This window comes from Schistocerca gregaria, chromosome 1 (assembly GCF_023897955.1).
Source record: "Schistocerca gregaria isolate iqSchGreg1 chromosome 1, iqSchGreg1.2, whole genome shotgun sequence".
NCBI lineage: Eukaryota > Metazoa > Arthropoda > Insecta > Orthoptera > Acrididae > Schistocerca > Schistocerca gregaria.
The window spans coordinates 882756319-882900497 of record NC_064920.1 but is presented as its reverse complement, the minus strand read 5'-3'; the positions used below and the strand labels follow the sequence as shown (position 1 = coordinate 882900497).

The window sequence follows — 144179 nt, the reverse complement described above, 5'->3', positions numbered from 1 at the left end:
CATTCCACCCTTGTCCCACAGAAAATACCTGGGACTGTTTGGAAGAGCGAGAGAAAGTAGCAGTCAGCATCCCTATAATTTTATACCTCTACGGGATCTAAAAAAATACCGTGTGGCTAGGGCCTCCCGTCGGGTAGACCGTTCTGGTGCAAGTCTTTCGAACTGACGCCACGTCGGCGACTTGCGTGTTGATGGGGATGAAATGATAAGGAAAACACAACATCCATTTCCTGAGCGGAAAAAATCTCCGACCCAGCCGGGAATCGAACCCGGGCCGTTTGCTGACCACTCAGCTACCAGGTGCAAACTCTACGTGATCTAACCAACATGGAGTGGCCAGATTTGAACCCACTGGCGAAGTTACATGGTATTAGCGTGATGTCTCGCAGGGTCTGACTAATTTTTTACTTGGTGTGCTGATTTGGCCAGTAAGTATAGGAGTTAGTACATTCAGTTCCTGGTCACCACACTAGGCATCAATGTCTAGTTTTGAAGGCCCATTCTCCTCAGTCAACCAGTAAAATAAGCGATTGTTACAATTTTCTTTTCTTTTTTCTTTAATCCCGCCATCCGAGGAGTTAAACTTGCATTGTACAAAATGAGGTGTGTCCATGACGGAAGTCGTGCAGTTTGCAATACAATGCAGCTTAAGCTGACAGAATGGAGTGCGGGCACACTTCCAGCAATTTGGCTGAAACACTCCTCGACTATATTCGCAAAGATAAACAGGCTATTTTTTATTTTAATTTAGTTATTAGTTACTGTAAAAAGCGTTAACAATAACACATAAAAACATTTTTCTTTCAAATGTCCACCACACCATTATTTCGTCAAATTTCAAGAAAACTATGCTGTTATTCATTGAGAAATATCTTACAGATTAGGGAAATTCTTCTTCTTCTTCTTCTTCTTCTTCTTCTTCTCCTCCTCCTCCTCCTCCTCCTCCTCCTTCTTCTTCTTCTTATTATTATTTATATTTATATTTCAGATAAGATTTGCAGCCTGCAGCACTTCCGTCATGAACACACCTCATTTTTGGCACAGCAACTTTAACAACGCGGAAGGGGGGCTTAATGATGGCTGAGTTTCTTTTTTTTTTAAAAAAAATCAGAATTTACAACATTCAATAGATAATGTGCAAAAAGATTTACGTTGATTGTTACATTAGTTTCTCCAAAAAACGTGAAAATCGCTCATTTTATAGGCTGAATGAGGAGAATGGACCCTTAACCCACACCTCTCTGTGGGTGAGTACATGAGTAAGTAGGTTGTTTAGGTTTTCTTATTGGTAACGCCACGTATAAAAATCACTGGCTGTGCTGTGTGCAGTCTATGTCTAGTTTGCATTGTTGTCTGCCATTGTAGTGTTGGGCAGCTGGATGCTAACAGCGCGTAGCGTTGCGCAGTTGGTGAGCCGTCAGCAGTGGTGCATGTGGGGAGAGAGATGGCGGAGTTTTGAAGTTTGTAAGACTGGATGTCATGAACTGCTATATATATTATGACTTAAGGTAAATACATTTTGTTCTCTATTAAAATCTTTCATTCGCTACCTATGCCTATCAGTAGTTAGTACCTTCCGTAGTTTGAATCTTTTATCTAGCTGGCAGTAGTGGCGCTCACTGTATTGCAGTAGTTCGAGTAACGAAGATTTTTGGTGAGGTAAGTGATTTTTGAAAAGTATAGGTTAATGTTACTCAGGGCCATTCTTTCGTAGGGATTTTTGAAAGTCAGACTGCGTTGCGCTAAAAATAATATGTGTCAGTTTAAGCACAGTCTTGTACAATTTTTCTAAGGGGACGTTTCACATGTACCACTACTGAAGAAAAATTATCTGTCGGAAGATCTGTCATTTCCTTTGGCGCCATTTGAAAGACTGTGGTTATGTGCCGGCAGTTGCTTTCTTATTATTATTTGGCTTTGATTCACTGAGCCACACTGCCAACGACTTGGTACAAACCTTTTTGCTTGTGCCTTTGTCCCATTTAGTTCCAGGTTCAGCATGGTAATTTACGTATTTGGCATGGTTAGTTTGAGGGTTGACCGGATGCCCTTGCTGTGGCCTCCCTGTTACTCCGCAGAACGGAATATGTAAGCCCAAACTGTCTGGATGTGGTGTTATTCACGTGAAAGTGAGCGAAAGGCTTCTAAAATGTTTGTGGAACGTGTATCTGAGGCGGGATTTCGGTATCAGCCCGATATTCAGGTAGCTCGATGTAAGAAACCGCCTAAAAACCACCTCCCTGCTGCCTGGCACACTGACCCTCGTCGTCAATCCGCCAGGCGGATTCGATCCACGACTTGCACATTTCTCCGTCCTGTAAGCGGAGCTTTGTCACAAACGGCTATCCGCACACGTCAAAAGCCTCATCCAAATATGAAACGCATATACAGAGAAATCACAATAAAAAAGTTTGAATATTGACTTACAATTATTTTACAAAGTTCCCATAGGTACAATACATACAGCTAAGAAAATTTAACGTATTAATTGTAGATAAAATAGAAGAAAAAGAAACTCAATGGAGGTTGGAAAGCATACAGATGGAGATCAGAATAAAACATTTCGTATATACAAGCTACAGTCTCGCAAAAAACAGAACAAGGCTTTGTATATTTGAGGATGGTCTAATCTACCCCTTGCCGGCCGCTGGTGGACGAGCGGTTCTGGCGCTACAGTCTGGAACCGCGCGACTGCTACGGTCGCAGGTTCGAATCCTGCCTCGGGCATGGATGTGTGTGTTGTTCTTAGGTTAGTTAGGTTTAAGTAGTTCCAAGGTCTAGGGGACTTATAACCTCAGCAGTTGAGTCCCATAGTGCTCAGAGCCATTTTTTTTAATCTACCCCTTATTTACAGAAGAGAGCGCAGTTTACTGTATCTCTAGTTTTGCTATTTCACATACGTGAAGTGAATGTATCAGCGCTGCAGTACGTACGGAGTAAGGAGCGAGCGGTAGGTTCCCACTCTGGCGAACAGAGGCGGTTGGGCATTTGGCGCTTTCAGACCCAGTGGGATGAGATGCCGATGCAGAAATCGCTTGTGACGTCAGCAAAGAGATACGTGGAGAAAGTGCATTTACTCTGGCATGAATCAAGTAATTGTTGTCAATAAATATTTGCTGACACAAGTTGCCTTTGCGGTTCAGACATTAGGAGGAGCCTACAGCCCATAAATATCTTCCAGTACTTTTACAATGTCGGCATTGTAAAATGCCATTTGACATTAATAAAGAAATGAATAACATTGGCCTTACCCAAGATGTTCGATCTTACACGGACTATACCCGTTGTACGCTCAAGTTATGGACTGTGCGCCATAGTCATGCAACAGATCATGCTCTCGTACCGTTAATTGTTAGCCTATAATCAGTTTGATGAAGTTCATTTTACGGTATTTCTTAAATACACGCACCATAATGGTATTCTGTGTAAAACTTATTTGCACAAAAAAGTTCTTCCCGCTGCATTGTATAAAACACATAAGTGTTATTGCACTTCGAGAATACGTCGACACTGATGCGGCTCTGCAAAGGGACATAAACTACGAGTTCATCTCCACGTACGAGCTAGGAAGAATTTCTGCACGGCGGCTCACTAAGTTAGTCAATGACGGACTGGCTTAATTATCGCAAAACTCGGGTGGGAAAGCGTGGCCAGTTACACCGTAATCCCCAGATACCATCATCAACGGAGTCATCGGCTAAACTGAGACATTTCTGGATGTGTATCGCAGTTTGAAGGCTATTGATATTGACCTTGTTGGTCAATTTAATAAACAGCAGTTGATTGGAGGACCGAATGTATTTCGAGGACTCCATCTGAACTTTACCTGTGATGTACAGGCAGTGTTTGGAGGTAGTACTTGGCTCACACTTGCTGTTGTGTTGGCCAATCAAGCAGATTATGGTGGCCTTGAAGCTTTTCCTGATGCTAACATTCTGACTTGGAAGACATGGAGTATTTCGGAGACTACAGGACTGTTGGCTAAGCAGCCTTATGGTACTCTAGTTCCAAGCCACTATTAGTGGGGAGGGGGGGGAGGGGTTCTTGTAATGGTCATGACAAAATAAAACAGCACCACTCGTTATAAGGGGCACCTTCTATTTCACAAGGTTTGGCGCTGTTTCGCAGTGATTCGAAAAAACTGTAGGGAAAACAGCTAGTGGCTGACATGTCCTTTCTTGTCACAGTCACAGAAATAATAACCCTTGATGACTTTGCGATTTATGTGGGAAGGAGTGAACCATGGTTGGTACTCACTTCTAACAAACCAGTTATCAGCTTGGTGCTCGCCCGAAATATTCGAAAGCAGGAGATGCTTCGTATTATCGGTTGGACTGTTAAACAAAGAAAATATTAATCTTAGGCAGTTTGGTAAGTACGAAAGAGAGACGAATTCATTTATTTGCTTCGCCATACTTCACCATTCACCAACTACAAAAGAAACCATTAGTGTGTGTGAGGCACAATGTGTGATTCGTGGCTGTACATGGCAGGACGAGCCTCCTGCACATTCCTCTGTGACCGCAACGTAGTTAGCTGCAGTCCCCTAGACAAAGTGAGCTGCGTCGCCGTTAAGTCCAGTGCGAACTACGCTACTGCTGTTTGTGACGATGCCATTAACGTAAATGCTCGCCCATTACGAATAGCAAGCACGTACTAAACTTGGTCGGCGTGCTCTCGGAGGATGTGTGCGGTAATCCGAGAACCGGCATTCTTCGAGCGAGATTTCTTATCGTGTATCCGATGCCTCCTAGTGCAGTTCCAGCACAAAATATAACTCACAGAGCAATATATGTATGACTACTGCGAGGAGCTGTTCTGCGGCGGCGTGGTCAGTTCTGACGTCGGTAGGCAAGTGCTGTTTCATTACTTCGAAAGATTTATATCTATGTGAGCCGCTACGCTGCAGGGAAATGTTAAACTACTGACACGTCAGGCTAGAGATTGTGTCCGTAGGGGCTATCTATGACGAATTAACTACGCTCGCCCACCTTCCCTTCCCATCCTCCTGAGACGGTGTAGTCTTGCTCCACATCCTGAACTCTGCTTCAAAGTGCAAATCGCGTCCATGTTTCGTGCCACTTGTAAAAGTTTTGTCGTATGTGCTATAATTCGATATAAGCAGCACTCCCAGAGTGACAGCTAAGGAGGATGTTGTCTTCCGAGTGTCAGCACAGAATCTTAAGAAAATTTAAACCTACCTCAAAAAAAAATTTACGTGGTGGAGTGAGTTTCTAATCATGCTGACGGTTTATACATGCAGAGCAACTACTTTTTCATAACGAACTGCAATGAGAGAGCTGCAACAGTTAATTAACCATAAATGAACCGCTTTTGGCGTCAGTTATAACATACAATATGGGCGATTGCACTAATGTAATGGTAAGTACGAGGATGTGCTAAAAAGTAACGCCTTCGAATTTTTGTTCTGTTCTCAATGTCGGTTAAGGTATTGCATGTCATGCATGTTACTCGGTCGATTCGTTTTGCTTCACTGTCGCAAGTAGCATCCCTCTGCCGCTAGAGGGCTCTGAATTGTAGCATGTAACATGATGGCGTGTAGCGTAACACGTCGTTGCGTGAGAAATAGTGTGCTTTAATCAAGTTGCTAACTGCGGAAAACGTACCTCCAGTTTAAATCTATGGAAATATGAAAGCTGCATACGGTTGATCGTGACGGTAGCAGTAATGTGCAACAATGGGTCGTTAGTGCTCGTGATGAAGGAAACAGCGGTGCTAACCTCAACGTATATGACAGAACTCGGAGTTGAGTCCTCTCCTTCCGTCGGCTACTCGCCCCCCTCCTCCCCCACTTCGTTTTACCTCTCCCTCCCCCCTTTTTCCCCCTCATCTGTCCAGATCCCCCCCATCTGCGCTTGGCTTGGGTGTGTCATCTTCATGTCTACTTTTTAGTGCAGTGTTTGAAGTGAGTGTTAAATGTTGTGTGTCTTTTCCGAAGTGTTGCGAACAGAGATCATACTGCCGCCGGGTGTGGGTTTTATATCTCTTGCGAGCAGAAACCAGACTGTCGCCGCGTTGTTTGTCTACTATTGTCCCTGTCTGCTTTCTGTGTATTTTATTAGCATCGCCATCCCTTCGTTTTATGTTTTTTTTAATTTCCACAATTTTCCGCCATTTTGCAATTTAAGTCACCATTTTTATCGCCTGCTTTTATTGTTTATTATCTTCTTCTGTTTTAAAAATCTATAGGCTGAAAAGCGGCGTGCCGAGCTGCTGCCAGCCCGCCCCCTTCGGATAGGGAATCGAAACTCAATAACGAAAAAAAAGAACTCGGAGTGGACGACCGTGTGCTGCAACCGACGAGACTCACCGGAATCGGGTTGATGAACTCATCAGAGAAAATCGTCGGATAACACAAACAGTTCTGAGGTAAGTGTGGCACGTCACGGGAACGTGTATAGGCCATGACTGCAGAACGGTGCTACAGAATACTGTGTTCAAGATGGGTGCCTCGAGTTTTTCTGGTGAGTTCATCAACCCCATACCGATCAGACTACTCAGTTGCCGAACACATTCATCCATTCCGAGCTCTGTCACAGACGTTGAGGTTAGCACCACCGTTTCCTTCATCATGAGCATGAACATCCCAACGACGCATATTACCGATGGCGATAAAATCATTACCGTGCACAGCTTTGATGCTTCTATGGATTCAATTGGAGGCACGTTTTCTACAGTTAGAAGATTATAGCTCGCAGTTTCTCATGCACCGACGTAACCATGTTACACACCGGCATGTTACACGTTACAATTCGGAGCCCTCTACCGGCAGAGGGTTCCATCTTGCGTCAGCGAAAAGGGAAAGTCGACCGAGTAATATACACGACATGTAATACCTCAACCGATACTGAGAACAGAGCAAAAAATTCGGAGGTGTTACTTTGCCCTCATACGTAAGCGAAAGCCACATCCACGACACTATAGAGAAGTGACGTGGACGTTTCCACTGCGGACAAACGAGCCTAGAAAATAAGCCAAGAAGTGGTTGCGCAGCTCTCTGTGAGCGGTAGGAAACTGCAAGCTCCGGCATTTGACGGCTGTTGTATTGCTTCGTAATCAGTTGTGGAAAAGATGCACGTTAATCCTGGGTCTATAATTTCATTTACAAACTTTTGTGAGTAATAAATTCCTCTGCCCTCCAGGTTAAAAGAACCTAATGACTTATTGAACTCTTCATGTGGATGAGCCTTTGGTGGATCTTTATCGCCGCAAAGTAGAGACCAAGCAACACAGGTAGCAGTGAAAACAGAACTGCCCCATCAACGAGGAGGGTTAAACTAAGGTTTTCAGTCTCATGTTGTGATGGTGACAGATGGAGATAGAAGGACCAGAAAATGGCTGAAGAGTATTACCAACATCTCTTGATGATCATGCGTAAGGCTGGTAATCTTGATGATCATGCGTAAGGCTGGTAACGTAATAATTCTGCGGAAAAGAACATAAGGGGCGCAACAACGTGCCGGTACGTTCTTGGAAAAAACTGGAAATTTTGTGGTAGGGTCTTATGGGACCAAACTGCTGAGGTCATCAGTCCCTAAGCTTACACACTAGTTAATCTAACTTAAACTAAATTATACTAAGTACGACACACACATACACACACACAAACATATATATGCTCGAGGGAGGACTCGAACCTCCGATGGGGGGGGGGGGGGGGGGTGAAGACACACGTGGCTTCCTTCCTCTTTTTCTCGTTCGAAGAGCCAACTGCGCTGCAGTCATTCGTAGAAGTATAACGTGCTAACAGGAAAAAAGAGAAAAGGATGCAATATTATTTGCGTCGGAGTCCGCAGCCGCTAAGAATTTGAATATACCGGTACTAAATTTTTAAATCTCCAAACGTTTGTAGCTCCGAAAGAGTTAAGCTATTAACAAATTAGAGTTTAACGTACCGTTAACGACAGGGTCATCAGAGAGAGAACACAAGGTTAGAAAAGGAACCATCACGGCACACTCTTGAACCGATTTGGGGAAACGTAAATCAGGTTGACCGACTTTTATTTGAACAGTCCTCCCGAATTCGACCTAGTGTCTTACCATATCGCCACCCTGCCCGGTGTAGCAGGAGATACGAGCTATTCATTGGTAGCTGTAGTGAGTTCTCCACTCAAGGTGTTCACTTCTCATCCGCATGTCAGAGAACTGTGTCACTCTGTCTGGTGGATACGTGAAGGCCAGCCTCTGGGACAAAAGCTTCCTGCCGGGAAGTATCGTCTTTCAATGTGATAATATGCCGCATTTGATCGGCCGTCACATTTTTGGCAAAACATTGTTTGATGTCTCACTCAACTACAGAACTGCAGTTTCGGCCTCAATTTATAGGGCTGCGATGACAGCACTGTGCTGGGAAACCAAAATTCGGAATTAGTCCGTTTCAAATGTCCGTTCTTGTATCCAGATTTAGATATTGTGTAGTTTCTCCAAACAATTGCAATCACACCTTCAACATTCTGAAAACTGTTGCAGAGGAATATATACGATGTTTTTATTCATCACGCCACATTTAACACTGTATAGTTTTACGACAAATGTATTGGTAACAGCACAGTATAGGTCCTGGTTTAGTGAACGGGCTGCAACGCCACTTAGCAGTATGCCGACAAACAGTGACGCTGGTCTGATTTGCTGATTGTAGCAACGTAGTATTCAGAATCAAATGCAGTGTAAAATTTATTTAACGACCATTAGCAACGTTTAATTAGCGGCGAAGGCACCACTTCGTCAATACTTCGGGCGCCCCGAATTTGTAACGAAGTGGTAACTGAATTACTCTTTATTGTACCTTGAAAAGAGATGCTTCACATCCGAAATCATTCGTCAAATTAAATAAAATTTATATGAATGTGAGATTCAGTACCATATTACTGGTATTTGACCACTTGCAGCTGCTTCATGCATCATGGTAAATATTAAGAATAAACAGCCGTTCGTGATTTTAAGCCTTTCTAATTCTATAAACATAATTATTTTACTCACCTACTTCAGTTTCGGTTCCGCAGGCGTCGTTAGCTTGCTGCTGGGCCCGTACCCTTTTCTCAAAACTTGAAATTTGTTCTACTTTAAAACAAAGAAGACTCTGGCACCCTGCACATTAATTTAGTAGAGAGTATAATAGTAATCTAGCAATATAGTTAAAACGAAACAAAACAGTAAACAACAAATACAGTCAATAAACACAGTACATACCCATACCCGAATGACAGCAAAAAATAAATAAAACAAAAAAAGCACCACCCACAAAGAAGCACACAGAAAGTTAGGACAACAATGCAAAGACTACACGAAAACACCAAAAAAAGTTCAAGATGATACACAATGACATCCAAGTACAATCTCATACATAAAACAAATATTTTCAAAAGATAAGCCATAAACATAGCATTCAAAACTGACAATTGAATCCAAAAGTACATTTAAAAAACAACGAAAGAGACAGACATTTACCAGAAACCAGAAATTTACCAGCTACAAGGCAACACATGTGGCAGAAGGTATGTGGGACAAACCAGCAGAAGAACCCGGTACAAAAAAACCTGTCAGAGCGCGGAAATGTGGAACAAGCCGCTCAACTTATGCAGGTCATGTAAGAGAACTGAATCAAAAACCTACTACAAGCGAGAAAGACATTAAAATAGTTTTAAGAAAAATTAAAGGCGCATCCTAACCACACAAGAAAATTACCACATATACAAAAGAAAGGCTGAAAAGAAACTGCTACTAAATGACCGAGTGATTATGACTAACAACTCACTGTTTACACTGACTGAACGTAAAATGGTCTGAAATCCCAGTGGATGATTACAAATCCCATTCCTTTCCTAAGCACATAAATAAAAAATCGATAAACAGTCAAATAAAGTAATAAAATGAAATAAAAATAGATTTTTAAATATCTTTGGGACAAGAAGTCAACAGTAGCCTGGATTCAAGAAGTTAGGAAAGATTTGGAAAAAAACACACGAGTGAAAAAGGTACAACAGAGAGTTTTAAGAAGAAAGCGTACAAAATGGAAGGGTTCCAAGGCAGGAGGCAGGAGACAGGGTCGGAATGGTCTGAGGAGAGAAAAAGGATACGTATTGAGAGGATAAAAAATACTGGAAGACAAAGAAAGAAGAACAAAGGAGGAAGCACTGAAATTGGCGAGTGCTCCTTAGATCACACACACACACACACACACACACACACACACAATTTACATGAACCCTCATCAGTCGAACAAAGAAAAAAAACAATGGAAAGCAAAAACTGAGGAGGTTGGCAATATTTACAAAAACGGTTAACACTCTAGATTGATAACATGGCCTGTTTAGCGGTATGTTTCAGAAACAGACCAACCACAAGAAAAGCAACAAGCTTTCAAACAGTTTTCCAGATTAGAGAAAGCTGTTTGGCTTACAAGTAATAAATCCGCAGATCTGTAACTATTTTTTCATTTTAATATAAAAACTTCCATGAACTGTTTGATATCGATAACTGTACGCGCAAACGATAAAATCATGTAATATTTCAGAAGACCCATTTAAGTTGTGTCGTAAATGAGGTGAAACACGTCTAGGTGTGCAAATAAAATAAAAAATAACGTACGGCATGCAGAAGATGTTTTCCCTTTAAACTACTGCAATTTATCTACTGTTACTGGGAGAATGGCCACCAAATTTATTCATATGTCACGACTGCCCGGTTTCACCCCTAGATACCAAGCGATACTCCTGAATCCCTCTGTTTATTTATGTGGCGGGTTTCATTAATTCAAATGGCCTCTAAGACGGAATCGGCTAATCGTACAGTGCTAATAAACTTTTTTACAAAGGATTACATGCCTGGGAGCAACGTGGTTCTACTCTCTTACAGATGTAGTTATTACGTTGCGTTATTACACGTCAGACGATGTAGAAGTTATCTAAGACTAAGTCTGCAAACGCCTGGGGTGAATGATGGGACAGGTTCTCAGTGCCTGGCTATTAGTGACATCTCTCTGTGGCAGATGTCTATGACGTGGAAATATTGCAGAACATGACAGACAAATGGCACAAATGAAGGAATTAGTAGAGATAAATATGTGAAAAGCAGTGAGAGCCCCAGTAGCTTCGAGGAAGGCTACAGCGAGCGAAAAAGAGGATGCGATGGCCAGGCGCATAACGAGGACAGGTTGCTGGGTTCTGCCTAGGCAGTGCGAACACGGCAGTCGGCAAACAAGAAACCCGCAGCGGTCGGACGGCATTCGAGACGGGCTCCGACATTTCCTGACGCGTCGACGTATCTCATCTCCACAACAGGTTCTCAACCTTCCCTACAGTTTGTGTTGTAAATACAACTTGCACAACCGACAGGTATCCGTCTCCATGCGTTGTTCATAACTCATCTTATGTTAATCATTTATTTTGTCGCAGCTTGAGTAGTCAAAAGTGTTGCTGACAGCTGCAGTAAGTTTCTACATGATGACTACAGGCTACGTTGCCGGACCATTCCTCCCGTCGGCGGCGCTCTGCGAACCCAGTGAGTGTAGACCGTTCGAAATATGAGCTGTTTGAGTCCCTCTCTGTGTGCCTATAATTCGGTGTAAACAAAAGATTTAATTTTAAAGATATCTCAGCAACAACAAGAAACTATTTTCTTTCGCCGAACAGCTCTCGAGCTTGAGTGGATCAATAATATCATCGGAATATGAAGAATATTTGGAAGTAAAATGATGGTTCTGCGTCTCACAAGAGTGTCGGAATAAAATATTTAGCAACGACTAGGAACGAATTTTTTCTATCACACATTCCGCTGGCAAAACTGTAATAAAGCGCTACACAGATCTGGTAATCGAAAAACGGTTTAGTCCTCTAGGTAGGGCTGGTACGAAACAAGGAATATATGACATCGTTTCACAAAGAATATGCCGCTGCATACGGAGTACCCCAAAGAAAAGTTGAAAGTGAGCAGCTAGCTCGAAACGCTTCGAAACACTCTTCGGTAAATCTCGAAAACCTTTGACAGAACGTGCGTACAAACTTAGTCATTGCTTACAGTTTTGGGAAATGGTATCTTAGAGACATTACGTCTGTCTAAAAGTTTTCTGTATTCTGTATCTTAATTTTTATCCCAATAAATTTATCGTTACTCCCCAGTGCCGCATAAAAATCACATTCTCGTGTTATATATCGAGTAACCGTCTTTCTAAAATGTATGAGGAGAAACTCATAGATGTTGTGGAGGCAGTAGTGTACTGCTCAGTTTCTCCCCTCTTTTTTACGGCATTGAAGGTTTTGGACACGGAAGAACTCAACCAATTAATGTACCGAATATTGTTTTATTCCTTAACCAAAAAATCTAAATTTGTTTCTGAAACCCTCTTGTTAGTAATGTCTACACCAACAAAAATTTTAATAATGTCTGCAGTTTCTGAAAAATTTTATTTTATTGCAGTCGGACTGTCTCTTCCAACAAACGAAATGTGTATATATTCACTCCACCCACAAAAATATGTCAGTATGCAGACGAAGTCTGTGTTTACTCCACTGACACTTCGTATCTCCAGGTCAAAACGGCATTGACACGTAAAGTGCACTCCGCCACACACCGTTGGGTGTCTTGCGGAGTATAAATGTGGATGTAGATGTAGATACTCCTCAATACAGAGCTATTCGTAGCTGTCCTGGAGCTATGCGATCGACGCCAACCAACGCACTGTTAATGGAAGCAGGGAAGAAGCCCTTGAGTATTCGACGACAAAAGTTATCGGATAAATTCTACACTCAAGGCGTGACCTTTATGTACAGTTCTGTCTACCAAAATAGAGTCTACATTTACCAACTAAGGCCTGCCTCCTACAGAGGGCCTAAAGCACCGGCCATTTGTACCAGCTTTGACATTTAGTCACCTCTCAAACGTTCTACACGATGTTCATCACTTTTGCCTCTTTTTGACTGTCATCATCATATACTCAGCTGTCATATTCCATTCTATTAGTTTATATAAACTGTTTGGAAAGAGCTAATGTGAATAGAGGTTTCCATGAGCTCGTTGCAGCTCAGAGGCGTGATTTTCTCTGCGTACTTAGCGATCGATCCAAAATTACGCAGGAAGAGTATACTTGATGTGCGTTTCTCCGCCAGCCGCGGTGGCCGAGCGGTCCTAGGCGCTTCAGTCTGGAACCGAGCGACTGCTACGGTCTCATGTTCGAAACCTGCATCTGGCATGGATGTGTGTGATGTCCTTAGGTTAGTTAGGTTTAAGTAGTTCTAAGTTCTAGGGGACTGATGACCTCAGATGCTAAGTCCCATAGTGCTTAGAGCCATTTGAACCAGTTTTTGCATTTCTCCGCCCTGAGATTCAGTTCCGGGAAACCTTCAAACTGTCCCCAAGCGCTTCTGTATTTACGACGGAGACAGTGGCACTTCTGGAAGCTCTTAAGGTTTGTCTCTTCCCCAAGATATTAATTATGTCTGACTTTCAAATCGTCCTTATAAATATTCAACACCGAGATGAAACAAAACAACCAACTGTTATATTTTGGATGTGGTTTCGAAATATATTCGCAGCACACGGATAGGGCGAATAATCCATTTGCTGTGGTTGCCCTCCCACCGAGGTCTCCTATACAATGAGCAAGTTGTGCATTAGCGAAACAAGCGACTTCTCCAAGCATTGCCCTGGATCTGAAATTACCTTACACAGTCTACTTTCGTGATGTCCAGGATCACGCAACGCAACAATGGCAAGAGATGTGGAACATTTCCCAGCAAACGAAAGGAGGTTATTGCGCAGTGCTCCAACCTCGGATTCCTTTACAGCCGTGGTTCTTGAGGATACATTTGTACCGATCCGCCATTTCTACAACCAAACGACTTCGCTTCAGTCACGCCTCTTTTCTTTAATATCTGCATCGCATCAACCTTTTACGCTTCGCCAGCATCTGAGTGCGCGAGCGAGGTGGCGCAGTGGTTAGGACACTGGACTCGCATTTGGGAGGACGACGGTTCAAACCCGGGTAGGGCCATCCTGATTTACGCTTTCTGTGATTTCCTAAATCGCTTCTGGCAAACGCCAGGAGGGTTCCTTTCAAAGGGCACGCCCGACTTCCTTCCCTGTCCTACCGATAACCTCGCTGTTTGGTTCTCTCTCTCTCTCTCTCTCTCTCTCTCTCTTCTCTCTCTCTCTCTCTCTCTCTCTCTCTCTCCCCCTCCCCCCAAAACCAGCCAACCCTATGAGTGTGGTCCTGAGTCGGAAGCCAACATCAGTAACCACATCTTCTTTATGTGTTACAAATCTGTCTGCAAACGGTTGGACTGGTGACTATGGGATACCACCTTCCTCTATCAGCTACTTTCCTTTTATTTACCAAAGTCATTGAGCTTCATAAAGTGATTGTTAAGTTTCTTAAGAGTACTGGGCACAATCTGTAGGTTTTAATGGTGTACATATTCTATTTTTCTGTCTTGCTTCTCAAGATATTTCCGGAGCGGTTGAACTGTAACTCAACATAATTTTAACTACATTTTCATCTAATTGTTGCTAAAATATAGTGGAGGCAGCTGTGACGGTTTGAACTTTCCCTACTTGTAAATATTCATTTCTGTATTCTTTAATTTAATTCTGTGTACATTGTAACTATGTATTAGTGATGACTTAATTGAGATGATACTCGGAAGGCCAAATAAGTAAAAGAAATATGTCGGCGAGTCACCGTGACACCTGGTTTCACGTTTGCACTTCGCAAGACGGGTCCCCACTGAGTGAGCATCTCGCAACACTTACGTGCCCGATCTCACCAAAGAAGCCGCTATTGAGCCTACGTTCACGCCACCTCTTTGTCATTAAAATCATTAATTATGGTTCCGCTGTTACACACGTCCTCTGATCGTCATGTTCCCCAGTCCACTGCTTCTGAATGTTTTAGTTTCACCAACCAGTCGCGCATAAAGTTGGATACATACACGGCAGCCGGCCGCGGTGGCCGGGCGGTTCTGGCGCTGCAGTCCGGAACCGCGAGGCTGCTACGGTCGCAGGTTCGAATCCTGCCTCGGGCATGGGTGTGTGTGATGTCCTTAGGTTAGTTAGGTTTAAGTAGTTCTAAGTTCTAGGGGACTTATGACCTAAGATGTTGAGTCCGATAGTGCTCAGAGCCATTTTGAACCATACACGGCAAATAGTTGTTCGTCTACACTGGCTCAAGTAGCGAAAGTTTAATTATAACGAAAGTGTAAAATGGCGCCTCACTGCTGAAGAGTGCTGAAGCACGAAGAGCAGAACCGGAGGGTTGTATACGACGAGCAGCGGAACGCCCACAGTTCCTTAAGCGGCTTTATAGACACTTGGATAGATATCTCCCTTTACCATGGTGCGTTAATCCTCTGCAATGCAGCAAACAAACTGTCCTCCCGGCTTTGTTACTCTGATGCGACAACACATTGAAATTGTTCAAAATGTTCAAATGGCTCTATGCACAATGGGACTTAACATCTGAGGTCATCAGTCCCCTTGACTTAGAACTACTTAAAATCTAACCAACCTAAGGACATCAGACACATCCAAGCTCGAGGTAGGATTCGAACCTGCGACCGTAGCAGCAGCGCGATTCCGGACTGAAACGCCTAGAACCGCTCGGGTTGAAATTGTCTCAAGCCGTCCACTACCATATATTGTTTAATAAAGGTGCTTCGTGCAACAATAATTTACTGCCTTTTACCAAATTTATTGACGCATGCTATGTGTCGTCAGCCGCCGTGTAGCAGTTACCGGTATATTTGCTGGTTGAAGAGTGCGGTTCAAGAGTTCTGTTCCCCCACCTGCAACCGTTTATCAGCGCTCCTGATTTCTGAAATGTTCTAAGACTTACTTGTGTACAGAATTTTGTAATACGCTAGGAAATTAAGTAATTGAAAATCATGCTGCCGCTCAGATGGCAGATATGGTCCTGATACGACTGTATTTAAATTAATTTAACCGATTGTTGACATAAATTGTAGTTTACATACTGCTCGCAACTTCCTCGCCATCATGAGAAACAAACAGTATCCAACGAGTAACAGTAGTACACAAAGCATTGCACGGGGAATGATAAAATCACTTCTCATATTCGATCCTTCAGGTCATTGACATTGATCTTCCTGTTCTACACACTATCCTTGACCATTCCTTACAACCAAAGCTCACAGAGCGTGGAGGCCAGCGCAATTGTTCTCCACGACCGATCTACCGGAAATGTATAGTCAAGGTAGGAACGAATAGTGCGAGCGTAGTGCTCTGGTGCGCCATCTTGTTGGCAGAAATCGACGGATTTGTACGGGAATTTCATCAGTGGTATACTCCTGGAGCATCATTAAGTAGACGTTTGCCATTCACAGTAAGGGTATTGCAGAAATAGGACTCTATTTGTCCAGTGGAGGTCACAGTGCACCAGATTCGCCTTAGTGGAGTCACATTCATGTTCCCGACTTTCTTGAGAATTTTCACTGCTCCAAAGAATGGTTTGATGTTGGTTAACAAATCCTCTTTTGTGAAAGACAGCCTTATGACTAAATGCCCATATCTCCATATCTTCCATATGTCGTACAGAATATTCGTTAGAACAGTCAAAACCTGACAGAATTCACCCCCAACATGTTTTTGCTCCATTGTTAAGAAAGTGGACTGTCTAAATGTGATGCGGTCGCATACCATGAATGTATTTATACACCAGGTAAAATCCTGTTTTCTAAACTGCATCGCCTCGTTGATTTCCTAGGTCTCTGCACAACACTTTGTTGAATGATACCAACGTTCATTTTAGTTCTTCCTTATCCTGGACGTCCTGCATTTCCTTGGTAGTTACTGCTTATGATGCACGTTCCATAAACTTTGGATAAACGCGACGAATTGACGAACGGTTTGATGGGTTCCGAAAATATGGATGGACTGCTTAAGTTTGAAAAAGCTGAATTCGAATATGATTTGTGTTTGTTGCTTGATTATTAGACACATGCCCATTCCAGCTGAGTGGTAACATAATTTTGAATCATCGTACGTATAAATACTGACACACTGCTGAGGCAGGCACTTAAGCACTGTGTGCACTTCATAAATAAGGTTTCTGAGGAGGTGATGGTTCTCTTCGACAGCCGTTCCTGGTAGCTGATTCCGTATTTTACGAGAGAATATGAAGCAATGTGGGAACGATGGCGAACTACGTTACATATATTTATGTTAGCTGTTAATTATTTTAGGTATTGAGCTGCTAGTAGAAAGGAAATTGCTTCATTTTGCGTTTGGTCGTTTGTTATGGACTGAGCTGACGTCAATCACAGGAATTTTTGTGGCTACCTCATTACTGTAATTGGTTAGATACAATTTGTCTTGTGCTGTGTAGGCGTACGACATGCTGCTGACGAAAATAATATTTTTCACCAACAAATTGTATCTGACCAGTTACAGTAAGGAGGTGAATACAAAACTGCTGTGACTGAAGTCAGTTTTTTCGATAACAAACGACCAAACAGGAAACGAAGGAGTTTCCTTTCTACTAGCAGCTCAAGACATGAAAATAATTAGTAGCTAAAATACTTACACCTATCGTGCACCACGACAGTTCCCATACATAAATATGATTGCTCCTTATACACTGAAGAGCCAAGTACACCTGCCTAATACTCGTACCTGTGGGGCAAGCGCGAGCACGCAGAAGTGGCGCAACACGACTTGCCATGGACTCGACTAATGCATGATGTAGTGCTGGAGAGAGCTGACTCCATGAATCCTACGAGGCTGTCCATAAATCCGTAAGAGTAAGAGGGGGTGGATATCTCTTTTGAACAGCTTGTTGCAAGGCATCACAGACATGCTCAATAACGTTCATGTCTGGGGAGTCGACTGGCCAGCGGGTGTTTAAACTCAGAAGAGTGTTCCTGAAGCCACTCTGTAACAATTTTGGACGTGTGGAGTGTCGCATTGTCCTGTTGGAATTGCCACGGAATGGACATTGGACATGACTGGATGTAGTTGACCAGACAGGATGCTTACGTACGCGTCACCTGCCAGAGTCTTATCTAGACATATCAGGGCTCTCATATCATCCAAACTGCACACGCCCCACACCATTACACAGACTCCATCAGCTTGAACAGTCCCCTGCTGACATGCAGGGTCCATGAATTCGTGAGGTTGTCTCCATACCGTTCACGTTAATCCGCTCGATACAATTTGAAACGAAACTTTTCCGACCAGGCAATATCCTTCCAGTAATCAACAGTCCAATGTCGGCGTTGACGGTACCAGGCGAGGGGAAAAGCTTTGTGTCGCGCAGTCATCAAGGATACACCAGTAGGTCTTCATCTCCGAAAGCCCATATCGATGATGTTTCGTTGAATGGTTCGCACGCTCACACTTGTTGATGGCTCAGCATTGAAAGCTTCAGCAATTTGTGGAAGGGTTTCACTTCTCTCACGTTGAACGGTTCTCATCAGTCCCGTTCTCGCAGGATCTTTTCCCAGTCGCAGCAACGTCGGAGATTTTATGTTTTACCGGATTCCTGATATTCATGGTATACTCGTGAAATGGTCGTACCGTCGACAACCCACTTCATCGCTACCTCCGAGATGCAGGGCCCATCGCTCGTGCGCTGACTATAACACCACTTTCATACTCGTTTAAATCTTAATAGCCAGCCATTTAGCAGCAGTAACCGATCTAACAACTTCGCCAGACTTTTGTTTTATATAGGTGTTGCCGGCCGGAGCGCCGTGTTCTGCCTGTTTACATATCTTTGTATTTGAACACGCTTGCCTATACCAGTTTCTTTGGCGCTTCACTAAATATACATCTCAACTGAAGAACTTGTCACGTTTCGGTCCAGTGTTACGGCGGAGTCTTAGTCCCAGAATACTGATTGTTTGAAAACCTATTCTACCGTTTGACTTTCGAAACAGTGGTCAACTTTTTGTGATTTTGCAGTAGTATATCACAAGATAAGTTAACCGCCCGTATAGCTTTGTATGTTAAGACACCTCTTCTTGGACGGGGAGGCGAGCCGATCCCGGATGGAATGCGCCCGGCGACGAGGCTCGCCGAGCCGGCCATCCTGGATGTGGTTCTTTGGTTGCTTCCGACATCCCACTGGGTACATACCATCCTGGTACTCAAGTTGCGCCTGTTAGACGATTCGCAAACAGTTGGAATATTTTTTCTCACTTTCACATGGATAACACTTCACACAACCTGTAGATGATTATGATTTCGGATGTGGGGCGTTCTACAGTTTGGTCATCAACGCCCTAACGAAAAATCAGCTTGTCAAGCTTGTGGTGGGGAGGGAGAAAGTAGCCAAAATACGCTGAGCTGGAAGTGGCGCACCACAAATTTTACAGAGTGGTGGATCCTTCTATCGGAGGAGGAAACTACGTGTTAAAGGGCTATGTCAGGGCCGGCCACGGCGTGCCAAACTTCACACGTGCTGCATGGGTGGACGTCGGGTGGGTCAAGTCTTCAGCCTGTATCGGCTTTGATCGCAAGTACCCGGAACAGCGCGAAATTTTATTGAGTGCCATCTTCCAGTCGGCAGAACTCTCTTCAGTTCATGAAATGTATTCAGAACAACCATCAGATGCATAAGGGAATGATGACAGTTCCACACGTTATGTAAATTCCCGAATACAGAAGGATATTTAATTGAAAGTGGCTGTTTGGTACCAGCGGATAAATACATTACAGCCCCTGTGTTGTTGTGAAGAACGGTGCAATGTTCCTTCGGACATGCGTGTACGGGAATTAGATAAAGTGTGCACAGGTACAGGTTACGACGCAAGAACGACGACACACGGTACTTTGGGTTGGCCGTGAATCGTGCTCGGATAACCAAAACGGTTAAGGCAACCGCTCACGTAAAGCGGGAAATCAGGATTCGAGTCTCGATCCGCCACGAATTTCCATTGTCGTCATTCCCTTATACAGCTGATGGCTGTTCGTATTCGCAACTGCGAATACGTTACATGTCCTTCATAACGGCAGCAGTCGCCGGAGGTCATAACAGCTATACTCACCGGTGTCTCTGTTCCTGCATCGATCTTCTACACTACACAGGCGCTGCAACATCGTATCTCTGCAGTTCGGCAGAATCGTAGTGTCAGTGCCATTAACCCTTCGCTGTTGCTTCGTGGTATGGAGGAACTTAATAGAGCCAGTGGCTGTTGGCACAAAAAAAGTCAGTCTAGAGATCTATCGTCACAAGCCTTCTAACATTCTGGGTGGTGTCTGTTTCTTCTATATCGTGTCTCCCTACCACTTTCGCGCAACGACGCTCTGAGCGTGTTTTTTTTTTAGGGAATTGACTAGTTTGAACCTGGGACCTGTTGCTGGTAAGGAGACGCCATACCACACATGACATGTAGAATTCAGAAGAGTTCAGTGAGTCTAGCGATGATGTAACCAAATACTTAATGATTTCAGCGTCAGCTCCACTGCACTCCCTGTAAATGAATCTTAATACTAACAAAATTTAGTGGAAGGGGTTCAAGGCTTTCCTATTTTTAGTTAGCTGGTAAAATAACGTCGAAAAAGCAGTTAAGTTTACGACTGGAAATTTTATTCTACTCACAAAACATTGTTTATAAATTGCACTATCGATAAAAGGAAGTGTTCTAATACAGGATGGTAAAAACCAACTGCGTTCAACAAAAATGTGAACGAATATTCCCTGAATGGGTTTCCAAGTTCTACAATCGATCGAAGGATGACCTGTGCCATATCACATCTATAATCTAGGTTTAAATTAAGTTTCACAAAAAAGAAAACTATCAAAATGGTCTACAGTGACCCTCCATTATCTTTAATTACTTGTCTAACTTGTAAATTACAGTGGCTGATGTAGCTTCCCAATAACTATACAACAGAAAAATTATAGCGTTTCAGATTTTTACTTCAAGTGGCAAATGTGAACACCATGAGCTTTAATTGACGATCAACACTAGTATTACGCAAAAAGGGGGTGTAACAGATGAGACTTCCGCAGTTCTCAATGAAGCTTTATGCGCTGTTATGCGGCATCGCGTGCGTTCATTACCTTGTTGTTGGTTAGGCAGCTTCAGGGGGGCAGCGGCCGGCGCAGCATCCATCCAGCTCGCCGTCTCGGAACTAACTCACCTCTCCTCGCTTCTCCTTACTACCATTTACCGAAGTTGGTTTAAAAAAAAAAAACTATCTGGCTGTGTTTTCATCTGACCAATCAGGGTCTCAATGATAACCTTAAGCTCCGCCTACAAAAATTCTGCCTATCCAATGAGAAACGTTATAGTTTTCGTGGTGAGGCAATGTTTTTAAAGTTTGCAACATAACAGAGACGCGAAAAAGTCTCACGCTAAAGCTTGCAGCTGGCGTTGTCCTAGTGGTTAACTGGCGAAGTGGGTGTCCAGTCCGTCCCTTATCGTAGGGCCTTCTACCTTAACACGGTTCTGCTCTCGGCTTCTGTTCACGTTTCTCCCCTCGGAACTGCGTCTGCCTCACGGTGGAAAGGTATGACATGCATTTAGGCATTCTTGTGTTAATCTGTGGTATTCCATTTGCTCACTCGTTACTCGTATTACTTTGGTTAATTTAATGTCACGATTTATTCGGAGCTATTTGACATACCACTGGATTTGCTTATCATGTCAGGGTTTTCATGGAAGGTGTTGGATTTGCCTGACACCTTACAAGTGCCATTAACCCTTCGCTGTTGGTTCGTAGTATGGAGGAACTTAATAGATCCAGTGACTGTTGGCACAAAAGAGTCAGTCTAGAGATCTATCGTCACAAGCCTTTAAAGATGAATGACCGTGACAGAAGAGAGGGATCAGAATTATCACTACATATTAAGCACTCGCACAAGCGACGGGTACTGCAGTTCTGCTATGAAACGACATTACTATATCATGTGGAAGGAATTTAAAGATTTAGTTGACAATGAAAGGGCAAACAATTATAACGATTGACAGACGGGATTCATTGTTCTGTATAGAAACGCTTTGAAGTAAGTTTGCATGCGTAGAGTTCGTGAAGAAATTGGTGGTGCGAATAGTAAAATACCTGAAGTCGCACCTGTTATCCCGCTGTCAGTTGTGACACTTTTCGATGGAAATGAATGAAGAGTGTAAACACTTTATATGAAGGAAAAAGCAGTGCAGGAACGAAAATTAGCACATCCGAAATGGATAGCAGACGACGCATTATAAGTGGACTTTACTGCACACTGCCCCACAGCACGACACTGCAAGGAGAGAAACAACTTATTTCTGATTTGATGGAGTTGCGTTTAAAACGAAAATTGCGTTGTAGAAGGGACACAGTCAGAGAAAATACATGCTAGTCTACGAAGCTCACCGATATTAAAGAAAACGTGAGGTTTGAAGACTTCGTTGTGGTCTTGAAAGCGTTGCAACGATAGTTTCCTAAGCGTTGCCGGCCGCGTTGGACGTGCGGTTCTAGGCGCTGCAGTCCGGAACCGCGGGACTGCTGCGGTCGCAGGTTCGAATCCTGCCTCGGGCATGGATGTGTGTGATGTCTTTAGGTTGGTTAGATTTAAGTAGTTCTAAGTTCTAGGGGACTGTTGACCTAAGATGTTAAGTCCCATAGTGCTCAAGGCTCGGGCTCTGAGCACTATGGGACTTAACTGCTCTGGTCATCAGTCCCCTAGAACTTAGAACTACTTAAACCTAACTAACCTAAGGACATCACACACATCCATGCCCGAGGCAGGATTCGAACCTGCGACCGTAGCAGTCGCGCGGTTCCGGACTGAACGCCTAGAACCGCTAGACCACCGCGCATAGTGCTCAGAGCCATTTGAACCATCCTAAGCGTTTTAAGGGAACTGCCAATGTTAATCTGTTATCGAGCTGCTTTAGAGACAGTTTTCTGCGTCAGTTTAAAACGCCACTGTGCATTTGCAGATATGAGTGATCTGCAAAGCAAATCCCTTTTTAAAGACAAATAGCTTTATCGTTAAGTATCCAGTATATCTACATTGCATTCCTCAGATAGAGTTGCCACGTCTCCGTATAAGATTGCAAAAGTGATACAATATTTCGATCAAAATATGTGCTTGAAAGGCGTTTTTTTCGCCTTACGAAACTAAATAAGTCACGCTCTTGTGGCAATCTAAGTGCGAAAGTCTGTGAATTTGGCTTTGTCTGTCTGTACGGTAACAGTTTCAGCAAGATAAAAATTATATGTCCTCAGCGCGCCAAAAATAATTAAATAACACTGAAAACTTGTTTTGTTTTTGATCTGTGTAGTTGCGAAATGTGAAACACGAATCCAGAGTTGTACGCACAGTGACTGTATTACCATCAAAATGCGGCGCGTTCGCAGCTTCCCCCTCCTCACGCTCAGGGAGCGTGGCGTGGCGGTGGGGGAAATGTGCCAGTCGGTTTGGGTACTGTAGTATCTGCCGAATTCTTGTTCACCCATGGGATATGTCCTGTGTGCAGTCTGGTGGTCAGCACTTCATTTTATCAATGTAGCTAGCACGGAGTCCTCCATGACTGTGTGGTCGATTTAAGTGAATGCAGTTTGTTCTCCGCCATCTCCTACCATTCAGTTTCCAGTTGAAGCAAGAGTCATCCTTCAGATAATGAGATGTCAGCTTATAAGGGGACGACAGAATGATGTACAACAGGATCCCGACGTGTTTCTCTGGCTACTTTGTCAGCTATGGAGTTGCCCTGTGTCCCAATGTGTCTGGGTAGCAAACAAAAGATCGACTCATTGCCACTATGTTGGAGTTGCTGCAAGGAGCCATAGATCAGCCGAATCTATTGGTCCACGGAGTACATTTCCTGGACTGTTTGTAGCGCAACCAGAGAGTCAGATCAGATGAGAAACCTTGTGTTGCGATGCGTGTGAATCCACTCCAGTGCCGTCACAATGCCATACAATTCCACATGATAATTTGTAAATTATCCCAGATGGCGCACTTTGGAAACCATATCAGGGGAAACACCTGAACAAGCGAGGGCGTTCACTTGACGGGGTCCATCTGTCTAAACAATGAAAAACCTGTGGTACATACTTAAAACTGGAGATAATGAAATTGTAAAATTGTAATTTGGAGTAAAATTTTTCTTGTACTGCATCAAGCTTAAAATACTTTGGACTTCTGAAGACAGTGAGGCAGCAGTTTGTTCCATTCCTGGCTGTGAATTCGGAGTTCTGTTCTATCCAGATCCTTGAGACAGTCAGTAGCATGTATCACAAGTGGCTTTGGTGCATGGGGCCGATTCCTGAACAACTGCTGAAAGCTGGGGTGGACAACTGCACTAAATACCAACGACTGAGGCAACGCCGATATTCTAACGGGCTGTTGAGCCAAAAGAAGGCACCGCTCACTTCAGAGTGGCTGTTCACCAGTCACACAGACTCTGAACTGGGCTGATATGATAGGTTCCAGTTGATATCCAAATGCCCTCATGGTAGACAGTGCCTAACATCTTGGGGTAGGAAATTCAGGCTGATCCATAGACCACCCTGCCGTAATATAACCTTATTCTGACAAATGCCTTGTAAAACTACACCTGTCAGCCCTCCACGCCTTTACGCCGAGACATTTAAAATACTCAATTGTGTGAAGCCCTTTTTCTGCAGGTCTTTCAGGTGTGGTAGCCAGGTTAATTTGGAGTGAAACAGTAGGCCAAAAAATCGCACAGTGTCCTTAAAATGAAAAATATCGTCCACTATTGTGGTCTCTGGTTGGTTAAAACTTCGACCAAAATCTAAAAGCAGTTTTATTCGCCCAAGCTTCCAGCCTGCTGATGGTCAACTGTAGTTGCTTTATTGTCATCTGAGGAAGAGTAAAAGACTGCAAAGTCATCCACAAACAAAGACATTTAACAGGGCTCTGGACTACAGAGAAGATGCCACTGATACCGATTGCGAACCGTGTGACATTTGGTACACTGTTTTGGGGGAACCCAGTCTCCTGGACATAGCAGTCAGACGTAGCATCGACAATGCAATATCGAAAGCACCAGTTCTCGAGAAAGAGTTGGATAAGTGAAGGGTGCTGCACCTACAAGTTGTATCGTACAGTTTTCAGGTCAGAAAACACGCCAACCAACTGGTTTCAGCGTCAGAAAGAATCCTGCACCCCCGTCTCCAGTATAATTGCCAGGAACAGCAAGAGAGGGCCTGAAACTGTACTGGGAGCGGCAAAAAGTGGCCTTTGAATTTGAGGAGTTAGACGAGGTGGCGGTTCGCCTCGTGTTTGAGAGTTTTACACATAGAATTGGTAAGGGCTATACTCCTATAAGCGTTAGGGTCAGTACGATCAGTGTTTGCTTTCCTTCCTTCCAGGTTCTGAGGTACTGTTCCCCATTCGGGAGGGTGGGAGGGGGAGGGTAAGGGGATGGTGACAGAAGGGGTATCTGGCCACCCCTTATATTAACTATGCCAGATACGTTAATAATCATGACGATACTGCGCCGATGCGGGACAGAGGCACAATAAAATGATTTATTCAATCGTATAGCTAGAGCCCTTGTCAGGCAGGCCGTTCGCCGGGTGCCGGTCTTTAAATTTGACGCCACTTTGGCGACCTGTAGTCGATGAGGATGGTAGGATGATGATGACAGTACAACACCCATTCCCTGGGCTGAGAAAATTCCCCGACCCAGTCTGGAATCGAAAGGATTGACCATCCGTCTCGCTGACCATTCAGTTACCGGTGACGGTAAGTCATAACATGAATTTTGAAAATAAAAACTTTGTAGTCCTATGCGTAACTTAAGATGCACCCAGAGTTCTCATCTTCAGTTACGCAGAAGAAACAGTCTTGTGAAATCGGATCCAGTAGTGTACAGGAGTGTTTCGTGCCCTCTCGAGTGAGCACGGCTTTGCTGAAGCTATAGTCTGGCAGCAGTGTCGCTGGTAAGCCCTGGGGCAGCAGCCAGAGGTATGCGCTCCCCGGCACGTTGACGGCCTCTGTCAATCCCGGGGCGGTTGCCCGGGACCGCACATGCGTCACGGCGAACAGCGCCGTTCATCCGGCAGGCGCCCCAGGCGCGGACTGCGGGCGTAGCTGAGGCGCGTGCGTGCCGAGTGCCGACGTGCGTAGGGGCCTCCCCGACCCGGACCCGGTCCCACCGCCGGACGTTGCGTATTGATTCTCCGCTCCGCTCTGCTCTGCTCTGCTCTGCGTCCGCCAGGCCCGTGGCCCCAGGCTCCGTAAACATGGCGGCGCACACTGCTGCTGGGAGCTACTCTCCTGGGAGTTTGGCAAGCAGGAGTTGCCGCTATAGTGTGCAACACGCGAGCGCTCGCAACAGCAGACAGTGAAATATGCATTCCTGGAAAATGTGAAGGCCACAAGTGCTAGTTCAGTGCAAGCGAAATGCTGGTAACTGTATTGCCATCGGACACAATTTTTTTTTTTTTTTTCACAGTAGCTAAACTATGGCTTCCTCCACTTTATTGTAAGAGCACAGTGTCTTTGACACACGTACTCTTCGACTTCGCATGCGCTAGTTGGTAAGCCTTGTAGTATTTTTTGCTACAACGCATCTTTTGTGGAGCTGAAACTTCGTTGCGCCGACAGTGCTTGCATCAGCGAGCAGCTCCATTCAGTAAGAAGTTGACGTCGGCTGTGTTAACATACGGCAATAGTGTCGCGGGGAAATGGACACATGGAAGCTAAGTCGGAAAGTAATCAGTATAATTTATATTTAATATACAGTATGATCCCAAACTACACTGAAGTGCCAAAGAAACTGGTACTCCTGCCTAATATCGCGTAGGGACCCGCGAGCACACAGAAGTGGCGCAACATGACGTGGCATGGACTCGACTAACGTCTGAAGTATTTCTGGAGGGAATTTGACACCGTGAATCCCGCAGGGCTGTCCATAAATCCGTAAGAGTACGAGGGAGTGGAGATCTCTTCTGAACAGCACGTTGCAAGGCATCCCACATATGCCCAATAATGTTCATGTCTGGGGAGTCTAGTGGCCAGAAGAAGTGTTTAAATTCAGAAGAGTGTTCCTGGAGCCATTCTGTAGCAATTCTGGAAGTGTGTGGTGTCGCATTGTCCCGCTGGAATTACCCAAGTTCATCGGAATGCACAATGGACATAACCGGATGCAGGTGTTCAGACAGGGGTCCCATGTCACTCCAACTACACACGCCCCATGCCACTACAAAGCCTCCACCAGCTTGACAGTCCCCTGTTGACATGTAGAATCAATAGATTCATGAGGTTATCTCCACACCCCTACACGTCCATCCGCTCGATACAAACTGAAACGACACCCTTCCGCCGGCCGCGGTGGTCTCGCGGTTCTAGGCGCGCAGTCCGGAACCGTGCGACTGCTACGGTCGCAGGTTCGAATCCTGCCTCGGGCATGGATGTGTGTGATGTCCTTAGGTTAGTTAGGTTTATGTAGTTCTAAGTTCTAGGGGACTAATGACCACAGCAGTTGAGTCCCATAGTGCTCAGAGCCATTTGAACCATTTTTGACACTCTTCCGACCAGGCAATACGTTTCAATGCCTTTCCAATCACCAACAGTCCAATGTCGATGATGACGGGCCCAGGCGAGGCGTAAAGCTTTGTGTCGTGCAGTCATCAAGGGTACACGTTTGGGTCTTCGGCTCCGAAAGCCCATATCGATGATGTTTCGTTGAACGGTTCCCTCGCTGACACTTGTTGACGGCCCAGCATTGAAATCTGCAGCAATTTGCGGAAGGGTTGAACTTCTGTCACACTGAACGGTTCTCTTCAATCGTCATTGGTCTTTTTCCGACCGCAGCGATGTCGGAGATTTGATGTTTTACCGGATTACTGATATTTATGGTGCACTCGTGATATTCACTCGTGAAATGGTCGTACGGGAGAATCCCACTTCATCGCTGCCTCAGAGATGCTGGATCCCATCGCTCGTGCGCCAACTATAACACCACGTTCACACTCACGTAAATCCTGTTATCTGCCATTGTAGCAGGAGTAACTGCGCTACACACCTGTTGTCTTTTTGCGTTGCCGACTGCAGCGCCGTATTCTACTTGTTTACATATATCTGTATTTGAATATGCATGCCTATACCAATTTCTTTGGCGCCTCAGTGTATTTGTTCAGATTAATGAAGGAGATACAGAACATCAAATGAAATATATTTTCATAAGGAACATATGGTCTCTTATGTCAACTTAGGGAACGTTTTTTTTGTGGTGATGACGTAAGTTGTTGTGTCAGTGTTGCTGAATGGGAATGTGTACTGTCATTCAAAATTGCTTTCTTTACGGACTGTACTTATTAGATCTAACTCTGAATGTTAGACACAAAAAATGTAGTTTAAGAACGACGGTGTGCCACCCTATTTCTGCATTGCTGTGGGGAATAATCAGAGTGCCACCTTCTGGAAACGATGAAACTGACGAGGTGGCCTGGCCACCCAGCTCACATGTATGGATATCTTCCTCTGGGGGCGTACGAAGCAGCTGGTGTATGAAACCATTGTGGACTCTTAAGAAGACGTTGTCGCTGAATTTCCGTCGCTTCTGCTGCCACTGTAGACATGCCAGGGATCTTCGAACGGACACTACAGTCAATGGTCCGAGGATGTACCGTGAGCTTACAGGCCAATGGTCGCACATTCGAGCAGTTCCGTTAACGCCACTGCTGTAATTAGCATGCTAAACTAGTTTCTACGTAAATAGTCCCAAGCATCAGAAACTGCAGTCAGGAACTGTACACACCATAACTAAATTCTAACCTGAACGAACTGTTTAGGAATACCATGTATAAAGAGTAAACAGAAGACGTGCATTGGGGAATCTTACGCGTTGCACAAAAGTAATAATTATGAGTCGAAATGTCAGCTTGAAGCGATTCATGTGAACGCTCATTGTTAGCGTGGAAACTGGGAGGCGGATTAATTTAGCAGCGCCATTACTATATTTATAATCACATTCGTACTGAACCAAAATGAACAAAATGTGATTTCTCTGGATAAACTGATTTTGATTTGTGAATTATAGACGTGTTCTGTTGTACAAAAGCTAATAACTTCAGTTACGGACATTGTCTTTTTTATTGCAGAGGATCCGTGTCACAAGTTATTTAGTTCTACATGGCAGTAAATTACAAACACGCTGCGGGCAGTAGGATCATGGCATCTTTTGCCAAAAGTGATCTGTTTTTAAGTTGTCTCCTTTTGAACGATCCCATTGCCTTCAAATGAAATGATCTGTATCACGAAAGAGGAGAGTGAACTTACATTATGCAAATCACAAACTGATGATATTGCCCAAAAACGTTTAGGCGTATGTGTGCTGTCATCAGACTGGCGTAATCCAGAGTTCTGAACAATATGTTTCACGGAATAATTAGCTTTCGTTCGTTTTCCGCTGTATCTGTCCGATTTACTTGGTCAGTTTTAACTTCGTCTATGACTTTAGATTCCCCTCGCTGCGTTATGGGGGCTGCAAAATCTAAGTTTGATTGCAGGGCTTCTACCCCAGTCCCTCTAAACCAGCAGTCATTTCCTTCAGGTTTTGATTTCTCAAAGGCTCCCTCTGAGAATTTCTTCCTTTACCGTTTCCATTTTAAAGTCTTGACATTATAAAGAAAAATGAAATACTTAACAGAATGTGAAGTATAATAAGTAAACGCTAAGAAATAAGAGCAGAAAAAATTCTGACGTTCTTCAACACTATGGCTGTACACGCTGGTTTGTACGAGGCTCAAGCATTGGTCCTCACTAGCAAAGACAAACGTAAAGTCAAAGTCTAAAATGATGTTTCTTCCATTACTTGTGGGGGTGTCAAGGAATTTCAGGAAGAGACATGAAGATATACGGAAGGCACTGAACATTTCACCGTAAATAACAAAATTTTTAATATGCTCAAAACTGGAAATCTCATATAAACTGAATGAGCGATGAATGTATGCCGAAGTCTAGAGGTTTCCGTGGCTTGGGCAAACGAAAGGTAAAGTTTGAAATTCGAAAGAGATCTAAGGGATTAATGTATGAAGATTATGACGGAATAATTCGTGACTGAAATATTAGGCATAAAAACAGGTTTTAATGTGTGTAATACACTCTTATCGTTTTCCACCTACGAATTAACCTCACAACTCAATAAAATGTTATCGACGAATAATAACATAAATTTTCCGAAAAAATTTGGACATTGAGGTTTACATGAAAAGGCGGAACATCAGTGGATAGACATTAACTGCAGCAGACTACACCTCACAGGTTATTGTTAATGACATTTGGCGAGAGAATCGACGAAAAACATGCGAGGAAATTGCATATGTGGCCAGAATGTCTCTAACTTCAGTTTACAGAATTAGAACGGAAAAATTAAGGATGAGAAAGGTTACTGCCACATGGGTTCTGCATGACCTGCTTGAAGAGCAGAAAACAGGTCGCAAAAGAATCGCAGAATTGCTTAATCGTTATCGAACAGACAGCGAACAGTTTATGAAAAGATCTGTTGCACTTTATGGAACCTGGATACAAGATTTTGAGTCAGGACTGGAATCTCAGTAGTCTCAGTTGGCAAGTTCCGACTCTCCAGGCCCAAAAAAGTTCTGCCTATAACAGACAGAGCGCTCCAGGGGACGTTTGTAATAGGCACGTACTACAAGATGTTTCTGCCAGATGTTTTGCGCCCTAAAATTCCTCAAAAAAGGGCTGACATGCTTGCAGCAGCTGTCATCATTTTGCACGATAATGCAAGACCGCATATTGCCCTACCAGTGAGAGAAATGCTTGACAAATAAGGATGGGAAATGTTTTCCCACCCAACACACAGTATTGGTATGAGCCCAACAGACTTAAAATTGTTTCTCAAATTGATGAACACCTCCGCGGAAAACGTTTCGATACAACTGATGAAGCATCCAGTGAGGTGACCGAGTAATCATGGGTAGTTCAACAATCTGGAATACAGAAGAAGCCAAAACGTTGAGAAGCTGTCGTAAGCTATCCTAAGCGACAATGGAGTTTATGTTGAAAGCCTGTAAAGGTATTTTGTAAAATAAATTATTTTATTCAATTCTTTCTTACAGTGGTCAGAACATTTCAAATGGCTCCCGTATATTCCAAAGTTTGTCTTACGCCTGTCGGGTGTATAAAAGTACTTTCTGAAGCCTGTACTATCACGAAAAGGCATAGATGTCAACGCCTCTCACTCGTATGGGCAGGAAAGGAATACATTGTGTGTTATTTCCTCTGCGGCATTTACTTTTCCCTTGTCGCCACAAGCCGAGTCTCACGAAGTCACGCGCAGAAAAAAAAATTAAAAAAAATTAAAGAAAAGTAAATAAAATCTTCTGCAGTATGCTAAATGCTTTGCATTTATTTTGAAAATAAGCTTACAGTACAATACTGAAAAATCGAGAGGGGCTAGCTAATGATCTAACTGCCTAGAAGTTGAAAAAAATTAACTTCGGTTTTGCTATTTGTGAAATGGAAAGGCACTAAATGTGTATTTCATTTTACAATGTAACGCAAAATGACTGCATCTAATGTGAATGTCAGAACAAAATGAGTTATGACACAGAAGATGAAACCTGCCTGTGTTTTGCGTTATAATAAAAACACTGTGACCAGTTAACTGGCTACTACCCTTTTGGGATTAAACAGCTAAACTTGTGGAAGAAAGTTTTTTTTTTTACATGATATGATTGTAAATTCGTGTGTCCATTAGCAAACATCTTGAATTCGTTACTAAATTGGAGGCCACCTTGAACCACTCTACTCAAAATAGTTCACTTGTAAACAGAATAATTGGAAGACATTTTCCTAGATTTATTCTGACTACAGAAACGCCAAAATGGCCTCAGAAGAGATTTAACGTTAGTGCAGGACAAAGTGACAAGGAGTAGTCCCAGGTACTACTGAGAAGTATATGAGGTAGGACATCGCTTCCCAAAACTCTTCAAAATTTTTCATGCTAAGGCCAATGCAGGTAAGTAATTTTCGATAAAAAAACTATACTTTCAAACATATTTGTTTTTTAGTACCAACAACTTCTTATTCTGTCTCCTCTGACGACGACAGACGAAAAAAAAAATGTTTTGTTTTGTTAAAAAACACATTTTAATTTCAGTATAAAAATAGTCATTGTTGTAGGTCCAGGTTTATTCGCAATATCTCGTACAAAAAAGACCCTTCTTTTAAATGCAGTAGACTGACTTAAGTTTTTTGCAGCAGAATCCACTAAGCAAAATTCTAAAAAAAACTACGAAAAACCACAATATCAGCTGAATGGAAGACACCCTTTCTGGCCAATCCTCACGGCGTTAAAAAATAAATGATACACCTTGCATATATTGATACCGAAGGGTACTTTCGTCTATCGACGTAACTGAGTTTCTTTCATCGCCTATTACATAATATAATCAAGTACTAATATTCTATCGTTCAACGAACGACGCTAACGTTTCGATTAAGACTATACAAGAAATGTAGCGCACATAGACTTTTGGATATGCGAAACTGATTTACTGTGACAGGTTGTTTAGAATGACTTGTTGAATTACCATTTCTGATAGAAGGTGGCAGTATATTAAGCATTCGTCCCACGTAGACCGGTAGAGTCACGCGATACCGCAATTAGTGTTTTACACCGTAGAGCCCGTGCTGCTTTCTTGGCAGGGACATAAGCAGCGTGTTCGCTTCGCGTGGAACACGCGTCTGCCAAAGCCTACGGACGAGCACTCATAATGAAAAGCGACTACAGCGCTCCAATTTGCGTTACAAATCGTAGCTAGGCTCTTAAAGCTGCTTAATACTTTACGCTACTGATGCCCTGATACATGGCAAACATGAACACCTACGTAAAAGAATCTGTATTGCTACCGACAAGTGTTCATCCCGTCTAACTTTGTGCTACGTTGTTCGCGTATCTTTCGTCAAACAATGATGGTTGGCAGTGAGCATTCCCACATACAAAATAGTTGTATCATCACAAAATGATCGCATTCGCTTTCCTTATACAGCACGATCACCTAAAATGTTAAAATTTCCGAAAACTTCGATGATATCGAAACAAGGTTTCTGATAAGCAGCATAGCGCAGAAGATAAAGTACTGCGTCTTGCTGAACGGTCAATGCTCATAGCTTTACCTATCGAGTAGTGCTGCGACAAGGTTACATCAGTGAACCTGCGTCATCTGTTAAAGCTATTCGGAAGCAGGAAAGTAATGTTTGTCAGTGGACTTTTAAAGGCAAAAGAGGCTAAGCTTGCAGGATTTGCGCGGTTACACCAGCTTTTGCTACGAAAACGTCGAGTAACGGGGTACGAAGCAAAGTGTGGTTATAGTCGCCGCCTTCACATGTAATATCTCCGCTGTCCCCCTCCACTATTTATGTTAAACGACGAAGTGAATTAAAGATCTTCCCAGGGTGGCAGCACCGTTGTGTTTACGCCCAGGAAACTGGATTCAAAAATGGCTCTAATCACTATGGGACTTAACATCTGAGGCCATCAGTCCCCTAGACATAGAACTACTTAAACCTAACTAACCTAAGGACATCACACACATCCATGCCCGAGGCAGGATTCGAACCTGCGACCGTAGCAGCAACGCGGTTCCAGACTGATGCGCCAAGAACCGCTCGGCCACTGTGGTCGGCCAGGAAATAGGGGTGAGGGGGAGCGGAGGGAGGGCGAGTAAAAACGTACGCTTCAGTATTTCTAAACGTGGAGGGGTGGAACACGCTACACAGCTATATGCTAATGCCCTGCATGGGGGCTGGGATAAGTAGTTCCTGCATTACAGGCCAAATACTGCTGAGTCTACAGTATACAATAAGAATACACACATGAATAGAATGGTCGAAAGTTTCTATCACTCGGCAATTGCGAATTATGAAAGTAACATATAAATTTATAAATGAAAGATTGCAATTGAATAAAATCTGCAGGTACTGTCTTAACGACTTTAAATGAAGAATACGATAGTAGAAGTACTTTTGAGAAAGCGGTATATTTCTGCAAAACAGTTATTGGTGTCTGTGGTCAAGCAATTAAATAAAATATAAGTTGAATAACAGGGAAACAATAGATTCCTTGGGCACGTAATTAGTTATGAACAACAACATAGCTCGTGAAACATTCAGTTTTATAAACGCACACTACGCCTTCATTGCAAAAGCCACGGAAATCACACAAGAGCTCAGGTCGGCACTCCGAAATATTTCTATCCTCCGCGACAGCGCGAAAACTGCTCCACTGTCCAAGACTGTGCGTACCTTGCGCCGTACCCTCCCACCACTACCCGTGTCCTGTGCCGTACTGTCTGGACTACCCCTGTGTCCTCTCCGGAAACTCGCTTCCATCCAGTCTCCCCATTCACGAGCGCTGTGACTGGCTAGAGCACTCGCGCTATGTCTTCATGCCAACGCACATTCACACAAACATAATGAAACATACTGGAAATATGGGATTTACATTTAAATACTTGAAATTTAATAAATATTCCTAGGGTGGACTATAAACACGCTCTAAAGCACATTATTAAATACATAAACAATTAAATAAACATATATCGAAAGAAAAGAAGCAAAAGGTAGGCCAGGATCCTATTTTCTATGTGCTTTCTATAACACAGTAATTATTTAACCAATTTCTTCATGAATAGTATATATCGGATATAAACAAATACATAGACGAATAAATATATTTATAAGCATGCTACTACCGTTTTATCGTATAACTGTGGAGTACTTATGGCCTTATGCGATAGATAGTAATCGGCCACTTGGACCTCCAATAACCCATGTACTATTCAAGTTACATGCCTGTAATTCATACCAATTTAGGTTTATACTAATAGTCTTCTAAAAAGACACGGCGATCAACAACATCGGATAAAGCATTTATATTTTTGAAATTCGCTGCTGGGTGTTGCTTGAATAATTTACCATTAGATACTAAACTTTAAACTAACAAAGATATTGAAAATCTGATTACGCCGTCAGAATCGTCGTGCAAATAACGGTAACGTACATGTTTCTTTTTGAGGTATCATGATTCATCTGGCTACTATTAATTTCTATACGAACTGTGAAATGTCTGCCATGAAGCTTTCACAAAGTCCGCCATCTTGGCACTCCCGCGCAGAGACGTCTCCTTCATTGACTCAAAGCACCGTCCTCGTCACAGCGGAATTCCCAGCCACGTGGCTGGACAATGCGCTGGGGCTTCCCCTCTCGTCCGGCTAACGTTCGGAACCATGTGGTTGCTGCCCGGCGCTGGCTTTGACGAGCGGCCTGTGCGTCCGCCCCAATTCCGAACATATAATATTTCCAGGGCGCCACAACTCGCCCTTTACCTCATAACAATGATAATATTTATTTATTCATGTAATACGTATAATGTACCTTTCAGCTGAGTAGACCGCCAGCCGGTGTCATTTTGGTGGTTCAGTTTCATGTTAAAAATTAATTCTGTGTGCCTTTTTTGCTCTCGCACACATGACGGCGCTTTTATTCCGGTATCTTATAAGGCAAAATCACATTAAATTTTACAATGTGAGGGCAGTACCAGTTCTAATGTGTGCATCCGGAGACTTCGACTTCACTGCCAATCAACGGAGGATTGAAGTAACAGAGTGAGGCTCCCAAGTTCACTAGCTGGTCATATACTCGTAGATCGGATACGGAATAGTGTAATTAGAAATAAATTGTGATTCAAACGTATACTTCAGAAAATAGATGCTTGCAGATAGAAATGGTATTAATACATTCTAGAAGGTCAGATAATAGAGTACCTAAGTTACTATACAAATATATGCCTCAAAGAAAAAGAAACGATGGGTGTCCTAAGAAGAGATGAGAAGATCAGCTGCAGTCTGGTGAAAATTGGAACGGGCAAAGTTGCCTAATTATACGAGTGCGTGGTGTCTGTTCTTTTGCTCATGTCTGAAAGAACAGACACCATGCATTCATATGACTGATTCACCTCAAAAAGCAATGAAAACACCACGTCAGTGTAGGTGCACAACTACGTTCGACCTGCTGCAGGAATCTCAAAGCATTCAGCATGGAGGACATGGGCGGAGACTACAGATAGCTGGCGCTAGGAGGGAACGTGCGATGGCCAAGAGGTGTGTAGACGTAGTCCGCGCAGATGCGATAAACTCTGTGTCCGGGTGGAGCAGTGGCCAATGCAACTGCATGGAAAGCAGGCTATCCCAAGCTCGAATCCCAGTCCGGCACGCAGTTTGTCTCGTCGCCGCTATTACGCTATGTGTCCCGATGCAGCCGACAATAACTCCTTCCTTTCCTTTCTGCCTCCTCCACTCTGTTTCCATAATAAGGAAGCCTAAACCAAATTTGAGTGTGCTAATTCTTAATTTGATATGTCTAGAGCTGAGGATGTGCCAAAAACAAAGTTTACAATTGACTTTTTTCAGTGAGACATCGACAATCAAAGTAAAACGCATCAGCAACTGGGGGTTTGCACAGTGAGCATCAAGAGAATTATTAGGAGGGAGATGGCTCCGTATCTATGATGTTTCCTAACTGGGACAAAATCTTGATAGTGGCACCCCCTCCCCCTTCCATTCGAGTGTTTGACATAGGACATCATAAATTAAATGATGTTTAAAAAGTATGTTAGTTTTGTAGTGCACATCTTTCTGAAGAGTTTGATATGTTGTTGTTGTCTTCAGTTCTGAGACTGGTTTGATGCAGCTCTCCATGCTACTCTATCCTGTGCAAGCTTCTTCATCTCGCAGTACCTTCTGCAGCCTACATCCTTCTGAAGATGCTTGGTGTATTCATCTCTTGGTCTCCCTCTACGATTTTTACCATCCACGCTGCCCTCCAATACTAAATTGGTGATCCCTTGATGCCTCAGAACATGTCCTACCAACGGATCCCTTCTTCTAACCAGGTTGTGCCACAAATTCCTCTTCTCCCCAATTCTATTCCATTCTTCCTCATTAGTTATGTGATCTACCCATCTGATGTTCAGCATTCTTCTGTAGCACCACATTTCGAAAGCTTCTATTCTCTTCTTGTCTAAACTATTTATCGTCCATGTTTCACTTACATACATGGCTACACTCCATACAAATACTTTCAGAAACGACTTCCTGACACTTAAATCTATACTCGATGTTAACAAATTTCTCTTCTTCAGAAACGCTTTCCTTGCCATTGCCAGTCTACATTTTATATCATCTCTACTTCGGCCATCATCAGTTATTTTGCTCCCCAAATAGTAAAACTCCTTTACTACTTTAGGTGTCTCATTTCCTAAGCTAATACCCTCAACATCACCCGACTTAATTCGACTACATTCCATTATCCTCGTTTTGCTTTAGTTGATGTTCATCTTATATCCTCCTTTCAAGACACTATCCATTCCGTTCAACTGATCTTCCAAGTCCTTTGCAGTCTCTGACAGAATTACGATGTCATCGGCGAACCTCAAAGTTTTTATTTCTTCTCCATGGATTTTAATACCTACTCCAAATTTTTCTTTTGTTTCCTTTACTGCTTGCTCAATACACAGATTGAATAACATCGGGGAGAGGCTACAACTCTCTCACTACCTTCCCAACCACTGTTTCCCTTTCATGCCCCTCAATTCTTATAACTGCCATTTGGTTTCTATACAAATTGTAAATCGCCTTTCGCTCCCTATGTTTTACCCCTGCCACCTTCAGAATTTGAAAGAGAGTATTCCAGTCAATAATGTCAAAAGCTTTCTCTAAGTCTACAAATGCTAGAAACATAGGTTTGCCTCTCCTTAATCTAGCTTCTAAAATAAGCCGTAGGGTCAGTATCGCCTCACGTGTTCCAATATTTCTAGGGAATCCAAACTGATCTTCCCCAAGGTCGGCTTCTACTAGTTTTTCCATTCGTCTGTAAAGAATTCGCGTTAGTATTTTGCAGCCGTGACTTATTAAACTGATAGTTCGGTAATTTTCACATCTGTCAACACCTGCTTTCTTTGGGATTGGAATTATTACATTCTTCTTGAAATCTGAGGGCATTTCGCCTGTTTCATACATCTTGCTCACCATATGGTAGAATTTTGTCAGGAATGGCTCTCCCAAGGCCGTCAGTAGTTCTAATGGAATGTTGTCTACTCCCGGAACCTTGTTTCGACTCAACATATCTGTTAGGGAAATGTGAGATTTGTTATTTGGTCTTAAGTGTGCCAAAGTTCAGTGCGACACCTCTTCACATGTCATTCTTCTATCGCACGTCACTGTATTTCGTTCTGTGGAATTGAAACATATATATTTTGTAGTGGAAGCCATCAAACCTATATTCAGGACACTGGAAATTATATTGACCAGTGTTGTCTTTCCTACTCTGTCGACCGGTTTCACATCCCACCCCTCTTAAAAAACCTCACAGTTAATACTGGGTGTGGTTAATAGCGAGTGCGAGAATGAGAACTCTTTAGGAAATTTGCGCTCTTTATTACCTATTAGCTAATAATTGTCTCTTTTGTGTAACATAAAATTAAATATAGTAAACATAAAACCAGTGAAGATAAGAGACTACTAAGATAGTACACATTTATTCAATCCTTAGTTCCCAGAATTCTTTTCTCTTTAACCTTTCTACAGCTTTACACGACGTGCTTTCCTTTCTGCGAAAGAATCTATTACCTCATCTGAGTTCGTTAAACGTTTTGCTACATGAAGAATCGACATGTCGTTGACCAGTACTGAAAAACTAGCTAATACGGATAATATCCAAGGGTGGTGTTGTGTCTCGGATTGGTTACATTTATTTTGTCACTGTCTGCTAGATAAAACGAAATAGGCCTTTATTGCAGCTATCGTAACACTCGCCAAATAAGAGAGACTGTTTTGGCACATACGGTCACTTTTTTTATTACCTCGTTTACATAAATAGCACGGCACAATGTAATTCACGAAGTATCAATATCAAATGTCTGTTAGGCCTATTATAAGCAAAAAGTTTTATTTAGAAAATAGTTTCACATTGCATTCATATGCTCCAGTTTTTTTAGGCTAGAGATCGAAAACTAGTAGTAGTACGAAATTCTTTTATAACTTTGAAATCGTCATATTCTTCCATATAATTTGAATGATGGCCCCGTTTCATCTCCTTCCTCGTTCTAACAAGCAATCACGTCATCACTAACTCTGTAACTGTTCCTGCCACTATCAAAACTTATTCTCTGGTTAACTTCAGTAGCTCTGTCAGAATCATCAGTTCAGTTGTCCCGCATTTATTCTCCGGTTAGGCGTTATTACAACTCGTTTTCCGCACTGTTCCGAGAACAGAAGTTGAGCGGCTGCTAACCGGGAACTGTACAACTGGCCCTTAGTAGTTTAGCGATGTGGCAAAAATGTTCTGTCAGAATTTCATTTTCTTGGATACAACGAGAAGGTAATATGTAATCTTTCTTAGTTGTTATTCCTGTTAGTCATTTATTTCCACTCTGGCAACTGAATCTGTGAGTTTCGCTAGTAATTATAACAACGCTTATCATTCGGACACCCAATCAACCATATAAACATACAGCAATTGGTTTTCACCCGTTTGTGTTTATTCAGCTCAGCTCGTACAGCCCTATCCCCTTCTGCCTGTGGGAAAGTTATTTTTATTTCTAGATGCCACGGGGATTCCCCTGGCAAAGGCTTTGCGTAGGCTTACACTAGGTACGCATTGAAAAATCAATTTGCGATTCGTGCAGAAATCAACTTAGGGCTCTTTTAGACGGGAGACTGCGTGCGAGCCGGCTGCAATGAGCTGAATCAATTTACGTAACACAGAGGCAAATGAGAGCTTTTAGAAGTAGGCGAGTGAGGTGGGTACTTCGGCCCTCTGCAGCTAACACGCCGGCTGTAAAGCGAATCGCGTGATACTCGCATTACGTAAGAGTATAATACGCGCATGCAGACGAGAGCATATGAGCCGAACAGACGACTCTCGGCTTCCATTGTTAGTCTGTGTTTTTCAGCTGGCAGTAAAATGGAGTAGTTGGTTTCTGTGTTTGATGTTGAACAATTGATACATGAAAATCAGGCAACAGCGGCAATCTGGGATTCCTCCAAAGGAGATTATTCTAATAAAAACAAAGAATAGAAAGAAATACGCAGGTTTTATAACACCAAGTATGACAGGCTGCCCCAGGAAGAGCAGAAAATTTCATTTGTATAGCTTACAGCATTTTTCAACAGAACTAATTGTGTTATTTCTTACATGGTACAATTTCATTCCTTCTGTGCAGATTAATTAGTGCTTTTATAAAGAAAAACACATAAAGACATTGAGCGTTTTTAATCAAACTTTGTATGTTTTTACTTACAACGAGTGAAGTAGTCTGCTGAAAAACCACGGAACACGCAGTTAGTTAAATTAATTTTATGCTTTGTTCCGTCGGTTCCTGGTAGAACAGTTGTATACGAATATTATTTCACAACAGCTAAAGAGCTAGCATGAGCGCCACTTTAAATTTCTAGTTTTATAATGAATACGAGTATTCTTTCAATGATTTGAGGCTTAACTTTGCTTTAATGGATTAAAAAATAAAAACGCTGTCGAAAATTTAAATGGTTTTCTTTATTTCTATAAAGTAAGTGACAATATTTCGATACTAATATCTAGCCCGCTGTGCTAGATGATAATTCAGTAGTACATAAGGTATTCCTTAAGTTTTACACACGTCAGTACTGCCACGTACGTTTCCCAACGTCACTATTGAAATATTCGACAAACTTGTTCCTCGTAACTGTCGATGTGCTTGATATGCAGTTCACTGTTGAAATCTTTGAAACCTTCCGACTGTAGCACGTCTTTCAATCGATAACCACCACGTACTTTAAAAAAGTTGTGAAGTACGACGCAGACTTTCACAATGTCTTCTGCAACATCAAGCGAAACGTTCAAAGTTTGCTGGGAAATCCGCCGTTTGTTAGACAGTTTTCCGAAAGTACACTCTATAAATCGTCTGGCTCTAGTCAACCAACAGTTGAACGCTCACTATTCCAATAGAAGTGCCCTAACGGCAAACGGACGCATTACATTACGTGACAGGGCAAAACCGGCAACAAATACGAAAGGCATCTTTGGTTCACCTGTTCCAGGCAATGTGCATGGATTTGACAAATTCAGTGTCTCTTTCGCAAGTTTTTTTTTTTACCAAAAACTGAATTTCTGAGTAGAGAGGAATCAGGACTTTTTCCATATCCGTCTATGTCTACGGCCGAAAAACAATAATTAGAATCACAGACGACAAGGAGAACAATAGAAAAGTAGCCTTTATAACTGCAAAACATTGAGCCACTGTCTTCAGGTTGAATCACCTCAACGTGTTTCCCATCTATTGCTCCAATACAATTTGAAAAATCAGCTGCTGCAAAAAATCCCTTTGAAATTTCTCCCAGTTTTTCCTTACTTGGTGTCAGCATCGTGATGTCTCTCATGTGGTCTCAAATCTTGATGCACACGTCGTTTAGTATTTTAGATAGTGTTGTAATTCCAGGTCTGAAGCTGTAGTAAAAATCTGTCATGGTACATGTTGGTATATCTATAAAGATATAAATATTAATTTCATAATTGAAGTGCATTTTGGGATTTTGTTCTGTAAATATTCTTTGTACATTGAGTTCCAGAAAATAATCTACAAAAGAAATGAAAAAATATAAGATTGTCTTTTGTGAGAGATTTTCGTAAGACAAGAAATGCGAAATCAGATTCTGTTGGAGGTGGAAAGTCGAATTATATTATACCGATATCCTTTCGTTTTTGACCCTAGTTTTGGGAAACAAACAGTAAGTAATGTTGCATATCTTTTTGTTTGCAAGTGTGCAAGTCTTTTCTTGTGTAAAATTCGTCTTAATGACGATCAACAGCATTGTGGAAATAACAAACAAGTAATTTCTAACAAATATTTAGCAGTGCAATTAGAACGAACGGTTTCCGTTCCAGAACAATGTCAGAAATTTCTGATGATGACGATTTGTCGCAAGATGCAGGGGAATGTGAAGGGGGTCAGCGACATAATAGTGAGGCTGCCAATGAACGAGACCACGGAAGAAATGGAACCCTAGCAACACAGATCGAAAGCAGTCCGATATCGGTAAGCTTTGCGACGTCCTACGCCAAAGTATCGAGCAACGGGAACGTTCAGACGAGCAGTCTTCAGACAAGGAGAGTCAGTGACTTAAAAGATATCCCTAAAGATATGAATTTACAAGCCAATACAAAACCACTGTCGCCATATTCCTCAGTCAACACTGCCCCAGGAACAAACTTCATGTAACAGTTCTCCTGTCTCTCTTTCTGTCTCATAGACCTGCTCTGTCTCATCATTGGAATGAATAGATTTTTCAGCACATTGCAGAGTACATATAATAGATAAGATTGTACTTTGACACCATTTGGAGAAAAGAACCAACAATGAACATCTTTTCGCTTCAGTGCATTATTTAGTTCTCTGCTTACCTTAGAGTCAAGGCAATCCTCTCCTCAAGAGAAATGCATTTTGTCATGTTGGTATCTTGCACATTGAAATGTGGTTTCAAAATAGCACAGAGTTGCTCAAACAATGACACTGGCATGAGCTAGAAATTAAAAAAAAATAAAACTGTTATGGATCCTTCCTAGGATCATCATGTAGACAAACAAATGCACCTAATCTGGAGTCAGTAATAGTGTGGCATCATAACTTACTCCTCGTCCTCCTCTTGCTTTTTCTTTAATACAGCCAGAGCTGCGACAGCAGCAAATTCTCCCACTTCCAGCGTGCTACGAGACTCACTGAATGCCAAACAACTGTGGTGTGAGGCCAGGCTCGCGTTAACTGCTGGCTTAGCTACAACCACCCGCCCCACAGCTGTCGTGAGCGGCTCGCTGTCTCCCATCTACAAGGGCACTGAGATTGCGTTCAAAAATGTTCAAAAATCAGCAGGGATGCGTTTCAAAATCGTATGAATAATGGGTAGGCCATCGTGCTGTGGATGCTGGGAACTTTGTGAAACAAGATGTTTTTTTCTTCAAGAATATGAATTTGGCGGCCCCTGAAATTGCCGGTGGGGTAAATGCCGCGGTTTCCCCCCTCCCTAAATCCGGGCTGGAGAGAGAAAGAGGGAAAACGAAACCAATAAGTCAGGGGAATTAGCTATAGTGGAACACGGTAATTCGTATTCAAATGGCTCTGAACACTATGGGACTTAACTTCTGAGGTCGTCAGTACCCTAGAACTTGAAACTACTTAAACCTAACTAACCTAAGGACATCACACACATCCATTCCCGAGGCAGGATTCGAACCTGCGGCCGTAGCGGTCGAGCGGTTCCAGACTGTAGCGCCTAGAATCACTCAGCCACCTCGGCCGGCCGGAACACGTAATTATTACCATAATGAAAATGAGAGGGAGACTGGATATGTAGCCAACAGAATCGCTGGCAGATGGACGAAGCAAGGACTTTGCTGCATTGCAAGGATAAGGAAAAATCGACCTGACGACCTGACTGGAGTTTAGTTTGACAAATGACGTTAGTAAACGTACAGGAACAAAGAGTAAATGTCTAATTGAAAATCGTAATGCATGGAGAAGCGTTTAGGAGGCCGTTAAGCAAAAATAGATTGTTAATGGTTTATCATGACAACTGTAATGTAATATTACGTCGCCTGCGTGTATCATTGTGCCTCTCAGGTAGAGTGAGCAGACTATCATGTTAATCAGCTGTTCCCTAGCTCCGCCTCTTGTGTTCAATACACAACCTTAATATGTGGGACAACTGGTGAGATTTCCTGAAATTCCCCGTTTTCTTCATCTATACGTCGTGAAAAGATAACACTTAACCAGAAAGACACGTGTGAGGAGACAGCATGCCTAAATGTTGGGATAGTCACGTGATTTTAATATAGCGCTTATTTGGCACACTTTTCAGTCCACACGAACATCGAAACTTAAGTCATTACCTCATTTGCCGAGTTTTTTTTACATTTGCTTATTTGGAACTGCGATGCTTAATTCCTGGTACACGACTCATACAGGGAGAAATTCGTGCAAGGAAGGATAGTTACGATTCATAGATAAATTTCACGACGATTTGATTATAATTATCGTACTAAAGAGTTACTTTCTCTGTGAGGAGACATCAGCACGCCGTATAATGAATGTGATGTATTGTCATAGGACTAATATTTCTGGTACAATAACACGGCCGTATACAGTATTTGCGAGACACAAATATGAACTTGTAGGTTTGTTAGAGTACTTCACTGATTTCTTGGTGATGTTCCTGTTGGAGGTGGAGTGCCCTTGCCTTCCTGCGACTTTGGTGCTGACTTAACACAACCAATTGCAGCGGTGAGACACAACTCTTATTGAGTTGCAAAATATTAATAACTGTTCATTCCAATATTATTTCTGTGACATAGTGTCTGTATAAGAGAATAAAATGCGTTTTTGCTATTGTTTGGCACTGGGACTTTCACGTGATATTTATTTTATAATGTAGCAGGTATCTGTGCATAAAAGCGCCAAATAAATACGTTAACGCGGTAAATATTATATGCCTGTCTATAACAAAGAGAAAAAGTAATACAGGAAAAGACTGCAACATTATGGACAGTTAATGATAAGCTATACATCGTTAATTTACTGCATGTCATAACTCAAAATATGTTTTTCGGGTCACTTTCAATGGCTCTAGCTTGTTATTTATAAACCCGTCTCATAATATCGCAACGTAGCTTGCTAGAACAGAGACTCAACAATACTATCAAGTCCAGTAAAAACCTAGAAAGTTGTATTCCATATCGAAAAAATAGCGACTTTCCTCTTTAAAGCTATAAGCAGATTCATTCCAGATACCGGATGTAAATGATTAAATGCCTGAGAAAGGTGTAAATGAAATGTATGGAACTTTTGAACGCTATCTACATAGCTGTGCTAGCGTTGTAATGATATTCAAAATCTGTACAGAGCTTACGCAAAAACATTTCGACGTTCCTAATTCACGTAACCTGGGAGGGAATATATACTGATGACAAAAATCCTCCACATCTAAGTGCTCACTCAACAGATAACTCTTTCCCATGGGCGCAGAACTCATGCTCTCGTTATAACCGTAGAAATGATCTGGGCGCTCATTCGACGTTACACACCGGGAGACAGGGCGAACGTGCTAATACTATTGTTAACAGACGGAAATAATGAGTTCACTGAATCACACACACTACATTTACATGCAACACATCTTCCGAAAGAGATTCACTGTTCACAGTAGTTTCACGTCGCTTTGGTGATTTCTGTTTTCGAGAAAGGATTACAGTTTCCACGACAGTCTAATGGAGACTAGACTTCGTGATACAATGATACAGTATATTCAAAAGCGTACGAACATGTTCCAACAGTACTGTATGAAACTTTTCAGTGATGTATCATGGCATTGATGCACGCTGATGTGAAGCAAGGACAGGATAACACTCAAAACATAAACAGCAAATAAACATTAGACACTGCAGAATCATCGTACCGCTACGTCACTTCTAGTGGTGGCCTTCTCTACTAGTGGCCGAAAAAATGCAGTTCAATATTGATTTGTGACGCAAAGAATGGAGTTCCTGAAATAAACGCAAAGGAAAATAACAAATTTTGTACTATAACCAACAAATCTTCACGTAGGAATTAAAACGTTTGTGCTCCGTCGTATGAACGGTGGTATAGCACAGAACACCCGTCCGGCGCCGTGGCTTAGTTGGTTAAAGCGCCTGTCTAGTAAACAGGAGATCGAGGGTTCGAATCCCTCCGGTGCCTTCGGAATAATCCGAAAATTTTTTATTTCATTGATACACTCTATACTTCAAGTTTGTGTGTAGGAGATATATATTTTTGGTTCCGGATAAAATTTTAGAGGTGCATGTCAAAAGTTCATTTCATTTCAGACAAAAGCTCTTTTGCTGCAACCAAACATATATTTTGACATGAAAATTGAGTGTACTTGTTTCTTATAGCTGTTGAATCTCTTGTTCTACGCAAATTGTCAAGGATTATGACAGGCGTAGCTGCAAACATTGTTTACGATCTGGGCGTGGCTTAGGCATTCTCCAGCAGATGGCAGCACCGCAGTACAATTTCAAGCAGCGTCTGCGCTAGGCGTGGCGACTGTGGGTAAATCGGTATAACTGCACAAATATTCTACCGTAGAAGTAGAATCGTGTAATTGATCAATGGGAGGAGCTTAATATGCATATGCATCTGTCTCGATGTTATGTGCTGTAAATGGGAATAGGCGCTATTCTATCGGTATTGATAGTTTCTGGGACGATATTTGGCGTCCAACATTTTTTTTTTCTTCCACTCTCCTTCTGAAATTCCCATGACTTATTATTTTAGGCATTGCATTTACGTCATCAGTCGCCTAGAACTTAGAACTACTTAAACCTAACTAAACTAAGGACATCACACACATCCATGCCCCTTGGCAGGATTCGAACCTGCGATCGAAGCGGACGCGCGTTTACAGACTGTAGCGCCTTTTTGTTTATCTCGTTTTGTTCACTTTCGTTCGTTGCACCTGCTCAGGGCGGACGTCGTAAGACATCCGTTTAAGTTCGTTGTTGATCGATTAACTCAGTTCTTTTATTACAGAGGGCAGCTAACTCTCTAACCGAACACGCTGAGCTACCATGCCGGCTGTTTGTTTTTTTTTCTCTCGTTTTGTTCTATAGTGTTCGTTGAATTTGTCTGTAGCGGACGGTGACGTCCGATGACACCCGTTCAGGTTGTTCGTTCACTCAGTTATTTTATCACAGAGGGTAACTAAACTCTCTGACCGAACACGCTGAGCTACCGCGCCGGCAGGCCTAGAATTGCTCGGCCACTTCGGCCGGCTTACGCGTCTCTCTGTAGTGTTACTTTCTATTGTTTCTTTTCTTATTTCTCTGCTGGACACAATTTTAAATCACCATTCAAGTACTGGCAAAATTGACAGATTTCCTCGCGGACGGCGTGTGCGCTGGGATTTTTTAAAAAGAAAAGACAGTCACGTTCAAGACAAACGCGGGTATGTAATGGTACTGCAGACGAATGTAAAAAGAGGGACTCATTCCAAAATAGGAGACGGAGCTCTATTGATTGAATTAAAATCCAGAATATATGACGGAAGAAGACTTTGAATGGATACCCCACGGTGTATTCCTTCGACGACCTCCTTTTCCTCTTTTTGGTTGTTTCGGGGTTCCGTTTTCTCTCGAACAGTTCTAATGGTCTAATTGGTGGTGATCAGAAGGTAAGGTGCAGCTGTGCTGCTGTGGACGTTGATCTCACGAAGGGCTGTGACCGCTTGCCTACCTTTTATCTCAAATAAATCGACAACTAAGGATTTCTATTTTCTCCAATAGTGTCATATAATAGATTATAAGCTCGAACATAATCACATTACTTGAGAAAAATAAGTTTCTTACGAAGAATCAGCAGCGAATCATGCAACAATTCTCATGTGAAACACCTCGCTATTCTTCCACACCCGCGGCCTTTAAAACTGTGGATGGCAGGAGAGCACTTCGATTCCATCTTTCTATATCCCCACAAAGAAGTCCGACACTATACTGCGTACGATACTGCAGTGCCTGTGTTGTTCTGAATTGCGATGTAGAGTTCCATGCGTGTCCGAAGGAACATTGGATCGTAATTCACAACAACACTGGCATTGCAGTATCATAGTGATTCGCCAATACCGAGCAAGTGACTTCTACTAAAATGTCTCACCCATGCTGGAATATACGTCATGGATGTAGGAGTACAGCATGTAGACACATGGTTGCCGACATATGCCGGCCGAAGTTGGTTCAAATGGCTCTGAGCACTATGGGACTTAACATCTATGGTCATCAGTCCCCTAGAACTTAGAACTACTTAAACCTAACTAACCAAAGGAACCGCGCAACTGCTACGGTCGCAGGTTCGAATCCTACCTCGGGCATTGATGTGTGTGATGTCCTTAGGTTAGTTAGGTTTAAGTAGTTCTAAGTTCTAGGGGACTTATGACCTGTGCAGTTGAGTCCCATAGTGCTCAGAGCCATTTGAACCATTTTTGATGTAGTGAGCGACAAAATCATTCGAGGTGCTAAACACTGGCTCAAATTCCTTCACACCGGCGGACATGTCGGAGAGATAACTACTGATCATGCTGGACTGGGATTGTGAAGCGTACGCACCTTGGAACTTCCCTTCGAGCTTCTGTCTGCTTGGTGATTGATGCCGTACACCCATATGGAAGAGAACTTAGCCACGTGGACGAAAATTGGTCGAAACTTCACGACCTACCCAGTTCTCAGTGGAGTGCGACAGATCAGAGTAGGACTGACGCAACATGTAGCCTCATATTTGTTCATCGATGGATGTAGACACTAAAGTACACTATGTGATCAAAAATATCCGGACACCCCCAAAAACATACGTTTCTCATATTAGGTGCATCGTGATGCCACCTACTGCTAGGTTCTCCATATCAGCGACCTCAGTAGTCACTAGGCATCGTGGGAGAGCAGAATGGGGCGCTCCGCGGAACTCACGGACTTCAAACGTGGTCAGGTGAGTGGGTGACACTTGTCATACGTCTGTACACGAGCTCCTAAATATCCATAGGTCCACTATTTCCGATGTGATAGTGAAGTGGAAACGTGAAGAAACACGTACAGCACAAAAGAGTACAGGCCGACCTCGTCTGCTGACTGACAGAGACCGCCGACACTTGGAGAGGGTCGTAGTGTATAATAGGCAGACATCTACCCAGAATATCACACAGGAATTCCGAATTGCATCAGGATCCACTGCAAGTACTATGATAGTTGGGCGGGAGGTGATAAAAATTTAAATTCTTGGTTGAGCGGCTGCTCATAAGCTACACATCACGCCGGTAAATGCCAAACCTTGCCTCGCTTGGTGTGAGGAGCGTAAACATTGGACGATTGAACAGTGGAAAAACGTTGTATAGAGAGACGAATCACGGTATACAATGTGGCAATCAGATGGCAGGGTGTGGGTATGGCGAATGCCCGGTGAACGTCATCTGCCAGCGTGTGTAGTGCCAACAGTAAAATTCGGAGGCGGCGGTGTTATGGAATTGTAGTGATTTTCAAGGAGGGGGCTTGCACCCCTTGTGGGTTTGCGTGCGCTATCATAGCACAGGCCTAGATTGATGTTTTAAACAGCTTCTTGCTTCCCATTGTTGAAGAGCAATTCGGGGATGGCGATTGCATCCTTCAACACGATCGAGCACATGTTCATAATGCACGGCCTGTAGCGGAGTGGCTACACGACAATAACAACCTTTTAATGGACTGGCCTGCACAGAGTCCTAGCCTGAATCTTATAGAACGCCTTTGGGATGTTTTGGAACGCCGACTTCGTGCCAGGCCACACCGACCGACATTGATACCTCTCTTCAGTGCAGCACTCCATGAATAATGGGCGGCCATTCCCGAAGCCTGAGTGAAAGTTGTCATCAAGGCTAAGGGAGTGCCAACACCATACTGAATCCCAGTATTGCCGATGGAGGGCGCCACGAACTTTTAAGTCATTTTCAGCCAGGTGTCCGGATGCTTTTGATCACATAGAGTATGTCGTCACGCTTCGAACAGATCCCATACCCAAGAATGACCAACTCCACTATCTTGACAGTTTACGGCAACCGCCTTCAACAGACTCCGCCACCTCTGAACGAACACTCCGGCCACCGCGCTGACGGCGCCGGCGACGCCGTTGACTGACAGGAAAGGATCGATAGGAGGGATGGAAATTGATGCCATTGTAGTGCCGACAGCTGCTTTCGTTCGTGGGCTCTGGGCGTCACTTCCATACTCGGACACGAAGTCGTACACGCGCAAACAACGATCGCCGAAGCGCCACGTTAAACGACGGCTAGCGCCGTTCGATACCTGCTCAATATACTCAACCGCAGACGCAATTGCGTACAACGACGACACAGTGAATCCGGATGCGCAGTGGGAGGTTCTTCCTCCCTCGCAGCAGTACGACGCGAATCACACGAAATAGAACTCTTAGCAATCAGACAGATCCACCGGTAGGAGTCCATCCGTCCACCGCAGCAACAACTTGCCTTCGGTGAGCCCGGCGGGGGAGACACGACAAGAGATGGACATTCAGCAAGGGAACTGGGACGATGAATTCGATACTGATCCACAGATCGACAATGCAGCCATCAACTGCAGGTTCAGCGTCCACTGTATGTTAGCCATGCAGAAGACGCAGACGTCTGCACAGACACTAGGTCGCCGGGCAGCAGCGCACAAGTTAACATAAGCATTCATGTGAGCTTTACGCACTGAGCAACAGCGGGAGGCATCTCGAGCAGCCTCCATTAACATTAATACAACTAGAACGCCGGTCAGATTGCAACTGTTACAAGACATTCTGCATGTGTCCGATGTCGATATCATTCTACTGCATGAAGTATTTGTCGAAAGCTTTCCTGATCTCTATGAGTGCGATTCATACATTACACTCATTATAGACTGCGGCAGCGAAACAGCGATACTTCAACGGGAGGGTATAGCCTGCGGCAGCGGAACAGCGATACTTCAACGGGAGGGTATAGTAGCCGAGGATATGGTGAACCTGCCGTCAGCGCGGGGCCGGCACTCAGCGCTTCGAGTACGGGTCGTTAACATCCACGCACCGTCGGAGTCCGACAGAAGGCGCGACCGATCCAGATTTTAAGCAGAGCAGATTGCGCCATTATTCGTAGACCGCTACGCACATATCATATTTGGAGGTGACTTCAGGTGCGTGCTCGAACCAAAGGATTAGCATCCACGCTATCATTCATGCCAGGAGCTCCGGCAACTGCTACAGGATATGAATCTAATCGATACGTGGGAGACGATGCATGGTGACAGACGCGGCTATACATATGTTACAAGCCACTCTGCAAGTCGCCTTGATCGAATTTACATAACACGTCCTCTCGAGTCCGCGATCCTCGATGCGGAGTAATGGCCCGTCGCTTTTTCAGATCACATAGCACACATATGCACAGCCTCCCTACGTCGTCAGCGGGAGTGGAGAAGTCACGGTGCTTGGAAATTGAATACAACACACATTACGGAGTCTGAATGCACCCGCTTAATCTAGAATACTTAGCACATACATGAACGACGCCTCGCGACATATCCGACGACGTTACAGCGGTGGTCGGAATGCGTTACGCCGGCGTTGCGCCGAGCCTTGACTGCATACGGAAAGGGGTAGAGGATGTGGAAGGGCCACACGATGGAATTTTATTTCACAATGTTACGTTAACTTCCTGTACAAGCGCCTTCACAAGATCGGAGTGCTGTCGCGACGCGTGGAGGGGTTCGCAGTCCACAGAAGGGTCTTAGAACGAGTCCATGGAGAATTTCTGTTGATATTGCCAACGTCTTTATGGGGCAGTACGATCACCTCTATGACGAAGCGGAACACAAAGAGGCAGCCTTCCATGATGTCTCACGAATTCTATCTGCGTGCTTCGAAGCGACGGCCTAGCGAGAGATAACGGGGCAAATAGAGGATGACGCAATGACAGCGCTCGATAAGGGAGTATTGAGCAAGTCGCAGGGGCGAGACGGGTTCAATTAGACTTTTATCAGACATTTAAAGATCTCATGAGTCCGCGATGGACTGTCATGTACCGCGATGGACTGCCATGTCCCGCGATGGACTGCCATGTACCGCGATGGACTGCCATGTACCGCGAATTGACGTCGCCACAGTGTGCCTCTTCCACCCGCCTTTATGGAAGGAATGATCATCCCTGTCCACAAACCATCCCGCGGCACAGGGATTCAGGTCCACAGGCCACGCACCCTTCTTTTAATTGCTACCACAAAATCTACACCGGGATACCTACAGCACGTTTCAAACGCATACGGCGTCAAATGATATCACTCGAACAATCTCAGATGGGAGTGGATAGCAATGTACAAACGGCACTCAGCGACTACCGCACTAGCAACAACATGTCGTCTCCAGGGTGCACTGGTGTCGATAGGTTTCGATCGCTCCTTTGACAGGGTGATGTTGCAAATGAAGTTTTCACAGAGTTTTGTAACCGTCGTGATGCGACTGCTACAGAGTGATCATAAATGGACGCATGGTGGGGTCTATCACCATCTCGCGATCGGTCTGACAAGGAGTGCCAGCTGTCGACGATAATTCATGCCATCGCTCCCGAGCCGCTGCTCTGCGGACTCCGGAACCGACTCCAAGGAATGACGACACGGCACCACAAGTTTATATGCAGAACATACGCGGATGACCAGGTGTTCTTAGCGCGGTGGGGTGGTGGGGCGACGGGGCAAGAGCGGCTTTATATTAGATTAATTTGTTTGGTATGGCTACGGGAAGTCACCTGAACAAGGCAAAGTGGGGAGCGATGAACATCGGGAGAGGACTCCCAACGGCAAGTGTGGCAGCATTAAGACCGATAGACATGATGAAAAGCTTGGGAATTATCTTCACTGCAGACGTTTGACGCACTCAGCTACAGACATCATCTGCAAACGCTTCGTGCAAGTGTTCGAAGTCTAGGTTATTGGCACTAGACGTGCTATAAAGGGTCACCTTTGTCAACACTTATCTAACTTCTTGCACCCGTCATCTGGCCCAAGTTGTTCCAGTACTGTTGATGCTGGCGCGCCGAATCGTGGCGGCAGTAGGATATTTTGTGAGAAGAGGGCTGCTTTTTAAAGTCGGATATGAAACCCTCACCCTCCCTAGTAGTCGTGGAGGCATTGCGCTAGTCCACGTCCAAGTACGAGCTGAAAGCGCGTTGACGAAGATGTGGACGCGACACCAGACAAGTCTGAAGCGCACCTTGACAGAAGAATTTCCATCATCACCGAGAGCAGTGGCTCACATCTCGCCATCGCTTGCCCAGATATGAATCTTTTTTTGATACCGACTACCAGGACGGCAACGGCTTTACTCGCCGAGCCGACCCCTCACACGGTCCTCTTCACTCCGTTAGCACTACCCAACTCGCCACGCCACAACACGCCCCGTTCCCTCAAAATCCTCAAGCAAAGATCTTAGTGGCCTCAAACCAGAGAGACATCACACAACAGATAGGCTTAGTGGCACCAGGAATTAGAATGGCGACGCCAGCAACCCCGCGACGGCTCACATATCTCTCATGAATATCTGCTGGGGAAGTTATATTCTCGAGATACAGTGGAAACTGAAAATTGTTAGCTTCGTGCCACTAATAATTATTAGAACAGTGAAAATCGAGGTGGGAGTAGGTAACTTACAGCGCATTATTATCTCGCATCGTCTGCGAAAGAGCTGGGCAAGAAGCGGGCTGGCAGAACGGGGTGCACCGCACAGTGGCTCGCAGAGAACAAAATGTAAACCAATCCTGATCCAGTGCGAGACAAGCTGCGCCGGGCAGTAAAACCGGTTGCAGCTCCACAGCCCACCCACGAGCCGCACTTCTCCAATAGCCGGCCTGAGTGCACAGACTACCTGGCGATCTCTGATCGTTAGCAAACGGATGTCCCGGCGACGTCACGAAACGGTACGTTCAGTTTAATCTCTGTTTACCATACAACTAGAGAGCACCGTATCCTCTTTAAGTTGTGTGAACACACAACGAAACTTGCAAACACAATGTCGTCAAGTTGTTACTACATCAGAGGCTTCCCGCCAAAGATACTGTTGTATAACGCAAGAAAATTGTAGCGAAATGCACGGAGACGCACAGAGGATCGACGCTTGCTGCAAGGATTCGCCGTCAAAAATCAGCAAACACAAAGCTACAGTATTGCTCTTCACCAGGCAGAAAAGAAAATCAAGGATCTGTTAGACGACGACCACTTTGGTTTAGGACAGATTAAGGCACCAGATGGACAATTCTTACGTTGCGGCTGATAATGGAAGCAAGACTGAAGAATAATTAATACACGTTCATAGAATTAGTCGTCCTGGAAAAAGGATTCGACAATGTAAAAGGATGCAAGATGTTCGAAATCCTGAGAAAAATAGTGGTAAGCTATAGGAAAAGATGAGTAATATAAAGTGCGCACAAGAACCAAGATTGATGAATAAGGGCGGAAGACCAAGAACGCACTGGACGGATTAAAAAGTATGGAAGACCGGGATGTAGTCTTTCATCATTGCTGTTCAATCTATACGTCGAAGAAGGAAACTAAAGAAAGGTTCAAGACTGGAATTAAAATTCAAGGTGAAAAGATATGAAACTTCCTGGCCGGACCAAGTCTCTATACGTTTGCCTTTCACAGGAAAGAGCTTTATCACTGAGCTACCCAAATACGACGCATGACTCACCTTCACGGATTTACTTCGGTCAATACTTCACCTCCTACCTTCCAAACTTCACAGAAGTTCGAGTCTCTCTCCGGCACACAGTTTTAATCTGCCAGCAAGTTATATATTCGAACTATTTGAATTTCTGTAATAAGCAGTATTTATAATGTCACAGCGAATTTTGAGTGTGAGGCTGATGATGAAAATTTATAACAGACTAAATTAAACTGTGCCAAGATTAACATTCACGTGTGTGGTCATTGGATTATGTAAGTGATATCGTAATGTAGATTTATTCGGGTAACAGTACCACACATTGCAGAATGCAGCAAGGGTAACCAGGCTGCAACAAACAAGATGCATTGTAGGACCATACAGGGTGTTCAATACTGGATGCCAGGTCGGCATCACGGACATAACTGCCGTGAGAGCCTCACAACAGCAGCACACACATAACAGCATAACGGTCTGAGAGTGACGTTTTTCATAGCGTTATTTAATGCACGTAGTGGCTGGTAGTAGGGACTAAGTGAACTTAGAGTTGTCATAGTTTATGCTGAAGCAGGTACCGTATTTCGAAAGCTCTGTGTAAATTTTGTAGTTTTTCTTTTAAATTATCAAAATGTGGCATGCGAAGGGGAAAACGGTATTTTCTGAGAAGTATGGAAACAGTGCAAGTTAACGGTGGTAGCAACAACCGCTCATATCAGCTAAAAGTTGAAGACAATGTGAATGAACATGTAGATTTTGTTATAAATGACTGTACTGAGGATTGGGAATCTGTCGTGTCTAACCACACTGACAGTGCATATTTGAATGAAGTTGCTAGAAACACTGAATATGATGTCGACATTTCAAATGAGGTACAGGAGACATAAATAGGTTAAGCCACGACATTGCAAAACCTGACACTTTAGAAATAAGAATATTAATGAAGAAAAGTGTTCAGCAAAGTCAGGATTAATCAGTGAACTCAAAACTGTGATTGCTAATGATCAGATGCAGATTTAAGTGAAATTAATCAGAAGTTAGAAACGAGGCGAAAAGAAGCTACAAATGAAATTAAAGGTAAAGTGAAAGCATTAGGTCGAAAGGTTTGCAAAATGAAAACATAAAATTAGTGAAGTGATACGTGCACAAAGGAAAGACTGGACTAAAAATTCAAACGAGCATTGGGAGAAAATAAAGGATAATGGACAAAGAAATTAAGGACTGTAAAGAGCTTCTTGGAGCTCACATATCTTTGTGTCTTTTATTAGTCAAAGAAACGAGAAGGGTAGTAAAATACATAACACATAAACTGAGGCTGCTAAGACGTGTAAAGGAAGACACCAACAGCAGCGCACAAAATTATAATACAGAGACACAATGCTGATTCATGTTAAACTGAGAGAAATCGAAGAAAGGGTAGAAAAACTTCCTGAAATGGAGGCTGTGACTATGGAATACATCTCGTGGCATTAATTCGACAATTTGAGAGTATTGTACCTGAACATTGGCCAGAAGGAAACGAAAAATAAATTCGATTGTTAGTACATTCAACAGGGTCGGTATATCGTGAGGAACACAAGTAATTAACACTGATAAAACACTGACGAATCTGTACACGACTTTCCGAATCAATACTGGTCTATCATCATACAGAATAGTGTCAGAAACGAAGTACTTGAAATTATAAGTTTCGGCAGTAGTGGTTGTGGTAATTATTAAGAAATTTGTGTTGTTGGGGGAAAAACGTGTATTTAACTGACCGATTAAAAGAATTCAATCGCACTGCAATTATAATACTGATATTCCCGGTGTCTATGTGGGAAAACTTATTAATGTCAACAAAGGTCACATCAACAATTTAAAGCATGTTCTCGAGAAATTACATTGAGGTGACAAAAGTCATGAGGTACCTCCTAATATCGTGACATATCTCCTTTTGCCCTGCCTAGTGGAGCAGCTCGACTTGGCACGCATCGACAAGTCGTTGGAAGTCCCCTGCAGAAGCATTGAGCCATGCTGCCTCTATAGCCGTCCATAAACTGTTGGCGGAGAAGGGTTTCGTGCAGGAACTGGCCTCTCGATTATGCCCAATAAACGTTCGATGGATTTCATGTCGGACGATCTGGGCGGCCAAACCATTCGCTCGAACTGTCCAGAACGTTCTTCAATCCATTTCCGAACAACTGTGGCCAGATGACACAGCGCATTGTCATCTATAAAATATTCCATCATTTTTGGGGAACATGACATCCATAAATGTCTGACAATGGTCTCCAAGAAGGCGAACATCCAAAGGACCTAGTCCATTCCATGTAAACACAGCCCACACCATTATGGAGACACCATCAGCGTGCACAGCGCCTCGTTGATCTTGGGTCCATGGCTTCGTGGGGTCTGAGCCACACTCGAAACCTACCATCAGCTCTTAGCAACTGAAATGGGGACTCATCTGGCCGCGCAGTGGTTTCCTACTCGTCTACGGTCCAACAGACATGATCACGTGCCAAGAGGAGGCGCCGCTGGCGATTTCGCGCTGTTAACCATGACCCTAGCGTCGGTCGTCTGTTACCATAGCCCTTGAACGCCAAATATGGCAGCACTGTCCTAACGGATACGTTCGTCGTGCGTCCCACATGGATTTCTGCAGATACTTCACGTAGTGTTGTTTGTCTGTTAGCTCTGGCAACTCTACGAACTCTATGCAAACGCCGCTGCTCTCTGTCGTTAAGTGAAGGCCGTCAGCCGCGCGGGATTAGCCGAGCGGTCTTAGGCGCTGCAGTCCCACCGGAGGTTCGAGTCCTCCCTCGGGCATGGGTGTGTGTGTTTGTCCTTAGGATAATTTAGGTGAAGTAGTGTGTAAGCTTAGGGACTGATGACCTTATCAGTTAAGTCCCATAAGATTTCAAACACATTTGAACATTTGAAGGTCGTCGGCCACTGCAAGGTCCGTTGTGAGAGGTGTCTGAAATGTGGTATTCTCGGCACACTCTAGTCACTTTGTATCGCGAAATATCGAATTCCCGAAAGATTTCGAAATGGAATGTCCCATGCGTCTAGTTCCCAGTATCGTTTCTTGTTCAAAGTCTGTTAATTCCTGTCGCGCGTTCATAATCACGTCGGAAACCTTTTCATATGAATCACCTGAGTGTAAAAGTCAGTTCCGCCAATGCTTTGCCCTTTTGTACCCTGTGAACGCGATGTTACCGCCATCTGTATATGTGACTATCGCTATCCAATATCTTTTATCACCTCAGTGTAGTTTCGCTATCTGCAACAGTCAAGGGCAGAAAGGATGCAGGAGAGACAGGTGGCGGACAGACAGGCTTAAGGACAATGCGCAAAGCAGAGACAGCGGCGCGGGCAGGAATGAAGTGCACTGCAGCTGTGAGGGGAATAGACAACCCTGACACAGCAGTTGCTCATCTAGTAGTGGGTAGTGGGGTGGGCACATTCTAGCGACGCATGAGTAGAGGAATTTCTCACGGGAGTACCAGAATTATCCACATCGAGAGCAGCAGAGGTAGTAATCTTGAAGAGGAGGAAAATTAGAGCAATAACTTTAGAGGCATGAACTCTTTTCTATGCCAGGTAACAGTTACCCGCAATAATTGACAGTATTATTTCATTATCATTTCATGTCAGTTCTTCCTCTTCTTACATTTCGATCAATAACTATCGCCTTCATTGTTCTTCATTGCAGGATGTGAGTAAGGCAGTAATAATCACTGCAACACGTTTTAAGAGTAGTTAGCCAAGTAAGACGAAGAGAACAAAATGTATGGTATGTTGATGAGATGTGTCATTACACAAATTGCATTAAACACTGTTTGAACATGACATGATATTAACTATGTGAGACAATATTCCACTGATACGCTACGTTCTGCGATGAACAAAGGGAATGGACACAAATTTTAGAAGCAGGCTGTATATCTAGACCAGATACTACCGAAAAGCAGCTAGAGAAAGCATTTTTTGACTATGAGAACACATGTTGATTTTTGCCTTACCAGTAAGTTTACTCGTTAGTTGACTGAATTGCAGTTGAAACATCTATGACTCAAGCCATATTGGGGAACAACCTTTTTGTAACAAGTAGTTTGCGAATCAATAAATGCAGGGTGAGTGAAAACAACTTTGGAATGGTGTAGAAGTTTATTGTGATAACTTACAGAATCGGTACATGTGTCACTGTGCAGCAAACATCCTCAAGTTTGATATTCCGCCACCAGGAGCGCCAGCACAGTTAAAATGACTACTTTCACAGGTGCGGAGCGTGTCCGCTGTGTATTTTGGTTTCATGAAACCAAATCTACAACACGTGTTCGACGCAAATTTCGCACCGAATACTCTAAAGAACGTCCAAGCATGTTTACAATTTACTCCTGGCGCAAGAACTTTGTTGAGACGGGGCGTTCACTGCGACGTGGTGAATCATCAGTTAGCAAGCGTATTGATGATTATGTTGCAAAGATCAGGGAGAGCTTCGCCCGCAGTCCACAAAAATCAACGCAACATGCGTATCACGAGACTGGCATTCCACAAAACACTGTGGCACAGTACAATACTGACGCAGACAAGGTTGTTCGTGGGGAATTCTGTGCGGAAATGTTGCATCGGGTGGAGGACGACTAGAAATTCCTGCATGAAATGATTTTCGGCGATGAGTCCATATTTCATACCGGTGACACGGTGAACACTCAGAACTGCAGAAAATGGGGCAGCGAAAATTCAGATGCAACCTTGGACCACGTTCGTGACAGCGACATAGTTAATGCGTTAATCGTACGCCTGAGAAAACTGCCAAAGGTATTGTGTATCAGGACACGCTTGAAAACTTTTTAATTCCAAAGATCGATGAAGATGAACGAGGTGGGATGGTTGACTACTAGCAAGACGGTGCGTCACCTTATTCCTGACGGAAGTTCGAGGTTTCCTCGATAATCGCTTCCCAGGTCGGTGGACTAGTCACGAAGGGCCAGTCGCATGGCCACCTCACTCCCCAGACTTGACACCACTGGGTTTCTTTCTGTGGTGTTTCATTAAAGGTAGTGTGTATGTTCTCCCCCTACCAAACAAATAAGCCAGCCTGAAAAATCGAATCTGCCGTTACACAAGTTACGCTCGATTTATTGCAACGAGTCTGGGAAGAAATTGGTTACTGGTGGTATGTTGCCGCATCATTAACGGTAGTCACATCGAACCATCATGACACATTTATATATGGGAAGAAACTTATTACCAGTGAGATGTTTGGCGTGTCGCAATGGTATTCACATCGAATCAACCTGACGCTTAACACTTTTATGTGAAACATGAGTTTTTTTTATACAAAATGAAACATCTACCGAATCTGTTAGTTATCTTAACAAATTTCTATATCATTCCAAAGTTGAAAAGTGAATTTTGGCTGATCCTGTGTAAGACTGACTAGGCATCCCACCTGAATACACGCCGGCCGGTGTGGCCGAGCGGTTCTAAGCGCTTCAGTCGGGAACCGCGCGACGGCTACGGTCGCAGGTTCGAATCCTGCCTCGGGCATGGATGTGTGTGATGTCCTTAGGTTAGTTTGGTTTAAGTAGTTCTAAGTTCTAGGGGACTGATGATCTCAGATGTTGAGTCCCATAGTGCTCAGAGCCATTTGAACCAATCTGAATAAACTAGATGTTTCCGTAAGAGCATGCAATACTTTAACAGGACAAAAAGGATGCTCCGCTGAACAATTTGAGGTAGGGAACTTGCGGTCAAACAAGCCAGCCTAAAGAGACAATAAGAATAAAATCCCAATATTGTGTACTTTTTTATTTGCATTAGTTACAGTTAACTGCAAATACCATCAGTGACAATGAACGCACCATTTGTACTGTATCTCGCAAAATGCGCCGAAACTGACGACCATCAGCTTCGGTGCAAACTTGTCATCGGCGAACAAGATTCTGACGCACCCTGATAAATATTCCTGATGTATTTTGAATCACGTCACAGGCGCCTACAGTTCTGGCGACTAATTCCATCTCCTTATCCACTGGGGTCTCATACACAAGTGACTTTAGATATCCCCATAGGAAATAATGGAGGGGGTACAGGTCAGGTGTCCTCGCAGGCCATGGAATAGGACCTAACCTTCCAATCCAGCGACCAGGAAGTACAGCACTGAGATGGTTGCGGCCATCCACACTGAAGTGAAGTGGTGCACCGTCATGTTGTATCCACTTCCTCGCGCGAGCAGCCAAGGGTACGTTCTCCAACATCTCAGGTGGAACTCCTTGCACGAGCCACAAGTACAGGTGGCCATTCATACGGCCAGCTAGAAGATGTGGTCCAATGAGATTGCCGCCAACAATGCCGGCCCACATATTCACAGCAAAACGTGCTTGATAGTGTGCCTCTACTACAGCTTGAGGTTTTTTTTTTCATTCCACACACGGCTTTCCCTGCTGTTCGAAACACCGTCACGATGAAAAGAGGAAATATGATCGATCAGTCCATTGTTTGAGCAATCACTGATACAGTGAGATCCGTGGGGCAAAGTCAGTCACAAGCATTGCCTGGATCCGCCGTGAGTGATATGGATGTAATTGTTGTTCGTGGAGTACTCGCCACACGCTAGTATGTGCAGCGCCCATTTCACATGCAATGCGAAGAGTCCTTGTAGTGGGGTCCGCTGCAACACGTTCCAGCACCTCAGGTGTGCGAGTGGTCCTCATGTTGCCCGGTCCCTCGTTTCTTCTTTGCAATGAACCAGTCTCCCGCATTTTCGGTCAAGAAAAATATATATTTCTGGTGACAGATGACGCCTGTTAGGAAACCATTCCCTGTACAGCCTTTCAGCAGCGAGAGCATTGCAACGCAATTCCCCATACACAAGGTGCATGTCAGTGAGTTCAGCGAAACTATATAGGTACTGTTCCATTGTACTGTAGTGTACGTCTCTGAATACCGGTGGACAATAAATGAATCTGTCGTTGATTTATAGCACGTTCTGTCTTGGGACAATGTAAATACGATACAACAGCGCCACTTTATGGACAAGTAAAGTAAACAAAAACTGCAAAAAAATGGTTCAAATGGCTCTGAGCACTATGGGACTTAACTACTGAAGTCATCAGTCCCCTAGAACTTAGAACTACTTAAACCTAACTAACCTAAGGACATCACACACATCCGTGTCCGAGGTAGGATTCGAACCTGCGACCGTAGGTTCCAGACTGAAGCGCCAAAAACTGCGCCATGACTCCCTAGTAGTCAGGCTCGTCCTCCTCGTTTCCTTGCAGGAAATAAAAATGTACATGTAAATAAACCGCACAGTACGTGTAAACTTGTACGCAAATTAGTTGTAAACAAGCTGGAAAACAGGTAGACAAAGCGGTAGACAAGCTTACTTCTATATTTAATTAAGCTGGTTTCACCGACCCCAGGTTCCCTGCCTCAGTTTGTTCTATGTCCTGTTACATTTTTCACGCTCTTATGGACACACCCCGTATGTTCATTGGTTGGTTAAAATAAGGCACCTGCAACGTGATTATAAAGATGGTTCAAGGAGAATACGCTGTAGCAAATGTTCAAATGTGTGTGAAATCTTATGGGACTTAATTAAGCTTGCACACTACTTAACCTAAATTATCCTAAGGACAAATACACACACCCATGCCCTAGGGAGGACTCGAAACTCCGCCGTGACCAGCCCCACAGTCCGTGACTACAGCGCCTATGACCGGTCGGCTATCCCCGCGCGGCTACGCTGTAGCATGATGATTAGCGTCCACCTCCATAGCTAAGTGGGCTGCGTGTCAGACTACTATGCTAAGGACCCTGCAACAATTCTCTTTACTGCAGGGGTTTTTTGATTGAGAAGTTGCACCTCCAAGGTCTGAGACACCGACAACGTGGATCTGCTGATCTGCTGATTCCATGGTCTCCCCCCCCCCCCCCCCCCCCCCTCCGTATCACACCGGAATCTCGCCATTGGCAGAGGATGCAGGCGGCCGGTCAGTTGTGAATGACTGGTACGTATAGTTGTATAGTTGGTCTACTGATTATCTTGGAACGCGGCTTTGGCTTTTACACACGCTGCCACAACGTGTAGACGAGTTTCACAAAAAGACTTCAAAATGGCCGTCTCTTAGGCAAAGTTGGCTGTGCGTTGCTGTCATCTCGCTGACAGGCACCTCCCCCAGCTTATGAAGTTAATCTCGCGGAGAGGCGAGCACGCCCCATCACTGGTCCCCTCCCCCTCCCCACCTACCTTTCCACCTTCCCCTTTCCACGTACTCTGCTGGAGTGCTTCCATCAGGCGCGCCAACTCCTAACTCCACTTAATACCGGCAGCACCGTCACCTCTCCAATGTAGACCCTCTTATAAGTTGGCTCACAGGAGTGTGCAATATCTTTGACACCTACTCTTGTCTTTAGCGTGACTTTCACTTTATTTCAACGTTAATGATGAATTCCTCAACAAGTTAAACAGTCGAGAAACATTTCTTAGAAAAGCATTTCTGCGAGGGATGTGCGAAAATGTTCTGATTATTCGGTTTTTACAATGCTTAACATTTCGCTACATCTTTTTTTCTTTTTTTGTGCTGTCGAATCTGGCCCAGTACGAACCACTTGAGACAGTTACGCCCGCATCTCGTGGTAGTGCGGTAGCGTTCTCGCTTCCCACGCCCGGGTTCCCGGGTTCGATTCCAGGCGGGGTCAGGGATTTTCTCTGCCTCGTGATAGCTGGGTGTTGTGTGATGTCCTTAGATTAGTTAGGTTTAAGTAGTTCTAAGTTCTAGGGGACTCATGACCATAGATGTTAAGTCCCACAGTGCTCAGAGCCATTTGAACCATTTGTAACAGTTACATACGATGCATCGTATTTTTTAACAACACAGGCACTGCGGTATCGTATTGGATACAAAATCTGTTCATCTGGTTTTGAGTGTAGGAGCAGTAAGTTACCAAATACTCAAAGTTTCAGTAACTACGAGATTCATTTACTGAAACAGTTGTCTGTAGGCGTACTCGCATTAGAGGGACCGTAAATGCTGAAGTTCAAAATACGTGTTGTGATCTGACACACCTGTCTGCAGCCGAGGTCGTTAATGCACGGCTGCGCGATGTAATCGTGTTCATATTTTTGTGGCAGGAGAAATATTCATCACTAATGTTTAGCCAGGAAGAGGAAGTTCAAAAATGGCTCTGAGCACTATGGGACTTAACACCTGAGGTCATCAGTCCGCTAGAACTTAGAACTACTTAAACCTGACCAACCTAAGCACATCACACACATCCATGCCCGAGATAGGATTCGAGCCTGCAACCGTAATGGTCGGGCGGATCCAGACTGTAGCGCCAGAACCGCTCGGTCACCAAGGCCGGCAGGAAGAAGAAGGAAGGTGGTGGCTTGAAGCGTCTGTCTACCAGTCTCCTGGGGTGAATTCCAACCCCCACTCCCTGCAGTGTGTATGAAGTGTGGTCACGTGACACTGTTGGTGGATGGAAACATTAGGCCTGCTTTATCTGCTTGGACTGTCAGGCTATGAGCCGTGCTGAGTTTCACTGACTAATCATAGTAACCAACTGTAGCAAACACGGCACTGATCACAGTTACCTTCACAGTTACCTTCACTAAACAATTACACTTACGACACTTGGCACACAAATCGCAGCAACGACGCCAACTAGAAATGCTTTAAAAAGCCGTGAACCACACAGCTAAATAAACTAAATGTCTGTGTAAGGTTTTTTACAATCCTATAATACAGAAGAGCTTATCCTCAATGCCTCATCAAGTTGGTTAACTATCATTTCAGGCGCGAAGAGTTCTAAAGAAACTCTTCACGGTAACTGCCGATTTGATTGAGAATAGCCCCCCCCCCCCTCCCCCATCCCAACAGTATTTTTTATATCACTGTTATTAATCACGTGTCATCGATAAACAGTCACATCCATATTGACATAATGAGGGAACTCAAACCGCAGCGTCCGATGCAAGTCTGCAGCCTTTGTGGATGTTGTTCATGCACTAACAGCTGTGTTTATATCATGCACGCGTTTGCATGTTATTACCGAGTCGTTAAATGCTGAGCGCCTCTGGAAAACGAGTACCAGACACCGAATATATTGTAAATGCTAACTACAGTCATAAATTGGCAGCACAAAGTAAAATGTGGTTTGTAACACAGACAATTGCGGTACGCAAATAAATAAGTTGTTCGAACAAGGGATAACGTGTGTGCTTTAAGTAAAGTCTTATTGTCTGGATTTTACCGACATGAGTACCGAATGTGTGTAAGACTAACATCAAAAGGAGCATTACATACTGTGACATCTGAAGAATTTTGCATTGTTCATCATCATCGTCATCATCATCATAATAATCTATGTAACATTCACTGCTAGAAAAGGCCTCTTATACGTTCTCACAGGCGACACGCAATTCAGATATATGGATCTATGTTGTTTGTTGTGTCAGCTACCCATCTCCTATCAGCTCGGCTACTTAAACTTCTCTAATCCCCTGGAGTTAATTAGAATCCTTAATCTATCACCGAGCGAGGTGGTGCAGAGGTTAGCACACTGGACTCGCATTCGGGAGGACGACGGTTCAATCCCGTCTCCAGCCATCCTGATTTAGGTTTTCCGTGATTTCCCTAAATCGCAAATACCGGGATGGTTCCTTTGAAAGGGCACGGCCGATTTCCTTCCCCATCCTTCCCTTACCCGAGCTTGCGCTCCGTCTCTAATAACCTAGTTGTCGACGGGACGTTAAACACTAATCTCGTCCTCGTCCGTAATCTATCAATCATCCATTAGCGTGGTTACACGTCACCCTCAAATTCATTTCATCTTCATTAGATCATATTTACGTCTTCCATTCCACAATCAAAATGCAAAGATTCAGTTGTTAATTTTTCTGTCTCCTGTGGTAATTCACAACATTCATCTTTGTATCAGTTTGTGAATGGTTTTTTTATTTTAATTTCTTATTTCACTGTCGTAAGTCAAAGTCATGTTCAATCTTCTGTCTGTACGCCTTTCCACCCAATCGTTGTCTTCAACTGTCCTAAATACAAAACTCAAACTGGTTCTTTGACTTCATTCTTTATTTGTATCGGCATGTATGCGATTTGTTGACAAAACATTTTTCACTTAATCTGCAATTTATTTTCAGGTTCTGAAAACTTTCTCTGTTACGCTCTTGTAAAATGTTAACATCGAACTAAAGTAGTTCTGATAGGTTAAGGTCACTGGGAATCCTTCATGTATCTACATTTTTGGACCCTGAAAACTGCGAAAGACAACATCTTGTTGGTATAGTTTCTTCTTGCCTGACTCGCCTTTCAGTTCAGTACTTTAAGCTATTTTGATGAAGATCTGTGGAATCTGCACAACTAGTAAAGCCCCAACTCCAATTCCTTAGGAAATCGAGCTCCAGTGTGTAAAAGAGCTTCAAATATCTGATTGCCTTACAAATTGTTTAATGTGTTAAATATTTCATATTAATCATTGAAACCTGTTAGTCAAGGGAAGGCTGGACTCGGTTACGATTGTGGACTGGGCCGCAATCACTTGCAATTGGTTGCCCTTTCTGGTTACACAAATTTATCTTTTTAAAAATAATAATTCCATACTCAACAAAAAATAAAAAATACCACACGTTATTAATGAAGGAATAAACAACTGCGTAAATAATGGTGTTCTCAGTGCATCACAATGTAGCAAATCACCATAAAATACAGATGCTGATAATTTTTTTTTAAGCCACTGTTATAACGGTTGAAGGCCTCACACGCCAAGAATGGCAATAAATTAAGAATGTTTAAGAACTCGCTGCAGTTAGAACTTACAGGTATTGAAATACTGAAGTAAGTGGCCACAAACACAGCAGAAGGTATCAGACGTCAGGAATGGCAGTAAATAAGATTTTAAGGCTTAGTCCTAAAATACAAATATCGAATTATTTTTTTAAAATAAATGACCACAATCATGGCTGAAGGCCTTACACGCCAGAAACGGTGATTATATAAAAATTTAGAAACCTGCTGTAAAACAGCAAATACAAACAAAGGTTAATTAAGAGAAACAAGCAACTGACCACCAAACGGGCGAAATAATATGATGGTAGCCTTGTAACACAACCCTTACACTGCTAGATTTATTCCAGAAGGCGACCGGAACTACTAGCTAGACATACATAACCTTTAATGTAGGCACTACAAGGTATGGTAATAAATAATACAATAATAAAATACAAGGACCAGTCACAGACGGCAACAAACACTTTCGCGAGCGACGAGACAGGCAGCCAAAATTGGAATTCACGTCACAAGATGGTAACTCAGACTAGTGGCAGTCTAATGAATGACTAATGATAATCTTTCTGAAGCTACCTGAAGCCCGATAAACCAAATGATACGATGGAACAATACGCCAAAGCCGGAACCGGCGGTCTGCACTACGTTCCGGGAAGACTGTGTTTAGAGCCCCCACGGAACGAACATGGAACCACTACCAGATTTCCGTCCGATTCAACAAACCCGAAAATCTGAACAAACAAGCCACAGTACAAAACGCCACACAAACTGATAGTTACTAAAACCCCACTCGATTTGCGTGCGAGGCAAAAACGAAATGTAACCAACCAGAATCAGCAACCACACGTCATTGCGAAAACAATCGCAAAGCGAACCAAAACCAAGTACCAGATGAGTGACATCAAATTCATTAGGCTACTGTCGCAGGTTCGAACCCTGCCTCGGGCGTGGATGTGTGATGTTCTTAGGTTAGTTAGGTTTAAGTAGTTCAGAGGACTGATGATATCAGAAGTTAAGTCCCATAATGGTCAGAGCCATTTTTGAACCAGGCACCCTCTGCAGAGGCCCACAAGCAGCAACGTTCGCTGAATGGTCGTTGAGGACCTCTCGATTACAATCCATAGATTTTCGATGGGATTAACGTCGGCTGATTTGGGTGGCCAAATTATTCGCTCGAATTGTTCAGAATGTTCTTCAAACCAGTCGCGAACAATTGTGGCCTGTGACATGGAACATTGTCATTCATAAAAATTTTATCTTTGGTTAGGACCATGAAGACCATGATTGACTGCAAATGATTTCGAAGCGACTGAAAAAATAACCTTTACAGTCTGTGAAAGGTTGAGTTGGACCAGAGGACCCAGTCCATTCCACGTAATCACAGCTGACACCGTTATGGAGACACTAACAGCTTGCACACTGCCTTGTTGGCGACTTGGGTCCATGGATTCATGGGGTCTGCGCCACGCTCGAACCCTACCACCAGCCCTTAACAACTGAAATCTGGCCTCATCTGACCAGGCGACGGTTTTCCAGTAGTCTAGGCTCCAACCGATATGGTCACGAGCCCAGGAGAGGCGCTGCAGGCGACGTTGTGCTGTTAGCAGAGGCAGTCGCGTCGGTCGTCCGCTGCCATAGCCCGTTAACAACACATTTTGCCTCACTGCTCTAACGGACACGTTTGTCGCATGTCCCACATAGATTTCTGCGGCAATTTCACGCAGTGTTGATTATCTGTTAGCTCCGACAACACTACGCCAACGTCGCTGCTCCCGGGGGACAAGTGAAGGCCGTCGGCCACTGCGGTGCCCGTTGTGACAGGTAACGCCTGAAGTGTGGTATTCTCGGCACACACTTGAGACGGTATATCTCGGAATATTGAATTCCCTAACGATTTCCGAAATGGAATATTCTATGCGTCTAGCTCCAACTATCATTCCGCGTTCAAAGTCTGTCAATTCCTGTTGTGCGTACGAAGCCTTTTCCCACGGAACACTTGTTTGCAAATTACTGGTCCGTCAACGTACTTCCCTTTTATACTTCGTGAACGCGATACTATAGCCATCCGTATATGGGCTTCTTGCTATCCCATGGCTTTTGTCACCTCAGTGTATCTGCATAAGTGACAACGCCGCTACTCAACACTGTCGGCGCAAGTACGTCGCGGATCGACGGTGGCTCGGTGACGGCCGAGGATCAGAAGCACGCGAGAGGAACAAGCAAAGTGATCTACGGGAAGGAGAGAGCTCGAACCCACGAAGTTACGCGGACTGCAGTACACTCAGTACTCGGCTGGAGCGGACGACTAACGACTAAGCACAGAACAGCACGCGGCATATGAAAAGTGCAAGGGGAGGTCGCTGCTGTTTAACTCCACATCAGCTTTGACCAGTTCCGCTTCCTGCCGCTCGTAAATAAAAACGTCTGACAGCGGGTGTCCTCATACGCCGCGGCACGTGCGGCCTCCATGGCAGGTTTCTGAATTACTCCGCCGCTCTACCCATGCCAGCCCATTTGGATCCACCAGATTTTCGCTGGCTGGTACTAAGATGACCAAATAGCAAAAGTCATCCACTACTTTCAGTGCATCTTTTCGCAATATAATACTGTCAACATCCACTTATTTAAGCTGGATAACTTCTATTACCTTCATTTTCGTTTTGTTGATGTTCGTCTAATAACCTATTTTCAAGATGCTATCCATTTCACTGAACTGATCTTGCAAGTCCTTTGTGACTCTGACAGAATTATATTACAACATCATCGTCAAAGCTCATAGCTGTTTATTTCTTCTCCCCGTATTTTAATTTCCTTTCCAATTTCCCCTTTCTTTCCTTTACCGCCTACTTAACGTACACATTAAATATAACCTGAGAGAGGCAACAACCAGTCCCCTTCCCTTCTCAATGACTGCTTCCCGTTCGTGAACTTCAGCTCTTACAGCTTCACTGTGGTTTTTGCACAAGCTGAGATAATTTCACGCTCTTTCGACACCGGAGAAAAATCGCAGCACCAAGAAACAAGAAACGTAAAGTAATGAAATTTCAGGAAACCATTTGTCTAGTAACATATTTAAGATTAATATTGCAAGATCCTTGTATCAATATCAAGAGCTCAGATGGAAACCCAGTTCTAAGCAAAGAAGAGAAAGCAGAATGGTGGAAGGAGTATATAAAGGGTCTATACAAGGGCGATGTGATTGAGGACAATATTATAGAAATGGAAGAGGATGTAGATGAGGATGAAATGGTACATGTGATACTGCGTGAAGAGTTTGACAGAGCACTGAAGGACCTGAGTCGAAACGAGGTTCCGGGAGTACACAACATTCCATTAGAACTACTGACAGCCTTGGGAGAGCCAGGCCTAACAAAACTCTACCATCTAGTGAGCAAGATGTATGAGACAGGCGAAATACCCTCAGACTTCAACAATTATATAATAATTCCCATACCAAAGAAAGCAGGTGTTGACAGATGTGAAAATTATCGAACTATCAGTTTAATAAGTCACGGTTGCAAAATACTAACACGAATTCTTTACAGACGAATGGAAAAACTGGTAGAACCCGACCTCGGCGAAGATCAGTTTCGATTCCGTAGAAATATTGGAACACGTGAGGCAATACTGACCCTACGACTTATCTTAGACGATAGATTACGCAAAGGGAAACCTACGTTTCTAGCATTTATGACTTAGAGAAAGCTTTTGGCAATGTTGACTGGAATACTCTCAAATTCTGAAGGTTGCAGGGGTAAAATACAGGGAGCGAAAGGCTATTTTCAATTTATACAGATACCAGATGGCGGTTACAAGAGTCGAGGGACATGAAAGGGAAGCACTAGTTGGGAAGGGAGTAAGACAGGGTTGTAGCCTCTCACCGATGTTAATCAATCTGTATATGAGCAAGCAGTAAAGGAAACAAAAGAAAAATTTGGAGTAGGTATTAAAATCCATGGAGAAGAAATAAACACTTTGAAGTTCACCGATGTCATGGAAATTCTGTTAGAGATAGCAAAGGACTTGGAAGAGCAGTTGAACGGAAAGGACAGTGTCTTGAAAGGAGGATATAAGATAAACATCAACAAAAGCAAGACAAGGATAATGTAATGTAGTCGAATTAAGTCGAGTGATGCTGAGGGAATTGGATCAGGAAATGAGACACTTAAAGTAGTAAAGTATTTTGCTATTTGGGGAGCTATCTAACTGATGGTGGTCGAAGTAGAGAGGATATAAAAAGTAGACTGGCAATGGCAAGGAAAGCATTTCTGAAGAAGAGAAATTTGTTAACATCGAGTATAGATTTAAGTGTCAGGAAGTCGTTTCTGAAAGTATTTGTATGGAATGTAGCCATGTACTGAAGTGAAAAATGGACGTTAAATAGTTTGGACAAGAAGAGAATAACAGCTTTCGGAATATTGGCGGGCAGCGTGGAGGGTAAAAATCGTAGAGGGAGACCAAGAGATGAATACACTAGCCAGATTCAGAAGGATGTAGGTTGCAGTAGGTACTGGGAGATGAAGAAGCTTGCACAGGATAGAGTAGCATGGAGAGCTGCATCAAACCAGTGTCAGGACTGAAGACCACAACAACAACGTTGCAAGATCACCCGTAAACATGACCGCGAGAAAAGCTGTTGCAAATGTGAAATGCTAGTACATTAATAACTGGTGTAGCTGTCAAAATGTTGAATTTAAGCATGCAAACGTGCACACATTATGTCATACAGGTCCCGAATGTCAGCTTGTGTGATGGAGGTCTATGCCTGTTGCACTTGGTAGGTCAATACAGGAATGGTTAATGGTGGTTGTGGGTGACGCTGCAGTTGTCGTCCGATGATGTCGCATAAGTATTGCACTGGATATACAGGGTGTTACAAAAAGGTACGGCCAAATTTTCAGGAAACATTCCTCACACACAAAGACAGAAAATATGTTATATGGACATGTGTCCGGAAACGCTTACTTTCCATTTTATTACTTCTCTTCAAATCACATTAATCATGGAATGGAAACACACAGCAACAGAACGTACCAGCGTGACTTCAAACACTTTGCTACAGGAAATGTTCTAAATGTCCTCCGTTAGCGAGGATACATGCATCCACCCTCCGTCGCTTGGAATCCCTGATGCGCTGATGCAGCCCTGGAGAATGGCAATTGTACCAGAACCGTCCACAATACGAGCACGAAGAGTCTCTACATTTGGTACCGGGGTTGCGTAGACAAGAGCTTTCAAATGTCCCCATAAATGAAAGTCAAGAGGGTTGAGGTCAGAAGAGCGTGGAGGCCATGGAATTGGTCCGCCTCTACCAATCCACCGGTCACCGAATCTGTTGTTGAGAAGCGTACGATCACTTCGACTGAAATGTGCAGGAGCTCCATCGTGCATGAACCACATGTTGTGTCGTACTTGTAAAGGCACATGTTCTAGCAGCACAGGTAGAGTATCCCGTACGAAATCATGATAACGTGCTCCATTGAGCGTAGGTGGAAGAACATGGGGCCCAATCAAGACATCACCGAGAATGCCTGCCCAAACGTTCACAGAAAATCTGTGTTGATGACGTGATTGCACAATTGCGTGCGGATTCTCGTCAGCCCACACATGTTGATTGTGAAAATTTACAATTTGATCACGTTGAAACGAGGAAGTACAGTACATATGACGAAACTAAAATGAGCTCTAACATGGAAATTAAGCGTTTCCGGACACATGTCCACATAACATCTTTTCTTTATTTGTGTGTGAAGAATGTTTCCTGAAAGTTTGGCCGTACCTTTTCGTAACACCCTGTATATCTGGTGATCAAGCAGGCTAAGGCAATACGAAAACACTCTGTAGAGCAAGTATGGTTACACCAGTGGTATGCGGGCTAGCGTTGATCCATTAGAAAACATCACCTCGAATGCTGTTCATGAATGACAGCAAAACAGGTCGAACTTCCACACTCACGTACAAATGTGCATTCAGGGCGCGTGGGATAACCACGAGAGAGCTCCTGCTGTCATACGAAATCTCACCTCAGGCAATAACGCTACGTCTAAGTCTATTTTGTACAGGCCGCACACAGTGTGACTTCAGGTACTCTCCTGGCCTCCTTCTAACCAACACAGGGCCATCAATTGCAACGAAGCAGAACCGGTTTTCATCAGAAATCACAACAGACCTCCACCCTACCCTCCAATGAACTCTCGCTTGACACCACTGATATTGCAAACGACGGTAGTTTGGGTTCAGTAAAATGCACCCTACAGGTCGTATGGCTCGGAGCTGTCGAAGTAACCGATTTGTAATAGTTCGTTGTGTCACTATGGTGTCAACTGCTGCTCGAATTGCTGCTGCAGATGCAGTACGATGTGCCATAGCCTTATGCCGAACACGATTTCTTTCGTCTCGGTAGTGCCACGTGGCCGTCTGGAGCTCGGTCTTCATGCCTCCGCACCTTCCCGTGACCACAGCTGCCAGCAGTTATGCACAGTGCTACATTCCTGCCGAGTCTTTCACAATACCGCGGAAGGAACATCTAGCCTCTCTTAGGCCTATTGCAAGACCTGGTTCAAACTAATGAGCTGTTGATAATACGTCGTCCTTATCTTAAAGACGTTCTTCAGCAATATCAATTCACTACGTTCCGTCTCAAAGGTAACTAATTCTCACTACCATTAAACCGCGTATTTAATGCCAACCTGATTTGCATCCTCATAATGACGCCACAAGCACCACTCTTACCCGAACTGACTCCAAATTGCAATAGACGTTATCTTTCGGATGTAGAAACAAGCCTACCAACATTTCTCCTTGATGCTTACAGAATATCAGTGAATGTCTTCCATCAACATTGCCAATGCTGTCTAAAAATCTTGAAATACCGTAAATGTTCGTCTGCTTTTCTACTGTCTATATTCTAAGACAAGTCGTCTGCCATGGATGTGCCTCTGTTTCTCCGGAACCCAGGAAAGACCTTCCCAGAGATACATTTCTATCAGTTTTTCCATTCCTCTGTAAATCATTTGTGTCAGTATTTTGCAACCTTGACTTATGAGGCTGATGGTTCTGTAATATCCACACCTGTCAGCACCTGTCTTCTTTTCAGTAACAATTGTTACATTCTTCAAGTCTGAGAGTGTTTTCCTGCCTCGTATGTCTTACCTGCCAGGAGCGATAGTTCTGCCGTGGCTGGCTCTCCCGAGGATTTCAATAATTCTGAGGGTATTGGGTACTACCACATGTTTTATGGTTTTTATTATTCCCATTTCCATGCCTTGTTTATGTATAATCATCCATTAAAACACAAGGATAATACTTTCTAAGTCCTACTAAATGGGGAAGAACCCAAATTAGACCATTAACTTGGAAAATACCAAGCGGGTTTCAGGGATGGGAGACCCTGCCCAGAGAAAATCCTAAACCTCAAAAATCTTATGGCCTATCAAAAGCAAGAGCAAAATCATGTTATTACTTTAATTGACTTTCAGAAATCATACGACTCGACAGACCAGGAATCTCTCACCTCCGTACTAAAAGAACTAAATCTAGACCGCAAAATCACAAGCCTAACCAGAGAAAACATTACAGACACATACTCCAAAGTCAGATTCATGGGCGAACTATCTGACACTTTTGAGATGAAAACTGGTGTACGGCAAGGAGATGGTCTCTCTCCACTGCTATTTAACTGCCCCCACCCATCCCCCCAAAAAATATAATCAGAGAGCGAAATACGAAGGTCCATAGTGAAATCCGACTGCTAACAAGAAACAAAGGAATCAGAGTCAACCATCTAAGTTGCGCGGAATTAGCCGAGCGGTCTAGGGCACTGCAGTCATGGACTGTGCGGCTGGTCGCGGCGGAGATTCGAGTCCTCCCTTGGACATGGGTGTGTGTGTTTGTCCTTAGGATAATTTAGGTTAAGTAATGTTTAAGCTGAGGGACTGATGACCTTAGCAGTTAAGTCCTATAAGATTTCACACTCATTTGAACATTTTTTTTCAATCGTCTAGCTTTTACAGATGGTATGGCCCTACTAGCTGAAACCTGAGAAGAAGCCAAAGGACAGGCCGTCGAACTACAAAAGCAAGGTGAACAAATAGGTCTCATAACTCCTTTTAGAAGACCAAGATAATGCGAAACATAAAAAACACACCACAACATACTGAAGTGGGACCCAAAAAATAGAGATTGTCAAAAAAGTCAAAAAGATGCAAATATCTGGGAGAATAGACCAGGTGGAATGCCCTCGAGAAATGTGATCTAGAAAAAGTAAAGTTTAACTGGTGCTCCAGCTCACCAAAAACACGTATAACAAAAAATCCCTCTCGTAGAATGCAAAAATAAAAGAGTACAGTACAGTAATCGCACCGGAAGCATTGTACACGGCTGAAACATAGTCCATCACCAACAACGGCCAGTTGAAGGCTGGAGGACAAAGAAAGGAAGATATTGAGAAAAATCCTTGGCCCCAAATTCCACACATACTAATTCACATCAAAAATGAAACGCTTTAGCAAACTACTGAAATACTCTTAAACACACTGATAAAAAACGATTGATTTTTATGGACACATCCTCAGAATGAGCCAAAATAAATTAACAAAAAAATGACAACTTCCGCCACAAAGAAACAAGATCTTAATAGAACTCCAGATCACAGAAAATATACTCATATATAAAACCGGAAAAAAACAAAGAGAAGAAAGAGAAGTTCCAACCCAAAATGAAAACCAAACGAACAATCCAAATTTCTGAAGAAGAAATGAAAGCCAAATCAGTAAGAATAAAACAATACAGGACTAATAGAAAGCCAAAGAACATTAAAAATTCATTGATTTAACGTACCACAATGTCGGATGACACGAAAGAAGGAAAATGCAAGCACAGTGATCCACATTACCTGAAACAATGCAGAACAGGAAGGAGGAGGAGCTGCCTCACCACTGCAGTATATCTCGCAAACGCCCATTAAAGTGTGACACATAGGTAGGTTTATAAATAATGAGTGGGTATTAATAACAACGAGATGGTAACAAGTAAATATAGAACTCTCCACAACTATTCTTAGGATTTCTAACGTACCTTCCGTTCTAATCTCGTTGCTTGCCATCTGGTAGCTTTCTTCCTTTTGTCTTCTCCCAATTTGGGACGCGATGTTAATCGGAATAGTTATTTAATTATACCACACTATTAATGTTGAATGATGTGTGAGTTCCAGCACTTTTCTGGAAATCAGTAGTGGTTTTGAGCGACTGCCAATGAAACATACACATTACCACATATATCTGTTGTTTCGTCTACCGCTATCCATATGTAGTGGTTACTTGTGTAACATCGTACACTTTTCACAGTCTCCTATTAACAAAAATCAAAACAGTTTTTCCTAAATGTCAATTCATCAGGAATCTACTATCCCCTGTGCTTTCGTTAAAACACGTGACATTTATACACTTGAAACGTCCCCTTAGAAAAATTATTGAATTACTGTGCTGATAAAAATCTCTTACATTATTTGATTTTCAAACAGCTGAGCAAAACTTAACGTACTCAGACATTTCGCACTTTACCTATTCTGATCAACACTAAACTGACACACAATATTTTTGGCGCAACGCAATCTGACTTTCAATAATCTCTACAAAAGAATGGCCCTGACTAACAATAATCTATACCTTTCATGAATCACTTACCTCACAAAAATCTTCGTTACTCGAACTACTGCAATACAACAGTAAATTGACACACAATATTTTTAGCGCAACGCAATCTGACTTTCAATAATCCCTACAAAAGAATGGCCCTGACTAACATTAACCTATACCTTTCACAAATCACTTACCTCACAAAAATCTTCGTTACTCGAACTACTGCAATACAGCGAGCGCCAATACTGCCAGCTAAATAGAAGATTCTAACTACTGAACTCACTAACTACTGATAGGCATAGTTAGCAAATGAAAGATTTGATAGAGAACAAACAATGTATTTACCTTAATAGTGTTCAAAAGTCATAATATATATAGCAGTTCATGATATCCATTCTTACAAATGTATTGTTTCTGATGGACACACGTCCAGATCATCCGCTCTCAAAAATCACTTCCCCACATCCACCACTGCTGGCGGTTCACCTCCATCTGCGCAACGCTACGCGCTGTTAACAGCCAGCTGCCCAACACTACAATGGCAGACAACAATGCAAACTAACCACAGACTGCACACAGCACAGCCAGTGATCTTCATACTGAGCACTACGTGGCGTTACCAATAAGAAAACCTAAACAGCCTACTTACACACTGAAGTTTGTACCATCGAATGTTCGCAGCAACCATAAGCGGAGCACTTCTTAAAAAGAATTAAGTCGAGGACTTCGAAGTATTTTTCATCAGCCTCAATAATATCTGCGGGTTAGCCTATTGTCCTGCTTTGTTCCTTGTGTGTTGCCCGAGGCAGCCTCGCCAGCGGCTGTCCCGTTCAAGGTCACCAGCCTAGCGAGCAACCAAGAGCGCGATAAAAAAAAAAAAAAAAAAAAAAAAATCATGAGCGGTCTGGTGCGATCAATAACCGCACTGCCATCAAAACAAAAATTGAATATTTTTTTAGAAAGGAAATAAGGAGAGGAGATAAGGATTTTTATTGTCTATAATAAATCATACAATCTCCGTTGATCTTTATTTTACAATTACCATTACCAACTTTGGCCCATATAAACAGGTACTCATCAGCATTTAATTTCTTCTTCATTCTCGTACTCAAAACAAATGGCATGCTTGGAACTAGAGTACCATAAGGCTGTTTAGCCAACAGTCATGTAGTCTCAGAAATACTCCATGCCTTCAAGTCAGAATGTTAGCATCAGGAAAAGTTTCAACGCCACCGTAATCTGCTTGATTGCCCCATACAACAGCAAGTGTGAGCCAAGTACTACCTCCAAACACTGCTTGTACATTACAGGTAAAGTTGAGATGGAGTCCACGAAAAACATTTGGACCTCCAATCAATTGCTGTTTATTAAATTGACCAGCAAGGTCAATATCAATGGCTTTCAAACTGCGATAGACAGGTACACTGCGCCGCCAGCGACGACGCCATGCACGTCGCAGAGGCATTGCTGTGGCACGAGCGGTCTGGTGCCAACCAAGTCGGATTTCATAAGCACTCGAGCTACTTCCTGTACGCTCGACATAGAACAATTTCTCCGTCGGCAGTGAAAGGAGCATCGTCAGTAGTAACCAAGAATCTCAATTAACTGAAAATTTTGATGCAGCCGGGGACATCATGAACATAAACAGATGTTAACTGTTGAGAAGTACTATGTGATCAACTTTTCTTTGCGCACACACTACGTACTTCTGAATCAGTAGAAGTAGCTAGTAGTCGAAAAGCTTCAGACTGCTAGTCTTACGTTTGTCCCACTGTCAACCTATATCATGGTTTCCCAAACTCCGTGAACAGGTGCACCGCAAAAACTGTTAATACCACGGCGTCTGTTTTTGTCGACATTTTGACGATACTAATTACTTTTTAAAATTTTACTATGATTTGTTGTTAGTTATGGTTCAGAATGGACATAATCACTGAATAAAGCATGTTTCTCTCAATTTAAAAAAATATATTAACTTTCAAAATAACCAAGGTGTTCTACAAAAGTACCAGGACTCTCCAACTGTTCCTTCAGAAGAAAAGTTTGGGAACCCCTGATCTACACAGCACACGAAGCTCCTTACTACACACAATAATGATAGCTGCAACGTTATTGTTATATTACCTGCTTTCCTCTTGACACTGAAATTCCGACTTTTAGAAAATAAAGAAAAAGCATTTGCTTCATAATATAGCTCAAAGTGTAGCTAACCTCATTTTATTGCACTAGAACGTGATTTTTACCGATAACGCACTTCGTGCGTTTAACTTTTGTGTTACGTCGGATTCAGATATTTATCTAAGGGATCGGCCTACTGAGGGTTTGGGGAAATATAAAGGACAGTAAAAAGTAGCAATAGGTAATATTACGTATCATGAAGTTAAACTATGTAAAAACATATAACTTATTTGAAATGTGAAAAAATTTGCGTGGAAATGAAACACATTGATGTTGCAATGTAATTCGTGAAAATCCACGCTTTTTACGTACGTAGGAGCGACGGGGAAAAAGAATGATTACATAATAACCCGGGTTCTACTCATTAACAACAGGAGGCATACGGAAATACGTGACTGCTATCTAGGTGTGTTTCCTGTCAGCATTGCGTGGCTGTAGAAGTGGTTTCCGGCAAGCGGGTCATCACGCTAAGTGCTCTGGCGAGGACGATATAGGGCTGTAGCGACTGGCGGCATAGCTGTTCGACAGGTGGCGGCCGATGAGATGGGATCACAGTATGGCAGCTGGACGGTTCTTGGTGCAGTCGCGCTGTGCGCGGCCCTTGGAGTAGTGAGTGTGAGTACCTTACTAGCCGCATATGTGGGTAGATTGGAAAGGCGTACGAATTTCTGCGACGAAACTAGACTTTTGGTTAAACCGCACCATTAGTCTTGTCACAATTCTCGTACAGCTTTCGTTGAAAGACTGAAATTGACTGCGTGTTATTCTTAATTACTAGATCCAAGATAGAAGAAAACGAGTGTTTTGATATTATTTAAAATTTATGTGAGTGGCTCTAAAACTGCGCACAGGAGAATAGAGTTCATGTGGATTGTTGTTGTTGTGGTCTTCAGTCCTGATACTGGTTTGATGCAGCTCTCCATGCGACTCTATCCTGTGCAAGCTGCTTCATCTCCCAGTACGTACTGCAACCTACATCCTTCTGAATCTGTTTAGTGTATTCATCACTTGGTCTCCCTCTACGATTTTTACCCTCCACGCTCGCCTCCAATACTAAATTGGTGATTCCTTGATGCCTCAGAACATGCCCTACCAACCGATCCCTTCTTCTAGTCAAGGTGTGCCACAAACTCCTCTTCTCCCGAATTCTATTCAATACCTCCTCATTAGTTATGTGATCTACCCATCTAATCTTCAGCATTCTTCTGTAGCACCACATTTCGAAAGCTTCTATTCTCTTCTTGTCCAGACTATTTATCGTCCATGTTTCACATCCCTACACGGCTACACTCCATACAAATACTTTCAGAAACAACTTACTGACACTTAAATCTATACTCGATGTTAACAAATTTTTCTTCTTCAGAAACGCTTTCCTTGTCATTGCCAGTCTACATTCTATATCCTCTCTACTTCGACCATCATCAGTTATTTTGCTCCCTAAATAGCAAAACTCCTTTTACTACTTTAAGTGCCTCATTTCCTAATCTAATTCCCTCAACATCACCCGAGTTAACTCGACTACATTGCATTATCCTCGTTTTGCTTTTGTTGATGTTCATCTAATATCCTCTTTTCAAGACACTGTCCATTCCGTTCAACTGCTCTTCCAAGTCCTTTGCTGTCTCTGACAGAATGACAATGTCATCGGCGAACCTTAAATTTTGTTTTTCTTCTCCATGGATTTTAATACCTACTCCGAATTTTTCTTTTGTTTCCTTTGCTGCTTGCTCAATATACAGATTGAATAACCCCGTCTCACTCCCTTCCGAACCACTGTTTCCCTTTCGTGCCCTTTGACTCTTATAACTGCCATCTGGTTTCTGTACAAACTGCAAATAGCCTTTCGCTCCCTGTATTTTACCCCTGCCACCTTCAGAATTTGTTCAGATGGGTTATACAAAATACTGTTTATTTTTGGATTACTGAGTTTAAATGTGATCGTCTTTGTATAGTACTGGCAAATCGCCGGCGCTAGCGCTTGGGACCAACACAAGAAACTTTTGAAAAATTCGTTTGATGCTTATCTAAAATGTGTTCAAAATGCTAGGCTTCTCAAGTAAATGAGTGCGCGTACATTCGTGGTTAAAAGTTAAACAAGAAAAAGCCCTTTTGAAGTGTGGTTTCGTGACAGATAATTTTGACCAACAAATAATGTGGAAGGGTATCCCGACGAAGAATGTGCCAGTGTTCGGCACGAAACGAAGGATTTTTGCATCGACTTGTGACTGTGAATGCACCTTGGATTCATAATCGTATTCTTGAGTTAAAGCAACAATCAAAGCTGTAAACACATATTTAAAAGACTTTACCGCGGCAAAGTAGGTTTTTATCAAACTGGAAGTGAAAGTTCCGCCAGGATGTTGTAATATTATGTGAGTGTCACTGAACTTGTTTCAAAAAAAATAATTTATGCCTCATTTTATTATTAGAAGCTCTGCAATGTGTGTAAATACAGTAAATGTAAATTTGATTCAAAAAGTTCTTGAAGTGAAGTGAAGCACAGCTGGACAGCAAGAAACACTTTAGCGCGCCATCCCCGCAACGACAGTAGTTGTGAATCTTTGATTATGGACTCTTAAAAAAAAGGCAATTTATTTATTAAAAAAAAGGACTGTTAATCTGTATCTTGTGGAAATAGGACGTGTTGCTAAGCCGTCGCTCAGAACGTGTTGTTACATTTAATGAAAATTGCTATTTCAGTGATAAAACCGAGTGAAGTATGTGTAATACTCAATCAAAAATCAATCTCTCTGTCTCCAAACACATATATAAATATTCACATTATTAAGACAGAAGTGATTTTATATTAGCCCCCGAATTTCTAATGTTTACAGTATGGAAAGATTACTTTCTCATTTGGCTTATAATCCACTGAGTTTCCAATATTTTCATAACGTCCGCAAAATAAAGTTTTTTCAATATGCAAGTAAAATTTTTGTCAAACTCTGCAAACATCATTTGCTCGGTTGACTCTAATTTCTTCTCACCGAGCGAAATTTTAAATTTGAAAAACAGGAGGAATTCATTTGGAGATAAATCTGGACAATGTGATGAACTACGAACGAATTCATTCCCGTTGTGTGGGACATTGTCACAATCGTATAGCATCTTTTTGAAAGCTTTTTTGATGATTTTCATTCAAATCGAGTTTCAGGTGACGTAGAATGAAACGTAATAGGCCTCTTTTGCGATGCTGCATTTTTACAAACACTCAACGAGTATTATTCCCCTGGAATCCCAAAATTCTATGGGCATCTCATCATCTACTGACAAAACGTATTTATTCCCTTCGACACAGCCTTAGGGTACTTCATCCGTTGTTTTGACTGTTCTTGATTTAGTGTGCAACGATACATTAACATTACATCCAAAGTTAGAAGTAGACGCAGAAACATTGATTGCAATGAAACATCGCTAAATACTGTGTTAAAATTTCTTCTGGTTTTTGAGTGTCAGCATTGCTGCATATACTGAGTACATATCTTTCATTTCCAGTTGTTCGTGAACGGCACTGTGTACTCGTAGCCAAACACCTCGCGCGCGACTGGTTATTTCGCACCGCGATATCATAAACTTATTCAGTGATTTTTCATCATGCTGTCGTCAACTGACGTGTCCCAGCACTTTTCAGCTTTCCGTGCCTCAGTCAGTAAAAACCAGACCTTTACGGGATCACTTTGTTATACGTCTGTCTGTCTGTCCGACAATGTTAAGACCACTGTTTGTGAGGAACGCGCAGATGTATCAAGTCCAAATGTATGTCACATACTAGGGTCTGCAGTCCCTTGGCGGCTAAAACATTTCAGCTTCTAAGTCAGTGTAGTCAACAGACACGGCTAGTCGTGTCACATATTTGGATACTCTTAAATGCACTCATCAAAAGCTATTGGGCACTTCCCGTTGATCCAGAATCATGAAATTTTCCAAGAAGCAAGGTTTTAGAGTACACATAAAGGTAAAAATTCGAAAACTGATAATTTATAATTATACCACCCGAAAAAAACGTTGTTGAAAGTCTTGTAATTCCTGGGATCGATATCTTGCCAGTATCGATATCCGTAACAGAGAAAAACCGTCGAGATTCTCGATTCCCGAGATGGATAAACTGCATACACACAGAATTAAGTTTGTACCCTTAGAGTGCGAGCCTACTCGCACTTTGACAATTTTTATATTCAGTGTTCCTCTGACCAGGCTGAGCGTCAGCAGCCGAAAAGTGCGGGTAAGTGGTCTCCAGTGCTAGTGCAGAGTCTCCATGAACTTCAGTTTTTTTAATCTGTCCAGCAGACCACCCCTCAAATTAAAAATTTTAATAACGCGATCAAAGTTATCTGGCAGGGTCACCTATGTGAAAGGTATCTTGGCAGTGTCAGCGATATTAAAGTTATCACCTGCATTGTTGGCAGCGGGGGTTTATTTTATTATGCTTGTTTTACCTTGTGTGACTGCCTTCCTAACCAGATATAAGAAATCAACACTTAAATTAGACAATGGATACAAAATCTTAAAATCCATGAATATAAATAAAGATTTGGCAGAGGTTTTAACATAGAAGATATTGGTTTCTCAAATTTTTCACTAAACTGATTTATCAGCAAGGAAAAGAGAATCTTGGTGAACCCAAAACATATACACCCATACAAACTAAAAATGGTCCTTACTCATGATAAAATAAAGCAACTGCACATCATTACAGTGAAGCTACAGCCTTCTAGGTATGCATGAATGTTCATTGTATTAGAAAGGTTTGGAAAATGCATGTGGTAACACATGTGGACATACAGAAAGGAAAAACAGTCGCACATTCGTTCGTTCATTAAACAAAAGTAGCAAATGATATTCTGAACTATAAAAGACATCTATAAAAACTACGCAGCATACTCCAATTGTGGGCATGTACCAAACAACGACAAATTCATTAAACTGATTACTACACGCCAACTGGTGAGAATATGACCTCATGTACAACCAAGAAGCATGTGGATTTATATAGCATTACCATGGACAAAGAAAAACCCGTCTACTTCTTTCATCAGAAAAAAGCTTTAATTCGCAAATCCACGCCTACAGCGAACATACACTGAAGCTTCAAACATTTATTGCAGATTGGAAAGGCACAAGGCTTAATCCCTACCGCAGTGTCATGAGAGAATAAGGCTTAGCCAAGGCACTATCTATGAAGTTCCCACATATCGTTAAAATTTCAGCTCAATTGCTTCCCTTCATTTACTTGATACATTGGCGGTGAAGTTACCTCGTTAGTTGTTCAAAGAAGACATTGTTTCTTTGTAATACCACAGCATGTAATACCACAGCATATCAGTTAAATTGGTGCACAGAGTATTTCCCACAGAAATCACAGTCATTTGTGCACATGCAAAATTACACTCGAAACAACTACCAAATTTCTTACTAACATCGAAAAACTGAAGCAAAATTATGGAACACGACCGTAGCTCACTTACGACACGTTCGAATACCTGAAGCCAAACAATAACAGGGCGTGGGCAAGACACGACGGCCTTTACTCAGTACCGCCGTCAGAGTGTCGGACCCAGTGCTGAGGGTAACCGCAGAGGGACGAAGCTCCACTCATCGATCTAACGGTAGCCCCATCACAAACCAATCTGTCCTGCTCGTACAGCTAACCTCTCTGCCTACATCACTGCAAAACTGTGACCAGCGAGAAATACACATTCAAATAAAACACAACCCTAATTGTGGGCTTAATGACAGGATCAGGACACAGAAAAGACGCAGCTACACAAAACACAGGTGTAAACAATGACTCGTTCCCTTCTGCGTGATTGCTACCGTCGCATACTGGCAGCTAGTGGCAATGGAACACGGAGCCGACACGACACGACGCTTCGACCAGACTCGACAGACTCCACTGACACTTCACTCTCTAGATCTAGCGGCGCTTGACAATCAATTTTGCCTGCCATCGACCTCTATGGGGCAAAGAAGTGTTTATCGTTCGGTAAGGGATCGCGGACCCCCCTACAGGTTGACCAGTGAGTTGCTGTCTGGCAATGTACTAGGTCATCTTACCGCAATATTTACTTGATGGCATATGAATTCTGCTTACCAATGTGAGGATACTCCCGTGCGTAGTTATGTTGTAACGTTTGTGAGCTGCATGTCTTGAGCTAAATTGTTAGTATGTTATTATATTACATCCAAGTTGTTCATATAATTAAATAAACTAGGCTCCGTTATGTATGTGTATGACATTGTAATAATTCTGTATCACATTCTATCTACAATAGTATTATTACGTTCTGGTAGGGGCACGAAAAAGTGTACAGATGCTTCTACATCTAGGACTCAGTTTCAGCCCCCAGCTGGGTAACATGGACCCAGTATCTGATCATTGGAGTCAGTCCATGCTGATGTACAGCAGCACTGAACTGCGAGAAGATCACATGAGGGATGCGAGGAATCTCCGCTTACACCTTCCCTTTTCGCAGCACTCCACTTCTCTGCCCAAGTTACAACCCTATGTGGCCGTGGTTCTATCCCCTTACGCTTCAGGGACAGAATCCTTGAAATTATCCTTCAGCAAAAATCGCACTTACAATGTCGAGTACTGAAAATCTTTGCCCTCATTTCATTGAAATTTGCTTGCCTTGCTTAATAACCGTGGTATGTGGCTGGCGATTCCACAGGATTTCATTCAGATAATCGAAACCGTTATTTACAGCGAATCAAGCAGTTCTTATTTGGTGACTCATATTGCCTTTCAAATATGCGTAAATTTCTGGGTGGGTCTCAATAATTTTAGGTATCTTTTGAAACATCTCTGCGTCTTGCCTTGGTTTGTTTCACTGATACATTAAAATGGCGGTATTTTGTCTTGTCAAAGAGCCACGCATGTAGTTATGTAGGTATCGATGGTGTGGCTCTCTCGTCTAGACGGACGTGGTGGTGGTGGTGGTTAGTGTTTAACGTCCCGTCGACAACGAGGTCATTAGAGGCGGAGCGGAAGCTCGGGTTAGGGAAGGATTGGGAAGGAAATCGGCCGTGCCCTTCCAAGAGAACCATCCCGGCATTGGCCTGAAACGATTTAGGGAAATCACGGAAAACCTAAATCAGGATGGCCGGAGACGGGATTGAACCGTCGTCCTCCCGAATGCGAGTCCAGTGTGCTAACCACTGCGCCACCTCGCTCGGTGTAGACGGACGTGTGGCATGTCCTACGGAAGGCTATTTGACTTGCGGCGGCCAATCGATGCTTGCCACGAGTATTTGCTTTGAACTCGGCGTGGTGTGAGGCGCAGTAAGTTGCTCTTGGTTCCGCTCAGCCACCTGGTAGAACTATTTCATATATCGCGCGAAGCGATCTACTTTTTTTTTTCCTAAGTTGGAATTTCGATGTCGATCAATGAACATCTATTCGATGTCGATCAATGAACATCTATGTGCATCCGGTTATTCTATAGAAGGAGTGGTTTCTACTGCTATCCATTTCATAATAATTGTCCCTGACTTTGAGCTCATATTCTGGTGACATCGTTTGACGAACATCAATGTGTTACACCTTTTACTTCGTGTATGGATAATACATTTTAGTTGAAAATGGGACGGCATACGCGGTAATATTAAAGAGAAAGCTTGCTTTTTGGACCATTTTTTTTTTTTTTTGCGAGTGTCGAATTTGAGGAGTCATAGAAGTCAGACCGCAATTAGCAGAAAAATTTCCTTTGCACAGTTTAATGATGCAACCATACTCAACATTCAGACGAAATATCATTCGTTTCCAATTTTTCGTTTTGTCCTTATAATGGTGGGCATAGATTGCCGCAGTTCACTTAATGGAGATTCATATTAACAATAACAAAAGTGTAAATGCAAGCTGTGTTGTGGCAGTGTTTATCCTATCTGCCAGATAGGAAACAATTATGCTCCCACTCGTAGTTGTGTATTCATGTGAGGCAGTGCTCGTAACATATAAAGTTGCCTTGTACGTGTGTGAAACCATGTAACACTTATGAAGGTGTGAAGGGTCTATGGTGATCAGTGCGCGTGCTTTCTTTGAGGCCGAAAAAGAACAGGGCGGGAGCAGTTCCGTATAACAGCTAGTAAAGAGAACTTCTGAATGTCTCGGTATTAGTGGAAGTGCAGAATATAAAGAAATTTTACGTCTTTTATCACAAAAAAAGAGTTCTGGCAGGCGAAAGAAGTTTGTGCTGAACGAGTTTACATAGGGAGTCATAAGAAGAAAATCCACTACTATGTGGAAAAGCAGTTTCCAACAGTGGCAGCCTTGTTGGAAAAGTTGAAGACTGAAGTGGAAGATTTTCCTGATATGAGTGAAACAACCCTTTCACGTGCTATTCGAAAACTGGGCTTCAGATACAAAAAGTTCAACAGAAAACCTGTGCTGACGGTAAATAACAAAATAGCAGGAAAAAGAGACGAGTTCTTGCGGGGGATAATACACTTGAGTAACACTGGCTGGACTATTTATTACGCTGATAGTTGTTGTGGTGCAAATCATTCCAGAAAGTTTGGTTAGCAGGAACAAAAGATGCCATATCCATCAGAAAATGTATACGATTATGGCAGCGAAAGTGGCCAAGAGTAGAATGGCTGGAAAGGAGGAATTCCAGCACTGTCCGGTTCTCAAAAAAGGACTGTACTATGCCACATTGGAAACGAAGATGGGTTCGTGCAAAATGCTGGCTTATGTTTTATTGGGCAGAAAGGAGGTGCAGCTTATCATTCTGAAGTGAGTGCCAGACACTATGAAGACTGGTTTAGGAGCGTTCTCGAAAAATTACTAAACAGATATCAGACGATGATACATCTAATATCATGCAATCTATCTACGAAATAGAGAAAGGATTCTATTATTAAATGGATGGAAAGCAATAATGTAGAACTTCCATCTAATGACGCATCATATGAGCTCACTGGAACACGCGCGACAGCACTTCAGGGCGCGGGAACTACATTGCGATCAGTGGACAAGGAAATTAAAGTTCAGTGGCTGTCTGTAGCGCACTGCTAATTGAAAGCCTTTGAACTTAATTGGGCATGTGCCAAGAACAAGGTAGCAAAGGAGGACAAGAATTTTAAAATAAGTGATAGTTTACAGTTGTGCTGCTCCGCCTTGGAAAGTGCCCCCCAAAGTGTCTGGAGGAATTCTTAGTCATGTACACAAACTTGAAAACAGTTAAGCACAAAGAGCCCACTGTTTTGACACAGCAACAGAACTGTCCAAGTACACGAGTGCATTAGCGGCAGCGAGACCTCTGCTAGCAGCGAAAGCGATTAAGGTAGATTTTATTTTAATCACCCTTTACTGTAAAATTTATTCGAGCTAATCGGCTTTCCCACTTACTGTCGAAATGTGTTACATAAATGTTCATTTACTGTCAGCTGTTTGCATATCGGGCATTTATTTGCAATTTCCCATATTATGTCCCTCTACTTCCAACAAAAACTGAACGCGGCAATGCTGTACTAGAAGCTGCCGTTCTTCCCTGATGAAGAGGCGCTTATGGCGCATTACAACAAAGGCGGCGCGCTGGTGTGACAACAATGCCCATCACAGCCTTGCATGAATTGCAGCTGCTAACATAGTTGCTTTACGAACTCTTATCTAATAAACCGAGGAGTATTCATTAGTAAAGACGTATGATGTAGTCAACAGAAGTTCAAGCTTAACACCAGAGCCTTTCCCGTCGCAGTAGCTACAACGGTAAGCTCAATCGCAGCGTCTTGCATTTGACATTATAGCGGTGATGCCAGTAATCAGAAAATAACGGAACTCCTTCTGTACGTAGAACAAGATTGTACACTTAAACTGTTCAAAGGGTATTTATCTCATAATTACGGTCTCATATTTATGCGTCCTTAAAGTTAACACGCGCCGAAAATAGCAAGAAAAAGCACGGTTTCTCTTAAATATTAGCGAGTCTGTCGCCCCCATGTCAACTAAGATGTAATATTCATAAACTAAATAAAAGTAGACGTTTCCACAAATCTGGCAAGGCATAACATATCGATATTCGTAATGCAATTTGATCAGAATATGAGCTCAAAATCAAGAGCCAATCATTATGAAATGGGTAAGAGAACAAGTTATTAACAAATCTGATGCTCATGTGCCTGTGTTTCCGAATTTTACTTTGTTCCCGCACCCACGTCATTATTTAAGATCACGGTATGTTAACAGCTCACACTATGATTCCACGCCCTGCTTAATTGCACCATCACTCAAAAATACCTTGCACATTTCCCGGCGCCACAAGTAGTATTACACGATTTTCCTGTATTTTTAGATAAGTGGTGAATGTGGTAACACAAGCCAGAGCCTCCCAGAATGCGCAGACAAAAGCTGTTTCTGTATACAGAGATTAGTGTTTTGTATCTAAAACGTTAAACCAACAGTTCATAATCTTCGTATCCTCTTACTTCCACTTATCCCTCTTGTTGTACTAACTAATTATTTCCTTCTGAGACGCATGAGTCTGTTTTCCGTCGCGCATGTGAAGGTTAACTGCCGTTGCCACATAAATTGTAGTCAGATGTGTCTTCACTCCGGCTTGCCGCATAACACTGTGTTACAAGAAATTGTTTATATTAATTTATCGACACTTGCTGATTAAAACTGACGCGCAGAACACGAAAATCACAATATCTTCGCTAAAATAACAATTACTTTAATTAAATATTTAGGAGAGCCTGGTTTTTAAATTGGTTCGAATGGAAAATCGTCTAGTCATTTACTTAAATAATTAGTCAGTACATATTACCTGCTGTCACGTCGGTTATTAATTTTATCTCCATTTTCTTTGAGAACATCACAGGTTACCAGTAGGTAAGACTCAAGTGGAAAATTACACCACTGAGTTGTAGATTATTATGTGAAAACTTTAGGATGCCTGGACTCCTTTTAGGACTTTAAGAGGTATTCGTGTTTTCCCTGTCTTCGGGACTGCAGAGCAACAGAACAACACCACATTAGGAAAACATGGCCTGCGGGAGAGGAGCTAATTCTAGGCACAAATATCTTACTTAAAAATCCTCTTGTGCCCAGGGAAGATATTTCGTTCCCATCTCTGTTAGTTACTTACATGTTCCGTAGATCATCTGAACAGTTCTACTATCGAAATTATTTGTTAACATCGGGTATAGATATAAGTGACAGGAAGTCGTTTCTGAAAGTATTTGTATGTAGTGTAGCTATGTGTGGAAGTGAAACATGGACAATAAATAGTTTGGACAAGAAGAGAATAGAAGCTTTCGAAATGTGGTGCTACAGAAGAATGTTGAAGATTAGGTGGATAGATCACGTAACTAATGAGGAAGTATTGAATAGGATTGGGGATAAGAGAAGTTTGTGGCACAACTTGACTAGAAGAAGGGATCGGTTGGTAGGACATGTCCTGAGGCATCAAGGGATCACAAATTTAGCACTGGAGGGCAGTGTGGAGGGTAAAAATCGTAGAGGGAGACCAAGAGATGAATACACTAAGCAGATTCAGAAGGATGTAGGTTGCAGGAGGTACTGGGAGATGAAGGAGCTTGCACAGGATAGAGTAGCATGGAGAGCTGCATCAAACCAGTCCCAGGACTGGAGACCACAACAACAACAACAAGATGTGTACAAGATTACTGTTAACATTAGTGAACACTTTAATTTGTCAGTAGATTATAAGGAGTTACCCAGAAGAACTAATTTTAAACTGGATTTAAAACATGCTTCGCTACCTGTCAGATATTTTATGTTATTGAGCAAAAGACCAAAGTTTTGTTGCTGTATATTGATTTATTTCTGAGTTGCTCTTCTTCTCCGTTTGTGATAGATTATAAATGACGAATTTCATTAGCGAATATATGCATTGTGACTGTGCAGTAAAAATGCCTAGCTCCTTGACGAGGACATGGCGTCCATCTGTAAAAACTACATATTATTGTTACCGCCCTCTTTTGTGCAATCAGTACTTTCTTTCTAAATGATGAATTACCCCATAAAATTATTCCGTAAGGTATTATTATGTGAAAATGTGGAAAATATGTCAGGAAATTGGTACTTTTGTTTACAAGATTACAACTAGACAAAGAACCAAAGCAGCGGAACTGAATTGTTCGAGAAGCTCAGTAATATGCTTTAGTGCAAGTTTTCATCAATATATGCACTCAAAAATCTGCAGTATTCTACCCTATTTGCTGACTCGTCCTTAAGTGCTTTATCAGTTGTTGGTATACTAAATAAATTGTCTGCATATTAATTTGGGACTAATTAAGCAGTTCATTAAAGGTTCGGCTAGTGCTTCTGCTGCTTTTCACTTTGTAAGACAAGTGTTACTCCAGATATCTCATACAAAACTGAATGGTGGAATTTTTACGTTGCTTCAAAGCCGGCTCATGTTACAATCAAAAGATTTAGAGGAAGCATTGACCCTAGAAGAACGTAATGCATGGGAGTCATTCGGAATGCTGGTGCTTGGGTTTCTAGGCAAGAAAAAAATTAGAATTACATAGAAGTTATAGATGCTTTAATTCAAAGCTGCTGCGCCCTTGCTTGCAGAATGTGAATTAGAATGCACTATTTGCGTTCACAAATTGATTTCTTTTGCAGAATGTGGGAGATGTGAGTGGGAATGGTGAAAGTTTTCGCCAACACATTCAGTCTATGCAAAAAAAAGGAAGGTGGGATACATCTATAATGTGGGACTGTATTGGGACTTAGTACATGAAATGGATATAGTACCACATACATGGGAAAGCTGTTTTTTTTTTAATTTAAATTCTCACCAAACATAAAATACTCTTTTGGAATATCTGTTGCGTATCATTAGACCTGGTGTTCTTTTAATTATTTATTTTTTGTTTGTCGAACAGAACAATTACATTAGTCTAGTATCAGTAAAAGTGAATATTTTGGAATTATGTCTAAAATATTGAAATTAGAGAAAAAGTTTCATGTTGTTCCTTAGCACGGCAAATAAACAATAAAAAATTACATAAACATAACCTTGATTAAGTTTTGTTACACTGTGTGATTGGCTATAACCAGACACGAATATTTCAGATTTTTTGTTTGAGTGGTTTAATAAATGAAGACGACAGTTAGCTTTCAATTTGTACAGTTTGCTTCTCTTGCCAAACCTAAATGTCTGTTAATATGACACATCAGAAATCATATTCTGTACAGTACATGTGCATTTAAATGAAGAATGTTGCTTGTCGTATTTCATTCATCCTTACATCTACTAACTTGTCGTTTTCAATACTGTCATTTGCCCTTTGACTTCAAGTAACTTCTGCCTGGCCCATATTTGTCTGTTACCGAGAGCGGCTATGTTATTCCTGTTGACCATTTTGCGTGCCTCACGCAGTGTGTCGAGAAAATTGTTGTTGTCTTGTTGCATTTTTAAGGTTCATGTCGCCAGCAACGAGCTAGGATCGGTAGCAATCACCATTCCATAAAGTGACAGATGATCACGGAGCGTGACAACGCTTTATCGTACTGGAATGTACTGAGAATGCGGTGATTCACATTGCGAGGCTTGGCGGCAAATGCATAAATTTGCCAATTTACATTAGTTGCTTAAATGTTTTTTACGTGTATTCGCCTCCAACTAGACTGTTGACATTATCCACACTGGCAGCTTTCTATCCATGATTTCAGAAACTACAAAATCAAACTTACATTTTAATTAGCATTTTATTTAAGACTCTCAGTCATTGGCCGGCTAAACCGAATAATCATAAACGCTCCCTGCGCAGTTAGACGAGAATCACTGAAGCTAATGGCTCATGCAGTTTACAACGAACCTTAAAGCGGTTCAAACAGTTAGTATTCGACTAATATTCAGGCTGGCAACATGACTCACTGCGAGTGAATACTTTACTTTATTCAAATTAAGTATTAGTCAGCCTCAGGAAAAGTTTACTGGACATTTCAACTGATGAAAAGCGCAACAGCTGCATCAAAATGATTTATTAATAACAACTAGTTTTGAGATTTTATAGTCACATGTTCAGAAGACAAACCTCTGGACTTTCGATGCATGATATCCTTAAAATTTTCGTACAGGTAAATAACGAAGTCCCATATCTTCCTGCAAAAAATAGTGTCATAAAGTACACAGCCATCATCAATAAAATAATCAGAGGAACAAAAGCGGGATGTAACCCGGACATATGCCGTTACGTCTTTTCACGGTCAGCGACCAGGACACTAGATAAATACACTCTTGGAAATTGAAATAAGAACACCGTGAATTCATTGTCCCAGGAAGGGGAAACTTTATTGACACATTCATGGGGTCAAATACATCACATGATCACACTGACAGAACCACAGGCACATAGACACAGGCAACAGAGCATGCACAATGTCGGCACTAGTACAGTGTATATCCACCTTTCGCAGCAATGCAGGCTGCTATTCTCCCATGGAGACGATCGTAAAGATGCTGGATGTAGTCCTGTGGAACGGCTTGCCATGCCATTTCCACCTGGCGCCTCAGTTGGACCAGCGTTCGTGCTGGACGTGCAGACCGCGTGAGACGACGCTTCATCCAGTCCCAAACATGCTCAATGGGGGACAGATCCGGAGATCTTACTGGCCAGGGTAGTTGACTTACACCTTCTAGAGCACGTTGGGTGGCACGGGATACATGCGAGCGTGCATTGTCCTGTTGGAACAGCAAGTTCCCTTGCCGGTCTAGGAATGGTAGAACGATGGGTTCGATGACGGTTTGGATGTACCGTGCACTATTCAGTGTCCCCTCGACGACCACCAGAGGTGTACGGCCAGTGTAGGAGATCGCTCCCCACACCATGATGCCGGGTGTTGGCCCTGTGTGCCTCGGTCGTATGCAGTCCTGATTGTGGCGCTCACCTGCACGGCGCCAAACACGCATACGACCATCATTGGCACCAAGGCAGAAGCGACTCTCATCGCTGAAGACGACACGTCTCCATTCGTCCCTCCATTTACGCTTCGCGACACCACTGGAGGCGGGCTGCACGATGTTGGGGCGTGAGCGGAAGACGGCCTAACGGTGTGCGGGACCGTAGCCCAGCTTCATGGAGACGATTGCGAATGGTCCTCGCCGGTACCCCAGAAGCAACAGTGTCCCTAATTTGCTGGGAAGTGGCGGTGCGGTCCCCTACGGCACTGTGTAGGATCCTACGGTCTTGGCGTGCATCCGTGCGTCGCTGCGGTCCTGTCCCAGGTCGATGGGCACGTGCACCTTCCGCCGACCACTGGCGACAACATCGATGTACTGTGGAGACCTCACGCCCCACGTGTTGAGCAATTCGGCGGTACGTCCACCCGGCCTCCCGCATGCCCACTATGCGCCCTCGCTCATAGTCCGTCAACTGCACATACGGTTCACGTCCACGCTGTCGCGGCATGCTACCAGTGTTAAAGGCTGCGATGGAGCTCCGTATGCGACGGCAAACTGGCTGACACTGACGGCGGCGGTGCACAAATGCTGCGCAGCTAGCGCCATTCGACGGCCAACACCGCGGTTCCTGGTGTGCTCGCTGTGCCGTGCGTGTGATCATTGCTTGTACAGCGCTCTCGCAGTGTCCGGAGCAAGTATGGTGGGTCTGACACACCGGTGTCAATGTGTTCTTTTTTCCATTTCCAGGAGTGTATATGCTGAATAAGTGGCCACCGTCTTGGGGAGGAAATTTAATAGCACATTCGCGAAGTGCAGGAATCGACATAGCGGGCCAGAAAGTGTGAAAACCTTGTCGCTTTGAGAGAAAGTCGTGATCAATAAGTTATTTTGACGCAGTTGTAGCGCTCATCGTAAGTTCAAATATATTATTACAGCCTTTGCCGCTCATACCAAGTACTTCTAGTTTACTAGACTGTGTCGGATTAGTTTCTGGAGAGGCACAACATTTGAGCAGTGGACTGAATATGCTTTCGCGTGGAATTGATTTGGTGAGTTAACATTGTCTGGGAAAAGTTTACATGCAGTTTCGCGAGTCTGCTACTTCGGACTGTCATTATTTGTGTGGAGAGAAATTTATGAAGAAATGGAGCTCGGTATGTGAAGACTAGAGTCCACGAACTTGCATTCAAATATTATCGATAGACTGGCTCTAAACACTGTCTCTTCCTTATTTCTTTTTCTATTAAAAACATGGTGCAATGACATTATTGCGAGACTTTCATTAAAGTGGCGGTGAGAGTTCCCACTTGCCATTCCACTAGACATAGGCGGTTGTATACTTCTGTGGAGCCACGACCGGTGGAGGTGAAGACCATTTGGTACAACAAGGAAACTTCACAGGACACGAGGTGGGCAAACTTCTTAATGATGAGTCAGGGAGCTTCTCGTTACTATTTGGTCAATGTAGCCCTCTGTATGCAACAATTTTGGAGGAACAACTTTTGCTCTTAGAGTGGCTGAAGCAGTAATGAGTCACTGTAGGAGCAATCGTTACATCACGCTAGTTAATTAATTAGTTGGTGAGGGGTAGGAATCGATATAGTCTGATCTGACAGTCTGATTAATAGCGAGTCGACCTTCATAACCAGGACGCAGGAATTTCTGGTAGACATCAGTAGGAATACAGGGCAAGTTCAAGTTTAGATTACGATCTTGATGCACCCAGTGCCATGTTACGCATCCGGTGTGGGGTCACACACTTGGGCCCTTAGCTTCCCCTACTCCCTCTCCCCCAGGGAACCAACGAGAACTGATCAAGGTCACCCATATATGACGTAAAGGTGACGGGAGGCTATCCTCTCGCCACTGGATCAATAAGGATCATGCACCAACTCCATTTTTTGTAACTGGAACACTTGTGTGAGAGGGGTTACTCATGACAGGACAGCATAGAGGAAGTATGTGTCCACTTGTTAATAACAATATCCCGTTAAGTCACGTCACTTGAGTTCTATTTGTTAATACCAGCCGGCTGGAGTGGCCGTGCGGTTCTAGGCCCTACAGTCTGGAACCGGACGACCGCTACGGTCGTACGTTCGAATCCTGCCTCGGGCATGGATGTGTGTGATGTCGTTAGGTTAGTTAGGTTTAATTAGTTCTAAGTTCTAGGCGACTGATGACCTCAGAAGTTAAGTCGCATAGTGCTCAGATCTATTTGAACCATTTTTTTTAATACCAGTATTAAGCGACATCAGTAGAGGTCAGATCCAGAAAGATATGTAAGTACGCTTATTTTTTTTCATTTTTGCATGTTTTTCCGAGTTTTACGTATTTTCCACAAGTTTGCTTTTTTACAACGGGAAGCACTCTGGAACATAGGGAAAGGTTGTGTCGTATATGTCTTATAACAAGTTATGTCACTCTAGGTCTATTTGTTAATACCGGTATTACTTGGAAACAGCAGAGACTTCACATAGACAGATATGTTAAGCACTCTAAGTTTTACGTATTTTCCTCAATTTTACGTATATTTTAAGTGTTTTCCACAATTTTACGTGTTTTGTCCAACAAAATAAGACTGTTCTCGACGTCGGGTCGACGTCATGACGCTCTCAGGCAACTAAAATATAGACTTAGATACCCCTCCCCAACTCATTCTTTTGAAACTGGGATATTCTGGAGCTAGGCGTCATTGGGATAGGCTGAGTCAGTTTGTTAATAACAAATTGCTTCACTCGAGGACTATTTGTGTAATATTTGTAATCACCAGCAGAGGCCTCGCCCAGGCAGATATGTAAGCACTCTGTTTTCCGTATTTTCCACAATTTTGTGCACTGTACTCTATTAGGAGAGTTCTGTATCAATATGGCGTCGCATCGTGTCACGAAGTTGCTTCGTAATGTCGCTACACCGTTTCACTTTCATACAAGGCTACACTCCAAACAAATACTTTCAGAAACGACTTCCTGATACATAAATCTATATTCGATGTTAACAAATTTCTCTTCTTCAGAAACGCTTTCCTTGCCATTGCCAGTCTACATTTTATATCCTCTCTACTTCGACCATCATCAGTTATTTTACTTCCTAAATAGCAAAACTCGTTTATTACTTTAAGTGTCTCATTTCCTAAACTAATTCCCTCAGCATCACCCGATTTAATTTGACTACATTCCATTATCCTCGTTTTGCTTTTGTTAATGTTCACCTTATATCCTCCTTTCAAGACACTGTCCATTCCGTTCAACTGCTCTTCCAAGTCCTTTGCCGTCTCTGACAGAATTACAATGTCATCGCAAACCTCAAAGTTTTTACTTCTTTTCCATGAATTTTAATACCTACTCCAAATTTTTCTTTTGTTTCCTTTCCTGCTTGCTCAATATACAGATTGAATAACATCGGGGAGAGGCTACAACCCTGTCTCACTCCTTTCCCAACCACTGCTTCCATTTCATGCCCCTCGACTCTTATGACTGCCATCTGGTTTCTGTACAAATTGTAAATAGCTATTCGCTCCCTGTATTTTACCCCTGCCACCTTCGGAATTTGAAAGAGAGTATTCCAGTCAACATTGTCAAAATCTTTCTCTAAGTCTACAAATGCTAGAAACATACGTTTGCCTTTTCTTAATCTTTCTTCTAAGATAAGTCGTAAGGACAGTAGTGCCTCACGTGTTCCAACATTTCTACGGAATCCAAACTGATCCTCCCCGAGGTCCGCATCTACCAGTTTTTCCATTCGTCTGTAAAGAATTCGCGTTAGTATTTTGCAGCTGTGACTTATTAAACTGATAGTTCGGTAATTTTCACATCTGTCAGCACCTGCTTTCTTTGGGATTGGAATTATTATATTCTTCTTGAAGTCTGACGGTATTTCCCCTGTCTCATGCATCTTGCTCACCTGCTGGTAGAGTTTTGTCATGACTGGCTCTCCAAAGGCCGTCAGTAGTTCTAATGGAACGTTTGCCTACTCCGGGGGCCTTGTTTCGACTCAGGTCTTTCAGTGCTCTGTCAAACTCTTCACGCAGTATCTTATCTCCCATTTCGTCTTCATCTACAAGCTCTTCCATTTCCATAATATTGTCCTCAAGTACATCGCCCTTGTATAAACCCTCTATATACTCCTTCCACCTTTCTGCTTTCCCTTCTTTGCTTAGAACTGGGTTGCCACATGAGCTCTTAATATTCATACAAGTGGTCTCTTTAATTTTCCTGTAGGCAGTATCTATCTTACCCCTAGTGAGATAAGCCTCTAGCCATCCCTGTTTAGCCATTTTGCGCTTCCTGTCGATCTCATTTTTGAGACGTTTGTATTCCTTTTTGCCTGCTGCATTAACTGCATTTTTATATTTCCTCCTTCCAGCAATTAAATTCAATATTTCCCCTGTTACCCAAGGATTTCTAGCAGCCCTCATCTTTTTACCTACTTTATCCTCTGCTGCCTTCACTACTTCATCCCTCAGAGCTACCCATTCTTCTTCTACTGTGTTTCTTTCCCCCATTCCTGTCAATTGTTCCCTTATGCTCTGCTTGAAACTCTGTACAACCTCTGGTTCTTTCAGCTTATCCAGATCCCATGTCCTTAAATTCCCACCTTTTTGCAGTTTCTTCAGTTTTAACCTACAGGTCATAACCAACAGATTGTTTAGAACTAGTTAAACCTAACTAACCTAAGGACATCACACACATCCATGACCGAGGCAGGATTCGAACCTGCTATCGTAGCGGTCTCGTGGTTCCAGACTGCAGCGCCTAGAACCGCACGTCCTCTTCGGCCGGCAGCATAACCTCTAAAGACCAATTACCAACATGATAAAAAAAATGTGAACAACACACTGTGAGTCTGCTGACAGACCTGTGAATAATGACCATACTTCGGCTGTGCAACACATCACTGTATATGTGCCCGCCATATGAGGGCCCCAAGTCACCGCAGGAAAAATCGTATGCAAACTGAGGGATGCGGAGAATCACCGAGGGGCTATGGTTCCGACTTCTTTTCCAGCAGCTTTCGTCCGATAACTAGCGCAGGCTCGGTCGCAGTGTGGTAGTTGAGGAACTCTAGCCCAGGATCGCCCGCCCGCCACCGATAACCTTCAGACGCCAGCTTGATAAAGCCACCAGCGTACCGCCTGTCGAAAGCGAAGCAGACAGCAGAGACACTAAGGGTAAAATAGTCGGAAATTAATATATATTACACATCTGTGAGCTGCTGCATATGTATATTATTAACAAAACAAGCACTGCCTGGTAGCAAAAACACTCCATTCTTGTAATCGTTACTATAATATCAAGAGGTGTTGGACATTAAGAGTCTACCCGACTGGTCCCGCCGGAGGTTCGAGTCCTCCCTGGGGCATGGGTGTGTATGTTTGTCCTTACGGTAATTTAGGTTAAGTAGTGGGTAAGCTTAGGGACTGATGATCTTAGCAGTTAAGTCCCGTAAGATTTCACACACACAAGAGTCTACCACGATTCCACCTCTCACATATCGCTGTCTTTGACAAATCACGAATCAAGTAATATACTAATACTTATGAGAAGAATGGTTGCATATTCTATCTGGACACCGACATTTTATATACTCGATTGTACAGGGAGAAATCGTCCTGAGACAAAAATGCAGTAACTTTGGTCATGTTTTCCAACGTGATGGGACTCATTCACAAAAAAGCGTTCTGACAAGGTATGTAGTGTTACATTACGATCGTCGTATCAAAAGACCGACGCATACACTGTTTCCTACTAAGATGAAAAAGGAGCTATGAACAACTAGGAAGTTTTATAAGTTGCTTTTGTAGCAGCGACTCATTTGTCGCTCTAACACAATACTTATGAAGCGGATGACTTCTCCAAAAATTCAGTAGCCAAACGCTGGCTGCATTACTGATGGAATCAATCATCACGCTCGAAAACACTACTGAGAACCAAGATTCACAGTCAACGTAAATTAAGGGAATATAGACCTTGTACATGTAGACACGTCCCTATCTTTCTTTAGCACGAGCTTTTCTGAGTGGCACATGATGTATCTGCTTGTGTTTTAAAAAAAAGATTAGGAGGATACGTAATGATCGAATGATCTTTTATAATTGACCTAGAACCTCGAACTGACCTCTCCAACGTTGGGGGCGGGGGAGGCGTGCGTCTGTGTGTGGAAAGCTAAAGTCTACTCCCGAAATAGTGTAACTGTGTGCTTGCAGCAGAATAACATCATCACACTACCTAAAGCGTCAATCCATGTGCTTCAGCGTTAGTATTACCATTTGAAAGATTAAGAATAAACACTGACTGAGTTGGGACTATGTATCGAAGTTGGATGGCATGAGAAAATAGCAAACTACATCTGGTCGTGTATTTGAACCATGGACCTTGCCGTTGGTGGGGAGGCTTGCGTGCCTCAGCGATACAGATGGCCGTACCGTAGGTGCAACCACAACGGAGGGGTATCTGTAGAGAGGCCAGACAAACGTGTGGTTCCTGAAGAGGGGCAGCAGCCTTTTCAGTAGTTGCAGGGGCAACAGTCTGGATGATTGACTGATCTGGCCTTGCAACATTAACCAAAACGGCCTTGCTGTGCTGGTACTGCGAACGGCTGAAAGCAAGGGGAAACTACAGCCGTAATTTTTCCCGAGGACATGCAGCTTTACTGTATGATTAAATGATGATGGCATCCTCTTGGGTAAAATATTCCGGAGGTAAAATAGTCCCCCATTCGGATCTCCGGGCGGGGACTACTCAGGAGGATGTCGTTATCAGGAGAAAGAAAACTGGCGTTCTACGGATCGGAGCGTGGAATGTCAGATCCCTTAATCGGGCAGGTAGGTTAGAAAATTTAAACAGGGAAATGGATAGGTTAAAGTTAGATATAGTGGGAATTAGTGAAGTTCGGTGGCAGGAGGAACAAGACTTCTGGTCAGGTGACTACAGGGTTATAAACACAAAATCAAATAGGGGTAATGGAGGAGTAGGTTTAATAATGAATAGGAAAATAGGAATGCGGGTAAGCTACTACAAGCAGCATAGTAAACGCATTATTGTGGCCAAGATAGATACGAAGCCCACACCTACTACAATAGTACAAGTTTATATGCCAACTAGCTCTGCAGATGATGAAGAAATTGAAGAAATGTACGATGAAATAAAAGAAATTATTCAGATAGTGAAGGGAGACGAAAATTTAATAGTAATGGGTGACTGGAATTCGAGTGTAGGAAAAGGGAGAGAAGGAAACATAGTAGGTGAATATGGATTGGGGCTAAGAAATGAAAGAGGAAGCTGCCTAGTAGAATTTTGCACAGAGCACAACTTAATCATAGCTAACACTTGGTTTAAGAATCATGAAAGAAGGTTGTATACGTGGAAGAACCCTGGAGATACTAAAAGGTATCAGATAGATTATATAATGGTAAGACAGAGATTTAGGAACCAGGTTTTAAATTGTAAGACATTTGCAGGGGCAGATGTGGACTCTGACCACAATCTATTGGTTATGACCTGTAGATTAAAACTGAAGAAACTGCAAAAATGTGGGAAATTAAGGAGATGGGACCTGGATAAACTGAAAGAACCAGAGGTTGTACAGAGTTTCAGGGAGAGCATAAGGGAACAATTGACAGGAATAGGGGAAAGAAATACAGTAGAAGAAGAATGGGTAGCTCTGAGGGATGTTGTAGTGAAGGCAGCAGAGGATGAAGTAGGTACAAAGACGAGGGCTGCTAGAAATCCTTGGGTAACAGAAGAAATATTGAATTTAATTGATGAAAGGAGAAAATATAAAAATGCAGTAAATGAAGCAGGCAAAAAGGAATACAAACGTCTCAAAAATGAGATCGTATGGAAGTGCAAAATGGCTTAACAGGGATGGCTAGAGGACAAATGTAAGGATGTAGAAGCTTATCTCACTAGGGGTAAGATAGATACTGCCTACAGGAAAATTAAAGAGACCTTTGGAGAGAAGAGAACCAAGTGTATGAATATCAAGAGCTCAGATGGCAGCCCAGTTCTAAGCAAAGAAGGGAAGGCAGAAAGGTGGAAGGAGTATATAGAAGGTTTATACAAGGGCGATGTACTTGAGGACAATATTATGGAAATGGAAGAGGATGTAGATGAAGACGAAATGGGAGATACGATACTGCGTGAAGAGTTTGACAGAGCACTGAAAGACCTGAGTCGAAACAAGGCCCCCGGAGTAGACAACATTCCATTAGAACTACTGACGGCCTTGGGACAACCAGTCCTGAGAAAACTCTACCAGCTGGTGAGCAAGATGTATGAGACAGGCGAAATACCCTCAGACTTCAAGAAGAATATAATAATTCCAATCCCAAAGAAAGCAGGTGCTGACAGATGTGAAAATTACCGAACTATCAGTTTAATAAGCCACGGCTGCAAAATACTAACGCGAATTCTTTACAGACGAATGGAAAAACTGGTAGATGCAGACCTCGAGGAGGATCAGTTTGGATTCCGTCGAAATGTTGGAACACGTGAGGCAATACTGACCTTACGACTTATCTTAGAAGAAAGATTAAGAAAAGGCAAACCTACGTTTCTAGCATTTGTAGACTTAGAGAAAGCTTTTGACAATGTTGACTGGAATACTCTTTTTCAAATTCTAAAGGTGGCAGGGGTAAAATACAGGGAGCGAAAGGCTATTTATAATTTGTACAGAAACCAGATGGCAGTCATAAGAGTCGAGGGGCATGAAAGGGAAGCAGTGGTTGGGAAAGGAGTGAGACAGGGTTGTAGCCTCTCCCCGATGTTATTCAATCTGTATATTGAGCAAGCAGGAAAGGAAACAAAAGAAAAATTTGGAGTAGGTATTAAAATTCATGGAGACGAACTAAAAACTTTGAGGTTCGCCGATGACATTGTAATTCTGTCAGAGACGGCAAAGGACTTGGAAGAGCAGTTGAACGGAATGGACAGTGTCTTGAAAGGAGGATATAAGATGAACATTAACAAAAGCAAAACGAGGATAATGGAATGTAGTCAAATTAAATCGGGTGATGCTGAGGGAATTAGATTAGGAAATGAGACACTTAAAGTAGTAAAGGAGTTTTGCTATTTAGGAAGTAAAATAACTGATGATGGTCGAAGTAGAGAGGATATAAAATGTAGACTGGCAATGGCAAGGAAAGCGTTTCTGAAGAAGAGAAATTTGTTAACATCGAATATAGATTTATGTATCAGGAAGTCGTTTCTGAAAGTATTTGTTTGGAGTGTAGCCATGTATGGAAGTGAAACATGGACGATAACTAGTTTGGACAAGAAGAGAATAGAAGCTTTCGAAATGTGGTGCTACAGAAGAATACTGAAGATAAGGTGGATAGATCACGTAACTAATGAGGAGGTATTGAATAGGATTGGGGAGAAGAGAAGTTTGTGGCACAACTTGACTAGAAGAAGGGATCGTTTGGTAGGACATGTTTTGAGGCATCAAGGGATCACAAATTTAGCATTGGAGGGCAGCGTGGAGGGTAAAAATCGTAGAGGGAGACCGAGAGATGAGTACACTAAGCAGATTCAGAAGGATGTAGGTTGCAGTAGGTACTGGGAGATGAAGCAGCTTGCACAGGATAGAGTAGCATGGAGAGCTGCATCAAACCAGTCTCAGGACTGAAGACAACAACAACAACATTTACTTATGGTTAAAATGGACTAATATTGAAAAATGTTATAAATGTCAAAAACCGCGATAGGAAATCTGATACTGTATGGTCACATAGGATATCTGCACTTATAGAGTACAGTCGAGATGTGACATAAGCACCGGATCAAAGTGTCTGTGGGAGAACTCTTGGACGCTTCCGTAGAAAGTATGAGTGATCTATTAGAACCACTGGGCAATATGCATCTTAATTGACTGCCATCATCTCATAGTAGACCTCCTGGGAAAAAATGTACGTATTTTTTTGCTACTTTTGTTCAGGATGTCATAGACATGGCGTCACTGATGAGCTTAGAAAAAACAATATCATTACACAGATGGGGTAATCGGTGGAGTGGAGCAGTAGCGAGTAGATTTGGGGTAGTGGTGATGCCACATATAACGGTTATGTAACATCAGACCACGACTTCTGCATGGAAGGAGGCTGACAGCAATTTCGGCAATGATAAGGGAGCTTGAATAGAATGATTAAAGTGGATGGCCTCCTATTGTGCAATGTATATAATAAGTTTATATGCCAAATCATAAGCCTAGGCGTCAACAAACCAACTTGTAACTTTTATAAAGTGTACAGACATGTGACTATAAGGAGCTTTTGCGTACTCCTTGGCTAAAGGTGACTGTATATTCATACTGGAGGCTACAATATGTAACTACAGAGTGAATCATGTGTCTGATCCTGTGCAAGACGTTTGAATTATTTCTGAAATAAAAAAAACTGTATTTACCGTGTGCGCCACTGCACTTTGTGCCAATTACGTCCATATGGTGTCAGCTAACAGACAACTTGCAGAAGAGCGTAAGTTTGTCTACTATAGGTGGTAAGAACAGTCGAAAATTGCCTTAAACCGTCTTGAGACGCAAAACCGATGGAATATTGTTAATTATGTTCTGTCTGCATGGAGGTTAACACGACTCCAACAAAGACGACGTAAGTATTACTCAGTTGTGCAATATTAAACGATGCGAACGTATTTCTCTCAATCCAGGACATTGTTCTCTACAGTACGATCAAATAAAGATAAGGCCGATTCAGGACTGATATCCACAAACTGTAATGATCAGAACAGTAGATCCGTGTGGCAGGTCATCCCACCGTCGTAATCGAATCATCAGGAACGTCAAAACCGTGCTCCACCCAAGGGTCCACATGTCATCGCTACTGGGTGTGGTACGTCATGTCGATCAATACTGAACCGTCTAGAATCGACGACAGCTCTGCCTGCTATCCAGTGAGCTTCTCGCGTCTCAGTCCCCAAGTTATAGAAATATTTGAAAAATTATTCCTTACAAACAACACTGCTTTTTCCAGGCAGTGATGGACACTCCTCTTAAGTAAATTAACATGTTGTACAACAGTATTTTTTTCTCTCTCTCTCTCAGCATGAAATTGGTAGGACGATCGTCCATTCGTCAGTGCTACATTTGGCGGCCTGGCAAACCCTCTTGAATCAAGACTAGGAGGCATGGTTGTTATTTATGATTTCCAAAAGCATCAACTTTCCCAGTGACTTTTACTGGTTTGCTAAAAATAATGGGGAAAAAAATAACTAGTAAGAGTAATTCAGATAATGCAAAGGAGGTACCTAGGTACCTAACTGGTGGTTGTACAGACGTCTAAAGGACGCAATGTCTCGAGCACGCTTATAATACGTGTTTGAAAGGGTAGCGACGCTAAATGCTTCACTCTTTACCCAGATGTTGATTCCTGTCATCGGTACGAATAATCGTCATCCCATGTTTACCACATGCATACAAAAGATGACACATGTGAGAGAGAGGTGGTAAATACCAAGGTCGATGTGAGATCTAAAACACAACATTCCTGGTAGTCAAGGTAAATATGGATGACGTGTAAAGGGTCACATGCATTCCTGACAGTCAGTTGAATGATCTTTTATAGAACTGTACCACATAGTTTTAATTATTTACCATTGAAATATGCATTCCAGGATTTGACCTACATAATAATAGCGAAGTGGCGGACACACAGGGTCATATGAAATGGTTCAAATGGCTCTAAGCACTATAGGACTCAACATCTAAAGTCATCAGTCTCCTAGACTTATAACTAATTAAACTTAACTAACCTAAGGACATCACTCACATCCATGCCAGAGGCAGGATTCGAACCTGAGACCCTAGCAACTGCGCGTTTCCTGACTGAAGCGCCTAGAACCGCTCGTCCACAGCGGCCGAGTCAGGGTGATTTCTTCTACGGTGTACAAACTTAAGGGATTGGTCGATGAGAAGATACGGAACAGAAAAGGTCTAATGAACTTATGTCCGGAAACGCATGGTTTTCATGCTAGAGACAATTTATTCAATTATTCTTTGTCACAGAGTTTGCAGTCTAATACGCCTTATACCAAGCAGCCACAGTTACAGTATTTGTTGAAAATGTTTTCCATGTGCCTCAACACATGAGTGTACGTGCCGTAGCTTGTTCCGTCTCACACGTTCACATCGGGCAGGCTGCATCTTAAGAGTGTCCAAGGCAGCATCCAGTGTCTCCACGCCTGGAATGGGATCTGCATACACGATACATTTGAGAGAATCCCTTACCCAGAAATCGCACGGATTAAGATTCAGTTAACGAGGAGGCCATGCAACTGGACCCCGATCCATCGACAAGAGAAGGCACGATTGAGTTGCGTCAGGATGTTAACGGCGAATTGGTCTGGAGCACCATCATATAGCAGCCAGCAGGGGAGACGAAGTCACACGGAAGAAACGCCGAAAGTTCCGGCCTGTTAAGCGTCGTGAAAGGAAGACTGGTCCCCTGCAACGACGCTAGTGATTCGCTGTCACCACATCGTGGGGGTTATGCATACTGTCTCACAGATGATTGTTATGAAAGTTAAAGATACCACTTCGCATAAAGGTGGCCTCATCTTTGAAAAGGATGGATGACACAAATACCTGAATCGTGGTTGCATGGTGAAGTAACCAGTGACAAAACTGTTACCAATGTGGAAAGTCTGTCACTAGTAAGCCCTGTACACGCTGCAAAAGATAAGGGTTGTAAAATTATCATGAGTAATGCTCCACATGGTCACCTAGCTTGCCCCGTACTGGAGGGACGACTGCCTTGTACTGACACGGCGGTCTCATTCCACAGTGTTAGTCGAAGTTTCCTCCAAACGGCGAAACACTGTTGCAAACACTGAATACTGTAGTAGTTGTCGGCGGGGATAGATCTCCTGATACAACCTTGTTGCCCGCCCTCCGTTGCCATTTGCTTTTCCGTAAGTAAACATTAGGTCGGCAGGCTCTCGATTCGAATACGGAACCATAGTGTACAACGCTATATTACAAGTTGAGTCAACAAGAGAAGTGAATCGGACACAACATTACTAATTACCATGGCAGGAAAGGGCGCTAGGGCATGACGTATAATGAACAGTACCACCCTCTAGGAGGAAACCATGATTACTGTAACTGTGACTGCATGGTACAGCGAGTATTAGACCGCAGTCTCTGTAACAAAATATGATTGAATAAATGGCCACTAGCATGAAAACCTGGCACTTGCGGACATAAGTTCGTTAGACCTTTTTTGTTCTGTATCCTCTCATCAATAAATCTCTACAGTTTGTACACAGTGGAAAAAATACTCCCGTATGAAGTTACTAAGATAGACTGTAATGAGATCAGCTCACTACTATCCGGAGAATTAATGTAAATATGACTGGGTTGATGCGCTTACAACCTCGCACCGCTACTACCGAAAACGGACTGATAAAGGGTTACACAAAATACCATACTAGGCACCGACAATACTGATGTTGCACATTTAGATGCTTCTGTTTTGTCGTAAGTAAATCAGTATGGAAAATTCTAGTGATAGTAATCTGAGCATGCAAAGAACAACTATGCATCTGCTCTGGAGAATATGGTTGGTTGTGAAGGAGAATAAATTAGGCCTTCCTGATACGTAAAAGACACATTATTTATCGAGGAGACCTAGACCATTACCTATTAATGTATTCGCATATGTATCCCTAAGGTCATACTGGATGATGCTAGATCATATGGTATTGATCGTGATGTATTTTTTGTTTATGACTCCTTAAATTACAATACATTCGTGTTATGTTTTTAGCTGTATGTATACATGATGTGGAAGACTGAAATTTTAATCGATTATTCGGGAATGGTAGAATACAATAGTCAGCTGCTCTACTTAAAAACAGATGGTCAGGACTTACATTCGTTTATATGCTTGTAGTTTTAACGTTGAAATCGACTACACAAACCTGCTGTACCGGCAGCAATTTTGGAATTCAAAGTTAATCTCCCGTATGATGGAAAACCATTTAGTCTGATCCGTTAATTTAGACTCATCTCTGTGAAACATGCTTTATTATGCCCTGGCAACGATGGATGGTAGAACCATGATCCCTCCAGATGTCTTGCGATTGGGTTTTCTTTAACGGTTGTCCGAACTCTAGGTCACTTAGAAGAGAATCATTCGATCATGACGTATCCTCCGAATCCCCTTAGAACGCGAGCACATAATATACGTTATGGTACCATGTGCCACTCACAAAAACCAGAGCTGAAAGAGGAACACGTCTATCTGTACAAGGTCTATTTTCCGTTATATTACACTGGCTGTGAATGTTATTTCTCAATACTGTTTTCGAGCATGTCGATTGCGCCTCCCAGTAACGAGTCCAGTTATACGCTAATGATTTTTTGAAGAAGTCATCCCCATAGTAAGGAGTGTGTTACAACGACAAACGAGTTACTGCTGCGAAGTTGGTCAGCAACCTAATAAAATATATTGGTTGATCATGAAGTATATAGTCCGTATTCTGCCTGTTTACATATTTCTGTATTGGAATACGCATGCCTATTCCAGTTTCTTTGGCGCTTCAGTGTAAAAATATTGGGAAGGAAATAATTCGTACGGAAAAATTATGTCCTCAGAAAAATGCAACATTTTGGCAATTAAGAAGTAACAACGAAATTATTCAGAACATAGACAACATACGAAACAACAAGAAAGAATAGAGTACTATTTTTTGGACTATCTATAGAATGGCTGACAACAGATTTACGAAGCAGCTCTTCGGATATTTTAGGGAAAAAAAAATTAACAACCACCGGGATTCGAGAGGCTGCGAACGACTAAGAAAGGAACATCAAAAGAGAAGAAGAGATATTGGAAAGAAACATTTTTAGGGAAAATGTTTAAAAAGTGGAAAGATCCTCCAGGAGAAGAAAATTGGGGCAAATTGATCTGAAGACAGGCAAAAAGAAATGTAGTGAAACAATGAAGGAAGGAAGAAACAAACTGCAGTAAACTGTGTGTGAATATAGGGGACTGTAGTACTTTTTTTAATAAAGTGTCTTCATCGACATTACTAGATATTTTCCTCATAAGAATTGAGTTACAGCTTTTTTCCGAATAAATCTTATCAAGTCACAAAACTGGCCTCTACCTCAGCCAGGAATCTGTAACTGTTTGTCTACTGTATGGCTAGGTTTCCAAGTCCAAGCATGGGCTACTCAACTGTCATTGGCCTGTATGTACATTGTTTTATTTCATAAATATATTGCTGCTGTCGAAAAAAAATTAATTAAACCAGCCGAAGTTAGCCCTCAGCACTGTGTACTTCCCCCACAATGAGCGCAAGAGCCCCGTATTCACGCCTTATCTGCACGGTCAGCACTACGAAGAAACTAACAGTTTATTTTAGCGACTAACGTCACAATAATTTCTTTTTGTTGTTTTGACAATTCCCAGTTTATTTGAGTAAACAGGAAAACGAGGAGCAAAATTACTCAGTGCTATTTTTCTAGCGGAACGCTGAGGGATGCGTACCCCTAAACTTATTCATCGACAAAGTAATTTTTTTACTGTGTTGAGAACTTGGAAGAGCGCCAAAGATTTATTTCACGGACGTACATTTTTTATTTCATTTTTTAGTATTGGTAATTGCAATACGAACGATACCAGTGCAGTTTTTGGTGGGAAACGCGATGTCATTAACTGTTTGAAGCATTTCTAAGCTGCGGGAACCGTTCTCGACAACTGAATCGCTGGCAGCCAGTTCGACAAGCATGTAGTGTCCTCGCCAGATAATAGTGGGCGATGGTAGTGCTAAACGGCTATGCGTATGCTCAAACGCCGAGGTACCGATAGATATCTCTACGGTCCCGCTACCATGATCTTTCGCGATTCATTGCCATCTTTGTTTTGTCGCTCTTTATTCGTTTGCGGTTGCTGTTCCGTTCTTGTCGGTTGTGCGAAGTTTTCAGTGTGCCTTGTCTTTCGTTGGAACTTATAGTTAAGTTGGAGGTGAGAGATTAGCAGAAAACTAACGAACTATTTTACTTGTTCTCCTGCAATTGAAAAACCAAAAAAAGTCAATAATTCGTGTGCGAGTGAAAAGCTAGGAAGTTCATCAGTTCATGACGTAAGTGAAACTGTAAACCTGAGCACTGAACTTACGTATGAAAATGCAGTGAACAAAAGAGTGCATGACAGAAAATTACATGATCGTCCAGACTGTTGGACCCTGGAACAAGAAATCGCATGTTGTGAGAAAAATGACTGGTTGATCGTTTCAAACAAAAAACTTGGCTGCAGAATTTGCAAAGAAGTAGGAAGTTTAGGCGTAGAAAAAAATAAACAAAGCATGCACATTGCCCAGCCTTGGGGTACAGTATCTGTGTTATTTTCAGGTGGTTCCAGAAAAGAGGAAATGGTTTCTTTGCGTAAAGTCAACGGAAGAGTCCAATACCATTTTTTTTTTTTGTAGTTCGACATGTTGATGACGTCATGACTAAAAGCAGACGGGTGGTATCCCAAGCTTCAATTATAAGTAATTTTCGCTGCATTATAACCAATGTTGGAGTACCCTCAAACTTTTTTTTAGAAAAAAGCACTGGAATTACTTATTGCTGAGAATTAGTTAGTTGCGACCAAAACCTATAATGGCGTTTGCAATGATTTTGCAGGGCAGGAAGATGATAATCCCGGAGCAGCTGACGTGGTGCGGGGAGGACACCATAATAGAGGCGTCCGTGGAGCAGCACGAGGGAGCGGACGGCCAGCAACTCTTCTCGGGCTACGTGTACACGCCCGTCGATGTCGACGAAAAGTTCCTGGTGAGTAGGCGTTGTTGAACTGCGGAGGTGTGCACAACGCACCACGAGGTTGGCCCCACAAGAGCCTGTACTATTTATTTACTCTTCTCAATTACAGCCTATTCTCTGATAAGATAAAACAGCCAATACAAATTACATTTCCTTGGATACCAATAAATTTTATTTGTCTCTGATACTTAATTCTTTTGTTTAAATACTACAATTACTTCTTCTGCCGCAGAACTACAATAAGACCGTTAACCAGTTACCCGACTACTAGTAGGAGAGACTGGGTACAGTTGAAACGGTTTGGCTTTTATCGTTCACATTGTTGTTGTTTATAAACCAATCGTCAATAATGATATGTCAAATGCAAGAGCGCAGTTGTACCTACAAAACGGCTATAGCACTTTTCTTTCTGGAAAGCATATTTTACATTATACAAATTTAAAAAAGAAAATATCCGACTTGTTTCAACCGTCCCCATAACAGGGGCGGTTGAAACAGTGGTTGGGGTCAGTTGAAACACATCCAAATAACACAAAATATAGACTAATATTGCAACTAGTTTTATTTAAAATTAGGCTGATTCTAGTGATATGCATAATTATGGCACTATATAATGAAATTAATCAGTCTTCAAGGTTTAAATACCTATAAAGACATTTCAAAATAACATTTGACAAGTAAGGAACATTACGAGAAAACTAAAAGAAACATTTCTTCAAACAAATAAACTTACAGAATAAAGTTTTTGCTTGGGGTCAATCTGAATATTCAGAGTCACAGTTGTGGGAAACTTAGCTAAGTCCGCCTTCTGTGCATTCTTCGTGAGCCCACTGTTTACAAGTAATACACTGAATCCACTTTTCTCCGGGTCTGCTCTCTGAATACGCACTCATCTGATGACATTTCCTGCTGAGTATTATTTTTTCTTCGTTTTGAATTTTTTTTCCTTTTCTTCCATCCAATCTTTTCTTCACTTGCTTAGCTTTTCTCCGTTTCAATCTTGCTTCATGTTCTATTCTTATCTCCTCTTTCTCTGGGGTGTCAGTGTAAATTGTTGAATTTCTAGTTTTTCGCCCTTTCGGCCTATTACATTTCCTCAGGGGTTCTTTTGGTAAAGGCCGTACTGCTTCCGGTGTAAATACAATAGCATCATTACAAATTGCTTGTGTGCTTGTAGACGGTCTCGGTGAAGTTACCTGATTGATAGGCCTAATGCTGCTGCACAGTGTAGGTGTTTTAGGTCTATTCGAAGTTTCTTGACGTTCATCAACGTTTTCTTGCTGGGTTGATGGAACTGGTGAACTATTAATAGCCTTTTGTCGAACTGTTGTCTCTGCTATTACGCCTTGTTCCTCAGTTAAAAGAGGAGGCGACAGGCCTAATTGTGGTGTTTCATCTTCAGGTGGATTTTCATTAATTATAGGAACAACTGCAGACTCAGCTGTATTTCCAGGATTGAGTCTATCCGTTACAAATGCAGGAGCAAAATCGAGCTCACTCAACAGCTGCCGGTTATATGGGTAAATTCCCATTTTGCGAAAGCCGGCTTGAATGTTGGAAGATGTCAGAGCGAGGGGCATAGCAGACGCTACAATCCCCGAAATGTTGTAGTTTCACATTGCTTTTCCTGGATGGTTTCGCATCAACGCATTACAGGTCGAGTTTACAGCCTTCTTGAAAGGGCCATATGCAGATCGATGGAGTGGCTGGAGTTTGTGAGAACAATGGGGAGGGAAAGAGAGTAAGACAATGCCATTGTTCTTGCAAAAATCTGGTGCCTCAATATGAATGTGTGAGGAGTGGTTATCAAGTATGAGTAACACTTTATGAGACGGAGATACATTCGCGTGCTTCTTGACGTGTTCCAGGAAATTCAAATATGATTCATCCTGCATCCAACCAAAGGGATTGCAGTCCCACCCCAAACAAAATGGTCTTGGTAATGCACTCGTGGAAAAATGAAGAATGGAGGAATAACATTGCCAATGGTGTTTGCTGCAAAGGTTACTACTTGACGAGCATCGCGTCTGGCTACAACTCTTTCTGGTTTTTGAACAAGGGTTCTGCCTGTTTCATCAGTGTTATATGGTTCAATGGTTCAATGGCTCTGAACACTATGGGACTTAACATCTATGGTCATCAGTCCCCTAGAACTTAGAACTACTTAAACCTAACTAACCTAAGGACATCACACAACACCCAGCCATCACGAGGCCGAGAAAATCTCTGACCCCGCGGGGAATCGAACCCGGGCGTGGGAAGCGAGAACGCTACCACACGACCACGAGATGCGGCCCTAGGGCGTTATATGTCTTGGGGTTCAAAGTAATGATGGTCCATGACAATGGCCAAATTGTCATAGAAAGCATCGACGTTAGTTATATTAAAGCTAGTCGCCCTTGATAGGCTTGTAGCTTGCGCAGCGCGTACGGACAGGTTCAGGTTCAAATGGCTCTGAGCACTATGGGACTTAACATCTATGGTCATCAGTCCCCTAGAACTTAGAACTATTTAAACCTAACTAACCTAAGGACATCTCACACATCCATGCCGGAGGCAGGATTCGAACCTGCGACCGTAGCAGTCGCGCGGTTCCGGACTGAGCGCCTAGAACCTCGAGACCACCGCGGCCGCCACAGGTTCAGGGTTTCTTCTCATAAACATCTGAAACCCATTCCTCACCAGCCATTTCGTTGTTGTCCCAAGTTGGAGGTCGTGATAAATTAAACTTAATTGTAAGTTCGTAAGCTAATTTTCTCACCTCTTGTTTAGACAGACCAAAATATATATGACCTTATCGCATCAAATATTTTGATAGTTCTTGTTCTTGTTCTTCTTTAAAAACTTGGTTGGGGGCTCTGTATCTCATACCTTCATCGTCCTGGCCTGTCGCATCTCGCTTTCGTATGTACCGGAGTAGGGAACAGTGGTTTATTCCATGCTTGTCCGCTGCTTTACGTAGTGAGTTTCCTGCTTTCACCTCTTCATATGCATCCTTATACTTCGACAAATCAACCTGCCCTCTGGAAGTCTTCCTCACCCTAACCCTCGGCATCTACAAAACAAAACGAAAATATATGTTTACTATTTCAGCCGCACCCACAAAAATTGTTTCAACCGTCCCCAACCCCACCTTTGAAACAAGAGAGTTTATAGGAACGGTAGTAATAATAACGCATTAAAACTAGTCATTATTCCGCATTCTACAAGCTTCATTAAAGGCACAAACACACTCTCAGTACTTTGACTTAAATAAAATACACAATATTAGCTTAAAAGCCAGAAGAAAAACACTTACTTTTCTGTGTAGAAAAACAACACGGCCTCCTGTAAGCGACGACAATGCACGGGGACCAGCGCAACACTGAGATTCGTGTTCGGAATTGTCGTTCGATCTTTTGTTTCATTAGACCCCCCACTCCCTGGATAACAGTTCCAGAGATATTAGCTTTGTTTCTACCGTCCTGTGTTTCAACTGTACCCAATCTCCCCTACTAATATAAGCCCTACAGAATCTGTTCTCATTTTATTCATTTATTTTGGTTCACTTAACTTGTAAATGGTTGTTTGCACTGCTGGATCCGCGCCCATACTACACCGGTCAAGAGCCATTTTGTGCTGGATTCCATCGTCGGACAGCTGGTCAACAGCGTTTCCATTATAGCAAGCAGTTTCACCCATCACTGATACGTCTTAAACTCCACACTTCCATGATCACTTGCACCAACACTACGTAGATTTTTGGGAAATTGTTTCATTCGGTGGTAGCCGGCCTCAGTTGTCTTTTCTCCATCTGCAGAACATATTGTCCAGCCTGATTGGTGGCATGATGACTTAAGACTGAATGTCTAATCTTCCTTGGCCTTCCTGGATACTGCGGCTGCAGTATCGCCACATCGACTCGCTCCTTAGTGATGATTTGGAATCCAATATCCTAGTACCTGACGTCCATTAGCGCCGTCCCACAATGTGTGTTCTGGTGTGCCCCCACTGCCGCAGGTGCAACTGTCATTCATCTATCTTTTGATTTTGTGTACAAACGTAACATATCTACATCTTCGTCTACACAGGTACTCCGCGAGCCACCGTACGGTGCATGGCGGAGCGTACCCTGTACCACCACTTGTCAATTCCTGTGCGCTTCCACTCGCAAACAGAGAGAGGGAAAAATGACTGTCTGTATGCCTCCTAATTCCTCGTATTTTATCTTTGTGGTCCTTACCTGCAGTATATGTTGGCGGTAGTAGAATCTCTCGGCAGTCAACTCCAAATGCCGGTTCTCTAAATTTTCTCAATAGCGTTTCTCGAAATGAACGTACCCTTCCCTGCAGGGATTCCTATTTTAGTTCCTAAAGTGTCTCCACAGCACCTACCTGTTGTGCGAAATGTAGCAGCCCGCCTCTGAATTGCTCCGATGTCTTTCTTCAACCCGACCTGATATGAGTGCCAAACAGTCGAGCAGGACCCAAGAATAGTTCGCACCAGCGTCCCATATGCGGTCTCCTTTACGGGTGAACAACTCTTTCCTAAACTTCTCCCAATAAATCGAAGTTTACGAGTCCCCTTACCTACCACAGTCCTCACATGCTCGGTCATGGCTAGTCAGTCCACTCAAAGGGTTTAGAAACCTCGTTTTTAATCTCTCTCTGACATTAGGGAGAAATTCGTACGTTCTCCCGTCTGTGCCTCAACTGTCCCGTTCATTTTGCCAAAGTTGCAATACGCAGTGTTTTATTACCGTTCTCGAACTGGCCTCAGTTCCAAACACCCTTCGTACTTCGATTTGAGTGTCTTTCTTTAACCAGTAAAAGGCTCTCCTTTTCCTAGTTTCCACATCCAATGTGCATATTCCTTAAATTACTAACAAAGCATAGTGAGATTATAAAAACTCTCATGGGTGTATAAATACCACCTGGAAATTAAATGTCATTTCTAGGTAGTTAAGGTGATCAAAACTTTCAAGCGCCTCCAGTAGATGGAAGTATCGGTGCCAGTGTGCTAACAAATTCAGTTTGAAGATATAGATAGTGGATACTGTGACCGCCAACTGAAGTGTGAAGGTCAATGGGGTACCGAGTTTAGAGGAAAGTCCCTGGTTGGAACACATTGCTAACCAGGGGATCTTTACAAAGCGTAGTGTCACGAAAACAGGCGTGGGACTGGTGCTGGTTAACTGATAAAGGCAGAAAAGATATGCGATACGATGAAAGATCAGGGTGGCTAAGTACCTGCACGTCAGACGACGATCCGTGCCTTGCAGACGGGTTTATTAAAGAAGATCATTGCATTTACGTGGGGCAGATTGCACACGAACTCAACATCTACCGTTGCAGAAATGTATCGTGCGCAGCACGGTGGACTAGTACACTATTGGCCATTAAAATTGCTACACCAAGAAGAAATGCAAATGATAAACGGGTATTCATTGGACAAATATATTATACTAGAAATGACATGTGATTACATTTTCACACACAGATCCTGAGAAATCAGTACCCAGAACAACCACTTCTGGCCGTAATAACAGCCTTGATACGCCTGGGCATTGAGTCAAACAGAGCTTGGATGGCGTGTACAGGTACAGCTACCCATACAGCTTCAACACGATACCACAGTTCATCAAGAGTAGTGACTGGCGTATGGTGACGAGCCAGTTGCTCGGCCACCATTAAGCCCACGTTTTCAATTGGTGACAGATCTGGAGAATGTGCTGGCCATGGCAGCAGTCGAACATTTTCTGTATCCAGAAAGGCCCGTACAGGACCTGCAACATGCGGTCGTGCATTACCCTGCTGAAATGTACAGTTTCGAAGGGATCGAATGAAGGGTAGGGCCACGGGTCGTAACACATCTGAAATGCAACGTCCATTGTTCAAAGTGCCGTCAGTGCGAACAAGAGGTGACCGAGACGTGTAACCAAAGGCACCCCATACCATCACACTGAGTGATACGCTAGTATGGCGATGACGAACACACGTTTCCAATGTGCGCTCACCGCGATGTCTCCAAACACGGATGTGACCATCATGATGCTGTAAACAGAACCTGGATTCATCCGAAAAAATGACGTTTTGCCATTCGTGCACCCAGGTTCGTCGCTGAGTGCACCATCGCAGGCGCTCCTGTCTGTGATGCAGCGTCAAGGTTAACCGCAGCCATGGTCTCCGACCTGATAGTCCAAACGTCGTCGAACTGTTCGTGCAGATGGTTGTTCCCTTGCAAACGTCCCCATCTGTTGACTCAGGGATCGAGACGTGGCTGCATGATCCATTACAGCCATGCGGATAAGATGCCTGTCATCTCGCCTGGTAGTGATACGAGGCCATTGGGATCCAATACGGCGTTCCGTATTACCCTCCTGCACCTACGGATTCCATATTCTGCTAACAGTCATTCGATCTCGACCAACTCGAGTAGCAATGTCGCGATACGATAAACCGCAATCGTGATAGTATGCAATCCGACCTTTATCAAAGTCGGAAACGTGATGGTACGCGTTTCTCCTCCTTACATGAGGCATCACAACAACGTTTCACCAGGCAACGCCGGTCAACAGCTGTTTATGTATGATAAATCGGTTGTAAACTTTCTTCATGTCAGTACGTTGTAGGTGTCGTCACCGGCGCCAACCTTGTATGAGTGCTCTGAAAAGCTAATCATTTGCATATCACAGCATCTTCTTCTTGTCGGTTAAATTTCGCGTCTGTAGCACGTCGTCTTCGTGGTGTAGCAATTTTAATGACCAATAGTGTATTTTGCGAGACGCCAGCCAGTGGCTTCTTCTGCCAGGCCACCGTCCTCTGCATCCCGGCTGATATAAATGCGTACCGCCGACCATTACCCGGGGTTCGTCTTTGTCATCATCGGTCCTTGGACTTACACACTACTTAAACTAACTTACGCTAAGGCCAACACACACACCCATGCCAGGGGCAGGACTCGGAACCTTCGACGGAAGGGGTCGATCGCCTATGTCGATACCTCACTATTGTCACCGACCGGCCGCCTGCTGGTAACTCTCTGGTCTTAGTTGCGAGTAGATAATAAAATATAGTTCGCAGGTCTTTTCCCCAACAGCACTACACGCGTATTTTTCAAGTGCATTATTCCTCGCAGAATGGCCACACTCACTGACTCAGTAGAAAAATAGAGAAATGAGAGCAGAGCCAATACCCAATTTAAGCAGAGGAATCGAAGTTAGGCCTCACTGTACCCGACCACAAGTTATTTCATGAACTTAATCGGCCCGTCTCCCACTGATAACGTTTCGAGTGAGGGATAAAAGTTGAAAAAAAGAAAAAAAAGTAACGCGGCAAGCCAAAAAGATATAGGAGTAAATGTAGACATGTGCTTTGTCGGAGCTTTTGTTCGATGTAAGAAGGTAATGAACTCGCTGTACTGTCGCAGCTGGTCTTGAAACTGTACCTGCCGATGCCAGAGGGTGGGACAGATGACAAGCCTACGGTGCTCAAGCTGCCGGACCCCTGTCGCACGCTGAAGTCAAGCATGCCCGACATGCTGGATGCTATGGCCTCCATGGTCAACCGGGAGGCAGAATGTCCTGGTCCAAAGGTACGTATATCACATACTTTCACAAACTAAACGTTGCCAGATTTACAATAACATACCGGGTGATAAAAAAGTCAGTATAAATTTGAAAACTTAATAAACTACGTAACACTGTAGATAGAGGGATAAAAATTGACACACATGCTTGAAATGACATGGGGTTTATTAGAACCAAAAAAACAAAAACAAAGTATTGCTAGACGCGTGAAAGATTTCTTGCGCGCATCGTTTGGTGATGATCGAATGCTCAGCCGCCACTTTCGTCATGCTTGGCCTCCCAGGTCCTCAGACCTCAGTCCGTGCGATTATTGGCTTTGGGGTCACCTGAAGTCGCAAGTGTGTCGTGATCGACCAACATCTCTAGGGATGCTGAAAGACGCCAATGCCTCCCCATAACTCCGGACATGCTTTACAATGCTATTCACAACATTCTTCCTCGACTACAGCTATTGTTGAGGAATGATGGTGGGCATATTGAGCATTTCCTGTAAAGAACATCGTCTTTGCTTTGTCTTACTTTCTTATGCTAATTATTGCTATTCTGATCAGATGAAGCGCCATCTGCCGGAAATTTTTTGAACGTTTGTATTTTTTTGGTTCTAATAAAACCCCATGTCATTCCAAGCATGTGTGTCAATTTGTACCTCTCTATCTACTTACTTTTGATTTATTCAGTTTTCAAATTAATACTGACTTTTGGATCATCTGGTATATATTTGGCTCTCTGTCGCTAAACAGCGAAAGAAGATCCCTAACAGTTAAAGCGCACTTCGTGCGGCTGCGTTGCGCGTCTACCGCGGCCAGTAATGGAAAGAGCGTGTGTTTACGTTTCCGTGACAACAGCACAGTGGTATCGTTACTGATAGCAACTATGGATGTTATGTAGGACTTTGGTCCTCGCGGTCGGGAGATCCCAACTATGATGCCAGTAGTCAGGCATCTTCCCTCGCCATATGCAATGTGGATGGAAAGAACTGTACTTGTTGTTTCTGTCCTGTCCTGTTCTGCTTCCAATGGTAAAGTGTGCAGTATGCTTTAATCCTGTTCCCGTGCTTAGTGTAGACATGAAGCGGCCCTTGCACACGCAGCAGCTGTGGCAGTGGCCAGTGCAGAAGGATTTTCAAGAACTTGCTTAGATCACAGGGATTCTCTGTTCACGTAACAGCTTCAGGGTTGACCCTCTGTTAGGGTCAGTTACTGTCAGAGACAGCAAAGGACTTGGAAGAGCAGTTGAACGGAATGGATAGTGTCGTGAAAGGAGATATAAGATGAACATCAACAAAAGCAAATCGAGGATAATAGAATGTAATCGAATTAAGTCGGGTGATGCTGAGGGAATTAGATTGGGAAATGAGACACTTAAAATAGTAAAGGAGTTTTGCTATTTGGGGAGCAAAATATCTGATGATGGTCGAAGTAGAGAGGATATAAATTGTAGACTGGCAATGGCAACGAAAGCGTTTCTGAAGAAGAGAAATTTGTTAACATCGAGTATAGATTTAAGTGTCAGGAAGTCGTTTATGAGAGTATTTGTATGGAGTGTAGCTATGTATGGAAGTGAAACATGGACGATAAATAGTTTGGACAAGAAGAGAATCGAAGGTTTCGAAATGTGGTGCTACAGAGGAATGCTGAAGATTAGATGGGTAGATCACATAACTGATGAGGAAGTATTGAATCGGATTGGGGAGAAGAGAAGTTTGTGGCACAACTTGACCAGAAGAAGGGATCGGTTGATAGGACATGTTCTGAGGCATCAAGGGATCACCAATTTAGTACTGGAGGGCAGTGTGGAGGGTAAAAATCGTAGAGGGAGACCAAGAGATCAGTACACTAAGCAGATTCAGAAGGATGTAGGCTGCAGTAGGTACTGGGAGATGAAGAAGCTTGCACAGGATAGAGTAGCATGGAGAGCTGCATCTCAGGACTGAAGACCACAACAACAACAACATCTGAAAAAACTTGTATTTCCGAACTTTGTGACTTTTAAATTTCGATTACAGAGTCGTCCTGTAGTCTGATCTAGAATAGCTATTGCTACCCTCCTCCTGAACACGAACATTAACTGTACACATTACTTTCATTTGCCAGTTTCTCTATACTGAATCTGACTATTTGTTAATGGAACTGAGTAAAGACTGGCAATCAGCAGTACACAGAATGGCTTCTTCATCAATCACAACACATTGCTTAATTGTCGCGTATTTAAACTATGCCCTCTTAGAAAATGGTTCTACAGATTTATAAGAAAATTTTACAAATGAATATACTCCCCTAATGTCACCTCAGAAAGTCTGTTTAGGCCCTACGATTGATTCTTATTTGCGATGGATAACTCAGCTCTTCTCTGTCTTGTTTACAATGATATCAAGTACGCAGCATGGAAAGCCAGACCGTGTTGAGAGTAAGGACACTTCGACTGTCAAAATGTTATCAGCAAACCGTCAACGTACTAGTACAAATTTCTAGAATTTATTGCCCTCCAGGATAGCTCTCGTTCACAAATTATTCTTGAAGCCGAAAGCTGGCTGAAACCCGAAGTGGAGAGCTCCGAGATATTTAGCGAGTCGTGGAATGTATAAAGGAAAGATTAATGGCCATAGTAGGGGGGAGGCGGGAGTGTTGATTCAAATTGACAAAAATATTGTCTCTATTGAAGTCGAAGTGGAGTACGACAGAGAAGTTATCGGGTAGCGTGTAACCAATGTGGGTGAAACCAAGTTAATTGTTGGATGCTTTTACCGGCCACCAGATTCCGCTGTGACTGTTCTAGAGTCATTCAAAGAAAGCATATGGCCTGTAGCGCGTAAATACCCAGATCATGCAGTATTAGTTGGAGGTGACTCGAACCTACCAAGTATAGACTGGGAAGTCTAAGGATTCATTGCGGGTGGTACAGACAGACAGTCGTGCGAAATACTGTTTTACAAGTTTTCTGAAAACTGTCTTGAGTAGCTAGCTCGGCAGCCCACACGCAATGCAATTATATTAGACCCAGTAGTTACAAAAGGATCGGATCTTATCGACAATGCCAATATAGAAACGAAAATTAGCGATCATGATGTCATTATAGTAACTATGGATACGAAAGGTAATTAATTACTCAAGAAGGCTAGGGGACTGTTTCTGCTAGATAGGGCAGTTAAGCAGTGGTTAGCATCTCATTTAGAAAGTGAACTGACATCACTTAGTTCCAGTAAGATCGATGTAGAGGGATTAGGGGCAAAATTCGAGCAGTGGTCTGGGGAGTTACTTGCCTAGTAATTGAGTAAAAGATGGAAAATACCCACCATAGTTTAATAAAGAAATACGGAAGACGCTGAGGAAGCAGATGCTGTTCTTCTTTAGTTTCAAAGGAGAACGCACTAATGTCGATAAGCAAAGTTTAGTAGAGATTCATGCGTCTGTGAAAAGATCTATGCTTGAAGCATACAACAACTACCATCGTCATATCTTAACAAAAGATCTGGCAGACAACACGAGAAAATTATGGTCATACATAAAATCGCTAAGCGAGGCTTCTCTTCAGTCCTATGTCGACCAGTCTGGTGGGGCAGCTGAAGAGAGCAAAACGAGAGCTCAAGTTTCAAATTTTGCGTTCAAGAAATCGTTCACGCAGGAGAATAGTACAAAGACACCGTCTTTTTAGCATCGACAGACTCTTGTGTGGACGACGTAGTAATAAGCATCCCTGGCGTAGAGGAACAACTGAAAGATTGAAAGCAAATAAGTAACTAGTTCCGCATGGGATCGAAATTCGGCTGGCTCTGAACACTATGCGACTTAACTTCTGAGGTCATCAGTCCCCTATAACTTAGAACTACTTAAACCTAACTAACCAAAGGACATCACATCACACACACACACCCATGCCCGTAACGGTCGCGCGGTTCCAGACTGTAGCGCATAGAACCCCTCGGTCACAACGGCCGGCCACAGAAAACACAGAGACTCCTTTGGGACGCGACATTTATTCGGTCAGTTTATCACACATATTGGGCTACTGTTGATATTTGAAGTGATTTTGCCAGATTGGACCACGGTCCTTACAATTGATGCACACAAATAATAAATTTAATAATCAAAACATCTACTTGTGTCAGTAAGAAAACTCCACAGACATCCAAAAGGAAGGAAAAAAGGGAGACCAACACACAGTCCGGCTGTTCATTCATTCTTAAAAACATGTGCAGGGCAACAGTCAAATCCCAGACATACTCATCACAACAGTTTAACGATGTAATAGAATAAAATGCATAATGGTGGAAAGCAACCTAGCCCAGAGTGAATAGAGGGTGATGTAACAAAAATGAATATCTAGTATGATAGACTTGTCATATATATAATCATGTAGTAACAAGAGCGAAGATCATCATATTGATAAAAGCTTCGAATATCAGTGTATTTCATGGCTTACACGCGCAAAGACAACACATTTAAACATTGTATAAGCAAAACAATGCAGAGTTTATGAGACAAAAGAGACTAAAATCCAGAGTTCGTTGAACAATGTATAAACCGTGATTGAGAACAAATTATTAGTATGAATGGGTTAAAGATATCCACTGTAGAATTGTATTCACTTATGAAAATAATTATTGTTTATCAGCGAGAAGCAGTGAATTGAATGTTCGTGAACCGTGAATTTACTTTCAAATTCTTTTTCTTAAAGAATTTACTTTATTTACTAGCGATTCATGAAGAACATCAACACATTTAATCACACTATGTGAGCGTGGAAGTAGTTGCCAATTGGTAACTGATGAAATAAATTAATTTTAAAAAAATGGAAATTTTATTCGTAAAACCCCTTTTTCTTACAAAAACACAGGTTTAAAAATTATCATCAGAATGGTAACCTGTAAATATCAAGTTACAATTTATTCAGAGGCAAATATAACTTTTTTTGGCAGTATGAGCTTTCGGGCTGAGAACCTTGCCGCTCCCTTTTAACACGGCCGTAGTCACGACCGCTCACAACAACCTCTGAAAGAATACACTGGTGCAAATCTGCAACACACCAGATTACTTCAAACTAAAAATTTTAGCAACTCACACAAACACATAAACTATGCATCCCATAAGAGGGAAGAAAATGGTAAAAAACAGTCACATTAAAAATTATTTGCCACCGAAAGTGCAACTTGTTTATAAAAGAACTCTTATGGTGGAAGGGTGGCAACTTTATATACTAAAATGACCATTTAAATAAAATCCATGAAACGTAGTTTTACATAAAATGTAGCAACATGCTCTACATTACACATATACCACCTCGCAAGATGATAGGCAAGATAAAAATATATTTCAGGAATTCGGCCTTTACACCTTAAGCAATGAATTCGCTAACGCCGAATCCGACAAACATGAGAGAGGCAGCTATTAACGTACGGCAGACCGACAGACAGACACTAACTGCCTAACAAATGTGAACGAGAGACAGGCGAGCAAGCTGGGGGCGAGAGACTGACCAAGAACACAAGTAGAATTTAACAAGTAAGTGAAACAACACATCACTTAACTTTTAATAAACTGCGATGTCTAGCAAAGACCTGGCGCAGTACGCCCAAAACGCTCTCCCGAACCGCTCGCTGCCAGCCGCTTCAACGGACGCAGGAAGGCACCCCGATCTCCCGTCTCACGGCGTCGCAGCTCGCCGCAGCCAGACCGATGTCGTGGATTGACTCCTGTTCGTCTCGTGTCGTCCGCGAAGCCGCTATCCCTCGCTATACGGCGCGGCCCACCGAACTGACGCGGCGACCTCACACGCGCCGACGCTCAAGACGGGCATGTCATCTTGTGTCCCAGTGAGCGACCGACCAACCGATCGATCCAAACGCCAATGCCCATTGCCTGAGCAAACTCGAGCAGACTGACGGCCTAACGCATACCAGCACTCCGGACGACAGACAGACACTAATCGCCTCGCCGTGGCGAACGAGAGACAGACCAAGACCAACTTGGCTGACCAACTGACCAGACTCGCCGAGACCGACTGACTGACTCCGCCTGACCAACTCCGAGCTCATAGCGCCCCTTAAATGCACGTGAACAGGCAACCTTTCCCTTTACCACCAGAGGGAGACACCAAAGCTGCGATTGCCACAGCAGCGCTACCGCCAGAAAGAGAGGGCGATTGCTTCACACCACGCGCTGCGGTGCGCTCTTCAAAACAGCAAATTTTTCTACGGCTCAGTTCCCTGCCACGCATGCCTTATAAACGTACTAATTACATACAAACAGAAAGAAATAAAATGCACATGAAGAGTGTCTTGTTACAATGAGAAAAATGCTGAGTTGAGTAGTGAAAGATGTGCCAGAAAAATAATACAATAAAAATGTGCCACTGCAGTTTGTACACATGCGTATAAATAAATACATATGTTTTGAAACTGAGTTGTGTATTAGCCATTGTGTCAATCAAATGCCTACCGTTATGACTGTAATGTAAAGAACATTTGTCGCATGCAGTGTGTTGAGTGTAATGTGGTGGGCTGGATCGTGTCGATGGTGTGGCGACAGAGGGAGAGGAGACGAGATGGCGCGCGGTCACGTCTACCATGCGCTGGAGAGCATTCAGAAGCGGTGCAGGTGTCAGCCCCACATACTCCTGCCAGGCTCTTTGATGGCCAGAAATTGCAGAACAGGTGGGCCACTAAAGTACTGATTACTGTCGTGTGCACCACGTGACGGTGTGCGCATTCCCCGTGTGGTGCGCTAATAACCGTGTGTACGAACTGGGTAGCGAGGCGTAGCTTGGTCCACTCCGATGCCCGGGCATCGTTGCGTCACTTCAGTCCTCTCTTTATAGAACTATTGGTATGAACCTGTTACAAACGACACTCCATGGACTTTAGTGTGCTTTTCTACTACGAAATGGGGAAGCAAAGAAAACAGATACAATGTATAATATCTATAAACAAGTGGGTAATCAGATCTAGTACCACGATATCAACTAAGGAGGCGAAGTGTTTGTACGAATGCTGCTGTTGAGAAACCTCAATTCGAATTTTGGGTGGCTGAAAAATCAACGGAAATCCTACACGCCACAGCTGCTTATATTACTAACAGTAAGGCGCAAGGCGGCGTGCTGATGATGACTGCTACTCGTTGTCGGCTACAATGCAGACGGGCTCTGCCTTGGAGACTAATCTAAGCACGAGCGCGGAAAACAGTTAAGTGTTTGTCCAGATGGCAGGACAAAAAATTGTGAATGAAATTACTCTGGAGCTGGGGCGGCATTATATATGACTGACACACGCGGAAACCAGGAACCAACTTCCCTAAAAATTCCCTCCCGTTCTGCGCCCAGAGAGCGACCGCTTAACTTCGCCAAAAATCGGCCAATCGTTACCGATAAACAAAATGTTAGCCATTTATGGCGTTACGACAAATTCGTCCAGATTCACAGTACCGTACTCCATCAACCAAGGCGCCAATACCATTAATTTCCGCCAATTGCCTATAGTGACTGCAAATGCGTCCTAATGTAACAGTCAAGCAGCCCATCACAGCCTCCTCCAGCACTTTGTGCGGGAAGTTTCTGGCGATGGACGCCAACGGAACGTGATAACCGGGTCTCAACATGTGGCGCCATTCCGTCGGCTGTTCCGAGGACCTCAGCGACCATTTCTCCGGAAAATTCCAAACAAAAGCACAGCCATGACGCCGGGCTGGCGCTTTCCTGCCTAAAACATGAGGCTTCTGTTAGCAAACTCCTCTCAGCCACCGCAAAAGTAGAGAGCGTCCGTCGCTCTGGCCCTGAGACACTGAAAGAGGAAGCCACCAGCTATGGGTCGGGGACCCCGCCTGCAATTCTCAGTAACAGAAAATCCACCCGCACCTTCTGCTACTGTGAGCGGTTGTCCTCATATCCCAAAAGTTCCCACTCGTCTTCTATGTGAAATTAACAGAATTATAGTATGTATGCAGCCTACTCCCGATCGTGTACATGCCGGTACAAAGCTTCCGATGACTTACCCTGCGTGACAGTGCAATACAGTAGCGAAATGACACTAATTTGCAACTTCAAATTTTAGAAAGGCGTGATAGGCTGGTCTGATGGCTACTAATATATTTGCGAAGAGGCCAGAGGGTCTGCCATCTTCCACAGTCTTCGCAGTTGTGAGGGGGATTTTTCTTTTGGCAGTTGGTATCAGTTCCTTTCTTCGCCCTGCCTGGTGATGTTCTGTGCGTCATCGATGTTTCCACCTCATAATACCGTCGCTACCAGTGTACCAAGGAACACGCAATGCCTACGAATTTCTTAAATTTGCGTCTACATCTACATGACTACTCTGCAGTTCACACTATGTGCCTGGTAGAGGCGTCTATGAAACACCTTCAGACTATTTCTCTAGTTTTTCATTTTAGAAGAGGGCGGGAAAGAACACGTGTATCTTTCCGTGTGAATTCTGAATTTCTCTTATTTTTATTACGATAATCATTTCTCGCTGTGTAGTTGAACTTCAGCAAACTGTTTTCCCATACGCAAGAGGAAGTTGGTGATTGAAATTTCTTGAAAAGATCTCGCCGCAACGGAAAACTCCTTTGTTTTATTGCTTGCCACCCGAATTCGCATATCAGTTCCGTGACACTCTCCCCCCATACTTCACAATAATACAAAACGAGCTGTCCTTCTTTTTCTTCACCTCCGTCAAATCTGTCTGATACGAATCCCATACCACACAGCAGTAATCCAGAAGAGAACGGTTAAGCAAATTGTAGGCAGTCTCTTTAGTACATCTGTTCCATCTTCTAAGTTTTCCTCCAAAGAAACGCAGTCTTTGGTTCTCTTTCCCCATAGCATTATCTGTAATCCCTAGGTATTTGTTTAAACTGATAGCCTTTATATTAGTGCAAATTATCATATAACAGAAGTTTAATGGATTCCTTGCAGTACTCACATACATAGATAGCCTCACACTTTCTATTACTTTTCGCAACATACCGATATCGTGTCTAAATCATTTTGCAAAAAATAGCTTAAATGGCTGTAAGCACTATGAGCCTTAACATCTGAGGTCATCGGTCCCCTAGGCTTAGAACTACTTAAACCTAACTAACCTAAAGACATCACACACATCCATGCCCGAGGCAGGATTCGAACCTGCGACCGTAGCAGCAGCGCGGTTCCGGACTGAAGTGCCTAGAACCGATCGGCCACAGTGGCCGGGAAATCATTTTTCAATTGGTTTTGATCTTCTGTTGACTACTAGGCTGTAAACGACGATATCATCTGCAAACCATCTATGAGGGCTTTTCAGATTGTCTACTTAATCGTTTATGTAGATCAGAAACAGCACGGGGCATAGAACACTTCCTTTGAAAACGACAAAAATTACTTCTGTTTTACTCGATGACTTTCTGTCAGTTACTATAAACTATGATCTCCCTGACAGGAAAACACGGTACCAGTCGCACAACGAAGACGATACCCCCCTGTAATTTGATTAGAAGTCGCTTGTGAGGAACGGTATTAAAATCCTTTTGGAAATCTCACATCCCTTATCGATAGCACTCATTACCTTGTGATAAAAAAGAGCTAGTTGTGTTCCACACGAACGATGTTTCTGATTTTGTGCTGTGCGTCAATAGATCGTTTTCTTCGAGGTAACTCGTAATGCTCGAACGGAATATAAAGTCCTACTGCATATCGACGTCAGTGACATGGATCTGTAATTCAGTGAATTATTTCTATTTTCTTTCTTGAGTATTGGTGTGACTTGTGCAACTTTTGAGTCTTTCGTCAAGCGAACGGTTGTTCACGTTTGCTAAGTGTGGAGCAAACCTGAAAGGAACCTGATTAGTTTCTATCTAGAGAGGAAGACTTGCCATTATTAAGCGACTTAAGTTGCTTCGCTACACCGAGAGTATTTATTCGAAGTTATTCTTGTTGACAGATCTTCTTGATTTGAATTCTGGATTATTTTCCACGTCTTCTTTTGTGAAGGAACTCCGAAGAACAGTTTTTAGTATATTCGCGTTAGTGGCACTGTCATTGATAACACAACAATTGCAAACGCGCAGCGGTTGTTTCTTGCCGCTGGTTTACCTTACGTACCAGAATATCTTCGGGTTTTCTGAAAGATTTCAGGACACAGTTTCGTTGTGTGGAAACCGTTAAAAGCATCTCGCACTGAAGTACGAGCTAAACTTCGAGCTTCTATAGAAATGGCCAACCTTGGAGATTCCGTGTTTTTAACTTTGACATGGTTTTTTTCGTTCCTTCTGCAACAGTGTTTTGACTTGTCTTATGTACGATAGGGGATCAGTTACGTCTTTCATTAATTTACTGGTGTAAATCTCCCGACTGTCGCCAATTCTGTTTATTTGAATTTAAGCCACTGGCTTAAATAGTCACTTTGGGGGCAGTGGAGGAACGAATCGAATTTTCAGCTGCTTTTATAAATAGACATATTTTGCGTTTATTTTCGGAGGATTTGGATGTTAAGGTATTCCGTCCCGCTGGAACGACCTTTGGTCACTAATTCCTGTATCCGTTATGATGATTCCTATTTGCTCAGGATTATTTGCTGGTAAGAGTCAAGTATGTTTTCGTAACCATTTACTCGACGAGTCGGCTCCTGAATTAACAGGTAAAAATTACTTTTGGACAAAGTATATAGTATAATTTAGGACGACGTTTTATGCCTGCAACCCGACAGTAAACTTGTATTATAGCTAACATATCGAGGGTCAATTGAAGTCATCACCAACTATGATTCGGGCACCTGTTTGAAAAGACTCAAGTGTTTTTCGAAGCTGTGAACAACTGTATCATCTTAATCGAGGGGGGGGGGTTGCAGTAAAGGAAGCAATCATAATTCATTTATTCCGGTTGTCAAGTAATACCTCGACCCATACTCACAGCAACCATCTACTTTAGTTTCACTACAAGGTAAATTACTTCTAACAGAAGAAAAGGCCACCACCAACTGTATTTATCCACATCTTTACGTCCTTTATAAAAATTTAGACTGAATTTCGGTTTTAGCAAGCTTTCAGTGCTAATAATGGTCTGAGCAGAAACGATTTCTATTAGTGCTTAGAACTCTGGTACGTTCCGGCACAGCTACAACAATTTGCAATTACTGTAATATCAATGGATCCAAGGTCTACCCTCGTCCTATGTTTGACCTGTTCTCTTTGTGACTGAAGCCCTGTTTGTACTTTCCCGACACCCTCTAGCCTAAAAAAACCTCCCAGTTCTCTTCACACAACCTACGCTATCCGTTTAGTCGTCTCCTGTATGTAATGAACCACTGACCTAGTAAGCGGAACCTGAAACTCCACCACTGTATGGCGGAAGACAAGGAATCTGCAGCCAACATCGCGGCAGAACCGTCTGAGCCTCTGGTTCAGACTCTCCGCTTGGCTCTGTACCAAAGATCCACAACCGGTTCTGTCGATAATGCTTCAGTTGGTGAGCTGTGTCTTCATCTCGGAAACAAGACCGGCGGTCTTTACCGCTTCAGATAGCCTCCAAGAATTAGACTGAATCACTTTCGATCCAAAGCGTCACACATAATTGGTACCACCAGCCACTATCTGCAGTTGGCTATATCCTGTGCTCTTCATGGAATCTGGAAGGAACCGTTATACATCTGGTATGTCTCTCCCAATGACAGAGTGCAAACTGGACTGCTTCGCCTACGTGGCATCCCTGCCCCTAACGGGCCCCATTACGCGCTTAACAATGTAGCTCTCGACTACCAGTAATCCCACCCTCTTTGAATGCCCGGATCCTGCAGGCTGAGAGGCTTCCATTGAAACAGGAAAGCGACTGCATCTGGCCCATGATTTATGTCAGCGACAGACAGCGCCTGAAACCTGTTTGTCAGATGAACCGGGATTGCTTTTCTGTCGATCCCTGGACAGTTTGCCAGTGCCTGTCACACCTTGTGACGACATCTTGCTCGACCACGAGTGAGTTCCCAACCTCAGTGCGCGCAGTAACCGGGCCAGTTTGATGTAGAAAGCAGCCGAAGTTGCGAAATTCACTTTTTTTATTTAACTGACAGACGGTTTCGGGTATCGGAATCCATTCTCAAATTATCCAAACAGAAAATATGCTGTGTTCCGTGATACCGCGCAAACCTTGCTAACAGTACATACTTGTGTCTAAGTCAGGTTTTTTGCCCATTGCAGGAAAAAGGTACAAGTTGTATGTTTCAAGACACTGTCCATTTCGTTCAACTGCTCTTCCAATTCCTTTGCTGTCTCTGACAAAATTACAATGTCATCGGTAAACCTTGTTTTTATTTCTTCTCCCTGCACCTTAATTCCTATTTCAAATTTTTCTTCGGTTTTCTTAACTGCTCGCTCCATTTACAGAATTACTGCTTCTCTTTCATGCCCCTCGACACTTATAACTGCCCTCTGGTTTTTGTACAAGCTGTAAACAGCCTTTCGCCCCCTATATTTTACCCCTGCTACCTTAAGTTTTTGAAAGAGCAGTTTTTGAAAGAGAGTACTCCAGTTAACATTGTCAAAAGCTTTCTCTAAGTCTACAAATGCTACTAATTTAGGTCTGCCTTTTCTTAAAGATAAGTCTTAGGGACAGTTGTGCCTCGCGTGTTCCTGTATTTCTCCGGAATCCAAACTGATCTTCCCCGAGGTCGGCTTCTACGGGTTTTCCTCCCGTCTGTATTATTCCTAGTATTTTACAACAATGACTTATCATACTGATAGTTCGGTAATATTTACAGTTGTCAGCACTTGCTTTCTTTGCACTTTGAATTATTATATTCTTCTTGAAGTCCGAGGGTATTTTACCGTCGCATAGATCTTGCAGACCAGGTGGAAGAGTTTTGTCGTGACTCACTCTTCCAAGGCTATCAGTACTTCTGGTACAATGTCGCCTAGTCGCGCGGCCTTGGTTCGACTTGGTACGGTACGACTGTCTGTATCTCTGTGGCGCGCAAGTCGCCCCCCCCCCCCCCACCACCCCCAACGGCAAGGTCCGCGGTTCATGGAGGGGCAGGGGGGGGGGCGCTTCTAGTTACAAGTTCGTAAAATAATACACAAACGAAAGCTGTACCTTCCTGTGCTGCTGCTCGAACGGAGCTGTCTTACAAACGTCACTGACTGTTCATACAAAACCGACTGTGGCCATACAGTTTTACCGATAGTCAGGTGATGACTTTTTCTATATGACGTAAATAAAACTGCTCTTTCTCGACATTCGACATTCGTGGTTCTGCAGAAGACTGTGTTGCTTGCGCTTATGATCTTCCATGCTGTGCTGTTGTTGTTGTTGTCTTCAGTCCTGATACTGGTTTGATGCAGCTCTCCATGCTACTCTATCCTGTGCAAGCTTCTTCATCTTCCAGTACCTACTGCAACCTACATCCTTTTGAATCTGCTTAGTGTATTCATCTCTTGGTCTCCTTCTACGATTTTTACCCTCCAAGCAGCCCTCCAATACTAAATTGGTGATCCCTTGATGCCTCAGAACATGTCCTACCAACCGATCCCTTCTTTTGGTCAAGTTGTGCCACAAACTTCTCTCCTCAATCCTATTCAGTACTTCCTCATTAGTTATGTGAGCTACAAAAATGCTGTGCTATGACATTTAAAAATCCGTGCGTTTCTTTTACGTCCACAGGGAAACTACAGCTTCACAGATCAGACTTTGAAGATGCCAGTGGACTCCATGCTTATGCCTCTAGGGGACTACAAGGTGCACGTGGAGTCCTTTCTAGAAGAGAAGAAAGCTTCCTGCGCCGACATGGCCTTCAAGTTGGTCGAAGAGTGAAACTAAACGTTGACAATAAATACTTATGAACATGTGTAAACTTTATTTATTTCAGACGATTCCGACCTTTTTTCAACATTTGTACAAATTCCTATATTCGCATAGCTTTGTTTTCGTTAGCAAATGTAGTGAGAGAATGAATAAGTGAAATTTTGAAGATAAGACCGCTTCAGCTGTAAGTAATTTATTTATAAGCACGATCGGTTTCACATAATTTTAGCTGCAGCATCGGGTGCAGCCTGTACAGGCTGACAGACAAAAACTCAGGTAGGGCAAGAAAACGTAACTAAAATAAAAAAGATATACGGAACAAACATTCTCTAAAAATCAAGTCATGCGCTGATCGAGGAAAGAGAATGGGATCAGCCACGGTTCATGGTCACCAGTTTTTCGATAAGTAACGGATGTCAGGTATAAAACAGCATAAAAGAACATAGAACGCTTTCGTGATACCCTCCGTTGATACCTAGAAAGGAGAAAGCTAAAATAAGAACTTCTAAATAACACTGTGCCTGGAAAGTAAAATACTGCTACATTCCACTCACCAGGATACCACAGCGTTGTCAGCTACTGTGTCCCCAGCCAACGAAAAAGTGATCAAAAAGTGACCGTATGAGATCATCCGTGGGATTACGTAAATTAATCAGCACCGGTCCGTCATTTGCCTAAAATGATTGAAAAACATTCTGGTAAAACCCCAGTCATTCAATCTTAAATTGTGGTTCACTTCCCAAAAAAATCCAATGTAAAACTGTTTAAGGCTTAGCACGAAACTGACATGAAGTGAAACAAGGCTGAATATTGCGACGTACCTAAATAGCTCAAGTGGCAGAAAGCAACCCATCGCGAAGCCAAATGCCAGGAGGCTGCACATACCACCACAATCGCACGCCGTGGATGTAAAGCGGCGTGACAAGACGGAACTGTCGAAGTGCCATATAGCGAGGTGAAGAGAAGGTTCATGTGGAGCGCCCATGCAGATCCGTGGGTAACTAGGCCTGTAGAATTATGCCTGGGCTGGGTGATCCCTTAGCATGCGTTAAAACCGACGTAAATTCTTAAAGACTATTATTAGTGCCAATATCCTCCGTAGAAAAGCAGATCATTAAAATGGTTCAGGATTGTAGATACTAAAATTACTGAACTATGACATGCTTCGATGTTTCACTTCATGTCAGTTTCATTCTAAACCTTAAAACGATTTTATAATGGATATTTTGGGGAATGAACCAAAATTTAATATAGAATGACTGGGGTTTTTCCAGTGTGTTTTTCAATCATTTTTAGGTAAATGAAGCACCAGTCCTATTTAATCTATTTAATCCCATAGATAATCATATACTGCCAGTTTTTTGCAGTTTAGGTGTATTGGGACGCGTTAGCTCACCAGATAGTGGTAATCATGGTGAGTGGAATGTAGCAGTATTTTACCTTCCAGAAAGTTTGTTATTAGGGAGCTCTTATTCTAGCTTTCGTCCTTTATAAGGTATCAACGGAGCGTATCACGGGAGCTTCCTATGTTGTGCTATGCTATTTTATAACTGGCGCCTCTACTTAGTGAAAAATTGATTACTGTGAACGCTGTGTCATCTCATTCTCTTGTCTCGTTCAGACCATGACTTGATTTTGTATATTCATCCCGTCTATCTTTTCATTTTAGTTACGTTTTCTTGCCTTACATGAGTTTTTGGCCCTTAATTTGTACAGATTGCACCTGATGATATAGCCAAAATTCTGCGAAACCGGTCGTGCCTATAAATACTTACAGCTGACGCACTCTTATCTTCAGAATGATACATCCAGCCTATAGCTGCAGCGACTACAAGGTCTTCTGAGTAAGTGAAAAGTGAATTAAATTCAGCAGACAATTTCGCCACTCAACTGCGAAAGCAAACGTCTGTAACTAGGTCCCGCAACATTACCACATATGGGCGATAGTGGTACACAGAGGAAAAACTGAGCACTAAATATGTGATGTGTGATATGTCGAGCATGAACTACGTTCTCTTCTCGCACAGAGACCCGAAACTGATGGAACACCAACAGTCTGCTGTCAGCAAATACAGTAATTCAGTATATTTTTACCATTGTTAATATATGTATAAACAAATAGGGAGTTTGCCGAACATGTTGGCCTGCTTGCTCCGTTTTATCTAGGTGATAATTGTTGCAACATATGCTTCATGATCAGTCACCCCATTTTCTAAGTGAAAGTTCTATCATGGGTGGGTTTTCCAACTACAGATTTAATGTAGCTTTCAGGCAGAACGTATGGAACGAATTATCGAGAAGCTTCGTTTAGTCGTCTACCTAAGGAATAATAATTTCCTGAATCTATTGAGAAATGACTGGGGAACAAGTGAACTAGCTAAATGTAGTCTCCTTTGGAGGTTTTAGTTACTTCTACGATTGAATGGTGTGGCCAGGATAATTTTTTAGACTAGCCTTGTCCAGATATTCCGCAATCTGTTCCGTGAATTTGGATATTTTTATTCAGTTACAGCACGCTGCCCTTTTAGCAAATATTAACATTCATCATAATAATGTCACCGCACCAAGTCTTATAAGATCCTCGTTGTTTTCCGAAAATACGTCGAAATCTGGTACATTTTTCTGGAAATTGTCTTACTGCCGTTTCACTAATAACTGCACTAAGCATCTGATGAGAAATGTACAAGCCTCCAGATTGCGTGGACAGTAAGGTGGTAATAAAGAAAATCACGCTACGTGGGATTTCAGGACACAAACAGTATTACCGAAGTACAATGCTTAAGATTTTACCAGATACATAAAATCATAAAACATCCAGGACTAATGTTACGAAGAGATATGAAGAACGAACGAACACGTAAGATCTGTATTTGATCGATTTGAAAGGAGAAACTATGAAACTATAGAACACATTAAATCCTGACTTACTTTTCTTACTTGCAGACTTTCCTACAACGTATAAGCATTATTTATTGGTTTCCTCTCTAACGCGACATCTCTCTAAGAATTTCGAGCGATTAATATGTGCTTGGTCACTGTGGCGGTGTGTTGGCTAACTGCCACTGCGCCTGCCTCATTAGATTACCTGTGACAACAGTTACAAATCTTTTAAATTTATTTTAAGGTGTTGCACATAGTGCCACAGCAGAACGCAGAAGTTCTTGTATTGAACACAATAGTGGAAAAAAGAATACAGAGATTATCGTAATCTACCACAGTTAATTTCGTAGAAACGTCCATGGCATATGATATTATGAAACTACATTTTTTTATTTAAATTTGTTAAGTACCTGCAATGGCCTCGTCATCTCATACTGAAGGAAAACCATCGATTTATTATAAATCGCGAGGCTTTCGACTGATCTGATGCTATCTTTCATCTTTTTCTGTTTTGTGCTAATATTTTTATGTACTACACCCAAAATCATTTTTTTTTCTGAACGTTCTAGTCTCTGCCGTAACATTTCCTTCTAAACTTCTCCTTCCAGCGCCCAGTTAACAAATCCTGTATTCAGTGACAGGGGTTCGACTAACACGTCCCTATTCGTAACGTTCTTTGATAGCGTTGTTTCCTCGCCTGTTCTTTTAGAACTGCTTCGTTTTTTACTTTATCCCTCGTAACATACGTCGATAGCACCAAACTTCAGATTCTCCCAGTTCCTTCTTCTCCTTATTAATCTAAACTCGTCAGAAGCTGCCTGAATAGTCGCAGACAGTTTCCGTTATCATGTATTTGCGACAGTACCGTGCGTTGGGATGTATGTTCCCGACGGGCTTTCTTGCCGTCATTCCGTTTGGAATTTGATGCTTTATCCATCTGTGCTCGAGTTTTACGATTTCTGTTGTAATTTTCTTCATATAGCACGACATTTTATGAAGGTAGGTAATCTTTCAAACGTTTTCAAGTTCATAGTCTTTTATTTGAGCATCTAATTACACACTTGCAGTGCAAAATCGTGGGCTTATTTTGAGAGTGCGTAGATTGTGATTTTCTGCTGTCGCAATTGGCGGAAAAGTTCTATCACTAACTTTCAATCGAAACCAAGACGATCGTGCTATGTCAGTTTTCAGACGAGTTAATGAAGTTTGAAACTACTTCTACGAGAACAGACCCTCATTGAGGAGCCATTGTATGGAGTCGAAACGTCAGAATCAATGTCTTTGTAGAGACAGAGGGATATTACAGGGAATTTTTACCCCAAATAAGAATAAAACTGCCACCAAAGGCAATTTATAGCTTACATTTCATGTGGATAACACAATCGACGAGAAAAGAAAGTGATGGGTATCATCATCATCATCATCATTATTATCATTTAAGACTGATTATGCCTTTCAGCGTTCAGTCTGGAGCATAGTCCCCTTTATAAAATTACTCCATGGTTCCCTATTCCGTGCTAACATTGGTGCCTCTTCTGATGTTAAGCCTATTACTTCAAAATCATTCTTAACCGAATCCACGTACCTTCTCCTTGGTCTGCCCCGACTCTTCCTACCCTCTACTGCTGAACCCATGAGTCTCTTGGGTAACCTTGCTTCTCCCATGCGTGTAACATGACCCCACCATCTAAGCCGGTTCGCCTTGACTGCTACATCTATAGAGTTCATTCGCAGTTTTTCTTTGATTTCCTCATTGTGGACACCCTCCTGCCATTGTTCCCATCTACTAGTGCCTGCAATCATCCTAGCTACTTTCGTATCCGTGACCTCAACCTTACTGATAAGGTACCCTGAATCCACCCAGCTTTCGCTCCCATACAACAAAGTTGGTCGAAAGATTGAACGGTGCACAGATAGCTTAGTCTTGGTATTGATTTCCTTCTTGCAGAAGAGAGTAGATCGTAGCTGAGCACTCACTGCATTAGCTTTGCTACACCTCGTTTCCAGTTCTTTCACTATGTTGCCATCCTGTGAGAATATGCATCCTAAGTACTTGAAACCGTCCACTTGTTCTAACTTTGTTCCTCCTATTTGACACTCAACCGGTTTATATTTCTTTCCCACTGACATTACTTTCGTTTTGGAGATGCTAATCTTCATACCATAGACCTTACATTTCTGATCTAGCTCTGAAATATTACTTTGCAAACTTTCAATCGAATCTGTCATCACAACTAAGTCATCCGCATATGCTAGACTGCTTATTTTGTGTTCACATATCTTAATCTCACCCAGCCAGTCTATTGTTTTCAACATATGATCCATATATAATATGAACAGCAGTGGAGACAGGTTGCAGCCTTGTCTTACCCCTGAAACTACTCTGAACCATGAACTCAATTTACCGTCAACTCTAACTGCTACCTTACTATCCATGTAAAGACCTTTAATTGCTTGCAAAAGTTTGCCTCCTATTCCATAATCTCGTAGAACAGACAATAACTTCCTCCTAGGAACCCGGTCAATTGCCTTTTCGAGATTTATAAAGCATAGATACAATTCCCTGTTCCATTCATAACACTTCTCCATTATTTGCCGTAAGCTAACGATCTGGTCCTGACAACCTCTAAGAGGCCTAAACCCACACTGATTTTCATCCAATTGATCCTCAACTAATACTCGCACTTTCCTTTCAACAATACCTGAGAAGATTTTACCCACAACGCTGATTAAAGAGACACCTCTGTAGTTGTTACAATCTTTTCTGTTTCCATGTTTAAAGATTGATGTGATTACTGCTTTTGTCCAGTCTGATGGAACCTGTCCCGACTCCCACGCCATTTCAATTATTCTGTGTAGCCATTTAAGACCTGACATTCCACTGTATTTGATGAGTTCCGACTTAATTTCATCCACCCCAGCTGCTTTATTGCACTGCAGTCTACTGACAATTTTCACCACTTCCTTAAATGTGATCCTATTTCCATCCTCATTCCTATCCCATTGTACATCGAAATCTGAAACATTACTGATCGTATTTTCACCTACATTGGGCAACTCTTCAGAATATGCCCTCCATCTGCCCAAGGAATCCACAGGATTCACAAGCAGTTTTCCTGACCTGTCCAAAATACTTGTCATTTCCTTCTTACCTCCCTTTCGAAGATTGCTAATTACACTCCAGAATGGTTTTCCAGCAGCTTGACCCAAAGTCTCCAACTTGTTTCCAAAGTCTTCCCAAGATTTCTTCTTGGATGCTGCAATTATCTGTTTGGCTTTGTTTCTTTCTTCAACATAGCTTTCTCTGTCTACCTGAGTTCGAGTATGTAGCCATTTTTGATACGCCTTCTTTTTCCTTTTACAGGCTGCCTTGACTGTGTCATTCCACCATGCTGTTTGCTTCATCCTACCTTTACACACTACTGTTCCAAGACATTCTTTAGCCACTTCTAGTACTGTGTCCCCGTACCTTGTCCATTCCTTTTCCAATGACTGTAACTGACTACATTCAACTAACTGGTACCTTTCTGAGAGCATTGTTATGTACTTGTGCCTGATTTCCTTATCCTGAAGTTTCTCCACTCTTATCCTCCTACATATGGACCTGACGTCGTGCACTCTCAGCCTCACAGTACCAATTTCGGTGTAGATTAAATAATGATCAGAGTCATCAAAGAATCCCCTGAATACACGTGTGTCCCTCACAGCCTTCCTGAATTCCTGATCTGTTATTATATAGTCAATGACAGATCTGGTTCCCCTGCCTTCCCAAGTATACCGGTGAATGTTCTTATGTTTAAAAAAGGAGTTTGTGATTACTTAGCCCGTGGTGTCACAGAAATCCAAGAGTTGTTTTCCGTTCCTGTTGGCCTCCATATCCTCTCCAAATTTACCCATAACCTTTTCATACCCTTCTGTCCGATTTCCAATCCTGGCATTAAAATCACCCATGATCAGAACACTGTCCTTGTCCTTTACTCTAACAACTACATCACTGAGTGCATCATAAAAGCTATCCATCTTATCTTTATCTGTCCCTTCACAATGCGAATATACTGACACAATCCTAATTTTATTACTAGACACTGTCAAATCTATCCACATCAGTCGTTCGTTTACATACCTTATTGCAACTACGCTGGGTTCCATTTCTTTCCTGATGTAAAGCCCTACACCCCATTGTGCTATTGCTGCTTTGACTCCTGACAGGTAGACCTTGTATTCTCCCACTTCCTCTTCTTTCTCACCCCTTACCCGAATGTCACTAACAGCTAAAACATCCAGCCCCATCTTACTTGCAGCCTCTGCCAGCTCTACCTTCTTCCCAGAGTAGCCCCCATTGATATTAATAGCTCTCCATCTCATTACCATTTGTTTACCAAGTCGTATCTTAGGAGTTCCTGGTTTGTCAGTTAGAGGTGGGACTCCGTCACCTCCAAAGGTCCGAGGCATTTTGCTCTGATTGTTGCCAGCATCATATTTAAAGTACCAGGGACGCAGGTTGCTAGCCTTACTTGCCCCGAGTCCCATTGAGTTTTACCCCTAACGGTTGAGGAACTAACCGGTAGATTTGGTAGTATTTGCCGTATGAGCACAAAGGTGACGACAACTCAGAATATGTCCGAGATGCCCAGCCTTATTCCAGAGTAACTGGTATCCCGACTGTCGGGACCACTTACTTGGCCACTCATACGTTGCCCGTGGTTCATGAACTAGGACATGACTACAGGAATGCACACCATGAACCACAATGATGGGTATGTGAACAAAAAATTTCATAAAGAGGTAGGTATTTTGCGATAATGTCATATTCATGTCTGAGCAGAGTAAGGGATTGCCGGAATTAATTACTATGAATAATGGAGAGACATTACGCGCTGTTACTGGAATCAACAGCAGACAGTCAAAAGGTACACATGTTTCTAAAAGACGCGTATTTAGTCTGTTAGAATATCGCACGTGTACCTTGAAATTAGAAAACTTGTGCTGCAACGTGAGGCAGAGAAACACAGGTTCATTTTCAAGCCAAATGTCGCCCGCTAAATTGGCTGAAAAGCTTCCAGGACGATACAGTGATTTGATAAAAGTCATGGGATGCCTCCTAATACCATGTCGGATCTTCTTTTCCCCTGTGTATTGCGGCAACACGACGTCGCAACGACTCAACAAGTGTTGGAAGTCCGCTGCAGAAAACTTGAGCCGTGCTGCCTCTGTAGCCGTCCATATTTGCGAAAGTGTTGCCGGTGCAGGGTTTTGTGCACGAAATGACCTCTCGATCATGTAAAATAAATGTTCAGTGAGATTCATGTCGGGCGATCTGGGTGGCCAAATTATTCCCTCGAACTGATCAAACTGTTCTTCAAACATTCGCGAACACTTTTGGCATTGTCATCCATCCAGTCCATCATTCTTTGGGAATATGATGTCCATGAAAGGCTGATAATGGTCTCCAAGTAGCCGAACATAACCATTTACGGTCAATGACTGGTGCGCCAGCACCAGCGGACCCAGTGCATTCCACATAGACACAGACCATACTCCTCCAATCAACTTTCCCAGTGCCCTGTTGACAACTTCTGTCCATGGCTTCATGGGGTGTGAGCCTCACACGAACCCTACTATCAGCTCTTACCAATTGACATAGGGACTCATCTGACCAGGCCACGATTTTCCTGTCGTCTAGGATCCAACCGATATGATCACGAGCCCAGGAAAGGCGATGCAGGTGATGTGCTGTTACCAAAGGCACTCGCGTCGGTCGTCTGCTGCCGTAGCCCATTAACGCCAGATTTCGGCACACTGTCCTAACGGATACGTTCGTCGTACGTCCCACGTTGATTTCTGCGATTAGTTCACGCAGTGTTGCCTGTCTGTTAGCGCTGCCAACTTTCCGCAAACGCCACTACTCCTGTCGTGAAGGGAAGGCCGTCAGCCACCGCGTTGTCCGTGGTGGGAGGTAACGCCTGACGTGTGACATTCTTGGCACGCTCTTGACGCTATGGACCATCGAATTTCCTAAGGATTTGCTTCAACTACTGTTCCGCTTTCAAAGTCTGTTCATTCCTGTCTTCGGCCATAATCACGTCGGTAAACTTTTATATAACCCACCTAACTGCAAAATGACAGCTCCGCCGATACATTGTCCTTTCACTCCTTGTGTACGCGACAATATCGCTATTTGTGTACGTGCTTATCACTGTCCCGTGGCTTTTTCTCACCTCAGTGTATGTCAGTGTGTTTCCTTTCTGTGGGATTTCGCAACTTATATCATTTTACTTCCAGCTGCGACGTAACGCTCTCTTTCCGCATATCGACGGCGGTTCTGCAACATATATTGTCCACCTACCTCGATACTGCTGCAGATCTGCACACGTAACTCCTGACCGCAGCTACTTAAGAGGTCTCAGAAAAGCAGTGTTGAAGAAACTGAGATTTCATAACTACACGTCTGAGGCCGCTATAAGTACAAAAAGCTGAAAACAGTCTTGTGAACTCTAAAGAATAAATCAGAAATGGGTTACTGTTCAAATTTCTAAGTTCAAAGGTCCTTTTAAACTTGCATTAGGACTTTTTTTATTGCTATTAAGTAAGATCATCAGCCCACGTGTTCAAATCATTAAAGTTCCTGTTCACAGTCCTCGTCACACTCAAACAGCCAGAACTTTTCCTAAAGAATTCCGAAATCATTTATGAGAGTAACACAGTCAATAAACTGTTATTTACTTTTGCACTCGGCATTAAGTGGTTGTCTTTAAATAAAGTTTTGCTCGCCATAAATACTCAGTAAAAGAAAATTACTTAGTACCGCCACACTTTTAGTTCAAAGTTTACACACGCGATTTTCTCCAGAACAAAATATCTCTCGACTCTTAAAATTTCACAGATAGTTAATGGTAAACACCAGCTACCTATATCACTATACCGAAACGTGGAAGTCACAATATCACTTCATTTTACACATAATGCGTTCGGATGCTTTCAGCATGACCGGCTCCTTCGAAAGCTAGTCCACTACTTCCTTCTTCTTTCTCCTCTACAAGCACCTCTATCTCATGCTTTAGGTGGCAAACCGTCTCACTTCTTATTGTCTGTACAGGATTACGGCCAATCAGAACTGACTTTCACGGCGTGGCTCGCGACAAAATCTAGCAAGAACCAACCACTGCTCTCAGCTCATTCACAACATTAAAATAAGCGACTCGAAACTCTCTTGTTAAGCAAATAAAATGAAATAAACTTTAAGCTGTACATTACGCCTGGAATTTAACTATATAGTCGCGAACGTTCTGGCTGTCTCTTACATATTGAAACATGCTCGGACATCCGTCATCCACTAGTAAGGGAACCACTGGTGGATTCGTTCCTACGATGCAAAGCTGGAACACTTGCAAGTTCCTATAGAGAATTACAAACTGAAAATGTAATATTGGCGAATGTCCCACATACACCCACACAAGTACTCTCTTTCACACTCACCCTAACACAAAACATAAATATCTACTTGAAATTCTTGAAGTTATCACTACAGCAAAATTACGAAAGGTTTTCTAAAATGAGAACTTTCCAAATTTGAATCTAAACACTGAAGGTGTTATCATATCTTTTCAAATAGTCACAGTTGGCGAACATATACATATATTGATTTAGTTTTTCAAGTGTCAGATAATTACGTTTTTTACTGGCTTTTTTTTTTTGTAACTTCTAAATGATGATAGTTATTGACTTCAGAATTTGACAGATTGTTTATTTACACAACGAAAGGTTATGTACTTAATATGACGTTCCTCAGGCTATTTCTAGATCAGTTATTAATTTTTATAGTTCCAGAGAATGCAACTACTCTGTAAGCGCCTCTCCGCCACTTTCACACGCTGCGGTCACGCCATATCGTCATGACGCACGTCTGCAGGACACAGCTCGCCCGTTGCAGATCTTATAAGATTCTGACAGCTTACACTGGAGCCCACATACATTCATACAAGAAAGCTTTAATAGACAAATAGGGGATCGCGCCCTAGCTGCGACGCCTCACAGCGTCAAAGACAGTTTTAATATTGTACTCAGAAAGCTCCTTCCACGAATTTCTATATGTGACTACATAAATCATCATGGCTAATTGTTGAAAGACTGTCACCAATTTATTGCGAAGGAGCCAAATCCCACACATGTTGGATGGGCGATAGGTCAGCGAATTCTCATACCGCGAAGACAGTGAAAACTGATGTTATTATTCGAAGACTTGAACATTCCTCACCACATTTGCTCCATATTTCCCTGCCAAAACAGGTCACGAGGGTATGTTTACGCTGGGGGCGGTACTTCGCTGTATCCAGGGTCTCTCCAAACCGTCAGTGTTAGCGTAGGTAGGACAGAGAAATTGGGTATTCACATAAAAAAAGCTACAGTTTTGCAACATTCTTTCATTTCCCTTCGCCAGGCTAAAATCCAACGACTCTTCGGTGTAGGCGGCGCACTACACAAATTGCGGTAAGTATTGTTGCGTCGATTCGCAAGGGCTTGTTGTGAGGTATGCATATTATTTTGGTCGCTCTGCAAATTCTGTTTCTCACGTAAATATCTATATGCATAGGTCACACAAAGCAAAACCATGTTACTTAATAATCTTTACGTATGCTACAATATCTTTGTGTTGCTACACCGCGTCTGCCTGAGACGGCTAGCCAAGTTACACAGGTTCTAAATTGAGCAGTGTTAAGTAGCAGACGTATTTTGAAAAATGACCAGGAAATTTTCTTTATAAGTGTGATATGAGATTGATAGATTTGGTGTATGAATATTTTTGATGGAGAGAGAAGCTAAGGTGATTATTTGTAAGTTTTTCTGGAATATTGAGAAATTGAGGTAAGTACTGAAACACTTACCATTCTTTGGTGTTATTGGGATTGAAGTAACGAAGCTGAGATAGTACGTTTGTTATAAGGATTGCTCTGATAGGAAGATGAGATTCCTCGTGCTTACAATTTTTTCTTAATGTCATGTTCTGTAGTTACTATGGTGAACCTTTAGTTGCTTATTAAATCATTCCTTTGAATATAAAGATTTATTCAAATTTTGTCAGAAGTTATTTCTTACCAGCTAAGATTCCTACCCTTCATACAGTTCATTATATATGTACGCACATTGCACTTTATGGTATGGAATTTTCAGTCATAGTTTTTAATGTTGCTTTGCTATTGTATGCAGTTTTCGAGAAATCTGCAAAAATATTTGTCAAGACGCTACGTAAGTGAAAATACAGTTTAAGGCCAGGAATTTCTTTGTACGTTCAGTTGCGCAAGTTTTTCAGAAGTCGCGTTACATTCAGGGTAGCACTGCATTTTTATATAAACAGTTAGTTTCAATTTGTAAGATTACATTAATTCTTTGTATAATTCAGTATAGTAAGACTTTTGCACAGTACAAGAGTTTTAGTTAGGAACTAGCTCGTTTGGTGATCATTTTTGAGAAGTTTTGGTAGCCAGGAGTAGGAAGATTTACTCAGATAGAGAGAAGCAACGAGCGGTTAAGTTACAATGTTTATCTGTATATCTACTTATGCACGATTACTCTGCAATTCACAGTTAAGTGCCTGGCAGAGGGTTCATCAAAGCACCTACAAGCTATTTCTTCACCGTTCCATTCTCGAACAGCGCGCAGGAAAAGGAGCATTTAGCCGCGCGGGATTAGCCGAGTGATCTTTGGGCGCTGCAGTCATGCACTGTGCGGCTGGTCCCGGCGGAGGTTCGAGTCCTCCCTCGGGCATGGGTGTGTGTGTTTGTCCTTAGGATAATTTAGGTTAAGTAGTGTGTAAGCTTAGGGACTGATGACCTTAGCAGTTAAGTCCCATAAGATTTCACATACATCTGAACTTTTTTTTTTTTAAGAAAAAGGAACATTTTTCCATTCGAGCTCTGGTTTCTTCTATTTTATTATCATGATCATTTCTTCCTATGCAGGTGGACGCCAACAAAATATTTTCACACTCTGAGGAGAAAGTTGGTGATTAAAATTTCATGAGAAGTTGCTGCTGTAATGAAAAATCCCTGGTTATAATGACTGCCATCCCAATTCGCGAAGCATATCTATGGCACTCTGTCCCCTATTTCGTGATAATATAAAACAAACTGCCCTTCATTGAACATTTTCGATGTTCGTCATCAATCATACCTGATGACAATCCTACGCCGCACATCAGTACTGCAGAAAGATGGTGGACAAGCGTAGTGTAATCAGTCTCTATAGTAGACCTGTTGCAAGTATTGTGCTAGCAAATCGCACTCTTTGGTTCACCTTCTCGACATCATTATCTGGGTGATTGCTCCAGGTTATGTTATTCGTAACTGTAATCCCTAAGCTTCTAGCTAAATTTAGAACTTTTAGATTTGTGTGGTTTGAAGTGGAACCGATATTTAGCGGTATCCTTTCAGTACTCGTGTTCATGAATTCACACTTTTAATTATTTA

At 42.8% G+C, this 144179-nt stretch overlaps 1 protein-coding gene and 1 non-coding gene across 2 annotated transcripts; both read left to right on the top strand.

Moving 5' to 3' along the window:
• The first annotated feature begins 45657 nt into the window (after window positions 1–45657).
• On the top strand, window positions 45658–45731 carry Trnat-agu (transfer RNA threonine (anticodon AGU)). The gene has a single exon. It is a non-coding gene; the product is annotated as a tRNA-Thr (tRNA).
• A 32537-nt stretch (window positions 45732–78268) lies between these two features.
• On the top strand, window positions 78269–130879 carry LOC126273658 (uncharacterized). The gene is made up of 4 exons (XM_049977049.1): window positions 78269–78468; window positions 109380–109529; window positions 116925–117089; window positions 130696–130879. The coding sequence occupies exons 1-4, from the start codon at window positions 78397–78399 to the stop codon at window positions 130843–130845; spliced, it is 537 nt and encodes a 178-aa protein (XP_049833006.1). The 5' UTR covers window positions 78269–78396; the 3' UTR covers window positions 130846–130879.
• The last annotated feature ends 13300 nt before the right edge of the window (window positions 130880–144179 follow it).

Bases quoted from the DNA above. Each gene is read 5' to 3' on its own strand.
- LOC126273658 (XM_049977049.1), top strand. From the start codon at position 78,397: ATGGGATCACAGTATGGCAGCTGGACGGTTCTTGGTGCAGTCGCGCTG. The intron at 78,469-109,379 runs GTGAGTACCTTA...ATGATTTTGCAG, and splicing joins CGGCCCTTGGAGTAGTGAGT to GGCAGGAAGATGATAATCCC. The intron at 109,530-116,924 runs GTGAGTAGGCGT...GTACTGTCGCAG, and splicing joins ATGTCGACGAAAAGTTCCTG to CTGGTCTTGAAACTGTACCT.